A 116,339-nucleotide genomic window follows, 5' to 3' on the forward strand; every position below is an offset into this window, starting at 1 on the left:
TTCATGTAATCTCCCATTATATTTCTGTAGGATCAGTTATCACCGTTCTGTCACTATGATCCTGATAGCAATGCTTTGGGCAGAGATGTTATTACCCTGGCTTATAAAGATGATGAACGCAGTTTTAGGCAGTCAGTTCTTTGGTGTCAGCCACTAGCTTGACAAGAGAGGCTTGACAGTAAATAATCGCTGTCCAGAAACAAACCCAAGATTCCAAAAAGTGCCCCTCAGTGGGCATTGCCCCCGACCATAGGGAGACGCTTCACTCCTCCCGGCGGCGGCCAAGGGCCAATGTCTAGCTGGTGCAGGGACACGAAGGTCCCGTCCCCTCTGCCTCGATTTGGACAACCCTGCAGAGTTCCCTCCAGGGCAAGCTCACTGTAGTAGCCACTGAGGGCTGAGATGTAATCACACTATGGTTCAACCTCTCCTCTGCCCAATTTTGCTGTCCTCATTTTCTCATAGGTGTATTTCTTGAGAGCACTTCCCAATCAACCTTATGCAAGCAATCTCAAGCTCAGAGTGTTTCTCCGGGCAACCGAGACTAAGACACTACTGTTTTGGAATTTAGATGCCTCCCTTCTTTAAATAGTTCTCCCTACACACCCTCCTTACCCTTGTTCATAGCATTTACCAAGATCTGGTATATTCTGTATTTAGTCATTATTTGCCTTCCTCTGTCCCCAGAGTGCATGTTCCATGCAAGCAGAGACTTTGTTTTGTTCTCTATTGTATCTCTAGCACCTAGAACAGGCCTGGCACTATTTAGCAATAAAGAATTTCTAAATCATCTGCATAAATGATTCCTTTGAGAGTCGTGGAGACAGCATGAAGACGTGGGTGAGATCATGTTCTTTGGTAGCAGACAGATTGCACTAGTTCAACCCTGTTACCAAGGGTCACTTTGGGCAACATTCAACCCATCTCAGGCTCAGTTTCCTCATCTATAAAATAAGGCAAATAGGACCTACATCACAGTGTTTTTTGGGTAACCAAACAAGATAATGTATACAAAGCCTAACTCAAAGTTAGCTCTGAAACCTGTTAAGTGATGGTTATAATTCTGAACAGACTTCTTAAAAAAAAAAAGGTAATTATAAAAAATCACAATTCTAAATTATTTTTCTAGACGAGTGGGTTAAAATACTGGGGAAACATACAATTAGGCAGTCATGATCTCCCCAGCCTGCTGCAGGAATATTTTCCCTAATTACAATGTAGATTTCATTAGCTGGTTCTGCAACATTCAGTCCAGGACACAAAAAGCCCATTGGACAAATTACCACCTTGTACTCACTGGGCACAGAGCCCTTCATCTGAGCAACTAAGGCTCTCCTGGCATATCATCATTATTTGTGGCAGGTGGCAAGGGTAGGTATAATTTGGGAAATCTGAGAGGTTGGAGAACTGGTTTGAAAGCTCGGTGATACAGAAGTAAGAATACACAAAGAAGGTTTGGCTCCAAGTCCTTGTTACTTCATCCACTGGCCATGCCATCTTGAACAGGAGACCCATCCAACCATTCATCCATCCACCCTCCTACCCAACACTTACTAAGCACTTATAGCTGTGGCGGCCACACTGCCAGACCCTGGAGATAGGAATGAGCAAGTTCAGCTCTCAGGGAGCACACCCTCTAGTGGGAAAGAGAGAAAACAACTTCATATCCAGGTAGTAAGCATTGGAGTTAAGTGGAAAGTGCCATGACGGGGCCTAGTGTTTGTGCTGGGACCAGGGACATCAGGTGAAGTTTGCCGCAGAAATGGATGCAAGTCAGTCAAACTTCCAGGCGGAGAGAATGACACATGAGCAGGGATGGAGTCTCGAGAAATGAGGCACATTAGTGAACTCTGAATATTTGAGAAAGACCGGGTTACCGAATGCCAGCGAGGAAATGAGGCGTGATGGATCCAGAAAGAAGGGCAGAGATAAAAACAGAAGGGGATTCGAAATCTGTGCTAATGATAGTGGGCTATTGCATTGTCTAGAGGAGAACAGGGACCCCATGCAATCGGTGTTTATAAGGATCAAACTATCGGCAATGAGATGTGTGGTCCGGAGGGGAGGGGAACGAGAGCCGGGCTTGGGTGGGAGCGAGGCTGGCAAGACAGGAGGTCAAAATAGCATCCAGGCCACACATGAGCCAGGAGAGGTGATCAGGGCCTGAGCCAACGCCAGAAGGGTAGTTTGGAGAAGAGAGCCTGGAAGGTGAGGCAGTGGGAGGTCCACTCCACAGACCGGGGCACATGGGGAAGGAGGGCAGCGGCCGTCCTGCAAGGTTCTGCTGGGATGGCTAGGAGGGTGGTGGTGCTGGGACTTGGGATGGGCCATTCTGCAGAGTGAACGAAGCCTGGTTTGGGTCAGCAGGGATGGGAGCTTGCAGAGTCCCTTTTAGGACGCATGGTGTCTAGAGTGCTTGTGGGTCATCAGAGATGCTCTATGGTTGTGGGAAACACAGGATGGAGGAGAGAAGAGAAGCTGGATGGGAAACGTGTCCTCATCTACAAAGAGGATAAACGGTACTTTTCTGGCAGGGTCGCCTCGAGAATTGAATAGCACCGGGGATGTGAAGGCACGTTGTAACGTGAAAAGCACTTTGCCATGTTATAAGAATGAATGGGCAACTCGTGTTAGGATCCCCAGGTTTCTATTTACTTTACAGACCATAAGTAGGATCTACGAATGCCGAGAACCGACTGTGCTGTGTCCCCCGCAAGGTGGACACCAAGTCGCTGTCCTGTTTCTTCCCCTGGGGGGAGAAATTACCATCTGTGGCAACATTTCCTCAGGTTCCCTGAAGTCCTGAGTGAGCCGGGGCACAGGCCATGTCCTGCTTTCTCTGTCTAGTGTTGGTCTTTACCTCCACGGGCCTCCCACCGAGTTGCCCCTGTCTGTTTCCTACCGGTCAAGGTTTACGGGGTTGCACATGGGTAGTAGGGCCCTCTGACATTGGGGGTTGGACCCCCAGGGACTGCCGTCTCCTACATCCCCACCCTCACTCCCTGTTCTGCTTCCCTCTGTGCTCCCGGTAAGTTGAGAACGAGGGGTTCTCAACTCACGCTTGGGGGGTATTCCGGCCCATGCTTTTGTTAGGCCCCGTGTGCATTCGGCTGTTTGGGGGTACTTTTACCTGCACGCTGTCGTCTGGGCATCAGGCTCCTCTTACGCATTGCCTCAGGTGCTTTTGCCCCGCTGCCTTGCAGAGGCGTGACCGCCAGGGTGGTCTCCATCCTCCCTCACGTGAAATGTGTGCGGCTACTAAGCTCTTGCACGGTGGGCGCTTACCTGGGACCCCATTTATGCATTTCATGTGGTGGCCGGTCGTTACCAGCCACACACAGTGCACACCAGCCTCACAGAAATCTTCCTCTCATCCGGTGCGGGCACTGTCTTTTCCTGTCCCTGCACTACTGCTCCCCTGGCACGTTTTGCCAGGAGTACCTCTCCTCCCTTCTCTGACTGACCGTCCAAATCCTGCTCTCCATCTTACAGGGAAAAGTTTACATCTTACATCTGACGTAGAAATGCAGGGTTACAATCTTACATCTTGCGTCTCCGTTTTACATAGGAATGCGGGGTTGCTACTGTGAAACCAAAATACCCTGCCAGCTGCACGGAGCCTTGCAAGGTGCACAGCGGGGCTCTGTGTCTGTCGGCCAGGGGGAAGAGCCATTGCACCCCAAACCATGCGGTGGGGTACGGTCCTCTTCTTCCCGGGCAGTCAGGAGAAAGCCCTCCAGTTCTGCAAAGGCCTGGTTTCGTTTGGTTGTTTTGTTATTCTGGTTTTTGTTGCTGCTGTTCTCTTTCCTAAGGAAGGGAGGAGAACTCCCTGTGGGTCCAGAGAGCCAGGTCTGCCCACAGCACTCGCATGCCCTCCGCTTGCCCCTGGGCAGAGAAGCCGGGCTGTGTCGGCTCCCTGGGTGAAAAGGTGGTGTTCGAGGGTATCTCTCAAGGTGGAGAAGGGACTTGAAAGTGAGCTGGGGCTGCTTCTCCTGGTCTGCTCGGCCCACTCTGAGGGTGCCACATTTCATGCTCCCCATTCGCCCACGTGCCCAAAGAATGCAGAGCCCATTTCACTGCCTGACCTCAGATGACCGAGGCAGCTTTGTCATCTTAAAATGCATGCTACCTCATTGCCTGCCTTTTAATTTCGAGTTGTTTTCTCTACGTGGAGGTGGCACAGGAAAGGACACAAGGGGATGGGTGCAAATGTTTGAGCACCGCCCTCCCCCCAGCGCGCACGGAGAAAAACACTCAGGCGGCAGAGCGGTAAAACCGCAAAAGCCTTACGATGATCCAGCTCGCGTGGCACTTTCGATTGGAAGGCGCAGTTCTGTTATAGTGTTACCCTCTCGCCTGCCTCTGTGTTTTTGAGGAAACTGCAGGAGCACACCCCTTCTGGAGCAGGCTGCCCTCGCTCACCAGCTGGTTCATATTCAGAAGATCTCGCTGCACTTAGGCTAACGAAGATCTGCTGCTTCTCAGAAACTCTCCTCTCTGGTCCTGACTCCGGGGCTTGTTTTTCAGAGCAGAGAGTCCGGCTTCAGTTCCCTCCTCCTTTTGGTGGGAAACAAGAAAATCTGGCCTCTGAGTGTAATAGAACTGATTCCCCCCACCCCCCCCAAAGGAACTGTTGTCTGTTCTTTTTGTTTTCTTTCTTTCGTTCAATTGTTTATTCATTCATCAAACCGGCATTAAATGCCTTCTTAATCTGGGCTAGGTATTATATTAGGCACTGGGGATATACTGTTTCAAAAGGCAGGATCCAAGCCATCCAGAAGCTCACAGTCCGGTGAAGGCAGCAGAAAAGGAGAGAGACCAGGAAAAGCCACTGTGACTGGGTCCGTGACAGAGGGCTCAGCCGGAGGAATCTCACCCAGTCTGGAGTGAAAAATCAAGGCAGGCTTCTAGGTGGAAGGGATATTTGAATTTAGAAGGTCACACAGAAGTAAGACAAGGTTGGAACCTTGTTCCATGGGAAAGGGGAGACGTGTATAGGCCTGCTGGGCGGGGCTACACATGTTGGGATTCACCAAATAGTTCAGTGTGATTAGGGCAAAAAGTGCGTGTGTGTGTGTGTGTGTGTGTGTGTGTGTGTGAGAAGGGGAGAAAAGAAGCCAAGATAAGAGAGTCTAGAAAGGGACAGGAGCACATCATAAGGGTCTTCTAAGCATCCATGCTGGACCTGGTGCAGAAAGCTTGGCGAGCCTTTGGAGAACTTTAAGCAGAGGACTTACACGCTAAGATTTGTGCTTCATAAAACAAATAAAACGAAACAAAACACACCCGTCTGGCTGCAGTATAGAGGATGGAGGGCGACCTACTGGAAGCAGAGAGACTACTTTTGAGAATGGAAGGTGTTCTTTTAGAATTCACTTTTCCCAGGCTTGGCCATGATGGAGAAGGCAGAGAACCATCTTGAAGCAACATTTCTGTAAGGTCCATTTCTTCCGTCTGGATAACAAGATTAATAATCCCGTAGCTTCATCTACGGGGTTGCATCGGGGTACAGTGTGGTGCAGAATCTACGAGCACAGGATTTCTTGTGCTTTTAATTTCGAGTTGTTTTCTCTACGTGGAGGTGGCACAGGAAAGGACACAAGGGGATGGGTGCAAATGTTTGAGCACCGCCCTCCCCCCAGCGCGCACGGAGAAAAACACTCAGGCCGCAGAGCGGTAAAACCGCAAAAGCCTTACGATGATCCAGCCAGGATTCCCGTGAGCTGTGGTCCAGGAGCACTGGCAATGGGAAGATTGTGATCTCTCAATCTGGCCTTGACTGGGTCTGCGATGTGGACGCACCACTTCTCACCTCTGGGTATCGGTTCTCCCGGCCAAAAATGAGGAAGTGGTGTTACATGGCTCCTTAGGTCCTTTCCAGCTCTGAGCCCCCTAACGTGGACAGCTTGGTGAGCTGATTTTAGAATCCTGTGGATCTCAGCCTGAATGCTGCGTCCGTCACTTCTGGCGGCATGACCCTGCATAAGTTACTTCAACACTCTAAGGCTAAGGTTAAAATGGGGATAATAAGACCTCTTGCAGGGTCGTTGTGGGGATTAAATGTGATACTAACAAAGTATTTAGCACTGTATCCATCCAGACATGCAGGGATGCCATTATCAGCAAATACCTTCACACAGAAAAAAATGGCTAACCCGGAGAGGCCATGAAACAAGGAAACTCAGCCGTAGATCACATATTGTCAAGGAACTGGACAGCTGAATGTTTCACAATGTTTACAAATTCAGCGCTCTGAGATGTTTTCTGACCGCGATGCCGGCAACGTTACAGGGCTGAGATCATCGTGCTCATCCACTGTGACAGAGCGCCCTCTGGTGGTCTCAGAGTTAACATTTTCATTAAGATGATCGAAGAACAAATGTAGCTGTGTGGATTTATAAAGCAAACAGCAAGGGTTTGGGGGTTCGTTAATCTTAGATAAAGTTAATATAGCTAATCTTAGATAAAGCTAGTAAAGTACCATTAATTATATCACTTCTACTGGCAATTCTTTAGTCAACTTTTCCATAAAAGTCATGTTCCAGGCATTTATTAGATCTCGCAGTTCGGAAAGACAAAATTACATTTTAAATTAAAACATAAATTATATTGGACATTTGGATTGCACATAAAATCTTCCCAGTAGTTCTTTATGCCATGAAATTGAAAATAATTTGGCATCACTCAAAAGGATGCCAACTCAAAACTGGGGTTTTCTAGGGGTGGCCTTGCTACAAAATCGGCTGGGAGACTTTGGGCAAGGTGCTTTATTTCTGTGGACCTGTTGCCTCGTATTAGAACATAAGACTCTAAACCCGAACATTTCCAGGTCCTTTCCGGCTTGCAGATTCTTTGATTTGCGGGGGATACATTTTCCGTTTTCTTTTAATATTAGGGCTCTGGCTTCAAAGAAACTAGATGTCAACTTTTCTTTACGAATCGGAGGCCTCAGACAGTAGTTTAAGGCCCATCTTAAGATGCGTTTGTAACATTTTGTAAAATCAGCTCTAGCTATCTGTAGCAGAAATGGCTGGTCATTAATAAAGATTCATGTTCTCCTTCCGTAGGGTAGGGTTTTGTGCAGAAGCCTATTTGGCAGTCCTTATTAAATTTTTTTTTTTTAATTTTAGAGAAAGAGGGAGCGTGAGTGAGAAAGAGGGGCAGAGGGAGAGAGAGAGAGAGAGAGAGAGAGAGGAAATCTTCAGCAGATGGCATGGGGCTCGATCCCACAACCCTGGGGTCATGACCTGAGCTGAAATCAAGATCTGGATGCTTAACTGACTGAGGCACCCACGTGCCCCTAGCAGCCCCTCTTTGCATCCAGGTGGGACCGTATGACTAGTTTTTGATAAAGAAATCAGAGTGAAAAAGATGTGTGTCCTCCAAGCCAAGGTAGTTAAATACCAAGTGTGCGTTCCCCCATTCTTTCTCATTCCCCTTGTCCTCAAATAGATGACACTTGAGCCACGTGGAGTCATGAGAAACAGAGCCACCTGGGAAAGTACCCGGGTGCCTGAATTACCTGTTGGAGATGGGCTGCCCCGGAGAGCCACCCAATCAGAACACCTACAATGGACTTTGTGTGAGTGAGAAATAAACTTTTACTATGTTAAGACACTGAAAATTAGGGGTGGTTTGGCATAGCAGCTAGCGTTCATTATCTGAACTTACTCTCCAACTGCATGATGTTGAAATCTAATTGGGAGCATTGTATCAAAGCAAACTGATTCATCAAAGCAAGTTCTCCCTCTCTCTCTCTCTCTCTCTGTCTCTCTCTCTCTCTCTCTCTCTCTCTCTCTCTGGGGTGGAGGAGGGGTTAGGAGAGGGAGAGAGAATTAGTTTACTCAATGTTTGTTTCCTGATTAGGAAAATGGTTCTATTCTCAAAAAGGTCTTATCAAGATTTCCTTCGAACTTTGTTACACAAAATGAGTGCGAAGTAGACGATCTCTGGTTGTTCGGGTTGTGGATGGGTATAGACGCTACCATTACCTGCTGAGTCATACCTGTCAGGTGTTTTGGAACAAAACAAAGTTCACCAACTGCTGATCTGGATAAAATTAACTAAGCAGTGAAAGAGTCTTCTGAAACTTTCCAATTTGTCTGCATTTGGAAGTGACCTTGTTAACGGGGGAAGGTGGGAAAGGAATTATACCCAGTAACGGGTATCAGAGTTATTAATCATAAGTCTCGTTTTGATAGTGAGAAAAACGGACAAAAACAGGGTTTTTACTCAGCTGTATCTCTCTGCAAACACTGACAATATTTTATTTAAGCTAGCATCCTATGGGAAGATAATTGAGAATCAGTGATGTAGAAACACATCAGCAACAGTAGGAAAAACCATTACGGTACAAATAGGATTGTGGCACGACGCTGGTCCAGAACTATCCGCTGAGCGTGATGATGCTGGTCACAATCCGAAAATTACAGCAAATGTTTAATTAGCAAGCCTCCAGAACAGCTGTAGAGAGGAATGAACTTCCAATGAAATAAATGTCTTGCGGAATTAAAACTCTTAGGGTTTTATTGTACTTTGCCACCTAAATTATACCATTTAGGAGCCTGGAGTTTAAATTGGTTCTGTAAACAAGATGATAAATGTGGCTGTATTACTATGAGGAAAATTAGCTTATAGAAATTGAAGATTTTTCTTCAGATAGTAACAACATTGAAAGGGTACATAGATCTTGATCTGGCAGCTAAGCTTCTAGGAATCTAGTCAGAGAAATATTAAGTGTGCAAGAAAAATTATTTTTCGTAGAAAACTGGAAACCACCTAAAGTTCATCAATTAAAAACCTGGTTGAATAAACCGCGGCAAATCTGTACCATAGAATGCTAGGTACCTCTTGCAAAGAATGAATAGGTATTTATATGCTGGTGGAGGAAGGAGTCCTCAGTGCAAGGATAGAAATTGAGGCTATATTATACGATCCTGTTGGTCCTTGTTGTTTTTCAAACTGATAGCGTAACTGAGGCCAAGGGTGCAAGATCATCTGGTTCTGGGGACCCCAAACAGACCAGGCTCCGCCACTCCTTGCTGACAAAACCCAAAGGCAGAGAGAGAGTGATGGCAAAACAAGAAAGGAAGTTATTTCTCCGGGTCCAACACCGGGAAGACAGTGGACCGAAGTCACAGAGATCGTCTCCAAAGTGCTGAAAACACTTCCAGGTTTTTATTAGGAAAATGTGGGACAATGGTGGGTGGGTGGGTGCACACAGGTGGGCAGTAAAGATCAAGCCGGTCACTGTCCCCGGGTAAGTCATGAGGGCTCTTGCTGGTGTCAGGGCGGTATCTATTATTTGAGGTGGTAGGTTGCCTGCCGGGTCTTTTGCCTGAGTTAAGAGATAAGCTGCAAGAAGAACTTCATCAAGTAGAAAGCACAGACTGAGGTCAAAATGGAGAGAGTTGAAGTCCTCTTTCGAATCCCCACTGTCAAAACACTGTTTCATTTCTACGGAAGGGAAACGGACGATGGCCATGCCTTCTGTTAGCTACTTCCCGCTGCCCGGGATGATGTAGGGATTGTGGAACGGAAGACTTTGACCAGTAGGAGAACCTCATTTCTTGTGTCTCTCCTGAAAGAGACACTAGGGCATCTCCAAGCTTTCATGAACAGCGCAGGCTGTCATTTGACAAATGCAAAGACCAAAGCAACAACCGAAAAGAAAAAGAGTAAGAAATATAGCGGGGTATATTTCCATTTGGAAAAAAAAATCTAATGTCGCCAACCACTACAAGGATCTAGGGCTAGGACGTTTGTAGCAGTGATGTGTTTGTTTAAATCTTTCATGGCTCTATTACATTTTTGGAGTAATTTTGAATATATACGTAACATTCTGTTTTTTTTTTTTTTTTTAATTTTTTTTTTTAACGTTTATTTATTTTTGAGACGAGAGAGACAGAGCATGAACGGGGGAGGGTCAGAGAGAGGGAGACACAGAATCCGAAACAGGCTCCAGGCTCTGAGCTGTCAGCCCAGAGCCCGACGCGGGGCTCGAACTCACGGACCGCGAGATCATGACCTGAGCCGAAGTCGGCCGCTTAACCGACTGAGCCACCCAGGCGCCCCGCAACATTCTGTTTTAACGAGGGCACAGGCCCCTCTTTGGGCTACAGTCAAGACATCGAAGACCATTTGGTTTTGAAGGACTTGTTTTCAAATTTGTGCCGCTTCCTCATTTCGGAGGGTGAGTGTGTGCTGGGCAGCCGCTGTGTGTGTGGCTAAAGCCTCTACTTGTAATTCTACATCAGTAGAGGGGGCTCCCCGGACAAATAGGGCTGAGGGAGAAGACCGTCAAGAAGGCTTCCTTGCCTGGTGTCTAGCTTTTAACAATATCGCAGTTATGAATCACTGGCAAGTGGGAGGTGACTCATCTCGGGAGATACGTGCCTCCCCAAGTACACCATCCAATCCAGTCATCCATCCACTATTTTCACGAGTCCGCGGGTAACCCCATAAAGTGGGGATATGCTCTGGCTTTTAAGGAGTGAACCTGCCGTCCCAGGCACATAGAATCTGTCAAGGTGACAGGTGAGTTACACAGTTGTTGGGAGAGTCCATCCCATTGTCCAGCTGTTGAAATAATCCTAAACCCATGGAGGCCTTTTATTATACCCACAGAGTAACAGGCATGGAGACTCTCTACACATGGGCTTTTGTGGCAATTTCTCTGAAGAAATTACCCCAAGTTGTCTACCTTAGGCAAACAACAGTCAAAGACAATTAGAACTAGAATCTAATTCCGCAAAGGTGTGTGTTATTGAAACATAATTTTTCTCTCTAAAATCACCCCCATTTCCCTCAAAGATAGCCAAATTATGACTGATTTGTTTGTAAAAAACAAGTCCAGTTTTAAAAAATGTGGCCTAATTATTTACTTAAGCTCAGCAAGAATTGTGATTGACCATGTATGTTCTTTTAAAATCTGCTTTGCTGGAACTTTTCATAAGGAATTTCTGATCGGACTTTTTTTTTTTTTTAATTTTTTTTTAACGTTAATTTATTTTTGAGACAGAGAGAGACAGAGCATGAGCAGGGGAGGGTCAGAGAGAGAGGGGGACACAGAATCTGAAACGGGCTCCAGGCTCCGAGCTGTCAGCACAGAGCCCGACACGGGGCTTGAACTCACAGACCGCGAGATCATGACCTGAGCCGAAGTCGGCCGCCCAACCGACTGAGCCACCCAGGCGCCCCATGATCGGACTTTTAATAGGCTCTCAAGGCCAGAAGCCACGCCAAATGCTTGCCATCAGATTTGCCTGCAATGACTGTAGATTTGCGTGAATTCCTCTCCTCGAAATATGCTGAGGTCCCCCAAATATCCTGCGGTCCCTGCACCTGCTGGGAAGTGACATTTTTATTCACCTGCTAACGCTGCTGGGAACTCTGTAAGCAAGGTATTAGGCTGACATTCCCAGAGGCTCTGTTGGCTCCATAAAGTCCACCTTAGTTCCTTAAAGCTGTCTGGTCATGGCTGTCTGTGCATGCCTCTCTCAAATATGCCTTTCCAGTCAAAGCCTTGGTAATATAACCAGTGTTTCCAATGGTATCCTGTTACAAGATTCTTATTGAACTTATGGAAAGAATTATAACGGCCACGAAAGAAAGAATACTCACTAAGAGTTTCTGAATTCTAGAGGGCTCAGGTAAGGAGAAAAGTTAAGTATTTCATTTTGTTTACAAAGGGATCTTTTATCATATTGATGTAAATCATAGATATCTTAAAATAAAAATTTTTCCTAAAGCTGGACTCTGGGAGAGCAAAACTGGAGAACCAGCAATGTTTCAAACACAAGTCACAAAAACTACAGTCATCTTTCTCAGTCTATTCAGTCCCACGTTACTAATTCCTGTTCTGTTTGAATGTGGCTTTCCCGTTAGTTCTGGAAATTCTTACTCAGCTGAGTTTTACCATCTTAAAGATATCAGCAGCCTGTATTTGTCAAAAGCCCTTTTCGTGAATCTCCCTGAAGATGAAACATGTTTTGCAAGAGCCTCAGAACAAGAACTAGAAATGACAAAAGACTTAAAAACGGGCCTGGTTAAAGATGTGATGAGAGTTCACTGTAACGCACTTGACAGGGAAATCCACTTATGTTTGTGACACACAACATGTCAATAATTAGAGCGCCAAGTGACCTTAGATCTGGACATAGTGAAACCTTAGGGATTTCATAGAATTTCTAGAACAGTTATAGCATTCGCCCATACAATTTAACCCAGGTAGGGTTATCATCATTTAACAATGCTTCCATGTAACTTAACATACAAAATAAAGAAGCCTGATTTGTCAAAAAGACTCCATTTACAATTTAAATCTTGGGAACTTTGTTAAAAACCTCAGAAGGCTTTAAGCACATGCTTAAATAGGATTACAGATCATTACAAAACTCAATATTTAACTAAAGTGGCAATAAGAGATTCTTTTTTTTTTTAACATTTATTTATTTTTGAGATAGAGAGACAGAGCATGAACAGGGGAGGGGCAGAGAGAGAGGGAGACACAGAATGGGAAGCAGGCTCCAGGCTCTGAGCCATCAGCCCAGAGCCCGACGCGGGGCTTGAACTCACGGACCGCGAGATCGTGACCTGAGCTGAAAAGTTGGACGCTCAACGGACTGAGCCACCCAGGCGCCCCAATAAGAGATTCTAAAGACAAATACAGAACATTACACAGTTGTTAGCAGAACTTTGCTCTTTTAGTACGGAGAAGTTTTAACTTTTTAAAGTAATCAACAACATGATAAAGGCAACATAGAAACTTTGTTTTTTGAGGGGGGCGCCTGGGTGGCTTAGTTGGTTAAGCGTCTGGCTCTTGATTTTGGCTCAGGTCATGATCTCACGGTTCATGGGTTTGAGCTCCACATTGGGCTTGCACTAACAGTGTGGACCCTGCTTGGGATTCTCTCTTTCCCTCCCTCTCTCTCTCCCTCTCTCTCTCTCTCTCTTTCTGCCCCTTCCCCACTCTTGCATACCCTCGCATTCTCTCTCTCTCTCTCTCTCTCTCTCTCTCTCTCTCAAAATAAAATAAAATAAAAACTTAAAAAAAGAGAAAATTTGGTTTTCTGGGCAGATAAAGAAAAAAACTTTGTTTACAATTTCTTATCAAGAGTAGACCAATAATCTTTTTAACAAAGAGAAAAAGCAAATCCCAATCTTCAGTATATTTTAAAAAATCCATTCATATCAATCTTAGTCCTGACCACGTATAGAATTCTTTCCCAAAGATACCCCTTACAGACCTTCTACAATTTCCTTTTTCATTCATATTTTCTCCTAAGCTTTCTCTCTTCAAATAAACCAGTCTCATTTTAGGACAAAATTACTTTCTTTTCCACAAAAATGTATTCCCATTCCTCACGCCTTTCTTATCAAAAACGTGTCTTACTTTCCTTGCATACAAAGTTGCTCTATCATTTTCTAGCAGTCTTAATTACATTTATCAAAATTCCCACTCTTAGAAACCTTAGTTTCCAATGAAAACTAAGCAGTAGCCAACTGTGAACTGTCCATTACACCAGAATTCTTTAGATCAGAAGCTTACAAATGCATTTCATAATTTCTAGAAACATGTGCTTTTCCATAATAGAATCTTTCAATTAAAGCATAAAGCAGACCCCAGCATTTTTGGCTTCTCTATAATAAGAAGCCAATAGTAGATAAGTCGATATTTAGTAATTAATGTTTCAGTATTTGATCTTATTTGGCAAAGATTTAGATATCCAATGAGTTCAAACCAATTTATTACTTAACCTAGCAAAACTTCAAAGATTTAGGTTACCAAAGATGTCGAAAGCTATAAACCTTGGCATTCAACCTACTTGCTCTTAACAATTACCCATGAAAGCTTTATGAAACAGACAACATTAACTGTCCTTTTAAGTCCAACTGCAACAGATAACACATGAATTTAACTAATTCAGGTGGAAGTTGATTCTCTGAACTGTATCTGATGTTGCTAACTCCACAAGACACGCCCATCTTAATTAAACCACCAGACTTAAATTAGCTTTAATACCGATAGGTTACACCTGTGCCCAAAGTCAATCAACCTGTTACCCTACTGTCAATTTCACCTGGGCCTCCTGTGGGGAAATCTGAAATAGACAGTCTGAGGCCCTGGGCCCCTTCATGATGACTTGGGAGGCACTCTAGTTTGAACCTCATAAGGAGGTGGCGACAGCTTGGGGTGCTCTCGCTCCTCAATAGCGAGGGCAGGAAGAGCAGGAGCGATGGCACGGGAGGCACGGAGGATGGTAAAGGAGCTGGCTGTGTGAGAGGCTCAGGCAGTGGTGCAGACACAGGAGGAGGTGGATTCAAAGTGTGCACTAACACTCCTTGATCTCTGTCTCCTGTCTCTCCTCCTGCTTTTTCTCTGGTTGCTTTTCAGCCCTTTGCACCATTTATTCAACATACGTTCTAATCACTGTTTTGGGGGAGCAGAAGGCGTATTCCCCCATCTTCCTAGGTCAAAATTCAGAAAGGACACAAAATTCAGAAAAACACAGCTGTGACTGAATGAAGCCCAGAGTGCCTACATTTGCATTCGTTCTTCCCCAAAAGTCAGCTTCGCCCACTGAACCAAATGGCTTCCCAGACAAACTAAGAGAGCCAAAAGGAATCCCGTATTTGGAGGCAACCAAATGAGAGGAAGGAATCCCAGAGAGCTATTCAGTGGCCATCTTTCCTCTGAGCTTAACATCTATGGGCCACGCAGAATTAGAATAAAAAACCATCCTCTTAAGGGTGCCTGGGTGGCTCAGCTGGTTGAGTGTCGGACTCCCGATTTCAGCCCAGGTCATGATCTCACAGTTCCTGAGTTTGAGCCCTTCATCAGGCTCTTCACTGACATTGTAGCACCTGCTTGGGATTCTTTCTCTCCCCCTCTGCCCCTCTCCTGTCGTGCATGTGCCCTATCAAAACAAACTTAAAATGAAACAAAAACAAGCATCTTCTTAGTTTTATAACTAAAAGTAGACCAGTCAGCTAGTACTCTGCCTGGGGGTGGGAGAGGTGGGGTGGGGGTTGGGAGGGGATAGTTAGCATTCCCTATCTTGAACACACACAATTTCCAACAGAGATCTTCCCAAATGCATACCCTGGATTCCCGTTTACCTCACGATACCTTCACAAATTACAACACCCCCTGCCACAGCTCCAGCTACCTGAACAAATGGGTTATGAAAACCTGAAACAAATGGTTCAAAAGAACCCAACAGCAGGGATGCTGGTTTCCAGGGCGCGCACCTATGGGGGCGAACTTACCAGGAGCCAAATTTCTAGCACCTGCTTACTCTGCAACTTGTCGGTTTCTCTGCTTCCCCAAATGCAGTTAAGGCAGTGGACTGATGCAGTTCAGGGCAAGTCCTCAAAACATCATAAGGTGTCAGCAGCTTCACAGGACTTCCCGGTCCTCCCCATCCATCCGGGGCAGACTAACCACGAGTTGCTGACCCTGACCTATCATAGCCACGGGCTCAGTAAAGGAATGGTTGAGCCCAGGTGCACTGCCAGGCCCAAATGCAACCGTCAGGGGTCTCTAGAGTGGGGGCTGGACAAACTGAAAGTACAGCTTCTGGCTAGCTTGCCAAGAATTGCAACTGGGGCGCGGGGCGCAAGGGCACCTGGTTCTGGGGGTCCCCAACAGACCAGGCTTGGTCCCTCGCCACTGACAAAATCCAAAGGCAGAGAGACGAATGGTGGTAAAACAAGAAAATGTATTTCAGTGAGGCAACACCAAGTACCCAGTGGACTGAAGTCACAAAGATGGTCTCCAAAGTGCTGAAAATACTTAAGGTTTATATTGGGAAAATGTGGGACAATGGTGGGTGGATACAATCAGGTGGAGAGTAAAGGTCAAGTCCATCATTTTCTCCTGTTAAGTCACGTAGGGTTTTGCTGCTGTCTGGGCAGTCCCTTTTATCTGAGGGGGTAGTTTCAACCCCCATCAGGGGATGCTTTGCCTGCAGGGTCTTTTGCCTGAGTTAACAGTTAAGGTGGAGAGAACTTCATCAAGGAGAAAGTAAATAAATGGAGAGAACTTTAACAAGGAGAATGTAAATAAACATTAAAAAAAAAATCTTAAAAATGGAAGTCCTCTTTCAATAGAGTTTGTTTATGCTAGAAAAAAAGACTGGAAAGTTAAAGACCGTTAATGAATGAATTCTGGTTTTAAGATGAGATTTTTCTCACTTTATACCTTCTGTGTCCTTAGTTGTCTCCATGTGAATTACCTAACATCTTCACTTAAGACTCACCATTCTCTAAATATTTTCCACTCCTGTCTCCATACCTTTGCTAAGGTCACTTCTCTCTGGAACATCCTTCTCCAAACATCATTTAACCAAATCCTGCTGGGATGTTTAAAGGTGATTTCTTCCAAGAAATCAATCTCACCACTCACACTCTACAGAACTATTTCTTATTGCCTAAACACCTATTACCCTTGAAGTCTTTTACAGGCATTTATAATCAATTCCAGTTTGTATCCTCGCTGTTCATGTTGGTTTTATGTGTTTCCCATGTACTAGGTAATAAATAGGCTTCTTATGGGGGAAAAAAAAAATCAAAATTTACTCATCTTTGTGTCCCCTACAATGTTCAACATAATAGAAAATCAATGTTTGAATTAATGAGGCATAGTTTGCAATTCAATGTATATGATGTTAAAAATTGAGAAATACCAAATGATTCACCAGGTTTTTTTTTTTCAAAATTTTATTTATATAGAATCTTCAGAAGGTTTCCCTTTAATTTTTACCACAAGCTAAAATTTCAAAGCTTAAAATCAGGTATTTTATAATATGTCATTGTTAAGTACAGGGAGAAGAGTTCAACCATTTCGAGGAAGAGCTTTCTTAACTGTATAAACGTTAATATTTACAATATTCTTTAATACAGATTTAGACAACGTGGCATATGTAAATGTACAAAATAGTTTAAGTCATTATCTTTCATTACAGAACATTCCAAAATTCAAAGTAATAAAAGAAATTCATAAACACTAATAACATTTGGGGAAAACAGCAACAGGTTTATCAATAGAGTAAACTTATACATAATACACATTTTGCACATCAAATCCGCAAATTTAAAGATCTCTGATCAGTCTATTTAAATCATGCTGGAATCTAAATACTATTCTATAGTTCATAGCTGAAACAAATGTTCTGTGATAACCTATGAAACAGGAGTACAAACTATGAAATCACATTTAACATTCTTCTTAAATCCTCAAAGACTACTCTAGAAAACCTCAAAGACAGCACACAAGGCATTTTTCCCTGAAATTAAGGTTCTTATGAATATATTCATAAATATAGTCGAAGGAAGAAAATACAAACAACCCAGATATCCTAGGTTAATTTTACCTTCTCAGATTTAGTTTGGTATAGAGCAAGCATCTGGTATAATCATGGCTTCTCTGGGAAACTTTGACTTTCTCCTCATATTTAGGGAGCTAACATATTTATTCTCTGCCTTGTTCCAGAAGGAATTTAAGGTCGCTTAAAAGACTGAGCAAAGGCCAGAAAGCACAAATTACAGGGTAGATGGAAAAAACAAAACAAAACAGAGAAAATAGAGTTTGGAGGGAAAAGCATATATAAAACCATTTAAGGAAAGGTCAGGAATTAAAGTATATTATTCTCCACAGTGATTTTCTGGAAATATTGCAAAGTAGGGTATTAATTTGTAAGAAAACTAACTGCTGGTAAACTGGGGATATTGATCAAATTTATTAAATTTTGTATTAATCCTGATAGAGATGATGATAAAAATGTGCTTTTTCCTCTGTGCTTGGGTAAAGTAAGTTTTCCTGAATGCCATCACGTAGGACTCTGGACTTAAGTATCTGGCTACTGGTAGAGGAGAAAGTAGGTTAAAAGAGAAAAAAACAAAACAAAATTTAGTTGCCCTTCCTTAATTTCTACCGAGAAACCCAACAACTGGGGTGGAATGCATGTTGATGACGTGGGGATAGGCAGCCATAGGTCAGGGGGTCAGGTGTCCATAGGTCTCTGTCCACAGGCAAAGCCTCAATCCTGGGGTGGCCTGCCCACATCACTTCCCGCAGGCCCAACAGCGCCCCTTGTCGGCACCCAGAGAGACCAACGGAAGCAGGCAAACTGCACGGCAGGAGGCCTGCTCAGGTGGGCTTGCTGAGCCTGCAGTCTCCCTGCTGCCCACACGGCTGCCGAAGCTCTGACCCGCTTCCAGTCTGCACATTGCAGACCTCACCCCACTCCCGTGGGGCAGCACAGTTGTGGAGGGAAGGCGGGGGCAGCACGAGCTTCCACAAAACACGAACGGGTCTGTTTAGCTCTGCTCTTCAGGCCCGGTTTCAACAAATGCTAAACGAACCATCTTGTACCTCTGAGCTGAGAGGTAAGAAGTAGAGGGGGTGGGGATGAAGAGAAGGGCTTGAGGGAAATGAAGACATGAAAGGTGGTAGGATACGTGGCATGAGGTTCAAAACTATAGATTAAGGATCAGAACAAAAATATCTACGTGACAGCTAAAACTAATCACTGCCTCCTATCTTTTTTTTTGAAAGGATGATTGCTCCTAATCAACATTCCTAAGTTTTGGTCAGGTGAGTGAAGAATGAAGTGCAGATCTATAGATCTAAAGCCCCAGGAACTGCAGTGTTCTTGGCTGGGGTGAAGAAGCTGCCCCACGGTCGGTGAGACAGGCTTTCCAGGGAGAGGCCAATGACTACCGTCTTCCCAAGGATACTCTTCAGAATACAGGCAGGGCCACCTTACTACCTATTAGGCACCATGCCTCCAGCCCACAATACCTTTAAGGCCCATAAAATGTTTTAATTTCTTTTCAATTCAGAAGGAAAAAAAATCAATCCTTTAGATTGAGGACATGTTTATATACAATATCAGATTCATTCTATACAAATGCAATTATAATGAATTTATTTTTAATTTTTTATGGAAGAAGACATCCAAAGGCGGCAAAAGTGTCTAAGTCCTAATGTGGCTTTGAACGTAGTTCAAGGATAAAATAATGGAGGAGGAAGGAGAGTCTGATCTTGTCGATCTTATTCCACTGATTTTTCTTTTTTGAAAGCTACTTTGAGATTAGATTTTAAAGAGAACTAAGTCTAATACTGGCAAAGTACTACTGTCGATTTCCGCTAGCCAAGCAGGAAAAAGAAAAAAAAAAGTTCATTATTTTACTGTCATTGGGCAACTGTAAGAATCAAATCAGGACGAAGAGATCTGGATGTTTTCAGGTCCGGTCTCCACTCCTGTAAACATTACCAGAGGGAGGTTTTCCTTTGGGTCTCTGCCTCCTGAATTTCCTATATTACACTGCCCCTCAACAGACTTCCTCTGTGCTTCTCCAAGGCCCTGGCTCTGACTGCCCTCAGTAGCCCAAGTCGGCAGTGAATGTGGGCACCTGCAGTTGAAAAATGTTTTAAGAATATGATAAGAGCAAAAGGAAACAGGGAGAATGAACGGAGGAGGAGGGAGAGGAAAAAAACTACAGTAATGTTCCAAAATTACATGGTCCAAGAAAAAAAAGGGGGGGAAGAATATATACTAAAATGTTACCTGTGGTTTTCTAGATAACAGGATTTATATATTTTTGTTTTATTCATTTTGTTTTTAAAAAATATTTTATGATAAAACATACTCTATCATCAGAAAAAACACTCAGTAAATATTATTTAAAAAATTGTGTTCTCCAACTCTAAACTCTGAAGATTACCATCTTTGACTTGCTCACAGTATGGCTTAGGTTGGTAAATATGGTGAACTTGGCATGCAGAGGAACCGGATTTGAGAAAAGAACTGTTAACAATTTCAATTATTTTCCATCACCCGAATTCATCAATTTATACAGAAATATCAATCAAGAACTAATTAATACCACTTTCTAGGATCTGTTCCCAATGTACAATGGGAAAAATATGTCAAAAGGAAGAGTACAAAGGAAGCAATTACTATGTTTTACAGAATCGCAGACTTTGTGTGCTTGGAAGGATAAACTAAGTCATAAAACTCAGACCCGTGGATTATAGGTGAAGGGCCTGAGGTCCAGACAGATTATGTGATTTTATCACTGTCACAGAGCAAAACTGATAATAGAATTAGCATAAGTACTCAGGTTTCCTGATTTTTGGTCTATAGCTCTTATAAACCTCAGTCCCAAAAGTAACTGCCTTATACATTGTTTCATTGTTTATCCTAACTACCTATAGAGGAATACATTTAGACCTGCAGGGCTGTTAGGAAGGTCATTTAGACCTCAGTTACACAAGAATTTAGGCCCAGAGAAGGTCAACTGTAACCATCTCTCCACCCCCCACCTCCAAGTCACAAGGCTGAGCCAAGACCCAGGCCATCTACAACTGGCTCGCTGCTCTCTCAAATACTGCCATATTCTTCTGTAGCTAATGATTACAACCAAAAGAGATAAAAATACAGAATCACATCCAGATAAGACGTAATAAAACTATTATTAATAAGGATGCTTGGAGAATGGGTGTAAATCAGTTCTATAGCTAACAGAAATGAACTCAAATCTATTTGAGTAAACAGGCAGCATGATTGCTAATTTTACTTGAAAATGTACTTAAATGTAAATCACAACTTTAAGTTTTGTTGGAAGAACAAAGATGATGGAAGATGATGTAAATAAGGGCTTTCAGGTTCTCAGGTTCATGCATCTGAAAATAAATTATAAATGTTTTTAATTCTTTAGAGCAGGGGTTGGACGATAATGGCCAGCAACTCGTTTTCTGTGAGGCTCATGAGGTAATACGAATGGTTTTACATTTTTAAAGGGTTGTAAAAAAATACAAAGAAGAATGTCTGATAGAGACAGTATGTGGCCTACAAACCTAAGTTATTGTCTAAATGCCCCTTTACATAAAAAGTTTGCTGACTTAAGGGGCACCTGGGTGGCTTGGTTGGTCGAGCGTCCAACTTCAGCTCGGGTCATGAGCTCACGGTTTGTGGGTTCCAGCCCCGCATCAGGCTCTGTGCTGACAACTCAAGAGCCTGAAGCCTGCTTTGGATTGTGTGTCTCCTCTCTCTGCCCCTTCCCAACTTGTGCTCTGTCTCTGTCTTTCAAAAATAAAGAAATGTAAAAAAAAATTAAAAAATTAAAAAAATTAAAAAAAGAAAGTTTGCTAACTTATGTTCTACATTTAGAAAGTATATGAAACTGGGTTAGATATGTAATATACCCTGGAAGGCTTTTTTGTTTTTAAAATTAAATCTCTGATTTAATATTTAAGCAGTATTATAATTTGCCTCTTCTGAGAACAGGTAGTAGAAAAAAATCTAGTTTGAGGGTGAAGATTATTCATCTTCCAATTAAATGAGGTTTTATCACACACACTAACAGAAGTGGACATACAGTTGAAGCTAATTATTTCATGTATCTGAAATCCATACAAAATGTTTCAGATAGCTGAGAAAATGCCATATCCTGTAGTATTACTGCTATAAAATAAAATGGAAACAAATATCTATAATGGGAAAACTGGCAAGCTGATTCTCTCCTTTGGGTCTCTTATGCCTGCCCTGGCCTCCTATAGCATGTTGCTAGATTCATTAGACCACTAGTTCTCAACCATGTTATTAATTACCTCAGTGACCATCCATCCATGTCTCGTTTGCAACCATAACCAAATCTCACCAAAACACATGGAAAAAATGGAAGTGCTCCTAATGAGACACAGACATGAATTCCCAAAAGTGAAATGACTAGTTGGGGAAGAAATAAATATGACAGATACATGCCATTTATCGACCTGAATACAACAGTACAGCAGACAGCCCTTCAGAGTCTACTGCACCGCTTACTGGCCATGGTCGGACTGGAGCACAGCAGCAGACCCTGGTTCACACAACACTCTGATAAGCACTGTAGGAAAACAAGTCCATATCTCTTTGTCACATGATTTACGTGACCAAGTTGGATTCTGTGAACTAGAGACAAAATATTAAAGGTGTGCCACTATTAGCTAAATTACAGTAATTTCAAGGTTATTACTTTGAGAGTAGGATCTATTGTGTCCAGATTAGAATGCCTTACTTTAAAATAATTACATTAACAATTCCTTTGGACCCACAGCACAGTTCTCTTCGGCCACTCCGTTCTCTGGCTTGCTTTTGTAATTGGAAAGGAATAAATTTTCTATTTGAGTCAAGAATTCTTCGGCAATGAAGCAATTAGTCACGTTGCTCAGAGTTTTCCTCAGACACTCCAAGAGCTATTGGAGAGAAAAGTTTTATATTTAAAAAGGGTAAGAAGAGGGTTTGCAGTTTTAAATATTTAAAAAGGGTAAGAAGAGGGTTTGCACTACTATCGTTATTGTATCCCTTTCCAAATCTTTTTCTAATAAGCAAAAGAGAAACAGTCTCCTTAAATGTGGTTGAAGACAGTTTTGTGATCAATAATCACACACCCAGAGTGTAGGAAGTCACTGTTGAGAAATGCTTGAGCTTATTCCTTTATGACTTTATATGAGGAGACACACTTGAGATTTTAAGTGTGATTTTTTTACTTTGGACAAATTTGTGACTTTGTTTCTTTTTTTAGTAGTTACATTTACAAAGCAAAGTAATCCTGTAGAACGAAAATCTATGTACATACACGGACGCTACATCAGGATGGTAGATAGAGCTGTTTCCTGAGAAACACGCACATTAACCTTCCAACAGAACAAAAAGAAAGTTTTAATACAAGGGGGTAAAAATATTAAAAAGAAACTCAGTATGTTTTAGTGTTCTCTTCTTAAATTGCTACCAAAAAAAAAAAAAAAAAAAAAAAAAGACAGATGTTACCAGTCTATGGGTCTTTAACTCTTTATACCCATAGAAGCAAAACAAGAAGTAAAATAAAAATATTCAGGACTCTTTATTTCCTACCAGAAAGTTAAATAAAATGACACTTAAACTTAATTATTAGATTTACACTACCAATCTTAAAAACGAACAATTATTAAGGCTAAATGGAAACATGAGACTTTTGAATTTAATAAAATGAGAAAAATGTTCTCCATTGTATATAATAATAATCTGCTAGGAAATTTATCAGCCAACACTGACAAATTTATTCTAAACTAATATTACTTCTATATGCAAGTGTGGGCAACAAAATACGTTACTAATGTTCTCCTAGAAATTAATTTTAGATAGGAAACGGCAATAACAAAAATACACAGAAAATGTATCCACAAAGCATTAGGCATCATGGGAAACCACATCGAGATGAATAGCTTTAGAATCTGTGAACAATAGAACCAATTAAAATCAAGGCAGCTTACTTTCTGCAAACAAGTCAGGTCAGAATCCCGGCGGAAGATTTTATCCATAGGGACACTGCTGTTGGAAGAAATATGAAGACAAACTGATGAAACAAATACCACAAACGAATCTGTTTTCTCATAAACTGTCACTGACGCCATACATCATAATTTTATATTTAACTTGGGTTTTCTCTAAAACATCATTTAATGAGACGCGCTGCAGATGTGCGGCCACCTCAAACCACAGCACATACCTATGGGACAGTCGGTATTTTTCTATTATCCATCTTGCCTTTTCAAACACTAATCCCCACTGAGGTTCTTCTAGCATCTGCTGTACTTCAAATTTGTAAGGTAAACCTAGAAAAGCATAATGAAGCAGACTGTCATCAGCTATCGCTTCAATCCCCAATCTCCTTTTAATTACCAAGAATCCTCACAACCACAACCTGGCAGACCAGCTGAACAGCACTTTAAACATAGTGGGCATTCATTAAATATTTACTGCCTGGCTGAACCTGGCCCATCGAGCATATTAATGCTCAGCAATTAATAACAATAAAGAAGAGTACATGTACATTTGCATGACAATTCTATGTAAGGAACGGAGAAGCAGGATGATCACATAATTTACATCCAAATCAAGAGACTTTTTGAGTGAAAGGGGGCACTGTTAAAAACGGTGCCAGAACTACGGCTAAACAGACATTGAGGTAGGCAAATGAAGACAATTCCATCCTAGTGATTTTTATTTTCACACGGGTCATTGAGCTTACAGCAATGCTATAAGGCAGGTGCATTATTCCTACGTTAAAGATAAGGAAACGAAGGCCAGGACACGTGGAACGACCTGCTTAGGCTGGTGAAGTGGAAGAGCCTGGATTTTAAGCCCCAGCAGGTCTGCCTGGCTTCTGGGCCCACACTCACTTGACCTGCCTACAGGTACTAACCTAACCAGTCAGGGAATAGGATGAACTCTGGAAGGGCAGCAACTGCACTCCTGTCAAAATGGTCACGCTCAGTTCCAGAGACAGGAGCCCAAGGGGTGGATGCCATGTACATAGCCAGAAAGGCAAAAGACCAAAGGATGAGCCTACTTAGAAATTTTTCACATGGCCTTCCAGATCCCCCTGTAATTATATTTGCAGTATATTAAAAGAAAAGCTGAGTTGATCTGTTAGCAGAGGGCAACACCGTAAAATTAACTGTAGAACTTATACAATGCTTACTACATGGAATGCCACTTAAATGCACTAGCTGCCAGTACTGTCCTTTATTTATTTATTTTTGGATGACGACACAGAGCCACAGAGAGGTTAAATAACCTGTTCATCAGCATACACGTAATTACTAAGTAGAGCCAGGATCTGAACCCAGGCAGTCTGGCTCCAGTTTATGTTATTAACTTTACATTATACTGCCTCTCAACTGCGTTTTTGCCAATATTAAGACTTTTCAGGTAAATAAAATGCCAGCAAATCGAAAGGCATGAAAAAAAATGAAGGAAAACAAACATTATGATCGTCCTTCCTTACAATATAAGCATACTTTGTCAATATGCTCTAAAATGGTCTTTTTTCCCCCATTTTTTCCCACGTGGATTTTTTTTTTTTCATTTCTTAGTTCTCCTTTATTTCATTTCTTCCCTCCAAAAACTTAAGAATAAAGCATTTGACTAGTTTTATTGTGATATTTGCTTTATTGTGGTGGTCTGGAACGAAACCTGCAGTATCTCCGTGGTACGCCTGCCTGTAACTAACATGCACGCTGCCTGGCTCTAACTTTTCTGCACAATATAACCCTTGTGCCCAGAGGCCATGGTAACACAGTGGGGACCTGAATCTAGAAGGATATCACTAAAGGAAAGAGGGAGGCCGCACTATATGGTATGTAGACAGCAATTCTCTAGTTGAGGCTGCAAAGCTTTCCATCACACAGTTTCACATGGTTGTAAATTCGTTGCTATGAAAGATTCAAAGAAACGTGGGCAGAAAGAGGATGAAGTTGTTTTGGTTGAAAACTTACGGTAAGAGCCATCTGAGCTCATTTCATCACTTATAACTAGGCAGGTAATCTGGGAATAAGGTAAAGGATTGTTCTGATTATAAGGACTAACAATCATTCCAATGAACTTGGCACCGCCTCTGGAGAAGTAACTCTACAATTCAAAGAAAAGTAAAATTAGTCTTGACTACATAAATTTAAAAATCAGTATTTACCCATAGCAACATCTTAAATAACGAATGGAGAAAAAAGGAGCACCAAAGTGTGTAAAAACTTCACATCCAAACAGCAACTAAATGAAATATACTATATATCATTCCACACTCTAAATTTTTCAGGTCAAAATGTACTCAACCCAACCAGAAATGATCCTTAAAAATATGACCTGGCCTGAAAATCTGTATTTACCATGAATATGTCTACAAATTATTTTCACTACCCTTCAGCTATAATCTTTATCAACATGGTAATAATAGCTGCCTATAGCAAAAACATACACCTATTAAACATAAAATGTTGGAACAAAACAAAAGTTTATTTTTTCCAGAGATGCAAAATAGACTGCTTCTGGTTATTTCACTTGTACCCAGTCCCTGCACTAGTTGTTCCCATCAATTTTTAGAGGCTCTGGGAGTAATTATCACTGTCACTTAGATGGCTTGTCTGTACTAAATAGCTGATTTTCCAAATGTTTAAATAAGCATATATTACCCCTGTAATCAGAAAAAATGCAAAGTTATTTCAAAACTCCAGATGTAAATAATATTAGAAATTCAATACTTCGCTAGAAATGTTAGAAGTATATTTATAGAGGGCGCTTGGGTGGCCCAGTCAGTTAAGCGTCAGACTTCAGCTCAGGTCATGATCTCACAGTCTGTGAGTTCGAGCCCCGCGTCGGGCTCTGCGCTGACAGCTCAGAGCCTGGAGCCTGCTTCAGATTCTGTGTCTCCCTCTCTCTCTGCCCCTCCCCTGCTCATGCTCTGTCTCTCAAAAATGAATAAACGTTAAAAAAAAAAAAGTATATTTATATAATAGAAAGCAACGAGAGGAGAGAAAACGTGCATACATGCAAGACCTAGAGGCACACCTGGTATTTGGCTTGAGTGTCAATATCTCGTAAAGAAGGATTTGGATCAAAGGCAGGATGAGAATGATACCATCCAATTACACGATAGCCTCTCACAGCCAAGGTTTCTGAGGCCTGTGTTTGTGACACAGGATCCATCTCACACTGCAGTCCTGTACTCAGACTGTTACATGGTTCTGCTGCACAGACCTATAAAAGATTAATCCTTACATGGTTACACTGAATCCTGTTAATTCTATCACTTTAATGTTTTAGTTCTTTCATACATAGATGCAGAGGCTTTTTTTAGGCCATGTCTTTTATCCGACAGTATCACAGGCAGCCTTTAGCCTGCAAATGAATTACACTTCAAAAGTGATTCGATGTAGGAACTCAGAATCCACTTTTCCACTCAGACAAGGCCATAATAATTGTTAGTTTTCCAGGCCAGCCCATATAATACCTGCACATACAAAGTCTTTCACTGAGTCCTATTATTTATGATAATAATTTGAACAAAGTGATGCATGCCAAGTTTCAACTACAAGGTTGCTGCATGGTTCCTGGCCTCTTAAGAGTAGTTGTAGCATTTTACTGGTGAAGGCAACGAGGAGGCGAGGCCTGGCCGTGCTCCCTGTTTCTTGATGGTAAAAGGAAACAGGTACTCAATATATGGAATGTTAATTTACTCCTGGGAATATCCAGCCCACACTGGCATATTCTCATTTATATCACAGGTAATTCTATTTTAATTATATCCACTGAAATCTATAAAAATATTTGGTATGGCAGCAGGACTAAATGATTTTAAAAAATATTTAAGAGCAAGAACTTACTTCAACTATCTTATCAACTTCTGAGTATCTTCCTCCTAATAGACCAATCACTTCTGCCATAGAAACATGAGCATGCTAAAAAGAAATACAAAATAGACTTAGCCCAAACATACAAATCCATCTGACAAAAAATCAGAAAAAAACTCACTTATACATAGGAGAATCATTTGTAAGTACGGTAACCGGGCATAGCAGAGGAATCAGACACTAGGCTCACTACACAAAGACTTGGGATTTCAATCTATCTGCGCTGCCAGCTAAGAAGCTTTGAAGCAAACACTCAAAGATGTCATTATTTAATTTACAAAATGAAGACACCATTTGCTTTCCTCACTCAGGACCCTAAAGATAAAAAGTAAAAGTCACTCCTGGTAGTCCTACAAAAAACATCCTCTAGAAAAACATCCAAAACCAACACAGCTACTGGAGGTCTCAGTAACTTAGTGCAAACAAGGAACCTCCAAGTGGTAGGAGTTGTGCTTTGCTGCAGTTATCTAGAAGGCAGCAGACAAAGGATGCCAGGAAATTAAAACAGGGTTAATGATGATAAACAGTCTGCAAAAACTCACATTAATTTATTTTCTCTAAAATATGGAAACATGCAATTGTTTGGCTTTTCTCCAAAAGAAAAGACTTATTTTTAGACTCCTTGTAAAAGAGGATACTTAAGATCCAAAATACACGTCTTCCATACTCTCTCTTAAGCCTGCAATAAAAATACACAAGAATAGAAATCAGAGTAAGTAAACACAATAGATTATCCTTACCAAATCCATTATTAAAAGTGCTTCTGAAGCCACTTTCACCTGAAATGGCTCCTGAAATATAAAAAAAAAAAAAAAAAAAATGGGGGAGCATAAAAATAGAGATTTTATTCCTCCTCACTGGAATGTCCACCCTTTTCTTCTTTACCTATCACACCAAGTTCTCATCACCAACCAAGGCTCAGCACAAATCAGAGATTTTTACAAATATTATCATTCAAAATCCTAGCATGGAGAAATTCTCTTTCATTTCCCATCTGCATCACTCATCTGACCCATAATGTACCTTGCCTCGTCCAATCTTTCACATACATATATGCTTTGCACACAAAGGAAAAGAAATACTTCCTGTCTGACAGAAGGGCATGGTTCATGGCCATTTAGTGATGCATAAATAGTACCTGCTTTTCTTCACTGAAAGAATGACAAGGTATCAGTTGGAAGGGATCAAATGAGCTGAAAAAGAAAAAAAAATCATTTCTAATATAATCTCAATGACAAGATCAGGAAAATAACATTCACTTAAATTTGAAAATGTGTATCAATAATCTAAATCTAGATTCTCAGAAAAATACTAAGCGAGGGGAATTTCTTAGGACATCCCACATAACTCTGCTGAGTTTTGGACTTGATTTAAAAAATGGGAAATGACAGGGCCTTTGGGAGAAAGTAGTTGTTGCCTTAGTTTCTTTTAACACCCAAAGAGAGGAACGTTGTACCCACACATGTGTCCTAAACTGAATCAAGGTTTCAAAAAGTTTGAAGAAAATGTAAACAACTCCCTGACATGACATGGTAAAAAAAGTTTCAAGAAGAAAGTTCTCAAAAACACTTGTCAGTACGGTATCAGCACAGGGTAGGGACTCAAATATTTGTTGAATGAATGGCAATGGTTCTACTAAAGAAATCAATGTATATGAAAAGTTCAGTGATAAACCTGTATTTTAAAATAAAAAAGTTAGGGGCAGGTGAGTGTCTCAGTCGGTTAAGCATCCGACTTCAGCTCAGGTCATGATCTGGCAGTTCTCTTGAGTTGGAGCCCCCACGTCAGGCTCTGTGCTGACAGCTCAGAGCCTGGAGCCTGCTTCAGATTCTGTGTCTCCCTCTCTCTCTGCACCTCCCTCATTTGCACTGTCTCTCTCTCTCAAAAAGAAACATTAAAAAAAATGAAAAAAAAAAAGAGAAAGTTAAAAAAAAAAAAAGACAAAAAAAAGAGGGGCACATAAGCAAGGGTAGATAAAAAAGCATGTATTAATCTGAGAGCAATATTAGAAAGGCTTTGAGCAGTAAAGAACTGAAGTCTGAGGAAGATATCAAGAATAAGGTTTCTTTAGGCTATGGTCAGAGAAAGAAAAAAACAAGGAATATATGTTCATGTTAACACAACCAGAAAAGAGCAGGACTATTTAGCTCCTATTCTACCAGAGACTGTTAGTGTCAGCAATTCAGACACTTTGTACTCCAAGTGCCTAGAACAGTGCCTGATACATAGTAAGCATTTTTTCAGAAATATAAGATGAATGAAGAGGAAAGATCTTCAAGTAAAAAAGTGCTTCATCAACACGAAAAAAAAGAACACAAAGACAGCATATGCATCCCAGAGCAATGAAGAACCATGATGTGAAACCCACTGACCTTTTTGGAGGAACTGTTCAGAATGGAAAAATTATTGGAGGGCTACAAATAGGCAATTTTGGGCTTTATTTTCTTAAACAAAAAAAGCAGACTTTGGGAGCAGAGGAATTAAATGTGAATATTGAGAAAATTCTGGAAAAGATTATTCAACAGCTGATTTTGAGCCTTTAGCAAGTGAAGAGAGGACTACTAAGGGTAATAATGGATTCATGAAAATATATGTCATGGTAAGTAAATCTAAATTTCATTTTTAAAAAATTTTTTTTAATGTTTATTTTTGACAGAGATAGAGACAGCGCAAGCAAGGGTGGGCCACAGAGACAGACAGACAGAAAAAGAAATCTTAAGAGGCTCCACGCTCTGAGCTGTCAGCACAGAGCCGGACACGGGCTCGAACCCACGAACCGTGAGATCATGACCTGAGCCGAAGTCAGATACTTAACCAACTGAGCCACCCAGGTGCCCCTAAATTTCATTTTTGATAGAACTGATCTGCTAGAAACTAGCAGACTCATAAAGATTCAAATATATTTTGTCTGAATGTAAGCAAGACATCTACTATGATTTTTCTTCTGCACAAGATGAAAAATCATGAGTCAACTGTGGCAATGTACTGCTGATGGAACAATGATGTCTGAGGCTTTCCCTTATTCCAGTTAAACATTTTAAGCAGTGATCAATGGCAGAAGAGGTAAGCTTACTGAAATGTTGACTCAAATCTATGAAGGCTAATATAAGAAAAGTGGAGCTGGATTCAGATTGTGACAAACTGGAACAATGACTTGGAAATCACAATAAATATGTCTCATGCTGAGATTCAGAAAAGCAAATGTCTGGATACTAGATAAGGAGTCCTAGCTTATGGATGACGATATTTTTTTACATAGTTTATCTTATTTTACTCTCACAACAACTGTAGGTTTTAATTTTTCTTTTAGAGAGGGGATATATAATGTAATGTTAGCAGTATGGATTCTTAAGTCTGACTGCCTGGATTAAATCACAGCTCCATCACTAACAAGCATGAGCAAGTTTGTTTCCGCATGAATGATATTATTAACTACTGCACAGGGTGGTTATGGGGATTAAATGAGTTAATATATACAAAGTGCTTAAAGCATAGTCAACAGTCTCAGCTATTATAGTTATTATTTTATGAATGAGCACTGAAGGCTTAAGGCTTTACATAACTTACCTAGGGACTTACACTTGGTTAAACATCAGGGCTCTTTCACTGAAAATGACCTGGGGACATTTCTAGATATCTTATTTTAAAAGGGACACTGGTGAAACCATAATCTATTTCTGCGTCTACAGAAAGTGAGGGTCCAGAAAACCAAGACATTTAACTTATTTGGTGACTCTTAACTGTTATGTTACAAATAACAGATTATTAAAAAAAAAAAAAAAAAAACAACAAAACCACACACACACAGAAAAATCCCCAAAAACCTTGCTAACAATCAGCACCAACCAAAGAAAGCACTAGTCGTTTCATGAGGTTACCTATTTATAATGTCTAAGGAGTTGAATGACCACCTGTTACAATCAAGGCCCCTTTACAACATATGTTGGATCCTATAGTCACTAAACCTATAAATTCAAAACTTTTGCTCAAGCTCTTCCAAACTGGTAATCAGTGAAATAAAAAATCTCAAAAATTCTAGTAGCATTTAAAAAAAAAATTTTTTTTAATGTTTTTATTTATTTTTTTGAGACAGAGAGACAGAGAGAGACAGAGCATGAGCTGGGGAGGGGCAGAGAGAGAGGGAGACACAGCATCTGAAACAGGCTCCAGGCTCTGAGCTGTCAGCACAGAGTCCGACGTGGGGCTCGAACTCATGGAGTGTGAGATCATGACCTGAGCTGAAGTCAGACACTTAACAGACTGAGCCACCCAGGCGCCCCATCTAGTAGTATTTTTAAACTTAATATGAATAATATGTTGCTAATCAGGTATTTTTTCCATACATTCCTAATCATTGGTGATAAGTTAAAAAAAATTACATGTGTAAAACACTATACCTTTTTGTTGGTCTTGGTACTTTTGAGGATTTAACAGATTTACATTTTTCCTCTTTTCTTCTTGCCAATTCCTCGGCAGAGAGATGCTAAAACAGAAAACAACCACTTGATCAACCAGTCCATCAGCCACTGACAGGCAGAATCAATAATAATAAAGAATACTCTAACACCATAATTAAAGGCAGGTGAGAACAGGATAGACTATGTTGATGGAGATGTACCTCCTTCTTTCTACTAACAAATTGCAATGCTAGATAATATATTAAAAAATTGTTCCAAAATCTACAGCCACACCAAACTTAAAAACCTCAGAATCACCTGAGTCCCTCCTTTTACTTATTTCCCATTTCTAGTCATCAAATCCTATTGTGTTGTTTTCTTTCCCAACAGGGAGACAGCGCAGCATAATGATAAAGAGTACAGATTCTGGAGACAGAATGCCTCGCTCTGCTACTTACTGGATGACCCTGGCCAAATTACTGAAGCTTTCTGTGCTTTAGTTTCCTTATCTTTAAAATGGGAACAAAAATAGTACTAATAACAGTGTCATGATGTCATCGTAATGATGCATTAATGTTTATAAAACACTAGAATAGGGTTGGACACATACATAATAAGTCCTACATAAGTACAAAATTAATCTTTTCATTCCATTTCTACTATCATTCTTACACTTTAGCCCAAATAACTAGGCACCTTTTCCAGAATATGTCTGGTATTTTCCCACATCTCTACCTTTGTTTATGCTGCTCCCTTAGCCTGGAATGCCCTCCCCTACTTTTCTACATTTTGAGACTGTCCTGCTAATCCCTCAAGTCACATCTTCTGTGAAACCTTCTCTCATCACACACACCCCTTGGGGAAGACCTGACATTTCTTAAGATCAACCTTACGAAACTTAACACAGGTTTCATCTTTCCTACTAGAAACCATAGAAGTTCTTTCTAGGCAGGAATCATGCGTTACTAATGTTGTGCCTAGATGAGAGATTAAGTGAGGCTAGGGACAGGGAATGGGGAAGAGAAAAAGAGGAGAACGTTTTCTTTTTGTTTTGTTTTTGTACTGAAACTCAAGAGGAAAACTAAAATTTACTGAGTAATTGGTATATGCAAGGCTTATTAAGTAACCTAGTACTGGAATCTTCATACATTTTATTCCATTTACTTCACTTAATTCTCATAACAATTCTTGGACAGAGGTATTATTCACACTCCATAGACAAAAACCTGAATTTCAGTGAGGTTAAGAAACTGCTCAAGGTAAGAAAGCCAGTAAGTACACATTCACACATTCTTTCCATTCTACTGCACTGGGTGTTCACAAATAAATTCTATAGATACAGAACTTATACACACACACACATTCGTCACCCATGTTTCTTTTCAGAACCACAGTTTTTATTGGTAGAAATGACACTTTAGTATTTGTAATTCAATTTATGTCTAATGCTTGGGACAATATTTTAATTGGTATATCAGAACATCATTCTATAAATAAATGTTTACTGAAATGAATTAGGCATACCAACTTCCTGGCACCTTGGCAGATATTCTTGAGCTAGAGACCAGAATACAGAGAATAGACAAAATTTGGAAAACGAATCCAACTCCTAGTTAATTGCACCAATGCCTTCTATTTTGTTGTTTATTGGTGACTTCTAGACAAATTAACATGGGATGGATACACACACGCACACACAACAAGTGTAATATATGTGACATTAAGACATACATATATAAATGATGGAACAACTTTTAGTGATGACCTATCTGCTAAGGTCAAAGTTACCTCAAAGGTTTGTCCTTCTAAGTCTTTTGCATCACACCAATTTCCCCATGGGTCTCGGACCCTACGTCTCCTTGTGCGCTGTGATAAGATTAAAATGAAGCAAAAGGTAACAAGATTAACCTGGGGAAATCACAGCACAATACACAAAGCCAAAATGATATTTAAAAAAAAATCAGTTAATTTCTCCATTAAAATACTGTAATCCCTGATCAGCATTGCCTGACTAAATTTTATTTTATTAATTTATGTTTAATAGTTTGCACTCTGCTCAGAAATAAATCAGTAATGATTTTCTGAATTTTACCTGGATTTCTTATTGAATTTTCATTTCTTATCGCCACTTAGAAACTAAAATACTAGGACAAAAAATATTTTTAAGATTAAAAGGAACCACCAAGAAAATGACTTCCCTTTCAACCACTTGTGGTAGAAAACTTGCAAGAACGCGTAGCAAGAGGTAGAATATTAAAACTAGAAGCAAAATTACATCTCAGCCTCAGAAAGGGAAAGACTGCCTAGTGGATGCAATAAAAACAATAAAACATTATGAAATTAGTTGACAAGATTACTAATATCTAGTTTTATAAACCCCAATACTGAAGCCTTTAAAACAGACTGCTCAAGGGCGCCTGGGTGGCTCAGTCAGTTAAGTGTCCAACTCTTGATTTCGGCTCAGGTCATGATCTCATAGTTGTGAGACTGAGCCCCATGTGAGGCTCTGTGCTGGGCGTGGTGGAGGCTCCTTAAGATTCTCTCTCTCCCTCCCTCAGTTCTTCCCAGCTTGCACTCTCTCCCTCTCTTTCTCTCAAAACAAACAAACAAACAAACAAACAAACAAACAAACAAACAAGACTGGCTCAGAGGCCAGTGTTTGAGTGGCACCTTTTCCAGCAACTGTATCTAAATACATCCTTTCTTATAAAAGTAAATCTAGGTAGGCAGAAATGGTTAACAGCCTAAATACGCTAAGAAAAACGTCCACTCTATTATCTATACGTTTCTTCATTTACCTCACCTATTACCAATCTACTTTATTAGTAAAACCAACAAGATCACACTATGACTCTGCCTTTTAAGAGACTTGTAGATCACTCACCTTTAAAATAAGATTCACAAATTGTAAGATACTGTAAAACTCCCTAACTTCAAGAATTAAAAAAGAAAGGCTACAATAGTTTGGATAGCTATTCCAAGAAGCTGAATCTTAACCTAAGACTTTTTAGCTAAACAAAGTAACTGAAAGAAAAAGGAGCTTAGCTGTATGGCTGTAAATGACACACTAGACTTAGAAACCGGAACCAAGAATTCTAAGGCCACGCGAGCAAAGTATGACGCTTCCGTGTCAAGTCTGCCGGCGAATTACGAGGTGCTTTTGGTTTTTGCCTTATAAACTAACATGACACTGAATAGAAACCAGAAAAGTAAATGGCTAAGGTGACATACAAGAGAAAACACATTCTTCCACTCACTGTCCATGTGTTTAACAGGTGGCTAGAAGGGGGCACACCTTAGATGGCAGGTGAACACTTACCATAGACTGCAGACGCTGTGCAAGCTGGTATGCTTCCGCCGCATCTTTTCGGTCCCTGGCTCGTGCTTTGTCAACTGGTTGTGGCCTGTTGTACACAGCCTGTTCTATTGGAATTCGGGAAAAATAAAACAGTCTATTATTTTCTGAAACTCATTCGTTCAATAGGAAGGCACACCTATACTGACTGGAAGTTGTAAGCCAATTTCTAAGTTTTGTTATACCTAAGCTTCTATCTTAATTCTGCAATTACTTGGCAGTCTCACGTAAAACTAACACTCTTAAGGAAATCTCAGTAAAATGGGATATTCAGGAAATGGGTAATTTAATTTCTAATTAAACGACTGCTAAGCTCACTTTGCTGAATTCAGAGGTCTAACACAGAAAACGTGATTTCATTTTTTTTTAGTGGCTGTGGAAGCTGCGAACCCTTAGTTTTCCTGAGCAGCCAGTCCCAAGATACAGTGCCTGGGGAAACAGACACCGAAATGAAAAACAGACCACAGGGCAGACTGTAAATTCTCTCTACAAGATAAATAAATAATCTCTGATAGGGGATTTTCTGGTTAGCTGTCTTCTCAAAGACAGAACATATTCTTCTGAAACCATGGGTTACAAAGTTCTAACTACCTATCTAATTACCTTATCACAACTATGGTTATTAACTTTCTTCAAAATGTTTGTGTCAAGTTAATTCAATAAAAGTGAAAAATACATTCAAAATCATGCATATTTGAGAAAAACTAGGGTGAAAGAAACTTGCTTCCGTGAAAAATATTTTGGCACTTTTATTACATTTAAGTGTAGAGGCTCATAAATTATTTCCTTTACTTAAACACTGCTAGACAGTATTTCTAGCATTAATACAGATTTTGCATATTGAATGGGCTACTATCAGACTTTTCTTAAGATGACGTTACTTGTACTTGACAAAGAGCTTCATTGTTAAATTATTTCTCCCACTTAGAGAGTATTTTTCCTTTTCATACCACCAATTTTCACTGTAGGTTACAGGAAAATGTAGCTTAACCAACAGAAATCTGTTTTACAAAAAAACTTAGTAATACAGTTATTCCATATTATAGCATCTTTCTGAATTCTGCATCTATACTAAATCTGCTTGAATTCTAACCATCAAGGAAGTTAACGGGTGCTCTAAGGATAAAAAATGTTGAGTAAAAGATGTTGTTGGGTTTTTATTTTTACCACATCCAAAATTGATTGCTCCTATCAACTCGAGGTATGTATGAATCCGTCCAATACAATTAACATCCCCACAGTTCTTCAGGCCAGGACGTACTGAGGTCTTATTTAAGTATTTCGGTTTGCATATCTCCCTAATTAAGAGATGGAAGTACAGTTATTTTGGATAAATAAAAACATGAAAAAAGATTTCTGGGGAAAACTTTTCATATTTGAAATATCTTAAAAATTTACCCCCTCTCAATCTGTAAATGTGTAGTAAAAACAATGCTAATACATAATACCCAACTGTACTTTTTCCTGAAATTACCTTTAAATGATACAATAACTTACAAGTATAATGTGATTTTTATTAACTATTATTTTTTTCCCATATGAAATGCCATAGATTCCAGTTATCCCAGGATTTTAAAGTTAGAGGTTTTGTCAACAGATCCAAATTCAAGCTTCAAGAATAAAAAGGGCACTCTGACAACATATCTAAAGTAGTTGGTATTAGACTTTCCTAATTTTTAATATATTACTAAGGTTCGTCCACTTTCACTTTGCTGGGCAGTATCTTTTAATTATAAGCTACCTTATAAATGCTTGAAAGTTTTATACCGGTTTTTAATCATTAGGCCAATAAATAAGAGTAAGCACTCTCAGTGGAAAACAGAAATATTAATATTATAGAGGATTTCCAAGAAATCAAGAAATACCCAAAGACTATGAAAAAAATACAAGGTTTACATAATACAGTTCATATTTACTGAATGTACTTATTGTACCATGGCAGACAGAGTTTAAGAGTAGTGGAGAACTTAATAATAGCAGCAGTTCCCGAGTGCTTATGCCAGTACTAACAGTTACACAACCTTAATCCTCACAACAGTTCTACAAAGTAGATTTTATTATTCTTATTTTAGAGATAAGGAAGCAAAAAGTCAAAGAAATTAAAGTACTTATTTGAGGAAGTTAAAGTCAAGATTTACATACAGACATTATAGACCAAGTATTCAGACATATCATGTAACAGGATTTATTGAATCTTTATTTTATTCCACAAATATTTACTTTGCATCTTACAGACCGGGCACTGTCTAGGCACTAAGGATACAGACATGAATATAAAGCTCCTGACTTTACATGCTAATGGGAGGATATATAGGGGCACCTGGGTGGCTCAGTCAGTGAGGTATCTGACTTTGGCTCAGCTCATGACCTCATGGGTCATGAGGTCAAGCCCCATGTAGGGCTCTGTGCTGACAGCTCAGAGCCTGAAGCCTGCTTCAGATTCTGTGTCTTCCTCTCTCTCTCTCTCTGTCCCTCCTCTGCTCTCTTTCTCTCTCTCAAAAATAAAATTTAAAACAAATTTAATGGGAGAATATGACTTATATTACATATTAATATATTGCTTGTAGTCTTATATTAATATATAATTAATTATATATATAGCAGTAAGTGCTAGGAAGAAACAGTAAGAAGGATAAAGGGATAGAGAGACAAACAGGCACAGACTACTTCAGAGAGGGTGTTTAGGGAAGGCCTAAGCAGAAACCAAATTTAAAATCATACATTCTACAGACATTCAGTGAGGGCAAGAAGTAATTTGTGATATGGCAGGGTATCAGAAATGCCATTGAAAAGATGAGATTTCAGTGTTTTCACTTCAGTTCAGTGTGAAAGAAAAGGAAACAAATTGCACAAATGAAGGCAAGAAAACAGGAATGAGCACGGTGTAACAAGCTACCAAAAATCTGTAGCAATCTAAAAACAGTATTGATTTAATTAAAGACTGCCCAAATCGAAAGACTTTAAACAAAGCTCAGCACTAGTTTGGTGCTGAACAAACGGTAAGGCCTCTAAAGATCCCTGTTCGTGATTCATCATGCCAACTTTTCCCCTTAACAAAGAGTGCCTTTTATATTTGCTTAGAACAAGCACCGCCCTAAGCACTAGAGGTGTAACAATGAACACAACAGACAAAAGTCTGTCCATATGAAGTCTGTATTTTCATGAGGAGGGAGAGGGAAGGAAGAGAAGACAATACAGAAATAAAAACGTCGTATCTTCAGTAGTAGTAAGTTCTATGAAGATAAATAGAATACAAACTAACAGAGTGAGGGGCAGATGTGAGCTATTTTAGATAGGGTGGTCAGTGAAGTCCTCTAACTTCCCTGGAGCAGACCTGAGGGGACAACGATGCATGCATGGTTCACCAAGATCTAGAAGGCAGCATGGGGGAAGCATTCAGGGCAGAGTGAAAAAGTCTGAGTCAAGGACCTGAGATGAAGTGAGAAAATTACAAGTCAAGACTGCAGACCCTGAAGTCACCTTCACCTAATGTGACCTGGAACAAGTTCTTTTTCCTCTCTGAGACTCATTTTTCTCATCTGTAGAATGAGGACGAGTTTGTCAGGACTGGAGATGACTTAAATACATTTAAATGCATTCGGGAGGCATTCAATAACAGTGTTAACTATCTTAAAACATTCCCATAAACAGGGGGTCAGTTGCATGTGTTTTTATGGAAAGGATCCTTTAGCTACAAACAAATCAGGTCTTTTCTTTTAAAACTTTAACTCTTCTACTTTTTTTTTTTAACACCACCTCCAGTCCCCTCTTCTATTTCCGAAGAGAATAGTTTGGAGTTCCTGTTCAAAACACTTCTTTCTCCTTTCACACTGTTCTGTTAAATCACATACTCAAACAACATTTAACTGGTGTTACGACTAAGGCAAATGTCATTAGGAAACTACTGCCATATAATTTATACTATCTACATAAGTTATTCTGCCTTATTGAGAATTCAAAATTCAAACAAATGAAATTTGATTAAAGTACCATTAAGTCACTCACTGATGATTCACACACATAAAAAAAATTTTTGAGTTATTATTTTGAAGTCCTTCCATTTTGGCCATTCATCCTCTTATTTCCAAAAACAAAATTAGATCTAATCTGACTGGTCTTTTTCAGTAGTGTCAATCAGGCAATGTGAAATAATGGAGGAAATGACTGACAGAGTTAGGACCTGCTCACAGGTCCTCTTTCTGTCAGTGGTTGGTTATATAATCAAAGGCAGGCCCCTAGACCTCTCCTGACCTTAGAATCTCCCAAACACAGAAAATACCACCTGCCTATTTTACAGGACTGTTGTGAGGAATCAAACAACATAGAAAAGCTTTCTGTAAATCGTTAAGTACTATGCGAATAGCAGCTGTTCCTTATATTTATTCTTTCCTTTGAGACCACCTTGCCCAGAAATGTTACTTTTAGCCATCTCAACCATCAGCAAGACAACCACGAGTCAAGAACAAAAATCTTTCTTTTCTGACAAAGCTATTTTAAAAATTAGTCAAATTAATATTGTGTGAGTACTGAAGGTTACGGACAGAATACACATGATTATTTGTTTTCCTTTGGTAATCTTCCAAGGTTATGGCAGAAGTCCTCTGTAAAGATGGCTCTATGCAATTCAGTGTCTCCAGAAGCAGTAACAACAATTATGAATGTCTGGTAATGTCTTAATTAAACTATCACGAAAAGTTCAATTTGCAGAGCACTTAGGCTAATAAGGTGGGAAGTTTTTTGGTTTGCGCCGCACCCAACACTAAATAATTCAAATAAAAGGTATTGACAATTCAAAAGATGAACTTCATCTATCAGAAAATTCCTGTATCCTAATGAAGCTAGATGAAGGGATTACGTTCACATTATGTTACAAGTTCAAAGCTGAAAGCATTTATAGCAATTTAGGAAAAGGTTTCTGTAATCTAGCCACATTTAATGACACTATCCTTTTGTTACCAAAATTTTCTCTTTGTACTTACAAGTACATGATAAACTAGGAAAGACATTCTCCTTTTCAAGTTTTTTTCTTTCTGTATCTTCCTAACACTGTCCTAAGAAACTGCTTCTTAAAGCAAATTATCCCTTTTTTCCAGGACCAAATACCCTTAATGAACAGACAGATGGGATGAAATAGCTATAGATGACAATATGTACCAAAGCTTTCAAAGAAAACTTCCTTATGAGAAATTTGAAGTCTTGCCTATTAAAATATATTCATATGTTCAAGCTCTCTGCATCACTCGCAATGTAAATGACTAAAACCTCAATAGGCCTCATTAAAATACCCTAGAGTATCAGAAGTTTTAAAACGGTATCTAAAATAGAATTCTTCCTTACCACTGATCCAAAATGTAATTCCTAATTTTCAAATAGCGTTCTGGTGTTTTAGCTTGGCGCCCCTCAAAAAACTCAGGAATTGCTTGTTTTTCTTCTTCTTGAATGGTATTTCTATCTATTTCCACTTCTTGTTCTGGTGGCTTAAGCTCTTCTTCCTCGTGGCTCTCCCCCTCCATTTGGCAGGAAGAATGAAAAAGCATTTCTTCATCACTCAGATCTTCCCGAACTTCACAAAGCTCTGGAGAAGGCAGCTGCCTGGCATCGTCTATTACTCCATTTCCATCATGTTTTTCACAGCTTTTCACCAGTTTATTACATTTCTGATCATTTAATTCAACTGATTTTTTGTCACTAGTGCTCTGTTTTTCAGTCCAAAATGTAATTCCTGAGCTTGAAAGTACTTCCATTTCACCCTGCTTTGTATTCTCAAAATATTCCTTGGAAGATTTAGATATGGAATCTTCCTGGTTGTAAGAAGCAATAAATTCTCCTTGACTGGTTTCATGACTTTTACTATTAGGAATGTTTAATAAGACATCACTGCCAGGAATTTTGGGAGGAGCTTGAGAAGTCACCTCATCTGCCTCATCTGTAATGTCTACTTCTTCATCATCAGATAACTTTTCAATTTTTATAGCATTCAAGTTGGGATCAGCATGTCCCCTTAAACCTGATGGAGTCCAGGCCTTTGTGCCTTCATCTTCATTTTTAATCTGAAGACCACTGCTGCTCTTCTGATGTGGTGTTCCCTTCTCTGGACCATCTAATTTTACCTTATTAAAAATCAAGATAAAACCCCCATATTAACATTTAAAAATTTAACCACTGGTACATATATGATAAATACAATTATTAAACCAAGTACATGTCAATGGCATACCTTTATTGTGCTTTCCTTCTAAGGACTGATTCACAACTGCACTTTAAATGTAAAATATCATCATTTCAAATTTCCATAAATATATTTGACTCATTCATGGTCTGGTGATTTTATTAATCAAATAATCATGACCTATGTACAACTATACTTGTTTTTCCATTTTAAGTTTAAAACAGGAATCTGGTGTAGATCAACCAGAGAATGAACCAAAAAAAAAAAAAAAAAACCTGTCATACAAAGGGATTCTTTAAGATATTAAAATATTTTTAATGGCTTAATTCTTAGAATGTCAGATACTTCCACTGATCATTTTTTATAAAGCTAAACAGCTCATTATTTAAAGGAATCTATGTCACATATCTTTATTTAGTAAATTGAAGGTAAATACAGCGATAATAGAAACAACTATTTTTCAAAGGTTCATTTAATAGAGTTCCAGCATTATACAGCTTATAGTTTAAAGCATGAAATTATCTTCCATATCTGCTATTATAGACATAAATATCTAGTCAAGGAAAAGAAAACAATTGTCAATGAATATAAAGGATTTAAAATAAAATCTTTACATAAATGGTTTTTGAAAAATCTTGTACATGACTGACATTCCCAAGGATGACAGCTCCTAAAAAAGAGCTTATTGTGATTCTGTATCACAATAGAACCCCAGGATCCAGTACTTGAAGTTAACTGGCTTACTGTGTAAAGAACAAAAGGGTAGGAGGAGAGAAAAACAGATGTGGACACATAGCCTGGAATAGCTTTTAACAATCTTGCTATTTACTCAAAGTCTCCTGTTTTTACGCTAAAAATTCAGACAAAATTTTGTATTTCATAACATATTAATGTCTCTTTTAACATCACAGTGTATCCTTTCACCCCAAATCTTTGAGAAAGATTAACGCTACAAGATGTTGTGCATGTTTGAGTCTGAGAAGCATGGAAGTACGAATAACCAAGTTAATCTTTATTCTCTTCCATAATACCTTGGCCATGGTGGGCTGCCCTGTAAATGCTTTTGTTTGGTTAAAGACGGAGCACATGATTGATGTATAATGAATCCATTCCATTACCTACTTCCTATGCTCAAATGACACTAAGAGAAATCTTGTATACAGGGTAAAACCTATTATTTGCATTAAAAGAAAACAGCAAGTATCACTTAAGACCCTTTCAAATTCTGTATAATGGTGTTCCCAGAACTCAAGCAGAAAACATATTACAATTTTCTAAACATCAAAACTACATGGTTAAATATAGCATAGATTACTTGAAAGGATAAAGCAGTAGACTATAACACTGCAACTTACTGACGTTCTCAGATAATTTTACATAAAAATTATAAAAGTTTCACTGCTATTAAACAGATTTTAGCATCATGTTAACATTTATGGCCCCTAAGCTCTAATCATTCTTAAAAGCTACAATGCAGCCAATCTTTAAGAAGAAAAGGTATTTTCCAGGAAACAATGACTTCCAATAGCAATACTCAAAAAACTAAAGATATGCTTTCAGATTTTTGAAGATAAACATGTGTTAAGTACTTTAAGAATAAAAAATACTTTTATTACAAAAACTTCAGACATTGACTTTAATGCCTCAATTAAAAAGCTACTTTTGCTTACTAATTTTTTTTGCAATTATTATTACTGACTAGGATATTTATATCCTGCTTACCTTATTTTTAAAGTACTGCCTGGCATAACTCTTAACTTGTAAAACAGTGCGACTTCCAATTAGCTTTGCAATTTTGGTCCACCTTCGGCCAAATTTAGCCTATATTATCAAAATGGAAAAGAAATTGATTTTGATTAACTTAATATTCCAAGCAACTGTCACATTAAGAAAAACCTAAAAGAACAACCCAACTTTATTTTCTAAAGCACACAATGAAGTCTCATATATAGCTAAGATTCTTAAACTCATTAGAATCTAGACTTCTGAAAACTGACCAAAATGATTTAGAAATTAGTTTTTACAGCTTTCGAGATGAAGATGCACCGCTTATATATTCCTAACACTATGTATTCATATTGCACATTATGAGGTTCCCAACCTAAAAAACAAATGCCTCAAAAAAGGGAGGTTACATTTCCCATTTATAGAATCAACTGATTATATTCTGACACTGATTTCAAAATATCTTTTTTTTTTTTTTAAACCCAGATCCATGGGTTACAATACCCATTACCTACCCCATAGTACTTTTACTCTACATGGTATGGCAGTAAACTGACTTACAAGAATGAATCACAAATGATAGGACCTGCATCCAACAGCTTCCTGTAGCCCTGTACTGTTTAAGGCTGTGTGCCTGGGAACAATGAAGCTGTGATGGGAAAAAAAATGAGACCCGGGGGGAGATCTGGAGGTTTCTGAAGTACAGAAAGGAATGCAATAATTTTTTTTTAAACTATATTTGGTGTTCTAACTTTTAAGTTTATTTTGAGAGAAGCAGAGACAGTGCAAGTGGGGGTAGGGGCAGAGAGAGAGGGAGAATCTCAAGCAGGCTCTGTGCTAATAGCATGTGGGGCTTGAACTCATGAACTGTGTAAGATCATGACCTGAGTCGAAACCAAAAGTCAGATGCTTAACTGACTGAGCCACCAGATGCCCATGGGAATGCAGTATAATTTTAAAGCTAAAAGGAATTTTTAAGTGTCAATTCTATTACTTGACATATAAATCTTCACAGTAGTTCTACAACTCAGGTAAGCTGATCTCAGGGCCAGATTTATAGGTCACGTTACGACATTTACAGGTCATGACTTACAGTGGCAAATCATCTTCAAGACCTGACCCAAATAATAATTATATACTTATTTCTGATATTCATGAGAAAATCTGACACATGAACATTTCTTAAAACTGAAAGTACTTTGGGGTGCCTGGTGGCCTGGTCAGTTACGATTCTGACTCTTGATTTCAGTTCAGGTCATGATCTCAGGTTCATGAATTCGAGTCCCACATTGGGCTCCGTGCTGACAGTGCAAAGCCTGCTTAGGATTCTCTCTCCCTCTCTCTGCCTCACCCTCCCTAAAATAAATAAATAAACTTAAGAAAAAAAAACAAACTCAACGTACTTCTAGGATAATTCTTAGTAAGTATAAATTAAATAATTAACAACTATCTTAAATAATTTTTCTCCTAACTAGCACCTAGCTGAGGGCAACTTACTGCAAAATTAGTTATATTTATTGTGGGATGAAGGCAAATGAATAACTTCGTAGCATGGAACACTTCTGGACGCAGCAAAGATCTGGACAATTGGGGCTGTAGGAGCTTAGGCATTATGAAAACTGGAGATGGTACACTAACAAGGGGAACAAAGAAAAAACTCACCAATTTCAAAACAGAGAAAAAAGAGAGCTCTATGCCCAAAAAAGGGAAAGAAAACTCTTCCTTCATCATTCAGTACCACACAATTCCCCTCCCTAAAGCCTGAGAGAATTCAGTGTATAAACAAACTATATCAACAGGTTAAAAAGGCTGGGAATACAACCAATAGTTCCATGTAGTTTTGTGGGAAAACATTCTAAGTTTAAAATATCTGTTTATGTATACAAGTAGATATCTATCTATCTATCTATAAATAAATATGTATTTGCTTATATAGGGACAAAATATCTCTGGAAGCATACACAAAGAACAGATGACAATGGTTGCCTCCGGCAATGAGAACTAAGGCAGAGACAGGAGTGACAGGGGGACTTAACACCCTGTAACTTTAGATACCTTTGAATTTTGAGCCATGCAGATGAAGCCCCTATCATTACCACCAGTGTCAACAATAATCTGAAAATTTACAACCCATTATTGGGTGTGTATATGTGCGCGCGCACGCGCGCGTGCGCGCACGCACACACACACACACAGAGTCTTCAGTAAGGGGCAAAACACCAAAGCAATCAGCAATCTTAAATCAGTGACTAGTTAATTAAAGTTCAGTTATAAAAATGATAATCATGCAACAGAATGAAATACCAATATAAAAAACATCAACAGTACAGGATAAAAACCTCAGGAGGAGATAAAACCTTCAAGATAGTTTATTTATTTATACAAAGACATCACAGAATATATAGATGTCATGGTGATAACTGTAAAAATACAAATACATTTTATTTCCCTCATCTGCAGAAATGTTAACAATGACATTTCAATTTGCATTCATAAATCCCACATAAATATTACATAAATATCCTATATATAAGTATATATCATTTCAAAATTAGCATAATACTGGGTAACATGTACCTTAAAGAAAAAGATACAACCTACACTTAATAGAAAAAAATTTCCAAATATTTTCTTAAAAGTTTCTTCATGTTAGTAGGAGAATTTTCAGAATTAGAAACTGGCGTACTTTTTTTTTCTATTATGTAACCTGTGGACATTTAAATAGATCTCAGTGAAACATTCATGCAAAAGAAGTATTTCTGGTCTTCCACTACATCCACTAAAAAAATATTCGGACTGTGTGCACAATGCCAAATATCTGAATAGAAAAGAACTCAGCTCATTATGCAGACCGTTCCAAATATACAAGTTTTTTTGTTTTTCTGGGTTTTTTTCCCCCCAAGAGAAAACATCAGATAAGTATTTTCTTCCTTTTAATCTAGGTAGTTGGTGTTATGTATACAGACAGAGCTCAGTTTCCTGGGTTTTACCAATACCAAAAAAGAGTGGGGGGAGGATGAAAACTATCTAAAATATTGATCCAAATCTATTTTAATATTTTAGTAATCTAGACACGAGTTAAAAGGAATTCTCTCATGCTATACTATCAACATCGCCACTACAGAAAGACTAAAGATGTGATCATTAAAAAGAAATCTCTGGTCTCTACAAATTAACCTTATAATTCTTTTAATATTGGCTTCTAGAATTATTTTACTATAAATTAAAAATTGCACTATTTACCAGCCCTTGTTCAAACAGCTCTTTTTCTTCTATCGTCCACTTTACTGAGTAACTGGCTGGTTTTGTAGGAGAGTGTGCCCTGAAGGGAAAAAAAGGAATTGCAAAAAAAAAGTCTGAAATGGAACATTCCATATTTATGCAGCTAAAGGTTACACAGATAGCCATAGGCTAAATTCAATACTGTGTCTAAGAGTTAAAAAGAAGAAGAAAAAGTAGGCTGCAGCCTCTACCTGGGGGCAGATTTACCCTGTCTTGTATACTTCTCTAGCCCAGGATGATAGGAGCCTCAAAAGACATAATCCTTGGGTCTGAGTGAAGATAACAATAAAAGACATCAAAGGAAGTCAATGTGGTAGCCAGCAGGCTTCCTTACACTGGACACAAAGCAGCAGACATTAATAAATTTCCAAATCCTAAAAAGTATATGAGTGTTTAAATTGGCTCCAGAAATATTATCTGATTCTTTCATGTAAATCTATGTAAATATCAAGCAAGAAAAGAAGAAACTGTGGCATTATGTTTATTACTTCTGAAACGCAGTCCCTTAAGAAATTAAAAATAAAATAGTGATGAAGCTCATTAATTCAAGCAAACCATTAATCTTTATTAACTTCTTTTTCTTTGTTTGTTGTTATTTATTCAGCGAAATACAAAAGCCAAAGTCTGCTCAGTGTTCAAACCCTTGGCAATTGTAAATCTACCCTTTGTAAGTCTACCCTTTGAGGGACCACAAACGTGAAAGGTTATAAACAATAAACAACATCAAATTTCCTTCAATTACAGGGAAAGAATATTTATAAAATGTTAATACTTAATTTCTCTAGATAATTTTTGAAGGCCACAAATTCAAATTAAATTTTTGTTTGAAATGAGTGAAAATTAACTGACAGGACAATAGAAATCAAGCCAATTCCTAACACATTAGCAGCTTTAAAATATTTCCCCACATATCCCTAGGAAAACATCTTTTCCATAACCTCGTGGAATTGCTTATGCAGGACCATAATAGAAATTCTGACATATAAATAATATCATAAAATTATCTTGTGGCATTCCAACATCTGTATAAGAAATTTTGATTTTATATTTTTGTACAACCCAAGGTTAAGAGTTTTTCCACAGGCCAACTATAATTTTTATTTAATTCTCCTATAATTTTAGAATATAAAACATATAAGTACATACATGATTTTTGCTGATTTCTGTAGACTGCACCACATGAAAAAGAAAATAAGGGAGCTTAGGAACACGTTTTTAAAAATACAGTTCATACTGTTAAGAGTATTAAAAATTAATTTTACCTCTTCATGTATTTTTTATCACCTTCCTTTTGATCAAGCCAGAAATTTTCTGGAAGTGATTTTTTAGATAAGTAATACCTGTGTAATTATTAAAGAAACTTTTTAAACAATAATAAAATCATGTAATTTTTAGGTGACTTATATTAAGTAGGCACTCATTATCATGAAAATCACACTTGAACCTTAGCTAAACTAGTTCTTCTTAAAACCCTTCCAGGTCTGCAAAAATTATGATGAAAATATACCTCACAAGGCTGTTACATGGATTAAATATTACATGTGAAATCACACAAACATAGCACCTGCACAAAATGTGTGCTACAAAAATATTAGCTTCTCCTATATTCCCTATTAGATAGAAGTGGTTAAGAGAAGAATGTAGCCTTAAATGTTTCATTTAAATAATTTTTTCTTAAAACATATGGGAAATGTAATAGATGAATTTGATTGGTTGTCCAGGATTAACTGGGGACTATGATTTCATAGTTCCAAAGGGAACAGAATTCAGGGTTGTTCTCTACCTTAATTAAAATAACTTAGGTCAAATCTGCTATGGACCCTCCCTCTCAAACTTCTTAAAACTGGCCCATTGTAATACTCTTAGATTAGTTTGAGATGTTCTTCCCTTAACAAATATGGACTATGTATCTTGTATGTCAGGAACTACGCTAGGTACTAGGAGCTGAGGACCAAGATACAAGAAAACAAACATCCCTGTCCTCTGAAAGTTCACACAGCTTTCACTCTCATTATTTGTTTCCGTATCTGGAAGTGAGCCAATGACCACTTAAATATCCATTGAGAATTGCAAGGTTCAATGCATTGGCCGATAGCCACATATAAACAAAGATTGTAAAATATCTCAGTAATGTTTTTCTATTGATTAAATGTTGAAATGTTATCTTAGATATAGTGGGTTAAATCAAATATCTTAATAAAATTAATTTTACCTGATTTAAATGTGGCTACTAGAAAATTTAAAATGATATATGTGCCTTGCACTATTTTTCCATTGAAAAGCAATGATCTAGGCTGTAGCTATGATGTTGGGGAAAGTAAGAGAATAAGAAAGCCTAAAAGGAGTTAACCTAGGATAATTAAAGGTACACAGACACCCTGAAATCAACATAGCAATAACTGAATAAAGGGAACAGAGAAATTCTGGCTTAACAAGGAGGTAGATATCCATAAAATACAGATGAGAGAGTTAAAAATAAACCCCTGTTTATCAGACTATTATTAATAATCTTTAAAAATCATAAAACCAGAAATCATTTTGTTCAATCCTTTCATTTTACATATAAGAAAACAGAGTCCCAAAGAAGTTAAATTGCCATCATCAAATTTAAACATGGACAAGAAGCTAGTGGCTAAACTGTGGATAAAGATCTACGACTTCTGAGGGAAAAAAAATCTTCAACCTGCAGTTATTTGTTTTGTGCTTTTTACTTAGATTCCTACCATGTAACATCTGTAAATTGGTGGAGTAAGAAGGGAGAACTTTTACATATTCTAATTCTGTGTCCCTGGGTAAGTTAACATCTCTGCGTTTCAGCTTCTATAACTGAAGATAAAGGCCTGGACTCAATGATCTTGGACATGGATTAAAGGTTCCAGCTGACGTAAAACATCCTATAATTTCTATTCAACATTCAGATAGTATAAAGAGTTGGTTGACAAAAGAAACTCAAACATACTGAGTCAGATCTCAAACTCTGCAGTAAAACAGAACCAAAGGAATAAAATGAGGCTTTTTGCATAGGTAGATAATACATTATGTAACTGCAGTCTGGGGCCAAACAAGATCCATCTAGTAATAACAGTGGTCTCTTTTGTAAGTCTTGCATTTACAGATTTTTAACCCTGAAAGTTTTACTTTCCTCATGATCATTAAAGGATACTCTTCTTCCAACAACATCTTCTGAATGACAGCTCTGTTCTCTTCACTGATGGTGCTATCCAGAGTCCAAGGCTATTAAAAAATAAATATTTTTCTTTTTATTTACGCTTTTTGAAATTATCTTCTATGTCTTATTAAATGAAACACATGATACAAGGATTACAAATAATAAAAGCTACCATTTACTAAGCACAGACATATCTCTGATTCCCACGATAACACTGTGAGATAGGTGTTATTACTTCACTGATGCATCCATGGCCCCGCTAATGTTTCAAGTGGAAGACTAGAGAGTTGGTACACAAGACTGCTGGATTCCAAGGCTCAGGCTCCTTGCCCATGATAAAGTCATAATGGCTATCATGTACGAAAAGTTATCAGGTAGCAAGCATGTTGCTAGATATTTCACCTATTTCCAAAACTCACCACACTTTTTTCCCTTACGCCACAATCTCTCCTTAAAGGATCATACTCATTTTCAACTCTCAAAATCAGCTCAGGTCTCTTCTCCAGGCTCCATCTAGACTGTTATATCCAACTGTCAACTCAAAATGTCCACGTGGATATCTAGCAGGCTTCTCAAAAATTAACATATTCAAAACTCACTAACATATACCTTCACCTGCTTCTCCCGTGTTCCCAACTTTGTACCCAGCATTATTAGTCACCTACTTATTCAACCTAGGAATCATCCTGGATTCCTCCCTTTTTTCTCAATCCCATATCCGATCTACCAAGCAGTTCTATGTCCAAAACATAATTAAAATCTGACACCTCTGCCACAACCTCAGGCCATACCACCATCTACTCTTGCTTAGGTTGCCACAAATGTTTCCCAACTGGTCTCTTTGGTGCTACTCTTGCTGCATACAAACATGACAGAGCTCTGGTCTGCCTCTCCAACCCTGCCACTCCCCGCTTTCCCACTACATTCTAGATACTGGCTTTCAAACAGAGCCTCTGTGCTGCTATTCCTTCTGCCTAGAATGTTTTTCCTCAACTCTTCATGTAGCTACTCCTCTTTGTTACTTGTCAACTTAACTGTCACCTTCTCAGTTTCCTTCAAAGACACCTTCATCTAAAATAGGCTCACCCCATTACTCTCAGCCATCATCTTATGTTCTTCACAGTCTATAATTAATTAGCCTACTTATTTATCACCTGACTCCCTTTTAGAATACAAGCTTCTTGTGAGCAAGACTATGTCTCAATTATGTTTCCCCTGAACCTGTCCTAGTGTGTGGCACACAGTAAGTACTCAATAAATAATTGCTAAGTGAAAAAAATGAACCCTGCAACGATCCCCATCTTTTAGAAGAAACTGAGGTTCAAAAATCTGGTAAGTGGTAGGGCAAGGATATATACCTAAATCTAGCTGGCTCCAAAGTTGTTTCTCAACAGGCCATTTTTCAAAGTCAAAAGAAGTTAAGACTAAGTTTCTTTTCTCTTTTTTAATGTTTATTTATTTTTTGAGAGAGAAAGAGAGAGAGAGAGTGCAAGTGGGGGAGGAGCAGAGAGAGGGAGACACAGAATCCAAAGCAGGCTCCTGGCTTTGAGCTGTCAGCACAGAGCCCGAGCGGGGCTTGAACCCCTCAGCTGTGAGATCATGACCTGAGCCAAAGTTGGACACTTAACCGACTGAGCCACCCAGGTGCCCCTCTTTTATTTTTAAAGCAAGAAAAATGTTTCAGTATATTACCTCTGCAACTGCTGAGAACCACCAAGCAAGGAAAGAGGTACCCGGGCAATAAGTAGTAGCTTAATGCACCTGATATTTTCGTAAAATACTTACAATAAGACCATTCTCAGCTCTCCATGATGAATCAAGATAGTGATCTTGTAAAACAGACGCTGTATTTTCATTGCTTCTGTAATAATTAAGAAAATGGGTAAAAAAAAAAAGGGGGGGGGATATTATGCCAGTTAATGAAAATAATTTACACAGCACAGTGACTGGCAGGGTATAGATGTTACGCAAATATTGTGTTCCCTTCTTCCCTTAACAAACAGACTTACCAGTGCAGAAATGCCTGCTCTATTTCTTTAACCTGTGATATATAAAGTGGCGTTAAGCCACCCTATTTCAACCCCTAACCAGCTAGTCTGTTCACTTCTGTTTGCCAAGAGTAAACAACTTCAAGAGAAAACAAATACCCCGCAGCAGCAACCACAACATGCTCTATGGCTATGAACTAACACTTCAGAGTTCTTTTGATGTGCATGCATATGAATACAGGAATTCAACTTTACAATTAATTCTTTTAGTTATATCTAAAGCATAAAGGCCATCAACAGCAGCACCACCCTCAAAATGAAACAACAAAACAGTGGATCAAAGAACCAAAATAGAAAATACTCACAGTAAAGAGAACAGAAAACTTGATGTTTTAATAACAACTTATATAATAAAAAAAAAAAAATTAACTTGGGTTATCTGGGGGTTTTTCTACATCCAGGGGGACTAAACTGTTAGTTCTCACTCCTTTCACCAAACTATTAAAAACTCTCTGAAGTCACATTGTTCACTTCTTATGCAAAAAAGCCAAACAGTTAAATTTTAGAAGGCCCAATCTAGGATATAATTAAATTTAATATTTGCTTTTTTATGTCTTGAGGTTATAGTTTCCTAGAAAATTACTGACTTTTCCCAGGCCTACTCTAGTGGTAAGAATTTTGTACCTTAGGCTGCAAAAACCTATCTACAGGTTTATACTTCTGAATCCTCAATTAGTTCTACAGTAGTTCTAACAAATTGTGGGACTAATGGATTATATACAATGAACTAAAAGCAATTAATTTCTCTCTGCTGTTGATGGCAAAAAGGTTTTAACTCAGGTGTTAACTGTGATTTGGTAGCATTCCAAAGGATTCTGAGACTTGTATCAGCAGAAGGAAAACTTTGCGTAAGGAAGTCTGCCAAGGGTGCAGGAGGTGGGACTAGTATCACTTCAGGTTCAATGCAGGTATCTTTTTACAGTGTTCCTCCATAAGGATTAGCAACTTCCACACCTCTGGTGTATACATCTGGACACCTACCTGAATCTCCACAGGTAGGCATAAATTAACATGTTTAAATCTTAGTTGAGAAATTCCACCCAAATCTGCTACTCTTCCATTGTTTCCTATCTCAAAACATATTAATTCCCCTAGTTTCCCAAGCCAAAAATCTGAACCTGCCCTTATTTCCTCACAATGGACATTCAATTCGTTGCCAACCCTGTGGCTTCCTCCCTTTTCAAATCCAGTCCTTCCACTATATCCACGCTGACCTCTAAGGTCCTGTAGTTTCAGACCCACTTTTCCTGGGTAAGTGCCTAAGATAAAGCTGACACGTCATCCACTTCCCCTTATCTTTTTCCATGTATCCCCATCTGGCCCGTATGTAAGTTTTACTGTCTCTCACCCAATAAGAATGTTAGTTCTAGGAGAGCAAGGAGTTACTTTGATAACTGCTATATATGTAGGCCTTGCCATATAAAAGGTGCTCAATCAATATTTGTTGAATGAATGAACAAGATAGGTGGAACATGGGTCACCTAGGTCTATAGAGTTACGGAATGAGAATTTTATCATAAAACAAATCAGGGACTGAAGGGAACAGCATGATCAGATTTGGATGTAAGAAAGACTGATCTAACTTCAGTAAGGAATAGAAGGGGGACAAAGAGACAAGTTGAGAGTGAGTGATTATATAAATATTAAGAGAGGTGACAGTAATTTAGACCTAGGGAACAAGCAGTATGAACAGGAAGAAGTGAATAAACTTGAGAGGATACTTAGAATCAACAGACCTTTAGCAACCAACAGGACAGAAGGAGTGAAAGAAGAGAGGTAAGGAAAAGGGATAAAGTCTAGGTCTGTGCCTTGAATTACTGAGTGGATGGTGCCATTTATTGAACTAGGGAACTTGGAGAGGCAGATGGCAGGTGTGCTGGGAAAAGTTTGTAAGCTGAGATTGAGGTGCTTATGAAACATCCAAAAACAGATTCAGAGAAGTAGATAAATGGATCTAAAGCTCAGGAGAGATGTGAGTTGGTGATGGATTTGGGAAACATCAGCATGTTTTAAGGTGTAACTTGAAATAACTGTCATTTTTTTTTATGGTAAAAAATGGTTGAACATTGGCAATATTTTACACGTTCCAATCTACCAGAGAGCAATTTTAAATCTTGAGAGATGGCATAACTAGGGGCTGCGTGGCTAGTGTTAGTTTTTGTTAGTTTTGTCTGATGACAAAACCCCATGGAACACTTTAAGGACAAGCAGAAGAAAAGGAAGATGAAAACGAAAAGGTAGAAGTAAAAGGGAAACCAAAGTTTCAATGCCACCTTCTAACTTTGGTAGCTAGAGTTTAGCAAGTACTTAGAAGTGTGTTTTCAATTAATCCTCAACGGTTCCACAGACGTTGTCATTAGCTTTAACTACATACTTCAAGGGGCACCATTCACACTACATTCCATACGCCTGGAGCTCCAACATCAGGGAACACCACTCAGCAGAATATAATGTTAATGATGCTCCTTGGAGTTGGGTAAGGCAATGGCTCTGACCATCAGGAACCAGTAACTTTTGTAGTCCTGCTTGCATGAATCTAAGATGATCATAGATGTCACTAGCAGACCCAAGGCTCAAGCACATTAGCAAGAGAAAGGAAAGAAAAAGGCAGAAAAATTAAACACGATCAGAAAAATAAAGAACCTATGGTAAAGGGGTAGAGCCAATGCTCTCAGACATTTTGAGTTTCCGAGGCCAACTCACTTCTCTCTGGACTGCAGATAAGTATCCCTTGCTCATCACATGGACTTATTGTGACAAGTAAATTACGTCATCCATGCAAGAGCACTTGGTCAAGATTAACTTGATCTACACAAATACGAACAATGATTGTTATTAAAGGCTCCTTACTCATCTGTACAGTTTTGCCTAATAGTTTGGGAGAGAATGACTATATGAATTTAATTACTCCTCACATTTTTATACTGCTTTAGTGTTCAGTAGAATTTTAGACCCACTATCTTAATCCCTCACTGGCAAGGTTGGTACTGTTCTCCAAAATTTACAGAGGCCCTAATATTACGTTGGACCATATGAAATTGCCATTTTTTAAGTCAAGAAATGGTCTAAGACTAGCAAATCCACATGGTTCACTCAACCTAACAGACTTCTAATGAGGCTGTTGGCATTTATAAGCAACATAACTGGCTGAGTTTAGAACCGAGGTCTTCCTATTCCTGACCTGATTCCCGACCCGTCTATGCCTCTTCCACTTCTAAAAGGTGACTGGGGAAGCACATTTTAAAAATAGTACGTATCAATTTCTTACTTGGAAAGCAAGCAGCCAAAAGGCTAGATCTCTCAAGCTGGAGATTGTTGCTTAAAACCACATTGGCCTGTTCTCCAAGAATCTGCAAGTATTAAATAGTGACCCCTCACTAGGTCCACATAGTACCTTCCATGGGGGTAAGGAGACAGTGAAGAATAAAACATTTACATAGCTTGTACTGTATGCTACAGCACATCCCATGATTACTTCATCTGATGTTCATAACAACCACATGAGGCACACACCATGACTGTCAGTTTACACATGAGCTGTTTGAAGATCAGGCAAGTTAGATGTCTGGCCCAAGGTCACACTGCTAGCAACTGGCAAGTCCGGCCGATGCAGGAGAACCCAGAGCTGTCCTAAAGTCCTATCCCTTCAAGTCAAGCTGCCTTTCAGGAAGTTTTTCACAACTAACCCCAAGTGAAACCTATGGTCAGTAGGGATGAAACGACACGCCCAAGGTCACACGGCTTACAGCGACAGAATTAAGGATTCTAGAGCTCAGGTCCCACCCAGAGTTCGCCCTTGTTTTAGTTATTGTCCGGAGGGGGCAAGTGGGCGGATTCTGGCGAGATTCTGCGGTGGAGCTAAAGGAGGAAGGAATCTAATTGTTGCAGAGAGTGCAATGTGCTAGGCGAAGTCGGCGCCCTCGCAACATCCCGGTAAAAGGTTAAACAGCCGTCCGACACTGGCCTCAGGTCCCCGCCCGCGGAGCTCAGGTGTAGCTTACAGGCGGGATGGGCGCGGCGCCTCCCTGGCCACCAGGAGACCCTGGCCCAGCGGATGGTCTTCCGCTTCCCTGTTCCTTGCCGGACCCGCAGCCTTTCCAGGTTACTCTCCTCGCACCCGCGCTCCTCCCCATCCCAGCGACACTCGGTCTCCACGCCTCACCCTGGCTGTGCCGTGGATGGCACCACGTCCCCTTCAACATCCACATCCGCCTCTTCAGCCGCCATGATGGGACATAAACCCATCCGTCCTCCCGAGAGATCCCGCGAGAGGTGGAAGGATTGGGGTGGGGTCTCAGGCGTCACGGGGCGGAGTTGAAGCCTCGTCCAGCCCCTTCCGTGCAGTGGAGGCGGGGCCTCCAGAGAAAAAAAGGACCACAGTAATGTGCACCTTGGTTCGTTGGACCCAGTGTGTAAAGTCCTTTGGAAGCGGTTTAGGCTTTCTTTGAAGAGATTGTGCTCTCGGACAAATTCTTGGCTCCTCACTTGTCTCATTGGTAAAATGGGAATAATGGTAAGTATCTGGAGTGCTGAAAAGTTCAAACCAGACCTGCTTTGAACAATGAACGGTGACAACAATGAAAGACCCTTACCTACTGCTGGTTTTCTTTTTTTCCTTTCCTTTCCTTTTCTTTTTTCTTTAAGGAAAAGGATCATTCAGCGATTATATGAAGTACTAAACAGCTTCTATTTTAAAATTCAAAAAAATGTTTAAGAATGTAACTGCTTTTGTAGAGATCTTTACAATTAATTAAAAATTCACATTCATAACCATTGATCTTTACAATAACCCAGTAAGGACTGGTATCATCAGTCACATTTTACAGATGAAGGAACAGGCTCAGAAAATTGAAATGACTGGGGCGCCTGGGTGGCTCAGTCGGTTAAGTGTCCGACTTCAGCTCAGGTCATGATCTCACGGTTCGTGAGTTCGAGCCCTGCGTTGGGCTCTGTGCTGACAGCTCAGAGCCTGGAGCCTGATTGGGATTCTGCGTCTCCCTCTCTCTCTCTCTCTCTCTCTCTGCCCCTCCCCCACTCAGGCGCGCGCGCGCTCTCTCTCTCTCAAAAATGAATAAACATTAAAAAACTAAAAAAAAAAGATTGAAATGACTATCAAAGGATATATAGCTAGTCAAAGACAGAGCTAGGACCAGAATCTGGGTCTTTTGACCCTTTACTGAGTGCTCACCCTCTACAAATCATGTTAGGAACTGTGAAAGATAAACACCATTTCTCTCAAATTTTGACTTCTCAAGAAATTAGATATTGGCCTTAAGTATTCATCTACCTTAGGGGCACCTGGGTGGCCCAGTGGGTTAAGTGCTGACTCTTGATTTTGGCTCAGGTCATGATCTCACCATGGTTGGTGGGTTCCAGCTCTGCATCAGGCGCCACGCTGAGCGTGCGGCCTGCTTGGACTCTCTCTCTCTCTCCCTCTGCCCCTCCCCCTGCTCATGCTCTCTGTCTCTCTCAAAATAAATTAAAAAAAATTTTTTTAAAGTATTCATGTACCTTAGCATTTATCAACTCACATTACTAAAACTGTTTATTCACTTGTCTGCCTCTAGCTCTGAACTATGAATTCTTTAAGGACAAAGGCTTTATCTGCTAGTCTGCATACTAGTCCTTATACCACCAACATTCAGCATGGTGTCTGACACGTCATAGATGCTCAATAAATATTGAAGTGATGAATGAATGAATGAATGAATGAATGAAACAATTTAAGTGTGCTCAAGACAGCCTTCTAACTGACCCAGGCAGCCTCTCCACTGTCATACCTCCTCATATCACTTTTTGCTAAGTTGGTACAAAGAACAGAGGACAAAATAACAAAATTTAACTGCCATATCTCTACAATTTCATAGTATGTTAAAAGAAAGTTTTTGAATTATCCTATGTTTAGATTTTTCGCATCAAAATGAACTTTTGTAATTATTCCAGTCCCTGTAAATTTAGTTATTTGTAATAGCTAACACAAACATGAGAAGAACATTTTAGTTCATTATGATGCTCTGCTTTCCATAAACTGAAATCGAATGAATGTCAGAATAACTTTAGAGTAGAAAGGGAAGAGGATGACTTACAAACAGAGAGGATGGGTCATGGCTAGTATGATCACCTCCCATATCCCAGATATTGTGTAGGATAGAATCGCTTTTGGGCTTCCCAGGAAATCTGCAAAGTAAATATTATCACCCCTTATCCCCCGCCCCCACCTCATTTTAGAGTCAAGGAAACCAAAATTCATAGAGTTACAGTTATACAGCTGAGTACTCGAGGTGAGATTTCAATCCAAGTCTTTATCCCTCTATACCTCACTCTATTATATTCTAATTCACAACAAAAAGAATAGGGTCTTTTGGAATACTATGTGAACTGGTATTTTCTCATTTGGTTTAAGAATAAATTATAACCAGATACTTTTTCTGATCTCTTTGAGGTGCTTAAGTCTAGAAGTGAGTAGAAAGTATATTTTGAAGGTTGGAAACTTATCTTGGGTTAACAAATTCTTTTTCTGTCCCCCATTAATACACTCTATTTCCTTCGTTGGTCCTAAAACAGAATTAGTAAGAGGTGCCATATCTGCAAATCCTCACAAATGTTGTTAGAGGAACGTTCAGTCAATAAAGTGTCTGTCTCACATTTTAACTACATTGTGTTTGAATCCATTGGAGAGGCAGTTTATGGCTTCGTTTCTCCCCATTTCTGGTGAAAAAAGATCACTGCATTTTTATTGAAGAAGCAAAGTATAATTGCAATATTAATCCGTAAAAAGCTAGCATGTTAGCATTCATGCTAATTAGCTCAGATTTGTAAAGTGCTTTAAAAGCAGTCACACAACTGCTCACTAATGTTATTGTTATGTTATGATCCGAGCTGTCAACTAAATGACTGCCAGGGATTCAAAAGAGTTCCCATTTGAAAAATAAAATGGCCAGTGATCAGATAGGAAAACCACTTTATCTATACAGAGGTGAGATAATAGATGAATGCAGACATAGACTTACTTATGGGCTACACTTGGCAGGCAGTGGATATGGCTTGAATTGTTCCAGGAAAACAAGCTGCATTTTATTTTATTTTCCCTCCCCAGTTCCCTGAAATCACATAAGGTAGCTACTGAAAAAGCTGTTCTCAATATGTTGTAAGGAACGTCTGCCAATGCACTTCTTACATTTTAATTACAGTAATGTTACATCCATCTGACATTATTTGGAAGGGAAAGAAAAGATGCCAATATTAATGAGCTCCTACTGTGTGCCAGCCATTTTACATACATTATTTCCGTATAGCTCTTGGAGGTAGGGAATTATTATTTCCACTTACAGATGTAGTAACTGAGGTTCAGAATAGTTGAGCAATTTACCCAAGGAACGGTAGCTTATCGTTTTTTCCTGACATCGTGCTATCTTAGGTTAGGTTCTAATAGCATCATTTAGAATTGCATTTTTTCTTCTCAGCAACCCCCACTGAAAGGATTATGCCTCTTTCTTAACAGCTCCGGGAGGATGGGTATAGCTGGCCAGGCTTGGGTCACGTGCCATCCAAGAAGCCAGGTGGATTCAATTCCACCAGCATCACGTGGAATAAGGAGGCGCGGTGGCTCCCTGAGCAAAATAAGGGTACTGTTTCCAGAGAGAGGAAGAATGGAGGCTGGGTAAGTAAAACAACAGATGCCCACTATACTGCGCTGTGTTTCAAGTCCCCTCTGTTTCCTCAGGCCCTTAGTACAATCTGTTAACAGCTACAGCCTCATGTCAGCCCTACATCAGGCAAATTACTCAACCTCTCTAGACTGTTGCTTCTTCATTTATAAAACGACCTATGAAATAATCTCCTCCAGAGGTAAAATTCTTTCATCACATTCTTATTCATTTCATGGACATTTAGGAACATTGTTGTGGACAAAACGGGGATGGAATTGTGGAAGTTTGCATGGGGTTGTGTACGGTTGGCTGCTTAGTTAAGGACGGGCCATAAACAAAATATTCCCTCTGCCTGGAATCGGCAACCCTTCCCCCACTCCCAGCCCATCCACATTCTGGGGCGCTCTGCCGCGCTCTCACCCCTTCTCTCTCTTTCCCTCTGAAAGAGCTGGTTCTGACTCAGCTTTAGTCAACTGTTGCCATTTTGGAACTCTGGCTCAGAGTTACCAGATCTTCTGATTTTTCTTTTAAGACAAGCAAGAAATCAAGATTAATTTGTGAAAAACAATTCAAATTAACAACAACAACAACAAAAAAAACCACTATTGAACCAAACAAACACTTATGTGGGCTGCATCTGACCTGCAGCTTGTGACTGTTGCCCTAAATCTTTCTTTTGCACTACATGTAACACTTCAGTATTCTTATTTTTCACAGGTCTGAGTATGGCACTAGACTAAAGTCTTCTTAAGGGCAGGGAACATGTTTCTTTTTTTTTTTTTTAATTTTTTTTTTAACGTTTTATTTATTTTTGAGACAGAGAGAGACAGAGCATGAACGGGGGAGGGGCAGAGAGAGAGGGAGACACAGAATCAGAAGCAGGCTCCAGGCTCTGAGCCATCAGCCCGGAGCCCGACGCGGGGCTTGAACTCACGGACCGCGAGATCGTGACCTGAGCCGAAGTCGGCCGCTCAACCGACTGAGCCACCCAGGCGCCCCTCTCTTTTTCTTTTTTAAAGAGAGAGCGTGTGCACATGCAAGTGGGAGAAGGGCAGAGAGAGAGAGAGAGAGAATCCTGAGCAGGCTCCGAGCTCAGCAGGGAGCCTGATGCAGGGCTCAATCCCATGACCCTGGAATCATGACCTGAGCTGAAATCATGAATCAGATGCTCAACCAGCTGAGCCACCCAGGTGCCCCATGTTTCTGTTCCTCTTTGCATGCCTTGCATGTAGCACAATGCCTGGCACATAATAATCACTTAACGATTTTTTGTTGAATGAGTAAACCACCTACAAAGAATAAAGTCAGAGATTTTTCTTTTAGTTGAATACAGAAAACTTACTTTATAAACATGTAATCAATGGATATTTTAAATGAGAACTATATAAATAAATACACACACACACACACACACACACACACACATATAACAGTTGCATTATGATCCTGACAAAAAGTACACATCCCAACAGAGATAGGAAAAATTATAAACTTAAATAGATTCCCAAAGTCCTTTCTCATTAGTGAAAGAGATATATGAAGATGTATGAAGTTCTATTGCCTGCCTATTTATTTTGTGTACTGCCTATACTTTTGGAGGGAATTGAGGGTAGGAAGAAGGCAAATAACCAAGTTGAAAGGAAAAGTTCATTCTGTGTTTATTCTGAAGGGCTGTTTAAGATGAAGTGTAAACCTCTCAGTTCTATAGCTCACACATGATTGAGTATGTGTACATAAAATCCAGTCCAATGTCCTTATTGTCTAGATAGCTCACTTTCTTTTTTTTAAGAGAGGGAAACAAATCATAAGAGAATCTTTAAGGTTTATTTATTATTCACACACACACACACACACACACACACAGTGCAAGTGGGGAAGGGGCAGAGAGAGAGACACACACAGAATCTGAAGCAGGCTCCAGGCTCTGAGCTGTCAGCACAGAGTCTGATGCAGCGCTTGAACTCACCAGCCATGAGATCATGACCTGAGCCGAAGTTGGACACTTATCTGACTGAGCCACCCAGGCACCCCTAGGTAGCTCCCTTTCTATATGAAAAGCCAGCTTCAGTGTTGTGTCCTTTCTTATATCTTCCTGACCATTCACATAAACCCCCTCCTCTGTGACCCTATAGCCACAAGTGTATGCTTGTGTCAGAGTGCCCATAACTCTGGCCAGTAATTGTCTGTGGGCCTGCCTGTGTCCACACTAGCCTGAGACCTCCTTGAGGACAGAGATCATGTCTGTGGTACCCACACCTATCACATAGTAGGTGCCCTATCAATGTTTGGATGAACGACATGTCCTCTATATTATGAGGCATCTTGTTATCTCAAAGCTTCAAGATATTTCGTTCAATTCAGTAAATGTTTATTGAACACCTACTATGTGCCAAACACTATTCTGCATGCTTGGAATACGCCAATAAATAAAAAAGCCTAAGTTCCTACCCTGATGGAACTTATATATTAGCAGAGGGGAAGAAAATACACAATAGACATAATAAATTAATTATATATTTGTTAGAGGTGATTTTTTTTTTAAAGGCACAAATTTTTTTTTTTTAATTTTTTTTTTCAACGTTTATTTATTTTTGGGACAGAGAGAGACAGAGCATGAACGGGGGAGGGGCAGAGAGAGAGGGAGACACAGAATCAGAAACAGGCTCCAGGCTCTGAGCCATCAGCCCAGAGCCTGACGCGGGACTCGAACTCACGGACCGCGAGATCGTGACCTGGCTGAAGTCGGACGCTTAACCGACTGCGCCACCCAGGCACCCCTGTTAGAGGTGATTGAGTGCTATGGAACAAGGGAAAAAAAGTAGAGCAGGATATGGATCCCTAGTGCTCAGAGTGGTGGAGTGGTGCAGGCTTTAAATAGGAGTTTCAGTGTAGAGCTGTTGGGAAGGTAGCATTTGAGCAGAGTCTTGCCAAACTGAGGGAGGTGCCAAACTGATGTCAGGAGAAAGTGTTCAGGTGGAAGCAATGGCCAGCACAAAGATTCTGGGCAGGAATGTGCCTGGTGGAGGCCAGCTGGGTGGAGAAAATGAACGAAGGGAGAGTAGGAGGAGAGGAGGCCAGACAGGTAACAGGACCACATGCTATAGAGCTTTAGGTGTCATTGTAAGGACGTTACTTTTCATTCCGAGCAAATCAAGAAGTCATTGTAGCAACCAGTGAGATTGAAGATCGATATTAGCCATGGCAACCAGTGTCATACAGATATAACCTGAGAGCACCGTGCGTCTCTCACTCTCTGCACCAGAAAGCACGCACATGCACAGTCTAGGAAAGCAAGGGTGTTAACACCCCATGAGACAAGGAGACAACAGATCACCAATGGGGAGCAAATCCCTGTGGGATGGAGCCCCAGTTGGCCACAGAGTGGAACAGAGCAATAACTTACCCTTGCCATGACTTTCCCTCCTTTACTATTACGCTCTTTCCAGTCCTTCTTCATAATCCTTGGGACTACTTCCCAAATACACGAGTGTCTGAAGCCCTGATCTCAGGGCTTTTTTCCTCAGGAAGCCCAAGATAAGACACTGTTGTTAGACCTGGGCTTTGAAAGTTGAGCAAGAGCTTTCCAAGTGTAGAGAGAGTGAAAGTGCACTCCAGGCAAAAGAAAACAAAATGCAGAAGAGAAGACAAGGAGGCATGGATGGTACAAGAAGACAGGGTGAGGGAGTTGCAGCAAGCTGCTGTGGCCAAAGCATGGGGTGTATGGAGGACATGAGCAGGAGAAAGCCAGTGGCAAGATTTGTTCGTTGAGAGATACCTGTCAGATACACTAGACTGAAAATATTGAAAAAATGGTACCCCAACGTTGTGTTTGTTGTTTGTCCCATAAGCATTCACATGGTTCTAGGGTGACTGGCTGGTTCAGTCAGTAGAGTGTGCAACTCTTGATCAGGGTCGTGAGTTTGAGCCCCACATTGGGCATGGAGCCTACTTAAAAAATAAAATAAAATGCTATTAAAAAAAAAAGCATTAATAGTATTCTTCATCTCTAGGAAATCAGTGGCCCATGGACTGAGTAATAACTGTGAGCCATGCACTCAAGACAAAATTGAATATTTGGGTGAAAGACCAAATTCTGGAAACTAACACTGCTCTCAATGTGCATATTATCAGCAGGTACATAAAACAAATTTACAGCCATTTTATTGTGACCAAAGGAGAGGGGATCCTGAAAAATTTCAAGGAAGTGAAGTAAATAGAAATGAATTATGTAATACCCATTATTATTAATTAAAGTTACATAAAATAGCAGTGCATTTTCATTGTTTTGTTGTTATGAACAAAACAATTTATAAGTGCGTCTATCTTATTTACCCTTAATTACCCACTTGGACATAAGTTCTTCAACCACAACTACTCTTCCAGGGACGGATGGTACATTTCGGCTTGAAAGGAAATTTTGGACCTCTTTGTTTCAGCACTATGTTCTGTCTTGTGCAATAATTATCATATTTCATCGAATCTATATTTCATTACAATAGATAGTAGCTATTCCCTTATTTTATGTGCCATTAAGAAAGAATAAGTGGTGTCAATTATATTTTGACATATTGTGGATTGTAATTGCATCCTGATTCCAGAGATTTGAGAAAACGTATCACTTAAAATTGATGCCTGCAATTTCATTCCCCTCCCACCCCCCGATTGTGAATCCCAGGGTGGTGAACAGTGATTTGACTTGTTCAACCTTGATTCTTTCTAATACTTGATACAGTTCCTGATACGTGTATGGTTGATATGTGTTCAGCAAATGTTTGTTGGATGAAACAGAACAGATTTCTATGTATCCTTACCCTCCTTGGCATAGGAGAGTTCATGGGATTAAAATTTCATCATCCAGGGCGCTTGTCTGGCTCAGTCAGTGGAACGCGTGACTCTTGATCTTGGGGTTGTGAGTTCAATCTCTGTGTTGGGGGTAGAGATTACTTAAAAACAAAATCTTTAAAAAGAAATTCCATCATCCACCTCAGAAACCTGCAAAGTATCATGCAATAGACCCACTACAATTCAGCATCAACAAAAATATCATATTACCATCTTTTTGTTCATACTGACTCAAGATTTAACATGTGTGATTATCCACAATGTGTTTTATGTATGTTTGTTTCAATGCCATGGATTATGTTCTATCACATTCATAAGAAAACCAAGGACTTCTTTTAAAAAAATGGTTTAGGTAAATGTGGTAGTAAAAATAATTTTGAAAGTAGAGATATTGTGTTAATTATTTACATGTGAGGGTGTATTTGCACGGCCACATGCTATCCCTAACTCTTCCAACCCTTTGAAAGGATTTACTTGGATAGAAAAAAACTGGACATCAAGGAACTATTCACATACATTTTCTGTGGTTTTCATTTAAGACAGGAAGGGGTTTTTCAAGGTTTTCCACGCTTTTATTTGATTTAATTTCATGCTCACTGGAGCCCATTTCCATCACAGTCACCGACACCTTGAACTTGCTGTGATTTTCCTCTGTTAAGCAGCCCAGATGATATTCAGTAAGATTCTTGGACTCTAAGCCCCATGTCTTGGAAACAGACCTCACGGAATTAGTGAAGATTCTAGGGCATTCTTCTTACTGAGCTGGCTAAGCCTTTGAAAATATACTACAGCCACTTGGATTTGCAGCTTTAGTGGACCTGCCGTGAGGTTCCAGAGACCTTGGAGGGCTCGGTGCCTGGGGTGCAGTGGTTACACCTCATTAGCAGCAGAGCAGGGGCTGCCTTCCTCCCTTTCCCCTGTGGTCTACATCTTCCCATTCTGGCTGCGGGGTCTTGGGAAGGCAGCACAGAGTCACTGAACTGCTTCCCAGGGGAGTCCAGACAGACACACACCCACACTATGCTTCCCAGGCTGCAGAGGTTTCATCTTTATTTCTCCTTTGTCTGCTCCCATAGGAGTTCAGGTGGATCCTCAGAATGGCAAAGGTGATGCTTGCTGGGGTAGACAATGAACGGTGGAGTGCAAAGTGAACAGGAGGGAATTCTGGCTTTGCATTTATTAGCAGGGTGCATTTGAAATGTACTTGTTCCTGAGACCCAGTTTCACCATCTGTAATGGTGGGTCAGCATCCCTACCTCAGGGGGCTGTTGGAAGGATGAAATGATATGAAACAAAATGACCTAAAGATAATGGAAATGGAACAGCCCAGCCCAGGGTCTGGTGCGTGGTAGGTACTTAACAAACATGGCTGCCTTGGGCTACAGTCCGTCTAGATTATTGCTGCGCTCCATACCCACTGGGCTGGTTTGACCCTAACACCTGCTATAGGTCTGTGCTCTAAATAGCTCCTCCTTCAAATGGGCACTAGCCTGCCTGCAAGGTGTGGCTAAGACCACCAGCTACCGACCTTTGCCACCTGCCCAGGGAGGACAGCTCTGTCATTTCTGGTCATCATGGCTCTGTGCTGTCAGTTGTGGCCCGAGATGAATATCATGGCCTTGTTGCTTACTTTATATCATGCAACCCTGCCCACATTCTCCCCACTAAATGAATAAGGCAGCCAAACTTTAAAGCTGCAGAATGATTAAAAAAAAAATCTGGGTCTCATAATTCCCTTTCAGGTTGTGCAAGCAGAAAGGTTTAAAGTCACACGAGAACGATTTAAGGGAAAAGACACACTTGTTTCTGTTCCCGGCAAACACAAGCAGCTTGTGCTTTACTGGTCTGGTTTTCTTAAATGATCTTTCTTACAGAAGGATCCATTACCCAGAGAGAGTATCTGTGTCGGGAATCTGCCAGCAGGAAAGTGACTCAGAGCAGCTCTGGAGTTCAGACAGCTGAGAGCGCCAAGCGGGCTCTGAGGCGTGCTTCCCTCCCGAGAGAGGCCGGCTTTTGATGTGCCTTTACCATGTCGTCATGCTCTACCCCGGGACTCCAAGTGAGGAAATCCCTACTGCATTTGTTTTCTTCCCTTCAGGCAATATGACCCAGTCAACGGGTAAGGTCCCTGCTTATTCCCCGTCTTCTCTCTTCCTTGATCTTCCCTCAGCTCTTGCTCCCCCTTTCCCCATATTTCTCCTGCCTGCTCTCTTCTTTGGGTAAAATCCAAAGCAACGTGTCAACTCAGAGAGCCTAGCTTTCCGACTTGATCTCTTACAAACTGTGTGACCCGGAGCAAGTCACTTACCATCTTGGTATTTTATGGATATCTTGAAAATGGGGGAACCATATTTTTCATGCATCCAAGCATTTGCAAACCCACTTATTAATCAGGTATCTACTAAACACATTTGGATGCTAGACCCTGGACTGAAGATACAGGGGATGTGGTTATAAAGATGATTAAAATACAGTCCCTATCCACCGGGTGATCACAATAGAGTGGAGAATAACACTCTGCTCACAGTGTTGCTTCAAGAATTAAAGGAAATAATGTAGTTAGAAGTATTTTGTGAATGTATAGAATTGTCAAACCACTATGTTGTGAACCTAAAATTAATATATATCATTGTATGTCAACTATAATTCAATTAAAAAAATATTTTGTGAATGAAATAGTTCATTATGGGAAGTAAAGCTTCCTTTTAGTAACTTCTAAAACTTCTAAAATTTCTGCCATCAAAATATTTCCCTTGGGTTGACCCTAGACTTTCACATTCAATATAAAGTCCTGTTGGCACATGTGAGATGAAGCTCACATGGCCATTGTCTTATGTATGATAGGCATTTTCCCTCTTGTGCAGAGATTTAAAGTAAAAGGGCTCATATACATGGAGATGTCTTCCTTTCTCATCGCCATGCATTGGCAGATCAGGGCTGCTGTGACAGCTCCTCCCTGGGTCACTCTGTGGCTCCCCTGAAGGGATCCAAGATGGCCACATATAAGACAGCTACCCATGTTACAGCTGAAAGTCAGCCAGCAAGGCAGAGGTAAGAGGCAAAGTGGAGCGCATGCCTCTTCCCTTTGAGAAGTTGCCCACCTCCTTCTGCTTATGTCCCATGAGCCAAAACTTAGAATTTGGTGACTCCACCTACCTTCAGAGAGGCTGGAAGATGAAGCCTTTATCCTGGGTTTCTGGCACACCCCACATCCAATCTCTCAAGTGTGTCCAGTGTCCAGCCCCTTCTCACCATTTCACTGCTTTCACTATGGTCCAAAGTCCCCGTTACTCTCCTTTGGAAGACTGTGATAGGGTCCTAACTGGTACCCCTGCTTCTACTCTTGCCTTCCCCTGAAATCTTCACTCAACACAGAATGATTCACTCAGAAGTCAGATTTTTAACTCTTCTACTCAAAAACCTTCCAATGGCTCATGAGGCTCTCTTGGATGGGACTCCTGCTACCTATGACCTCCTGCTCTCTTCCCTCACCTATTCCTTTTTTTGTCACTTTTGCTCCCTTGCTGGTCCTGAGGATGGCAGACACACTCTTGTGTGGGGCATTTTCACTGGCCATTCCCTCAGCCTGGAAAGCCTACCAGCTCAGATACTTACATGACTTGCTTCCTCACCTCCAAATCTTTGCTCGAATGTCGCCTTATCATAGAAGTCTACTATGACTACCCTATTTAAAATTGCAAGCCCCGTTCCCTCTCTCTGCACTACCAATCTACTTTATCTTGTTCTACATTTTCTAATATACAGTATACTCTCATTTACTATCTTTACTATTCTTTGTGCATCTTTTTTTGTTAGCATAACAGCTCCATGAAGGTAATTTTCTTAACTGATACATCCTAACACCTAGAACTGTGCCTGGTATCTACTAGATACTCAATAAATATTCTTTAAATATAAGATTGAATGAAAAGATGGAGTCAAACACAGTTCTGATGACATCATTTGAATGTTGGATCTACTGTGTCTGAAGCAAGATCATTTCTACACTTCTCAGCTCCATGGGTCAAATGTTAATTTATCCAAGAAAAACTGTTTATTTAATTAAATCAGTTAGAGTTAAGTTTTTGTTATTTGCAAGGCAAGAGCCCTGACCTCCACAAGGAGCTAATATAGATTGGGAAATCATGGAAGACCTCTCTGAGGAAGTGACATTTAAGCTGACATTTGAAGAATGAATAGGAACCAGCCAAACAAAGGTCAGGGAAGGAGATGGACAGTGCAGGGGAAACATTCCAGGATGGTGGGAGGTGAGAGCCCTGAGGCAGGCAGGAATTGAAAGCTGAGCGTTGAGATGAAGCCAAGAGGTGGCTGAGGCCATTATAGGGGCTTTGGAAGTATCAGGAAGTGTTTTTAATGGTATTATGAGGGCAATGGAAAGCCATTTTTGGATTTTAAGGAGAAAAGTGATATGACCTAGCATATTTTTCTAAAAGATCACTTTGGGTATTGGACAGTTAATGGATTATGGTGTGTGTGTGTGTGTGTGTGTGTGTGTGTGTGTGTGTGTGTGTGTTTGGGGGGGGGAGTATTGCCAAAGTGGGGGAGCCCAGGGGTCCAGATGGGAAATGGTAGTTGTTTGGACATGAGTCGATGAGAGAAGTAGATGAAATTGAGTTATATTTTAGAGGTATAATCAACAGGATTTGGTGACAGATTGTCTGTGGGGGTGAGGAAGAAGGAGGCAACAAGAATAACTCCTAGGATTTTGGCTTGAGCGATGCTAGGATGTAGGTGTCGTTTACTGAGATGTGGAAGACTGGAGCAGGAGCAGCCTGAAGAAGAAGACTTGGTCAGAGTCAGCCTGGCCTGATGCAAGATGCCTCTTGGCTGGGTATAGACAACGATTTCTTCCATAGTCAGGCACTAATGTCTTGAATATGCTGGACAAGCAATTTACTGCAGCACATTAAAATTCCTTTTCCATGAGGGAAAAGCAAGGACAGCACTGTATTTGCTTCATTTGTCTCTGCAGATAATGTGGTTGTTATAAATTCCCTGAAAGCCAGAACATGGTCCCAGTTAAGAGCTGGGTGATGCTGGGATCATGGTGTTAAGGGCGGCAATTGCCCTGGAGGTGTCTTCAAGATATATTCAAGATGGACCCATACAGACCTGTATTCAAGGTATAGTTAGAGGACCCCTTGCTGGGAAGGTTAAAGAAGGCCTCCAGCATCATCTGGGGAATCTGACTAGATGGTCTCTGTGGTCCTTCCAACCTTAGGGTCCTGTGATTCAATAGGTCAGCCAATGAGAAGGGTAATGGAAAGGAAAAGCTGGAAAGGATGAAGGAGGCCCCCTGAGATTAAACAAATTACTAAGTGGTCTTTAAGAATTAATTCATGTCCTCACACTAAGGAATTTACTCCCTCAGGGTAGTCTGCACTTTTGAGCCACCTCTGCAGGCTTATTGTCTTCCCAGTATCAACATATAAATATACAAATGAAGGTTAAAATTTTGTAGTGACATAACAGTTTTGGAGTCTAAATTTAGGATGAAGCCAAGGAAGAGCATAGAGTTTATTGTTTTTGGAATAAGCAGGTTAGTTGTAGAGCCATACAGAGTGAAGTTTGAATACCTACTCTGTCATTTCCCAGATGTGTGATCTTTAACAAATGACTTAACTTCTCTTGGCCTCACTTTTTCCTCATGTAAAATAGAGGAATCTGTAGTTCTTGCCCCATATGATTGTTGTGAGGACCAACTGAAATTATGAATCCTGGCATGGAATTAAATGCTCAATAAACATTAGCCTTTGAGCAGTTGGAGCTCATATGAGCTGTTTTATAAACATTTTAGAAAATATAGAAGAGTTTGAAAAAGTATTTTTTATCACTTAGAACAGAGTTAACATTTTAAGGCTTTTTTTCTATTTTGTTTTGTTTTGCTCTGTTTTGTACAATTTGTGTTACATTGTTATGCTTGTATTGAATTTTGTATTCTGCTTTCATGGTCTTCTTGGGCTGTTATAACAAAATACCATAGATCAAGTGGCCTGAACAACAGACATTTATTTCTCACAGTTTTAGAAGCTGGGAAGTCCAAGATCAAGGTGCTGGAAGATTTGGTGACTGGGAAAGACACTTCCTGGCTTGCAGAAGGCCACCTTATCCATGTGTCCTCATATGGCTTTTCCTTGGTTCATATTCCTGGAGATAGAGAGATGGATCATCTCTCTCTCTTCCTCTTTTCATAAAGGCACTAATCCCATCATACGGGTCCCACCCTCCTGAATTCATATAAAACTAATCACCCTCTAAAGGCTCCGCCTCAAATACCATCCATCATATTGGGGACTAAGCCTTCAATCTAAGACTTTTTGGGGGGGACACAAACATTAAGCCCATAACATTTGCATTTTTTTTTGTATCTTAACATTATTAGACCATTAGCATTCTTCCTATTTGTCTTTTATTGTTGTTTCCCCAATAAGGGTTTTATTATTTTTAAATTATTTTATTATTTTTAAATGTTCGGGGTGGAGTTGCTCTTTCTGTGGATATTTTCCTGTTGTGCAGTACGATAGAGAGAGGATGGAAATGGACTCATACAGACCTGTTTTCATACCTTGTTTCTGCCATTCCCTGGCTGTGTGATCTTAGGCAAGTAACTTAACCTATAGAGGCTTCTATATAGTAGGCTGCTTCACAGGGCTGTGGTGCGGCTTAACTAAGCTAATGTATATTGCAATCACCGTGTTAATGCATTTTATTAGAGACTGATTTTCCACCTCCAGCAATTGTGTTGCCTAAGATTTTGTAAATAAGGTGCATGAAGGATGCAAAATGCAACGGTGAAATTTGCCTGTGAGCTGAGTCACAAAAAATGTTCAAATTTTGTGCTTAAACTCGAATACTCAGAGGAGATGGCTATCAGAGGATGGTGTCCTCAGTGCCTCTGCTTTCCTCCCTCAGAAGAATGTGTATGTGTATATGCATTTCCTTGTTGGAACACGCATTATACAGCATTGCCACTCTCTGCTCAGGTGCTCCATCACTAGATGTACTCCCTTTGAGGAAAGGGCTTACAAGGATCTCACTTACAGTTATATGTCCAGGGCTCAGCACCTGACTCGGTTCAGAGAAGCCTCCCAATAAAGACATGCGGAATGAATGACTGGATGGATGGATGGACGAATATGACTTACCATTGTCGTGGAGAGAAGGCAGAAAACCACCACATTTGCCACCTTAACAGAATTTCCATTCTCCTTCCGTGTCCTGAGCAACAAGAATGATTGGAAGCAATACAACAATCACTAAAAATAAATAAATAAATATTGAAGGCCCAACAGAATTTAATAAAATGGATGAACACTGTCATCTTCCCAGGGGCTGAGGAAATTAGAAGTCATATTTGAGTCATGTACAGGATGTGATGGCAGTCTCCAGGGCTCTGTTTATCAGCTTGGCTTTGGTAGAAAGTTTTTGTCATGATCTTTGTGGGAACTAATATAAGCAAACCATCAAAAGTGTCAAGAGAAAATCAGAAACTTACTAACCATGATTATAATTGCTTTGGCTTGTTTGGAAGTTTGAGGAAATTAAACACATTATTAGCAATGTAGGCAAGAGTTCCATATCAGCAAGGGTACAGGGAAAGTAGGAAGCTGCTCCATACCTAACTATTGCCCTACAGAATGTCAGTGCTATAAGGGACATTGGGGGTCTCTCTGAAGTGCCAGTCCCAATGCTCCCCACTAGTGGTTCTAACCCAGTTGAGTCAAAGAGAAGGAGGTCAAAATACCAGATCGAGACTGGAGAAAGTAACCTCAGCATGAAGCCAAATTGGCTTCCACTCACTTACCTACCCAGTCATAGACAGGCAAGATCAGTGAGGCAAGCAGCCTCCTCCCCACCCACCCCAGAACGGGCACTCAAATCACAGAGGAGACGGAAGAGAATGCTCATAGATCACAGAATGGGAAACAAGGGCAGGCCATGTGAGAAGAACAACCTTAAACACTTTACTCCTGGCCAGTACAAGATTGTGGACTAATGCAGTTTAAATTATCGGCAAACCAGCAACCACTCATAAGTTAGGAATAGGCGGAAAGACCAGGAGTTGTACTCCAGCAGACTGTTTTTGGCCATCTACTGCTGCTTAGCAAACCATCCCATAATGCAGTGGCTAAAACAACAATACAGTATTTTTTCTTATAGTTCTGCCTGTTGACAGCCTTAACTGGGTGGTTCTTGCTTAGAGTCTTTCACGTGGCTATTGTCAGAGATAATGGCTGGCATTGGACTCATCAGAAGACTTCTTCATTCATTCTGGCACATGGGCCAGCTGGGAACTAGCTGGGCATCTCTCCTCCACTGCCTTCTCTAGCTTGGGCTCCTCGAAGCATGGAGAACAGAGGAATCAGAAACTTACATGGCAGATGGCTTCCTCCACTGCAAGATTTCCAAGAAACCCAGGTGAAAACTGCAAGGTTTCCTATGACCTAGCTTTGTAGGTCCTAGAACATGACTTCTGCTACATGCTGTGGTCAAGCAAGTAACTAAGCCCAGCTCAGATTCAAGGGGAGGGGATCTAGATTCCACCTCTCAGTGAGAAGGATAGCAAAACATTTGTGACCATCTTTAATTTTTACTTCTCAGAAGTTCCTTCCTGGCAACAGGAGGGCAGGGAGATGGAAGCTAACAATTATTGAAATACTCTATGTCAAGGGCACACTGCAAGTATCACTGCTCATTCTCACAAAGACCCAACAAAGTTCAGTGTTACTATCCCCGTTTTACTAGTGAGGAAGCTGAGGCCCAGAAAGTGACTCTCAGGCAGTAGGCAGCGGAGTGAAAGACCAAACACAGTTAGGCCTATTTCCAAAATTTCTGTTCCTTCTGCTACACTACACTATCATACATACATTTGTTTTGAATCTCTCACTTTATGGAAGAGAAAACTGAGGGTACCTTAAATGCCTGTCTCCCTCTCTCTCTGTCCCTCCCCTGCTCGTGCTCTGTCTCTCTCTCTCAAAAATAAATAAACATAAAAAAATTAAAAAGTAGATACTGTGACACATCTACATTTTAAGATGTACTCCATTAGTTGTTCTCAAACTGTGATGAAGGGCCAGTTTTTTTAAAAAAAAATGTTTTATCTACTTCAAACTGATACTTTTGTAAAATATAATAAAACGGTTGTTGTAATGGGCAGTTGGGATAAAGGTTCCCAAAAGTTTACTCTTACTTTTTTTTTTAATGTGGGTTTTTTTTTTTTTTTTTTTTTTTTTTTTTTTTTTTAATGTGGAGAGAGAGAGGGAGACACAGAATCTGAAGCAGGCTCCAGGCTCCGAGCTGTCAGCACAGAGCCCCACGTGGGACTCGAACCCACAGACCATGAGATCATGACCCGAGCCAAAGTTGGACGCTTAACTGACTGAGCCACCCAGGCGACCCAACTCTTACTTTTTTTAATGTTTATTTTGAAAGAGAGAGGGAGAGAGAGAGAGAGAAAGAGAGCACACACAGGGGAGGGGCAGAGAGAGAGGGAGACAGAGAATCCCAAGTGCAGAGCCTGATGTGGGTATCGATCCCATGAACCGTGAAATCACGCCCTGAGCAGAAAACAAGAGTCAGACGCTTAACGGACTGAGCCATCCAGGCACCCCAGTTACTATTACTTTCTGTACGTAACTGACAGAGGACAAGAAAGTTTGTAGATGAGCTCTGGTGGGTGGATCCCATTTTGAGTAGCACTGTATTAGATCAATTAATGTTCACAACCCTATCAGGTAGGTATTATTCAGAGTACCCATATTATAGGTCAGGAAGCTGAGGCACTGAGAGATTTAGGAATTTCCCAGTGCTCTGCTTCAGATCCAAGCATTTTGGCACTGTCCATGCAACCCTCTTGGCTGTAATGGATACAGAATAAGATTTATAGTACCTCTAGAACATGAGCAGTCCGTTGGAAGAAATGGATAAATAATAGGTTAATTACTTTTTTATCTTGATAAAATTTTTATCATTGAGTAAAAATTTAGGGACAAGACTGTCACCCCGTTGAAATTGCCCTTAGCTCCAGCTTTTCAGGAATGCTCTCATTTTCTCTCCACACAAACAGCGCACGTCTTGAAACCATGCAAGCCTCCAGTTCCTCATTCTGTCTGACTCTTAACTGGCCCTCATTTTGAAGAGGCCTGGGGGATGGGGGGCAATGACACTTCTTATCTCCAAGTTCAGCATCTTTTCAAGGACCACTTGCACCCCTCCTGAAGGAGTGCGGAGGGACATGACAAATACTTAATTAGCGCATCTGTTCCCATGTCTGCTCGGTGAGCAGGCTGTGATCACAAACAACTCATTTAGGGGCACGTCAGTCTCTCCCCAAGAGGTACCACCCCCACACCATTTGTGGACCACACACTCTGGTGTGTGAATCACCTCCTAGGATGAGTGTCTGTTGACTCACTACTTGAGAGAGCTTCCTATTGAAGCAGCAGTTGCCCTAAAGCCTTGGAAAGAGAGCAAAACAACTTTTGAAGGAAATGAACAGTGTCCCTTTGTCAGCTGTGAAGCCATTATAGCTGGAGATGGGCCTCACTTCCCATTGGCAACAGCATCCACGTTTCTGCAGGCTCCTGAGGCCCGGGCCTGCCACAGCTCAAGGGGCAGCTTCCTGAGTGTCTCCAGTGGTGCCATTCAGAGGCTCTGAGACTGAATATTTAAGGGAGACATTTATTGAGCACTTACTGTATGCCAGGCACTGTATGAAATAATCAACATACACTATTATATTTTGTTCTTAAAACAAACAATAATGTGAGGTAGATGCAATTATGATTTCTACTTTGCAATTGATTTAAACTGAGGCATGGAGTGGTTAAGAACCTATCAAAAGTCAGAGAGCTGGAAAAGAGGAAGAAACAAGGCATTTTGGCTCTAGAGTGCTTGCTCTCAAGTGCTGAGCCTTAGTGAGCATTCAGCATTGGCACAGGTGTCTCATCACCCGGAGAATTCTTCCACATTTATTGAATGCCTGCTTTTGCCTCACTTAAGCTACAGAGTGATGCAGAGAACATGGCATCACACTGGTCTGAGGACTTTGACCTTCATAGCATCAGTACGCCCACCTTGTGTTGGGATCCAACATCCTCCTTACAGAGGCTAGGGGAAGAACCAACAAGACAGTGGATCAAAAACACCCTTTGCGGGCCTGGCTCATGGTAAATTCTCAACACATATCACTCAACCGTCCTTTTTCAAGACACACACGAGAAACTCAAAGAATGTGTAGCTGTATGAACAATATAGACACATGATAAACACTTTGGGAGCGATTAGAAGTCTAGTGGAAGCATGTTGCATTTTAGGATAATGCAAATGGGAATTGTGATGCGCTTATAATTTTATGTGTCCTATCTAAGTTAGCCCTAAGAATCCTGTGAATTTGGTTTTATTTTGCCCACTCAATAGGTGAGGACACTCTGTGTACATGGTACCAAAGAAGAAAGTATATTCCATGAAAGGTAGAACTTTGAGATGCATAATTGTAGACTTTGTTTACTGGGTATCTACTATATGCTAGGTATGTTAATACACTCCACTGAGGTCTCACAATGGAAATTATCACTCACAATTTGTAGTGAGGGAACCGAAGCTAAGGGATATTAGGAGGCTTGCCTAAGGACTGAAATCTAGCATGTGTCAAAACTTATTTTGAGTCAATTGTATCTAAGCAGGCTTAGTATCATTTTGAAGTTTGTTTCAAGGTGTCCATATTATCTGCCCTTTGAGCACATTTTATGTTGTTTAGTCCTCCAGATATGTCATGATGAAAATAAAATTCAAGTATTTCTGGGTTTCTTCTGGAAAACAGGCTTGAGAGTAAAGGTGGTGGCTGAACACATCTGTGAATGCCAAGGCCAAGAGATTGACAATGGGTGAAATGCTTCACAAGCCACATTTGGTGCATCAGCCAAGGCTGACTCAGGCACAGGGAGAAGGTGTAGGACTGGTGGAATGATGAGAGTTCCATCTTTTCAGTTGGTTCAGTTGGTTGCAAGTTTTCTGAACCTCACTGCCCAGCTTTGGTCAACCCTAAGTATGGATCCCTCCAGCACAGTGATACACAAGCTTGGCGAACATGTTTGACCCAGACAAAATCCAGAAATTGGATGGAGTTAAAGTGCTGGCTCATCCATTATAGCTGAGATTTTGTGTCATCAGATATATTTGCTATCCAACCTATGACATGTTGCCACATGGGCAGCAGTTTGAGACGTTCAGCGAAGTTGAACATGAGGCTTGGTGCTGTTACCAGGTTGAATTGCCTGCAGAGATATGCTTCCCCCCCATGGAAAATGACACCTGGGTTTGGCGAAATAATTTTTCTTTCTTGTTTTACTTACCATCTAATAGATCAAAAGTTTACAAGAAGACTCTTGGGACACCCTTCCACTATATGTGTGAGAGTCTGGATTTGAACCCAGGTCTGTGTGACTCTAAATGCCTGTGTTTGTCTTACATAGCTTTGCTCTTCTCTGACAATGTGGTGTTTAAGCTGAGTTGTGACGCATGAAAAGGCACTTTTCCAGATGGATTAAGAGGCAAAGAGCCTTGTAAACCGAGGGCACAGAACATATATGAACAAGACCCTGGAGTTATGGGCTGAAGTGCCAAGACGATGTAAGGTTACACAGATAATGTAAGGGAGGACTTGCTCTCTGAAGTGTTTGAGAAGCACCTGGGTGGCTCAGTCAGTTAAGTGACTTCTGTTCAGGTCGTAATCTCCTGGTTTGTGAGTTTGAGCCCCGCATTGGGCTCTGTGCTGTCAGATCCTCTGTCCGCCTCTCTCACTCTGCCCTCCCCCTTTCTCTCTCTCAAAAACAAATAAAAATATAAAAAAAAAATAAGGGTTTGAATCCATTGAAATATGTTACTTTCCATTAATTCATTCATTTGGTAATTCAAAACATGTGTATTGAGTGTCTCCTATATGCCAGGTAACATTAGAATTAGAATTGAATTAGAATTGGAAATAACTAGAAACCTTTGTCAGAATATCACTGCTCCTTATATATAGAATTTCTTCTCCTTTTAAACAAACAAGTCTATAAAATGTTATCTCATAGGCAAACTAGCAGCAAAAGTCTTCTTTGAATGAAGCTGGTCTTTGAGTGAAATAAACCATGAATATTTATAATAGAGTGAAGGCAAGCACATAAAATAAATATAAGCAGAAAGAAATCACAATATCTTTGGGCTGGGAAGGATCTTGGTTCTTGGGTGGTTCAACTTGTTTATTCTGCTGAAGCCCAGAGATGAAAGTAACTACTCAAGGTCTCTTAATCACCTGTACTGGCTCCATTCTCACTGCCAGGGTCTTACTTCAAAGTCTCATCAATTTTTTTTTTTAATTTATTGATTTACTTTGAGAGAGTGAGCAAGAGAGGGGCAGAGAGAGAGAGAGAGAGAGAGAGAGAGAGAGAGAGAGAGAAAGGGAGAGAGAATCCCTAGCAGGCTCCGCACTGACAGTGTGGATGTGGGGCTCGAACTCATGAAGAACTATGAGATCATGACCTGAGCTGAAATCAAGAGTTGGATGCTTAACCAACTGAGCCACCCAGGAACCCCTATGTCTCATCAATTTTTACCTGGATTATTTCAATAGCCTTCTTCTTCTTCTTCTCCTCCTCCTCCTCCTCCTCCTCCTCCTCCTCCTTCTTCTTCTTCTTCTTCTTCTTCTTTTAATGTTTATTTATTTTGAGAGAGAGACAGAGAGATGAGTGGGAGGGGCAGAGAGAGAGAGAGAGAGAGAGAGAGAGAGAGAGAGAAAGAATCCCCAGCAGGCTCTGTGTTCTCAGCGTGAAGCCCCCAACACAAGGCTCGATAACATGAACTGTGAGATCATGACCTGAGCCGAAATCAAAAGTTAGGTGCCTGGGGCACCTGGGTGGCTCAGTTGGTTGAGCACCTGACTTTGGCTCAGGTCTGATCTCACTGTTTCTGAGTTCAAGCCCCGCATCGGGTTCTGTGCTGACAACTCAGAGACTGGAGCCCACTTCAGATTCTGTGTCTCCCTCTGTCTTTGACCATCCCCCACTCACAATCTGTCTCTCTCTCTCTCTCAAAAATAAACATAAAAAAAAAAAAAAAAGAGTTGGGCACTTAATCGACTGAGCCACCCAGGGACTCCGTATTCCAATAGCCTTCTAACAGATTGCCCTGCCTACATGCTTGTCTCCTTCCATCCTCCACACAGCAGCACAGAGATCATTCAGAAAAGCAATTGCCTTATTTTACTTTGTTCCTCAAAACCATTCAGTGTTTCCATATTGCCTCGAGCTCTGCTTCTCGAATTGTGGTTTGTGACTGGGTCCAGACAGTGCTCAAAACCATAGAATAAACAGCATTACTCTAGAGTGTTCATTTTACTTAATGGCCAATAATTACAAATAGTATTTTACATGAAAACACTATAGCTTAATATAGATCAAGATGAAAACTTTGGGTGAGTTTAAAACATTCAAAGAATTTTTCTTGTAGGAGCTGCTGTCAGAACCCATGGGAGTCCAAGTTTATCCTTTTCTGCCATTAGGGATGTTTTAGTGGGAAAAGTCTATAATGTCCTGGACCCTAGGATAAATTCCAAGTATCCTATCCTTGATTTCTCCAGGATCTATTCATTTGTGTCTTGCTACCCTGTTCTGTTTAATGGGTCCCTTGAAACTCTACTCACCAACCATCCCTCACCATTTAAAACAACAGCTATGGTAGCCTTCAGGATGCAGTCAGAATACAAAATCACTGTAGATATCTCAAACAGGAATTAATTTTACATAGGAAATTAGATGCCTGCAAAGCCGTTAGAAGATTCCAGGGAAAAAGGTTAGGAAAACCACTGCCAGTGTTCAGGGAAGCAGGATGTATAGGAATTGCAGCAAAGTGGGTGATTTTCAAGAGGATTCCTGGCAAGACAATGGCTTTTGCTTCTCTTCTGCCTTTTAAATTTTGCAAGTATGCCTCTAATCCAGACTCTGTGTTATGGACTAAACTGTGACACCCCCTCCCATTCCCATGCAGAGGTATTAATACCTAGTATGTCAGAATGTGTGTATATTTGGAAATAGGGCCTTTAAAGAGGTAGTGAATGTAAAATAAGATCTCATGAGTGTAACAATCCAGTATGATTGTCCTTTTATAAGAAGAGATCAGGACACAGACACACAAAGGGAAGACCATGTGAAGACCCAGCGAGAAGGTGGCCATCCCACGAGCCAAGGAGAGAGGCCTCAGAAGATGCCAACTCTGCTGCTACCTTGATTTCAGACTTCCAGCTTCCAGGACTGTGAGAAAATACATTTCTGCTGTTTAAGCCACCCAGCCTGTGGTACTCTGTTATGGCAGCCAGAGCAAACTAACACAATCAGAGAGTAGGAATTTTATAAGACAGAGTTGCTAAGCTTCCAACCCCCATGTTATAAGGAGAACTTAGAAGGGCAAAAATGGTCCTGAGTTGCCAAGAGACAATCTGGCACAGCTGGCCTCTGTTGGGCACATGCTGAGAATCAGGCATGGCATGAAGCACTTTGCACATGTTATCTCAATTTAGTCCTCAGATCTACCAATTTAAAGTAATTCCTTCAGCCACGCTGTGATGTACAGGTAGGAAAAATGAGGCTCGGAGAAGTTACTTCTCTACGGTCACCCAGCTGGTCTCTGGTAGTGAGACTCCGGGGCTGACCCCTGCAGACTCAGTCATTGCATGGCCTGGCTGCAAATGTGTTTTACTCACTTGTCTACCCAGGGAACATCTGTGGGTCCTTAAGTTTATGTCAGTTCCTTTGTTCCCCTTTTTTATCAGTGTCCCTATTCCCCACCCAATGCCACCCTCCTTCCTCCCCACAGAGCACACCATTTCCTCATTTATTCCCCCACAGTAGTATCACATATGGACTTCTATATTGCACCAAATAGTATCAAAGACCGGAAATGGCCAATGATGGGAGAATGAATAAGTAAACTATGGTGTATTTACTTGACATAATATTATGAAATAATAATATTATAAAAGTATATAATTATAGAAGTCAGTATATGATTATAATGAAGCTTATAATAATTTTAACGACAGATTTGTTTTGAATAATCCTAAGAGAAAAGGCAAGATTTAGTGGGATCATATGTACTTGAAAAAATAAAATAAAATCCTAAACAGAAGGGAAAAAAAATGGAAGGAAATACTCTTAGCCATGGTTATCTTTGGGTGATTTTTTCCCACTTACTCTTGTTACTTATATTTTGCTTCAGAATTAGCTACAATGGAAATGAATTTTATATATATATATATATATATATATGTGTGTGTGTATATATATATATATATATATATATATATATATATAATGGGCTTTTGAAAAATCTGCATCCTCTACTAAAGAATGTTGCTGCCTATCCCCTTATTTTCTGCCAAGGGACACCGTTCAGAAGAATTCTCTGTGATGGGGGAGAGAAAGGTCCACGGTATCATTGAAGCATTAAGAACATGGAGGCTCAAGACAGGAAGCCAAAGACCAAGGAACTTTGGGTCCTTGTTTTTCTCCCACACAAGGTAAGTGGCAGCTCCTGAGGGCCTTCCCAGAGCAGCCTGGGCAATGTTGCTATATCTGTGGTGCCTGGGGTTGTAGAGAACTAAAGCCACTAGACCCTGCCCGAAACTGGCCCCATCTTGAATCTCCTCTAAAACCTCCCCAATAGTCTTCTAGACTTAAAATACACCTAGCAGTAATGAGGTCACACATTTGAGCCAGCCATCCCTGCTCCCTTGCCTGCAGCCAATTAAAGAGTTCAGCCAAAATGTATTCTTCTTCTGGCCATAGTCCTGGTTCACCCAAAATAAGGCTTATTCTTCCTATGATACCCTCTATTACTCCATGCAAATCCTCTGTAGATTTGGGTTCATGAGACCAGAAATTATGTCTGTTTGGCTGCTGGCCGTGTCTGCATGCAGCATGTGACACAGAGTAAGCACTCAGTAAGCATAGAATGAATGAACAAGTGAATGAGTGAATGAATGAATATGGTCCGGGAATCTTGTCTTCTCCAGGCCAAATATCCCCAGTCCCTTCAACAGGTCTCCTGTGAGGTGGTTCCTGGACCCGACTCCACTTTCTTTTGGATACCATCCAACATGGCAATGCTCTATTCAAATGTAGACTCAGCAATCCACACAATAGTTCTAGGATGGTTTGAGTGGTGCATAAGTCACAGGAACTGTAACTTTCCTCATTTGGAATAACCTATCTTTATGATGCAGCTCAAGATCTTAATAGCTGTTGACAAAGCCACTTATTTTTTTTTTAAAAATCTGGGCTATGTTTTTCAGGTTTAAGGCCATGGTTGTAAATCCCAGCAGCACTGTGTCCCTACTTTGAACATTCAAGATACTCTGCAATGTAGTGTAAAAGACCTGGACTCTAACCATTAGAGTGATTCTAACTAATGTTGGGTACCAGGCTCACTCTGGGCTAAGCATTGTGTTAAGTGCCTCACACACATATTTGCAATTCATGCAGTAGGGGGATTGAGGCTTAGGAAGGCTAAGCAACTTGCTTAACCTTGTCTCTACCATTTAATTGCCAAGAAACCTCGAGCTGGTCACTCAGAGTCTGTGCTTCATTTGCCTTATCTGTCAAATGAAAATAATAATACCTGCCTTTGAGTGTTATTGGAAGGATTTATTAAAAGGATGCAGTGAAAGTAACTATTAAAACCTAAAGATTTGCAACACATTATTATAGGGCTCTGATTTTCCAGCACACAGTCTTGAGACCTAGACTCCAATTTCCTTTCCTTGCCTGAGCATTCCAGATTGCTGTCAGTTGATGTAACAAATGTTTTCTTCCTTTCTCGAATCCTGGCCTTTTTGTAGATTAAGAGTAATTACTCCCAAATGGATACATGAAAGTCAAATTTATGCCTAACATACATCAAGCCATCCATAAATATGCATTTATATTTTATTTATTATTCTTCATTACATCTATTTCAAGTGAAAACAAACAAATCCACTCTTCCCAAGTGTTAAATGAGCTCAGACCCAAAGGCATCTTTCTGCATTACTCTTCCAGCAGAGGGCACTGTTTCTCTATAAAGCCAGTGGTCTTCTTTCAAACAAGATCATCGGATTTTGCAGAGGGATACAATTTCCCTGAGACCCCAGAAATAAATGCACAGCAAAGTACTAGGAATGAAAAATAGGAAAGATGCCATTTGAATCTACTTCCCAAAGAGAATTTTTAGTTAGTGCATGAGTGCCAATGTTTGTGTTTCATATTGGGTCAGTTTCCCTCATTTAGAAATCACAGAATGTGATTAATCCTTAGAGACCATTTAGCTCACAGATCACAAAGAAATAGCATGTGGGCTAAATTCAGTCCACATTCATGTTTTTTCCCCTACATTATATTATCATCATTATTAGTATTATTATCAGACTAACATTAGTTTAAGCAGGAGATTGAATATAAAATAAAGACTTCTTAGCATTTCCTTGAAAATGAATCAGAAGCTCTCATAACCCTGAGCCCACAGGCCACCACAGTGACAATTGGCTGGAATGCAACAAATTCCACCCTTTTGGACAGGGCATATTTTTGCTCCTTCCCTATAGTCCCTACCAGCCTGTCCCGTGGGTGTACATCATCTACCTAGACCGAAAAGTACTTGAGTTTGCAACCTTCAGATTCTGGTCCAACTTCTTCATGCTACCAATGGGAAAAACAAAGCCCAGAAACACGAAGGCCCTTGCTCAAGGTCATACCACAAGGAGGTGCCAAGACCAGGCTAGATACCAGGCCTCCCAAAAGGGCTTCTCAAAAATGAAGATTGGTCTTGACGCTTGCCCATGCAAGCTTCAACCCTTTCCTCCTCTCTCAGAAGGCTGGTGCTCCCCAGTAGGTAGGTGGGACCACAAGAAGGTTCCAGACGGTGTAAGATGCAAGGTGAGGCTTTGGAGGGCAAAAAGAGAGAGGGGACACTCAGTTTTGCTTCTCAGACTCCTGAAGAAATCAGGAGTGGAGGGGACAGGACTTGGAGAGCACAGAACCAAAAAGACTTAGCTCCTCAAAATGTCTGGTCTTTGTTTCCTCATCTTAAAATGGAAGCACTATTACCTTGTGTAGTTTGCATGAAAATTATTCATTCTGTGAGTAGAGCATCTGTGATCCCTTCAATTATTGACTGCCTACTAGACAGAAGTGCTAAGGGCATAGCCCTGCCTGGAATGTGGGGAGTCCTCAGTAAATGGCAACAGTTTTTGAGGAGGAACAGGGGAGACAGGATCTCTGTTACTCCGTGCAGACTCTATGCCTTTGACCTCAAGCCCTCCACATTCCATTAGCTTTCTTCCTAAACCAGTGGTTCTCATCTTGGCTGCACATTAAAATTTCTCGGGGTGCTTTTGAGGCCCAGGCTGCCTCCCAGACCAAGTGAGTCAGAATCCCTAGAGGTGGGATCCAGTCATCAGTGCTGTGTAAAGTGGCTCGTGTCACTGCAATGTGCAGCACAGGTGAGGACCACAGTCCTGGATCCTCTCCATACCTTGCCACAGCTCCAACCCTCTTCCTTACCTAAGAACCACCCTCGGTATGCACTTCCCTACCTCCAGTCCTGCCCCTGCCCTTGGACTCTGGGTAGATTAATTACACCCCTCCGAGCCTTCTTTTCCTCATCAGAATAACAAGAGTGTAGAGGAGACAGTTGGTGGCTTACCGGCATCCATGACCTCCTTTTCCTCTCCAAGAAGAAGGCTGATTTTGGAAGGCGACCAGCTCCAGGGGTAGGCCTGGTTGGCCTAAGGGTTATTCAATCATCCTCCTTTAACAACGATTGGTTTCAGGATGAGACTGTGGACCCACACCTGTTAGATAAGATGTGACAAGAGGCTTCTAGGAAGTGTTTTTCTTGCTCTTAAAAAGAACAAGAAAGGCACCTTGTGTTATCTTGATTTGACACTTGAAGCTGCTGCCATCATCTTGTGACCAGCCAGAGTGCTAAGGCAGCACAGGGGCACAACATTTAAAGATGAATTTTAGCTCGAGGGGCACCTGGGTGGCTCAGTCGATTAAGCGTCCGACTTTGGCTCAGGTCATGATCTTATGGTTCATGAGTTCGAGCCTCACGTCAGGCTCTGAGCCTGGAGCCTGCTTCGGATTCGGTGTCTCCCTCTCTCTCTGCCCCTCCCCCACCCCCTCAAAAATAAATAAACATTAAACATTTTTAAGAAAAAGATGAATTTTAGCTGGAGTTTTTAGAAGATTAAGTTACAAGGATGGTGAGTTGAAAACTAGTATTTACTGAGTCCCTATCATGTTCCAGATCGTCTATTACATCCAGTATGATATGTGCTTGCTCATGTAATTCTTACAACTGTGGTCTGGCATGATAAAGTACTCAGCCTATGGAGTTAGATCAATTGACTTTAATTTTAGCTCCATCTTTTAGGAAAATGGCTTAAACCCCCTAAACCTCCGTTTTCTTATCAGTGAAATGGGAATTATGGAATCTATACAGCATGGGATCATTGGAAGGATTAAATAAATGAATTAGGTAAACAAAATAATGCATGTAAATAATCTAGCGCACCATTAAGACTCTACAAAACCCAGGTGTTACGTTAAAAAAAAAAAACTCTGTAAAGAAGGTTATTACTATTATTACTGTTCCCTCCATCCACTCCTTACCTATGAATAAAATGTGAACCACAAAGCCCATTGACTTGCCTAAGAATCCACAGTATGTAAGCGGCAAAGCTGAGGTTTAAACCTAAGAATCCTTACTCCTGATCTGTTGCTTGTGCCCTTCCTCTCTTCTCTGCCTGCCAAGCTGGTTGAAGAAATTCCAACATTCTCCAGCAGAGAGTGGTGCCTGGGGAATTCTTCCACAAACACAGGTTTGCAAGCAAACCAGGTGAAACGGAGAAGCTGAGCCTGAGGCATGGATATGACTGAATAGCTGTGAAAGGCAAGGAGCCCTTCAGCAGGACACTTACTCAGTTTGCAAATAACAAAGGATCATAGGACCATAGACTATCAGGGTTCAAAGAATCCTTTAGAGATCAAATAACCCAACCCCATTCCATGTTAGAATTCCAAGTTGATCACCCCTTGAAATGGGGGCTTCCTACTTTCCAGAGCAGGGCAGTTTTAATTCTTAAAAAGTTCTACCATTTGTTGAGAGAACATTTGCCTCCCTTGAACTTCTATCCATTGTTTTAAAATTCTCATTCTTTTGCTACATGGTAAATAGCCCTTTGGAAACATGGTGATGACAGCTCATTCACCTGAGTCTTCTCCTTCCAACCTCCAAGCTCCCTCCTCCCCCAGCCTTCTCAACTGATCCTCTAACAGTTCCAGTTGTTTCCAGTCCCACCACCATCCGGACTCCTCTTTTGATATAAGGAAACAGAAGTGGAATCGATACTCAGGGAATAATTTTCAAACACTCAGAGCTGTTCAGCAATGGATCAGAGGTTGATTTGCAATATTAATGCTCGTATGTAAATTACACCTAGAAAAACATTGGGTGAGGGGGAAACAATTACCTCATGTGGTGGACATCTATTTTTGTTTGTTCAACGTCCATACTATCTCCTATGGGACTAGGATTAAAATTCACTTGGGTGAAGGGACACATAGGTGGCTCAGTTGGTTGAGCATGGGACCCTTGATCAGAGCATGATCTCATGGGTTACGGGATAGAGCTCTGCATTGGTCTCCCCACCAAGCACGGAGCCCGCTTGGGATTCTCCGTCTCCCTTTCTGCCTCTCCTTCCCCAAGATAAATAAATAAACATTAAAAAAATAAAATTCAGTTGAGTGAATGGTGAAAGTCCTTTGGATACAGTCTGGCTATTGGACCGTTGGCAAGGCGCCCTACTCCTCTCTAGCCATAGCGGAAACATGGCCCTTATTGGGTTGACCAGAACTTCCCTTCCTGATTGAGCATGTGAGTGGTATGAGCCACTGGTTGCCACAGGGGCTCTTGGACAAGCCGCTGTGTAGTTCCTGCAAAACCCCTGGAGCAGCTTACTTCCTCTTCCTGTCTTTCTAACCCTGTTTCCCCACTTTGCTTTTGAAACTTTGAATTCCCTTGTATTTGCCAAAAAAACTCCTCTCTGGTATGTGTTAACCAGATGCAGTTTCTGTTGCTTACAAGTAAAGACTCCTGCTTTACATGGTAATGAAATAAGGGGACAAATAATCTTATGGAATATTAGTTAAAAAGTCTCAAAATATAGATAAAAATAAAAATAGTATTTACTCTATATTATTATATTTTTTGTATATGCTATATTTATTGTGTATAATATATATGTATGATAAATATTTTTTCTTTTAATTTTTTAAATCTTTTTTGTTTATTTATTTTGAGAGAGAGAAAGAGAGCACAAGATGGGGGGGGGGTGCAGAGACAGAGGGAGAGAGAGAAAGAATCCCAAGCAGGTTCCACGCTGCCAACACAGAGCCCAATGTGGGGCTTGAACTCATGAACAGTGAGATCATGACCTGAGCCGAAATCAAGAGTTGGATGCTTAACTGACAGAGTCACCCAGGCACCTCTTTTAATTTTTTTAAAATTAAGTTTTTATTGTAAGGTAACATGTGCCCATTGTAGAAAATTGGGAAAATACAGAAAATCACATATTACATATTACCTATATAAAATTATTACTTGGCCGCTGAAAGTGTGAGTCTATGCCTGAGGGCAGAATTTATGCCATTCTACATTAGCCTGGCTTCTTGGTTACCTTTTGGTCTGTTTTTATTTCACTGGGAATGTGGGCCAGTGCTTATTTTCACAGCCAAATTAATTAATGAGAAAATCCTCAGACTTTCCATTTATCACTTCCAAACACCCACTTTTGATGAGTCAGTTGCCATTTGAACAATATAGGATAATTTTCAAATTAATTAAAATGAGACAACAATACGGCCCATTTCTTACTCAAGTATCTCCAAGGGATTCTGACTTCATTAATCTTTGGACCACCACTCTCCAAGAGAGAAAGGACATCAATCACGTCTCTCCCGTGGGGGGTGGGGGAGGGACGGGACCCAGAGAGTGAGCAGTTTGTCAGTTTTAGAGAAGTGCTAGGGTAATTGGGACTATCTCCAGCTACGAGTCCTTCTCATTTTTTCCCTCCCCCAGACAATCAATCAGTCATATTTATATATTTAGTGGATACCTATTATGCCCTAACTGTCTTACGAGTACATAGGGGAATGGGAAGCACAAACAACTGTGGGCTGTAGTTCCCATCTCCTTTCAGCCCAAGTAGCAAGAAACAGATGTGTAAGGAAACAGCCGCAGAGATAATACCGCGGTGTTCATTAAGTGGAAAGCAGCTGCTGTTCTCTTTTCTGAATGCAGTGTAAAGTCAACTTTCTTAGCATTTGTGCCTTTTCTCTGCTTCTGCAAGTATTTTTAGTATCTGCTATGTACCAGGCACTTTCACACAGATCTCTTCTCTTAACACTCACAACACCCCAGGGAAGGAGGCCCCCACATCTCCGGCCTGCAGATGAGGGCGTGCAGGTCCCCCAGCCGGGAAGCTCTCTCCCTCTGTCCACGCTCTTCCTGTGCGCTAGCATGGCCTAAGCTCGGGCGTGCTCAGGTGTCCTGTGCCCCTCTCTCCGGCCGGCTCTGTCTCCCCCTCCTGAGCTTGAGAGTTGTACCTGGGTCGCAGCGGGCATCTCCACCTAGATGTCTTGCATGCACGTCGAACTCAGTATGCCTCAGAGCAGACCCTTCTTGTTTCATCCCCCAAGCCCATTTTGCCTCTTTCCCTTCTAAGTCCCAGCAGATGGTGCGGTCCATTGACACCCTAGTGGGAATGCTGAGAATCAGCCTTGATGCCTCTCTCTCCTGCACGCCCTCCCCCGTTCCATCAGCCATCATTTCGACTTCTTTCAACTATTTCAAAACTGTCTCTTCTCTCCATCTCCACGACTACTATCCAGGCTTCCCCCCTTTATCTGCTACTTACTGTGCCGGCTCATCTCTTCTTCCCCAAGCCACACCCCTCTCTGACCCATCTCCCATGCTTCACAATGGGATTTTCATCAGTGCACATGTAGTCATGCTACTCGCTTGCCTAAAAATTATTCAGTGGCTCCCCAATGCCCGGGCTACAAAAGCCAAACTTCTATTTATATCATAAAGGTCCCCCAGGATCTGTTTTCAGTCCAACTCCCACCTTCTTTCTTTTTTTTTTTTTTAATTTTTTTTTCAACGTTTATTTATTTTTGGGACAGAGAGAGACAGATCATGAACGGGGGAGGGGCAGAGAGAGAGGGAGACACAGAATCGGAAACAGGATCCAGGCTCTGAGCCATCAGCCCAGAGCCTGATGCGGGGCTTGAACTCACGGACCGCGAGATCGTGACCTGGCTGAAGTCGGACGCTTAACCGACTGCGCCACCCAGGCGCCCCATCCCACCTTCTTTCTAATGCTCTATTTTTTCTGCCTGAAGACTTTCCCCCTCCCTTCACCACCTAACTCCCATCCATCTGTCAAGATCTAGCTAGGATACTATCTCCACTACAGGAAACCTTCCCTGACCCCCAAGATGGAAAAAGTCTTGGGGCGGAGGGGAGTGAGATTAGGCATTTATTTCTCTGACACTTTCCTGTATGGTCACCCTGGGTATGAACTTCAGCTGTCCGCCACTACACCTTTCAAAGTGATCTTCCCCATGTAACTCTTCTCTTCCAGGTTTCTTTAGCCTGGAAAGATACCCTCCCCTATTCTTTTGGACCTGGGGTGGTCACAGGACCACTGCTGCTAGTTCTGGGTCCGTGCATTGCCCCTGTGAGTCCCCTACATCCTGCCCACATGCTTGTACACAAAGGATTCCTTTTTAGTAAACTCTCCTTGAATTATCCTAATTTGGGCATCCCACCTGTTTCCTACAGGGACCCTGTCTGATCCACCAGTATTTTGCAAATTTCAGAATCACATTTCCCTCTGTTATCATTTCAAACTACATTATCTTCATTTGTGATTGATCTTTTATTGACCTTGGTTTGTAACTCTTTTGGCTTAAAGCTGGGGGCAAAACAGCTTTTCTATCCTATTTGTTGAGAGAGCAAAAAAGCTCTAAAAATTCACAACTTTTATTTCCAGTATACAGATCTTATCACAGAAATTGCACCAAACCATGTCTCTCTCTCTCTCTCTCTCTCCCTGTTAGACTATGAGCTCCTTCCTCAAGGCACAGCTCTGTGTCAGAATAGAGTAGAAACTCACTAAATAGTCCATTAATGAATAAACCACTAGTAAGCACTTAATAAATATTTGTAGAGGACATGAATTGGGAAAGAATTTGAGCCCCAAATTTGAAAGCCTCAGGGACTGCAGTTGTTAATAAGTGAGACCCCTTTTCTCTTTTGTCCCCACGCCAGGATACTGGAATGTTATTTTGCCAGACTTGGGAATTTCCTGAAAGGAGTTAAAAATATCTCTCCTACCCAGAGCACCTTAGGAACGCATCCTCTGAGAAAGCACGCTGCTGGAGTAGAACCACTAACCAGGCTCTCACCCCCATCTTCTCTCCCACCCCCCGTCCCTGCACCCCTTCGGATTTGACAACTCTGTAGGAAACCAATTTGCTGTTAATCACAAGGGAGTTTTATTTACTCTGTTGAAAGAATTGAAAAGCAGTCATTTTTATTAGTGCCACAGCTGGTTCTTCCATCATGGAAGAAATACAATTATGCGTCTTCCTATGGCTGAATGCAGACGGCTACAACCTCATTATTCATTCTGGTAGGAAGCAGGCCTTTATAATGAGCAGGGGAAAAAATGCACTGACCCCTCATTTATAAAGGGAACAAGTCTTAGTTTCTGGAGTGACATCGCCACTGCCACCATAGAAAGAAAGGCTTTTTATTTTTTTGGTTACATAATAGGGAGCGATAGCTTTAGAGGCCCGGCTGAGGCAGTCATTATGGCAGAGTGGAAAGAGTGTAGACTTTGGCCTTGGGCCAGCCTGGGTTCAAACCTCAGATCTGCTTCTTCTTATCAGCTCCGGATAGAGGGCGTGTTAATTCTTCCGAGCCTTCATTTTCTTATCTGTAAATTGGAAATACGGTATCCCCTGCTTTCCCAAAGTTCGTGTTGTGCCACTTTGCTTTCGTGAAAGACCTTACATGAGTACTCGTTTTTGCTAACCGAAAGAAACCGGAAAGGGAGTTTGTCGCTTCTGGGAATAAAAGCAAAAAAGCAAAAAAAAAGCAATCAGCGTTTGTTTTGCAGCGTGCACCTGGCACGGCCCGTGGCACCGCCAGGCGCCTTCCCTGGCACCTCAGCGTCAAGCCGCCCGAGCTGTGAACGGTGCCTGTGAGCACTGTGAACTGGGGAAACTGCAGTAACTGGGCATCCTCCCAGGGTGGTAGTGAGGATTGGAGGTTAAATTCATGCACACGGAGCACAGCTCCCATCATGACACGATCTGGCCCCTGCCTACCTCTCCAGCTGTGTCTCCCGCCCCCCAAAGCTGCCATCTCTGCCGCAGCCATACTGAACTACTAACAGGTCCCCAGAACCTGCCCTGTTTGTCCATGCTTTCTCGGACTTTGCACATGTGTCCTGCCTGCCTGGGTCACACGCCCTCACTTTGCTTGTTCATCCGGCAAAGTTCTTTCCTTAAAAGTGACGGTTCCTCTGTGAAGCTTGCGCCTCAGTTCCTCCCCTAGACGGACACAGCACCCCACTCTGTTCCCATCACCCTTCTTTGTAGGCACCCCGCTGTCGCCCATGGCGACGGACTCGTCTGCTTACGTGTTTGTTGCAAGTACCAGTCTGTGAGCTCCTTAAAGAGCAAGACCCACGGGCTTTCCCTCCGGGATGCCCGTGCTGGCACAGCGCCCACCAGAACTGGTGGTCCCTAAGTGATTTACTGAACACATGAAGGCGTCAGTACAGCACTTACCGCCTTGCATGGATGTGGCCGACTCTGTTGAGTGGTTATGTTTATACCATGTTTAACCTTCCCCACTTGCCTGCTTCCACCATAGAAACACCCCAGCCGTTAGGGAATTTAGGAGAGCCCTGTCGCCCAGTTTCAGCCAAAGAGAAAATGGAAGAAGTCTTTGGGGGGATACTTGTTTTTGTTCTTAGATGCCCTACCTAGATCTTGGTATAGCTTATTCAACTCTAAAAGCTGATTTGCCTTTCCGTGGCCTCATCCCTTGACATGATGAGCAAAGCATGGCCTTTGGAATCAGACAAATGAGTTGGATCTCCATTACTCTGTTTCCCACAAGCAACCTGACATGATGGGTCTGAATACTCGCCTGGGACGGAGGCAGACAGCCTGGGTTCCAGTGCTTTTCAAAAAAAAATTTTTTTTAATGTTTATTTATTTTTGAGACAGAGAGAGACAGAGCATGAACAGGGGAGGGTCAGAGAGAGAGAAAGACACAGAATCTGAAGAGGCTCCAGGCTCTGAGCCGTCAGCACAGAGCCCGATGCGGGGCTCGAACTCACGGACCGTGAGATCATGACCTGAGCCGAAGTCGGACGCTTAACCGACTGAGCCACCCAGGCGCCCCTCCAGTGCTTTTCAAAGGTGTTTGTCCTTGGGCAAATAATCTAATTATCCAGTTTCTTCATCTGTGAGGTCAGGAGAGTAAGAGCACCTACCTCATGGAGTTCAATAGGTTAATGAATAGAAAGTACTTAGAATAAAGACTGACACAGACTTAGGACTGTATTGGTGTCAGCACTATTTCTTTTTATTAATAATACTGGTTGTGCAGCCTTAGGCAATTTCACACGCTTTCTGAGATTAGGTGTGCTCATCTATAAAATGGGGGTTTGGGAAGTGTCTGCCTTGCAGGTTGTGGTGAGGATGGCAGTTCAGGTGTGTGGAGCACGGGGGGCAGCCCCTGGCACGGGGGGCAGTCCCTCCCAGCTGTGCCAGGAGGGAAAAAAGACAGACCTGAGCTCTGGGAGCCGGCCTGTCTGCGAGTGTCTGGGCACACTGGCATTCTTACCTTTGCTCCTCATCACCCTCCTCCCTTCTTACCACAAAAGACAGAGAGGTCCCTCCTCCCGAGTGAGGCCAACTGCTGTCCCTGAACTCTGGGCCCCCTCCCCTCTCACCTTCTCAGAGACCTTCTGCTATTCTGCTATTGATCTGGCCCCTGTTCCTTTTTTTTTTTTTTTTTTTTTTTTAGTTTATGTATTTATTTTGAAAGAGACAGAGACAGTGTGAGGGGGCCAGGGGTAGAGAAGGAGGGAGAGAGAAGGAATCTCAAGCAGGCTCCACAGCTGGCAGTGCGGCTCGAACTCATGAATCTTGAGATCATGACCTGAGCCAAAAGCAAGAGTTGGTTGCTTAACCAACTGAGCCACCCAGGTGCCACCAGCCCCTCTCCTTTTAGCCTTTTCTTTCCACTGGCTTCTCCCCAGAAGCATTTAAATGGGCTTCAGTCACTTCCTTAGAGCAAGCTTGACTACACACACACACACACACACACACACACACACACACACACACACAGCTTAAATCCCAGCTCTCCCCCCAGTGCTTTTCTTCTCTTTCCATCTTCCCCTAGGCAAACTCCTTGCAGTAGTTGTCTGCACAACCTGTCTCTACTTCCTCAACCCCCACTCACTCCCCCCGTTGGTGCAGCCTTTAACAAGCAGGGTGACAAGCTGGAGTCTAGAGGAGGCAAGGTCAAGACACAAGGGAGTTGTTTCCATCCTGAAAAGGGGACCTAGAGAGAGGGTAGAGACGGAAGAGGATGTGATAGAAGCTCTGGTCAACCAAGAATGGAATTGCCCTGGCCCTTGCTGGCCCTCACCACCTCGCGTGCAATCCAGGCTCATGCATGTTGGGGGAGCCCACGGCAATCCAGGCTCATGACACGTACGGTTCAGCTGCCTCACACGTTATGTGCCCTCTACCTGGTGGGCGTGACTTCTAATCAAGCCTGGCCCACCCAGGACTAGTTTCTCTGTCACCTTCCAGCTGACAGCCTTCCTTACCCATGGCTCAGTGAAGTCTAAGCAGTGCCGAGAAGAGAAGGAGGCTGAGAAAGTAAAAACGTGTAAGTGGAAGCAAGTTCTAATATTTTTCCTGTGTGTTTTCTTTCTGCTGTTTCGTAATCATCCATAATCATAAGAGGCCAGGGGCAGGCGCCACTGACCTTATTCTAATGTGCCCCCCCCCCCGCCCCCCCGCCCAGGGAAATCATACAAGAACATGCGGAATCGTCCGGCTAGTGTTTGTGAAGCAGACACAAGGCTCTCCCACATGCCAAAGCTCAGTGGAATTTCTTAGCAAAGATAGGAGTTCAAGGCCCTTGCCAGCCCGATTTACAGACAGGGAGACTGAGGTTCACAGAGGATCAGAGTGAGGGGCAGCAGCTACCATTTGCAGGGCCCGGCCTGGCTGAGCATTTTGAGGATATTATCTCATTTAGTCGTCAGAGACACAGCCTCTTACACGGGTGTTATGCCGCCGCTCACAGAGGAAAAGCATAGAATTTGGGAGAGATAAGGCTGGCTCATGCTACTTCTAAGACAGGTGAACTTGGGTGACCCTCTTAAACTCTCTGGGCTTCAGTTTATTATCTATAAAATGTCAGGGCTAGATTGAACGGGCTGGAAGGAGCGTTCCAAATTGAACTTTCTTTGGCCTCATAATTGCCAGGCATCTCCTCAGCAGGCCCAACCTTTAGTCAGCTCTCTATAAGAGAGCAACAGAAAACAAGTTATAATCAGATAGCAGACCCAGATCCAGCGTCGGCAGCAGCATTTATGAGCTTTGTGGCCCTGAGAAGTTCACTGACCTTTCTGAGCCTCAGTTCCCTCATCCGTAAAAGTGGGTGCTCCCCAGATTGTCAGGAAGGTAAAGCAGGGTAGAGCATATGAAGTTACTTGACACATAGCAGATGTTCAATAAATGGCAGTGATTATTATTTGCTGATTTTTTTTCCCCAATCTGTTGCACAATAAAGTGACAAACGGAAGACCCTAGAAATGTTTACAGGCTTTAGATTTGGGATTTGTGAGAACTGCAAAGTATTTACCTTAGCTCACTGCGCTCTTGTGCTCCTGTGAAAATGTGCCGCTCGGTCCAGTTTTCTAGTGTCCTGAACAATTGCACACATAAGCTTGGCGAAGGTAGGCGGAATCAGGGTGTGTTTTCAGCAACAAGTGAGGCGAGGCGCTGAGCGGGCGGTTTTGAGCAGGAGGCCCGGAGAGTGACAGCAGAGGGGGAGCAGTGCCGAAACGATAATATTAGAGTACACAGAATAATTCACAGCTGCCAGGTCACGCAACTTGAGAATGCTTCAGAACAGTCAACCCTTCCATGTTGTTGCTAAGAGACGGGGAGGTGGGGAGGTAATCAGGCCTCCTAATGAGAGAGAGGGGAAAAAATGAACAGAGACGAACTTCAGATTTTGGAAATGATTGTATGGACGCCTAGTCACTGATTGCTGGTGACTTTGAAGATATTTAGCTTGTAAAAGAAGCATGTGTTGAGTTCCTACTGTGTACCATATGTAGCTGCAGGCCCCAGAGAGACCACAGGAGACGAAGTCTCAGATCTCGTGGAATTTCTAGTGGGGTCAGCCGTCTTTACAGCTGAGGGGACGCTGGAGGTCCTGAGAGGGCAGTGATCTGTCTGAGGCCCCAAGGCAACCAATTGGCAAAGCTGATCTTAGAATCTGGGCCTCCTAAGTCCCATGCCAGGACATTTTCCAAATACCATGTTTCACAAAAGAGATTCATCTGTAGCAGATTTTAAGCTGAGACTTGGTGCTTCGGCGAGATAAATAAAGGTCCTCAACCAGAGAAATTTATGGAAAGCAGTGCAAAAAAAAAAAAATGATTTCTCTAACTTCAAACGTTTCACTGAGACATTTTATATTTACTGAGTCCCTGTCCTGTAGTATTATACCTAGCTGAATGAGACTACAGAGTGACTGCAGGTGGCAGGATAAAACGAGGGGGATGATTTGGGTATCTCATCACTGCCGAAAATTAGCAAGACACAGAAGTCCAGAGGTCTGGGTCCAGAACCAGTTTCTGTCCCTTCTGACCCAGGCCTTTCACTTCTCTGGGCCTCAGTTTTCCCACCTGTAAAATGATCTTGAAATTCCACTTCAGCTCTAACTTTTATGATCAATCACCCAATAGTGCCGTGTAGACCTGGGGGACCCTAAATGTAACTTCAGGAAGAAGCCATGGTTTAAGGATGGAGCCTTGAGCGTTAAACATCCCTGGGCTGCCATAGTCCTGCAGGAGGGTACCATCATGGTGTGTGTTCCCCTATGCCCAACAGATGGTCATCAGCGTCCGTACCTCCCAAAATGTTTGTGCTTCTGGGGAGCAAGGATTGTGTCCCTCTCACCTCTGCATCTCCCGCCAGTACCTAGCAACTACCTGGCAGTGGTAGGCATTTCATATATCTACAGAAGGGCCTTTAACTGAGAAAAGGCAGGTTCAGCAAGGTCTGTCAAAGAAAGCTGCCAAAAAGGAGCAGTTCAAAAAGTTGCCATGATAGAGACTTGGGTACCTCTAGCTAGCTAGTATGTGGCAGAGCTCCAGTTAAAGTCCAGGACTGCCTGGATCCCAAGCCTGTGTTGTTAGCCCCCTCATCGGCCTTCCACCCATTTGCCCATTTATTCAAGATGGCGGCATCAGCATTTCTTGAGGTTAAGGCAAAGACTGTGCCTAGACAAGAGAGGGCATGAAGCACACTCATCTTAGTCAACCCTTCTTCAGAGCCTGGCTCAGCTGTCACCTTCCCTATAATTTTCCCCAGCCGTCTGGGCAGAATTAGTTGTTCTTGTTTCTGTGTTCTACCGCTGTACCTTTTTCTCCCTGTGACGCCCATCACTCTCACTACAGTGTGACTACCTTTGGAGGCCTTCCCTCTCCACCAGATCATGACTACTTTGATGGCAGGGACTGGGTCTTACTTATCCCTCTGCCCCCAAGCTTGTTACTGAGTAGTCAATACATGTTTACAGAGTGAAGGTATAAATAAGTAACAAATGAATGAATGAGGAAACTATATTTCTTAGGGTCAATAAGGGAAATGGGCCCCAAAGAGCCTCCCCTGAACAACTTCTTAGAACAATCACAGGGTTGAACATTATGGGGATGGAGGTTATCGGGGACTTGCTCAAGGTCACAGAGTTAGAAAGCAACACATCTAGGACTCCTTCCCTCTTTCTCTTTTGTTCTTCCATTCAACACCTCATAAGGGTCTCTGGCTCTAAGCCATGTGGTTTTCAATAAAAATCTGTCAGAAAGAATTTAAAAAATAAAAAAAAATTAATGTTTATTATTTTGAGAGAGAGTGAGAGAGAGCGTGTGTGTGCAGGAGGGGCAGAGAGAGAGGGAGGCACAGAACCCGAAGCAGGCTCCAGGCTCTGAGCTGTCAGCACAGAGCTCGAAGCAGGGCTCGAACTCACGAACTGTGAGATCATGACCTGAGCCGAAGTCGGACGCTTAACCAGCTAAGCCACCCAAGTGCCCCAAGGAAGTGTATCGTTAAGTAGCTAAGAGTGGGTTAAGTGAATCGTTAAGTAGCTGACAGATGTGGGTTAAAATGCCGCTGGACCACTGACTACTGCCGTGATCTGTGGCAACTTAACCCCTCTGAAGTTCAGTCTGTGTAAAGTAAAGGGCAACACCTCCCACGTCCCCCTTGCTGGCTATTTCTGTGGAGATCCCTGGAAGGCATCATGATTAACCCCAACTGGAGGTGGGATGGGAGTTTCTGACACACCGAGTCTCTCATTGTCCTGCCTGATCTGCTTTCGAAGCAATGGGTTCCTTTCCTTGCTTCCTTTCCCCTTTTGAAGTGCCACTTTGGCCTAGCTAACACGTAGCATGGCTTGTGTTCTCATTCTCCGCCATAGCCATGGCATGTGCTTTCCAGCCCACCAAATAGACAAGCCCGTTGACCAGAGCGGGCAGTTTGTGCTGGCTATAGTGCTTCTGCTCTTCGCGCTGCTGCAGCCCGAGGGAAGGCTGGGTCCTTACTGCTTTCCAGGGCACGATTGCTGCCTTCCAGCGCCACGGACCTTTCTCGGGGCTGGCAAGGATCTCAGCCAACAGAGCCGGCACGGGGAAGTGGCTTCCGGTGTGAGCCTGCTGTGAGTCACAGACATCACGGATACGCTGGAGAGAGAGAGAGCCGGCGGATGCCGTCAGCAGATGCCCCTCCGAGCCTCCGGCTGTTTGGCGGCCTGGAGAAAAGCCAGGGGCGATGGGGCCTGAGAGGCAGCACCTCTGTTTTCCGAACAGGAAGCTGTGCAGCGCTGTGCGCTCCGCCACGTGCACGCTGGCTGCGTCCAGGCCTGAATGCCCCTCTCATTACTCACCGGAAGCGAGTTCGAACACTTCACACAGGAAGATGATTCGCTCCTCCGACGAGAGGCGGAAAGCCTTTCTGAGGAAATGGTTTGAAGTGTTTAAACAGTCTAGTTCTTAGTCTGCTTTTCCTCGACTGAAGCCCTCGGTTTGAATGGGAGCCTTTATGTGCAAACTGCCCCAGTTGTGGCGGCCTTTGAACACCTTGGAGGGAATTTCAGTTTGTGCTTCCCGCCCGTTCCTATACTTCACCTGCAACTCCGGCCCCCGGCAATGCTTCTGCGGCATTGCTGTGGGGAGGGCAGGCTTGTCAGAGCAGTGGGGGATACCACAATGAGCGTGTTGTCTTACACTTGGAAATGAACAAACGTCGTAAAAAAAAATAATAATAATAACAGTGCACAGTTGTCATGGGTCAGGTTTGAGCACAAGGCATGGTGCGTCCCTCACATACCCGCCTGAGCGGTAGGACAAGAGTGGGAGAAGAAGGGATGGAGGACTGACCTCTTGACCCCTTCCAAAGTCAGCTTCGGAGCAGGTCGACTCCAGAGACCCAGGGCAGCAACCGAGAGGCTGGGTTAGTTTGCTTCTCATTCTCAAAGGTAGACGTGCCTGGAGTGGGAACTCCTGTTTGTATTCTCTGGAACCAAGCTGGGATTTGTCCTCTTTGGGGGAGATCTGTCCCACCGGCGGGAACAGACTCCAGAACCAGCCACCAGGGGAGGGAGCTCAGAAAAGTCAGGCATGCTTCCAGGCTATCAACCAATAGGCTGGGACAACAGGAGGCTCTAGACTCGGGGAAGGGACACTTAGAAACTAAGCTTATGTGCCTGGGGAACACAGCATGGCATCATGGGGAGTGCCTGACTTCGGACTTGGAGAGCTGTAGATTTGAATCCCAGTTTGGGTACCTACTAGCTGTGTGATCTTGGGTAGGTCACTTCACTTCTTGGGGGCGTCTGCGAAATAATTCTTAGAGAAGGGGCATAATGACCAAGATCATAGTCAGGCAGACTTGGGTGCAAGGCTCTGGCCTGTAACCATAAGTTACTTAACTTCTGTACTTGAATCGTCCCTAAACCTCTATTTCCCCATCTGTACGTAAGATGTGAGAGTACTGACCTCATAGATCTGCGAGGATTCGTTGAGATAATGCAGGTCAAAGAAATACTTAGCATTAGGCTCAAATACAGACAGCCCTCCATAAATGTCAGCTATTATGGATGTCGGGTCCCGGTCTGGCTGGCAGTGAAGGTGTAGGTTATGTGGCATGTGTCTGGGCAATGATGGCAGTTTAGGGGGCACTCTACGGTTTCCCATAGTTTTCCAGGCAACTGGATCTTGGTGTCCTGCACTAGGCTGGGAGCTGCTGGGTCCTGGCTAAGTTAGCAGATTCCTCATCCGGCAACATCTTCTAAGCCCTGCTGGATGGGCTGATGAGGTAAATGAGGTGACTTGGAGGTAAACTTTGCCGGCTAAGCTTGTTTAAAGTACTGAGATCTGTGAACTAGGGAGGGCAGGGCTGAGGCTCACAGCTTTACAGCTCAGAGAGTGTTTCCCCAAACAACTTCTCCTTTAGTTTGATCCCTACTGCATGCATCCTGCAGGAGGAATCAGAGGTCCTGAGAGGTTCCCCGCATGGGAGTCAGTGCTGGTGCAGATAATGTCACGCTGTATCCATGCAGCCACAATGCCGTGCTGCCCTCCCCAACCCACTAATCACAGGCTTCTGCTCCATAGGCTCAGTGCTGGGCTGAAGAGAGGGGAGGCACAGCACCCGGCCCTGTTCCTGCCCTTACATGGGTGGTAATAATAATTCTGGGAGGTAATAATAGCTACTATTTATTGAGCACCCGCTAAGGGTGCAAAGTGCTTTACATAGGCGATCTTCTTTTTCCCACAGAGAAACGCTGTGAATAGGATTTCTTGAGTCTATTTTACAGATGAGGAAAGGAAGGTTTAGTGAGGTGTCCAAGGACATGCACAGCCAGAGGAAGAGCTGGGATTGAAGCCCCTTTAGCTACATCTTTTCATTCTTTATGCCATGTCACTTCCCTTTCTTCTTTGCTTTATTCTGCAGTGAGCTTAAGCCTAATTACGTGCAAAAAAAAAAAAAATTACGTGCACAACAACTGTGAATTGTGCACAATAGGATACTGGTATTAATTTCTGATCCCTCTCTCACTAAGCTACTGATGAACCTCTCAGTGGTCAGGTGTGACTCATGAAATTGTTCCTGTTCTAGTTTGATTGGAATGTCTACCTCTATAGTTACATAAAGACTCTAATGACCAGTGTGGACCATGGTAAAAAAAAAACAAACAGTTCCCCCTTTCTAAAAGCTACTGTAGCCAGGATCCATTCTCTTGCTCATCACACCCTCGCCTTTTTTGAATAGCTGTTTATGTTCTTTGCCAGTTTTTCTACTGAGTTATAAGAACCCTTTATATTTTAAGAAAACTAGTCCTGTTTATTTGTATACATATTGGAAATATTTTCCCCCCACTTAGTCAATGGTCCATTGGCTGCATATATAGTATTTGGGGAGCCAGGCAATAGTTTTGTATTATTTTTCGAAAAGCTTTCTCATGTAAAGAGAAAAAGTAAATTATTTATGTATCCAAATCTTAATGAGCAGTTTACTTTATCCTCTTCCACTGATTTGTCAGTCTATCATTTCTCAATTTTAAATTGTTATAATATTTACAGATCTATAATGTGTTTTAATATCTGGTAATTCATGTCTGCCTTCATTGCCCCTTTTCAAAAAGCTTTTCCCAGCTTCTCTTGCATATTTATTTTTTCTTTGAAAAGTTGTACAAATGACTCACCCCTGTTATAGGAAAATGAGAAGTGCAGATAAATATAAAAAGAAAAGAAAAGAAAAAATGAATAATAATACCATCCAAAGGTTACTTATATTAATTTCTTGGAACACCTCATTCCAATCTCTTCGTATGTGTGAACACACACACACAGGTCTTTTCTAACACAATTCAGGTCATGCTATTCTAGAAGATTTATTACTAAAATAAGTATGCCCATCGCTTAATTAGTATGCCTGTTGCCTAATATACCATGTTTTATTTAACCTTTCCTCATGTGGAGCATGCAAATTATTTCTAATTTTTCACTCAAGCGATTTATGCTTCTTTCTGTCTTGGTGTGAATGAATCCTTTGCACGTTCCTCTGGCAAGTTGACCAACATCTGGTCTAAGATCTTCACTAGCATTTTGATGTTAAGTTCGGGATGTGCTTATCAGCTAATCAATATCTGCCCAGAGACTTCTTCCCCCTTGAAAATGCCATTCCGAATCACTGAGCGCAAAGGAGACAGACACTTATTGTGGAGGAAGTTGGCATTGTGGTTAAGAGCATGAGTTTTGGAATCAGACAGAACCATGTGAATTTGGAGAAGTTGCCTAAATTCTGAGTCTGTTTCCTCATCCGTAGAATGTGAACACTGAGAGCTACGAGGAGCGTTATAGTGGGGATTAAATGTGATTGTCCAATACAGTGCTTAGTGTTATGCCAGCACATAATAAGACGTTCAATGAATGCTATCTACACAGCCTTCTACCTCCTCCAACTACTCACCCACGGCTACCCTCTGTCATCCTTATGAATTGTGCTGCGTGACAGCTGGATGGAGCTGCTGAAGACTGAGTTATCTTCAGCAGCCTTGCTACGCAGAGTGTGGTCCAAAACTAGGAGTATTTGCATCACCTGAGAATCTGCAGAATTTCAGGCCCTCCCAAGACCTATTCAATCAGAATCTGCACTTTTAAAAGATTTCCAGGTGATCTGTATGCATAGTAAATACCTTTGCAGAGGTATTGGTCTCTTATTCAGGATGCTAGCTGGGGTTGTATGGGAGGCCTGGGGGCACAGGAACACGTGACATCTCTGCTCTGGAATTCTCTAGTCTGGAATTTGCACTCTCTTGGCCTCAGACCCATCGCTTGGTAGCAGTGTGCTCTTCACAAATCTCCAGTGACCTTTACCACTCTGGTGTGGTGGGAGAATCTCCATCTTCAGATTCAGACAGACAGGGGTTTCAACCCCGGCTTTGTTATCTGGAAGATCTAGCAGACAGTAGACACTGAAACAAATTATTTCAGCTTTCTGAGCTCAGTTTCCTCACCTATGAAATGTGGGCAATGCATCTTTCCTGAGGTGTTATTGAGATAACTGGTGATAAAGTATTTAAAAAGCCTTTCACATCCCAGGAGATCCAATAAGTATTTCAACTCTGAAGACCTCCAAAGCTGAGTGTGCATTTCAACTCCATGACCCACCTGGCTGCTCCCTTCCTCTCCTAGGACTTAAGTTTCGCCATTTGTAAAATGGGCATTTAGGTCAAATAACCTTTAAGGTCTCTCTCTGCCCTAAAACTCAGCAACTCTTAGGGATAGTTCAGTACACATATTTGAATCCTAAGGGTAGCTCATGGTTAGAGAAGAGTTGAGACTCCCACCGTCCTGACACATTACCTAAATTGTCTTTCAATCAGAGACCTAATGAGAGGGGTAGATTTTGTATGTATTAACGCATGTTTTCAATTGATACAAACAAGAAACTCAAGGAAAGTGTTGGTAGTTATTAAATAGCATATACCTAGATGGCATAGATTATGGCATAGTTATTAAATAGCATATACCTAGAGGGCATATACCTAGATGATTTTAAGGTGGGTACTGAGATCTCCCAAGCTGGATTTTGAACCTCTGGCATGCGTGGGGCACGTATCTGGTACTGGAAGTTCTCTGATTTGAACTAGAAAGCTGTCGATATCATCCAGACTGAAAATGCTTAACTGGGCAGAGAGATACAAAAACCTGGCTCCCCACAATGGAGCCTTAATAAATGATAAACAATTAATTAAGTTAAAGTACTTGAAAGAATCCTAAGTAATCATCTCCCTCAGCTTTTTTTGAAGAGAATATAGTATCAGGAAAGTCAGAAATACACTCAAACTAACAGTCTGTATCCCTAAGAGAGAGAGAGAGAGAGAGAGAGAGAGCTAAGCAGGCATGATTTATCATCCATTTCTGCATTTGCTCCTTTGCCAAACCTTATTTGAACACGATAGACACAGTGCTAGGTGTTGAGGAATGGAAGATCAGAGTAGGATTCAATTGGGCAATTATAAAGTGCTCTATGAGATGAGACATATACCCAAATAACTCTTTTTTTTTTGGAGGGGGCACCCAGATCCCCACATAACTCAACGCAAGATCAAAACTATCACCAAAGAAGGAATGACGAAATGGTTTGAATCTGTACAGGACAGAGAGATTACTTCCGAGTCTTTCTAGCAGGTGTAGCATCTAATCTGCACCTTAAATGATGAGATTTTATTCACTGGTTCAACAAACATTTGCCAGGAACCCGTTAAGCACAATGCCTCATAGAAGATGCCTTCAGAGTTGGCCAGTTACGGAGGGATGGTTTGCCAATTGTTATTTTCTATGATTTGCTCTTCTTTCTTTTATGCCCCCAGTTTGGGGATGTTAAACTAGTAGGTCACTTGGGGGACTTTCAAAAGTGATCATTGCTAAATGGTGGCTTCCCCAAGTCAGACAAACCTGCGTTCGTTGGACACATACTTATGCGGTAGGTACTCTGTGCCTAACACCATGCTGAGGGGCCAGGAATATGGCAATGAGCTCAGGGACCATGTGATGCCTGGTGCTTCTCCAACGTGGGTGGGCACAGCCCTGAATCAGGATATATGGCTTGACAAGCAGAGCACAGATTGACTTTTAGCTCCTGCCTTCCCCACTTAGCCGGATGGAGAGAGAGAAACAGTGTCACACGATCTCACAGATACGTACAGAACGGTAACTCTGATGAGTGCCACACAGGAAAGAAGGCCCTTCCTTGTCTTGAGGGACTTATACGGGCAGCTGGCCACTCAGGGGGATCGGGGAAGGCCTTGCTGAGGTGCAGTGCTTGACCTTGGACGCACTTGAAGTGTGACTAGGAGTTAATAGGCAAAGAGGGAGGGACCAGTGCTCCAGGTAGAGAGAAGAGTGTGTGCCTGTGCTACTTTTCCTGAGGAGCTGGGGAGGGGGAAAGAGCTGAAAGGAAGACAGTGTGAGATGAATCTGGAAGCACAGGGAGGGGACTAAATCAGTAGTATGGTGAGTAGAACATGGGAGGGGAAGGTGAGAAAATGGTGAAGATACTGCCTAGGTTCCTCTCTGCCATGTGTAATTGGATGAATGGAGTACTATATTTGGCCTCATCCCAGGGCTGCCACATACAGCTGTGTGAGTTGTGCACTGCACAGGGCATCTGGCTGAGTGGGGAAGGCAGGAGCTAAAAGGCAATCTGTGCTCTGCTTGTCAAGTCATACATCCTGATTCAGGGCTATGCCCACCCGAGTTGGAGAAGCACCTTCTGATAATTTGCAAAAAGGAACCATCCAGTTGGCTAGATAAAAAAGGAATTAGGCCTTTTAACTCAGGACCACAGGAATCCAGGCAAGCCCACATGGGGTGCCAGAAGTGGGGGCGGGCTGGAGGTGGTAAGGCCAGGAGCAGAGTACCCAGATGGTGGAGGCAGGGGCTGGAAAGGTTGATGAAAAACTGGGAGAGTGCAAAGAACACCAAGTTCAGTTTATTTATCCTGCAGTGTCTGTCTCTGGTCTTTCCTGGACTCCTGACCCACAGGGAGGGATCCTGCCTGTGGCTCACCCTTCCTGTTATTTTTATGCTTTTGTTAGATGCCTTTGATGGGAGTAGATATGGAAACCTAGAATGTCAGGGAGGAGAAGCGGCCGAAGACCATCCAGTTCTACTTTCTCGTCCTAGAAGTAAGAACACGGCGGCCCAGAGGGAAAGGAATGCTCTTTCCCATGTCCCCAGGCTGGGACTAGATCCTCGGTTTCCTGACTTAACCACACCTTGCTGATCTTCCCTCTAATAAGAAATAGATTGAGCTGTTGCAGGCAGCAAAGCGCACCTGAAAGAGCAGAGGTATTGAGTCGGGTCAACCTGGATTTGGATCCCCACTTGCTATATCTTTGCTGTGTGATCTTGGGCAAGTTATTTAAGCTCTCTGAACTTTGTGTTTTCTACCTGTAAGATGGGGATGAAAACGCTTTCCTTGAAGGGGGCGCTGTGAGAATTAATGTGAAGACTCTAGGGCAGTGTCTCTTCGCAAGCCATCATCCAGATTCCATTCTCCGCTTCTGTGACCTTCTCCAGCCCCTGTTTCTTCACCTACAGTGTCTCTGTTCCTGAGAGTTTGGCAGGGATCTACAGAAAACGTATTTCTTCGGAAGGTCTTTGTGCACCACTACCTAAATTCCGCACATCACACTATTGAGAAATGACTCTATGTTTCCCCCTAACCTAAGCCCAGCTGAGCCCTAAGATGCAAACGGCAGTTGACCTCTGGCCCCTAAAGCAGCCCTCTCCTTTCCCCCATGATGACTCTGCATGGATTTCAGGAAGCGTCATGTGAAAATAACACCTTCAAACCAGAAGCAAAAGGAACTGGAAGGCTTTTGCAGGAAGCATAATATAAAGAAGGTGGAGGCTGGGAGCTCAAAAAAAAAAAAAAAAAAAAAAAAAGAAGCAATCACAGGGAGGTTTTGTTTTTTCTTTCGAAATGATTTTTGATGGCACATAGTTACTTTTATTTGTTCCCTGACTTTGAGAGGCTGAGAAGTAGCAGTCTTATTTTGAATATCTATTGTTACTCCTGACATTTTATGCAGAATAGAAAGGATTGTTTTGAACAGTTTCTCATGGACAAGTGGAAGCTGTACCCTAGCTGCAGATGATTCATCCAGGAGAAACGATATATAAACAAGACTGCCTGCCTGGAAAGCGGATGGGAGGGCGGGAGGGTGAGGTATTTCAGAAGGGGCTTTTTACTCCCATGCCAGCGAATGATAAAAGCTAGCTCTTGAAATAGCAGGGGTGCTGTGGAATGGAGGTGTCAGAAAGTTTTACAACCTTGCATCTCATAGTTAATATCAGAAAAAGCACTTCTTAAATCTCAGACTAAGACCAGGTGCTTTCTCACAGTCATGGTGTATTGCTAGGTTGATTCAATCTTCAGCCCTGTCCTGTGAGTGTGATGTGAAAAAGCATGGGCTCTGAAAGCTGATGAAGCAGAGCAGGGTGAGGCTGAGAAGCACCCAGGCTGCAAAATGTTAGGAGGCACCTATTCTCAGCATCATACAAGTGTACGGTCAGCATTTGCATGACTCTCAGAGTGAGAGCCTCCTTCAATTTGCACCTAGGGTGCTTCTCTGGCCTCATCTAGTCCAGGCTCTGGAACTGAGTTAGAATCAGGGCTCCATCACTTATTGGAGGTATAACCTCAGAGAAGCAATTGTAATTAGGCTTGGCTATAACAGAAAAACCCAAAACAGGGGGTGGCTTTAACGGGTAAAAGCTTATTTCTCTATTACATAAAAATATAGAGCAATACAGGGGCATCTGGGTGGCTCAGTCAGTTGAGCGTCTGACTCTTGATTTCGGCTAAGGTCATATCCCAGGGTCCTGGTATTGGGCCCTGCATGTATGGAGACTGCTTGGGATTCTCTCTCTCTCTCTCTCTCTCTCTCTCTCTCTCTCTCTCTCCGCCCCTTTCCCCTGCTCATACTCTCTCTTTCTCTCTCTCAAATAAAAAAAAAAAAGTAGAGAGAGAACAATACAGAGAAGGGCTAACATAATGTCTCTGTTACATAAGGTCACCAGAACCTACCTTCCTTCTAGCACATTGTCCTGCCATTCCTGTGTTTTAGTCCTCATGATCCCAAAGGGCAGGCCTGAAGGTCCAAGATGGAGACATCCGTGTTCCAGGAGGCAGGATGGAGGAAGGTGCATGAACCATGTGGACACATTACTCACTTGAAAAAAATCAATAATATGACAATGACAAAAACATAGATCAGACTTTTAAAAACCCAAATAATCCAAAAAATAAAATCTTTTATTTTTTGGATTATTAAATCATCTGTAATTGTTACTTCTATCGATGTCACTCCAAATTCCCAACATCAGCATCCAGTTTATTATAACTGGGCCACAGTCTCGCTCCCTGCAACTGAAAATGTTTCCGGGTGGACCCCTTCTTATGCGTCTTCATGAAATGTCCCTAAAGCCATAGCTTCGGGAATAGGAGAATTACCCAGAGTGTGAAGGTAGACATCCTTGTATTTGCCTACCCAGCATTCATTCCCCATTCTGGTAGTCACACCCCAGTTTCGCTTTGGGATACTGCTGGTTCCTATTCCTTGTAGATTTGGTAGAAACTATTAATTGGGCTTCAGGTGGGAAGGGGTAGAAATGTAACGCAAGCCAGAACAATAGCCTCCCTCTTTCTCAGGAATTTGTCTCTTGAGTAGAGACAGAAAAAGCACAGTAATATGATCAGGGACCATTCTTTCTAGCAGAGGCATGGATATCAGACAAAGTCCTTGAGCTTCCCTGGACGCTGTCTCTTCTGAAGTCTGACTGTTCAGTTAGTCCTTCAAATCTTGTTCATGATGCCCCATATCCTTCCAGTAAATCTTTATTTCCGTAAATTAGATTATGTTTTTGTTGCTTGCAACCCAAGAACCTTAAATGACACAAGTAGTTATTCATTTGTTCTACCTAAAGATTTGGAATTGTATAGGCTGGTCTGACTATTGTCACTCTGGCTTTTTCTTTTCCAGAATCTCCTGATGAGGCCACAAATGCCTCCGGCCACACACTTAGCCCTGCCCTGCTTCTGAGCCAAATGAAGTGGGATATGAAGGTAGGATGTAGATTTAAACTGTCCCTCTTATATCTGGGTTTTAGTGATTAATAGGGCTGTTAAGACTAAGACCATTAAGGTGGTAAGCAGGATACCAGAGAGGAAGTCCCAGGGGCCAGGCTGAGGAATTACCTAGAAGGCACCAGTCCAAGGAAGGAAAAGGCCAACATGCTATGTAGACTTCACAAAACAAGGAGTGTTGCCTGTCTTATTCCCCGCTCTATCCCTCGTACTAAAAGCCAAGTTTGGCCATGATAAGCACTCAGGAAATAGGTGCTGAGAAAAAGCAGTAGCATTAAGAAGGGCTGAGATTTGTGGTGGCAGAAACCAAGTGAAAGGGTGAGGTCATCTCACAGAGGTGGAGCGAGGTCAGCAAGCAAGGGAGTACATACGTAGAGTTGAGGGTACGGAGGCGTTGGATTCTAAAGGTGCCAACCAAGGCAGTCACTGTGATGTTTGCTGTTTTTCCACAATAGTTCCTGTGTTCCTCTCTCTGCTATTTACCTCTCGTAACCAGAGTCAGCCCCAGAAAAAACCTATTGCTACCACCTTCGGCTTCTTCCCTCCTGTACCTGCAGCTCCCCCATGGTTTGGCCCAGCCCATCAGAATGACATTCCACCTTGGTCCCTTCTCTTGAGTGCTAATGCTTTCCCCCATCCTAATCCCTAACGCGGGGTCTGGGGCTCTCATGCCCTGCCTTGCTCTTTCAAGTCCTCCTGACTAAGACCAAAGACTCGCTCCATTTTTTTTTTTTTTTTGACAGGTCCTTAAGGTGTGGCCACCGAGATCATGCTTCCTAAATGATGACGTGGCTACTAAAATCAGTAATGACAATATCTAACATTTATTGGACACATATAATGGTCAGCTCCCATTCAAAGCTTTTTCACTTTTATGAAGTGCTCACCGTAACCCCATGAACTGAGTGTTATTGTTATGGCACAGGCTGTTCGTTGCCTTCCCAGCCTTTACGCTCCCAGTCACAAGTGTTAAAGACTACACATCACACACTGCCTTGTGACTAGGAGTGGCCAACGAAGTCTACATGGAAGTTGCTGGGTGAGCTTCAGAGAAAACTTTTTAAAGCAGGTAGTGTGTCTTTTTAAAGCTCTGATCTTTTTCTCCTTCCTCTAGGCTGGAATGTAGCCATGGAACCTGGAGGGCACCTCGTAACCATGAAGTGACTTTAGGACAGAAGCCACACACAATGGTGGAGCAGAAAGGTAGAAGGGGCCTATGCTCCTGATGACTGGAGAGCTGCCCCACCTCTTTAGGCTTCTTTTATAGCAAAGGAAATAAATCTCTAACTTTTTATTTGGTTGTTCTATTGTATGTGACACAGTCTACTCCTGATTGATGAACTTATTTCAATTAAATATTTAATATATATAGTGGGGCAGACATATATAGTGGTCCCCAAATATCTCCATGCCCCTCCACATTTCTCAGTTTCCCCTGCAGTTAGGTTGGGACGATGTCTAATTTTGAACAATGGGCTCAGAGCAGAAATGACATGTCACTTCTGTACTAATGCATTTTGGAGCCAGTATGCCTTCTCCAATTCTCTCTTCGATGCTGTAGTAACCCCAGACGCCACATGATAAGATGGAGGTATCACAGGATACAAAGAAGTGGGATCCTTGAGTCACTGGATGTAGAAGAGTTCCCATGAACCCGCCTTTGAGTGAGACTGTGGGTGAGTGAGAAATTAACTTCTGTTTTGCTAAGTCACTGAGAGTTCAGAGTTTATTTGTTACTGCAGCATAGGTTAACCGATCCTGACTAAATATGCCTCATTTTATAAACCAAGAGATTGAGTCTTTCAGCAGTTAAGTAACTTGCCCCAATCGAAGGGGCTACTTAGGAACCAAGTCTATCTGACCACAAGAGCCAACCTCTGTGGTCTCCCATTCCCTCCTTGGCCAGTATTGGCCACGCTGGCATTCCTGATTCTGTTGGCTTCCTGTCATTTGCTTCCATTCAGGTCGGTTTTTTTCCTTTAGCATCTGTCCCTCTGACCTGCATAGACTAGAATGCCACATGCCCAAAGCTTAACCTGTGACACTCAGTTTATACAATTACATCTCATATTGTAATTCTTCTTGGAATTTATTTTGAATCTTGGCTGGTTGAGTTGGCCAATACTAAAAATGGTTGCTTAGCATCTGGCTTCTATTTGGTCCTTGGCTAAAACAAAACATTCACAATTGATTTTCATCACCAGGTTTGTAGTATTTTCTGTTTTCTTTCCCGAACACAGTGAAGAAAAAGAAAGTGAGATGTGGCCATTATTCTGTATCTGAATTATTTAGCTTGGTGGATTGGAACAAGTTGCTCACAAGAAAAGCTCATGTATTCAACAGATGTTATGTTCCAGGGGCGTGATAGATTCTGGGAATGCTGGGAGAATTTTACCACACAGTCCTTACTTTAAAGGAGTGCCCAGTCTAAGGACCTGTGTAAATAAATAGAATGCAAAATAGTGTGATAAGCCCAAAGAGAATCAGAGTGTATCAGATGCAGTGGTGACACTAATGGGAAGGTTGTCCTTTCTGACTGTTCCAATTCCCATAGGGAGAGGTTTTATGCCACAGCTGGAAGAGTTTTTCAGAGACTGCTGAGTACCGAGTGTTGTGCTAAGCATTTTCCATAAATCAAATTTCGTCTCCCATTTACAAGTATTGCATCTTTTCCAAGGATGAGTCAACTGTTGCTCAGAAGGAAAGAGAATTGGTCAAGGTCACACATGCAGCATCTTAACCCAGTTCTTGCCAATTCTAGCATTTCATATTTCCCCCAGAGTACCAAGCTCGTTCCTCTGTGGAGGCAGGTGGGTTTATTCTGACAACATAAGCCTCCATCGTCTTATCCAGGGAGTTTCCTGAGACGGGCTCTCCACAGTTCCGTCGCAGCGTGGGCTTCTTGGAAATTCGGTTCTCCTTCTCAAGGCCTCCCTACCTGCTGAGCTTCATTCTTCATTCTGAAATAGGAGCTGCCCTGTAAACAGCATCTGGTGCTCACTTCCAGGCCTCCGGCTGGTGGAGCAAGAACATTTCCAGTGCATATGCTTCCTTATTCTGTAAAAAAAAAAAAAAAAAAAAAAAAATGTGTTTATACTTGGTCCCCTCTGAAGCCGGACGACGCCCATGATTTCGTCCCAGGTCCCAGCCAAATTTGTTGGCTGGGCTTTTTCCAGTCCTTTACACCCCAGAAAGGGAGAGCGCTGTGTCTGCCCTCTGGCGCCATCTACCGGCACTGCTCGAGTCTCCGAATGAGCCCCAATTAATTGGATGAATCTTGTCGCTTCATTAGCCCATTGGTTTTTTTCTTCACAGACTAGAGGGCGACCAATTAGTAAAGAGAGTAGACAGCAAATATAGCTCACCTTAAAGAGGCCAGAGTCTCCTTTCTCTCGCGTTTCCTACCTCACCCGTTGTGACATTCCTTCATCTTCAATTCTTTCTTCCTTTTGAAAATGTTTATTTTGTTCTTATATAGAGATCAGGGCATGGGGCACACAGCTGCACACCTGAGCAAACACAGGGGCTGACTGATTTGCTGGTGTAATGAAAAACATTAGTTTTGAGCTCATTACTCTGATTCCACAATGGGCACCAAATCCCACTTAAGACCCACGGAGGAAGTCTTCAAAGGGACACTGCTCCAGGTCTGTGCCTGGGGAGCCAGCCGCCCCTCTGAGCATTTGCAAAGGAATAACCCACGTTTGGAGACCCAGGCCTGTCAGATCAAAACCAGGCCTGGCCTCCAGACCTTGAAACAAGTCGCAACAGTGAACCTTACTCATCCATTTTCAAAATACGGCCTGTTCTCTACAAAATGGAGCAAAGCCTCTCAGATTGGCGCTGGCTGTTCTATTTGATATATTAAGGAGAATCTTGACTCTTTCCAGGTTTCTGCCAGTCTGTTTTAAATCCAAATGGCTTGGCGGAGAATGGTTTTTAGTTATTTTTTTGTTTGAAATGGAATTCAAAACAGCAGGGGCATAAAGCCTAGCTATGGATGGAAGAGAAAATTAAAAGGTCCCTGGAGTCCCCCACTCACCTTTCACATTGAAGGAAAAGGAATTAGGGTTTCTGGTAAACCGACTGTCTGTTGAAGCACCACTCAGGGAGGGAGGGTGATATTGCTGAGCCGTTGAAGTTGTCAAGATATCTAAAGATTTTGATTTCTTCAGAGGCAGAATGATCAAGAGCTCAATTCTAGAGCAAAACCCTGCTCCTGATTCTTACAGTCATGAGGACGTAGCCATTTTTTGGGATCTGTCTGAGTCCGACTTCCTGGGAGCAAGCCTGTGATAGCTAGCTGGTAAGACTGTTGTTAAGGTTGAAAGAACGTAGCACGGGAGGCATTTACCACTCCTCCTGGCACATCTTTCTTCTTTTTTTCTTTGAAAACTATGTAACTTTTTTTTTTAAGTGCATTTATTTTTGAGAGTGGGGGGAGGGGCAGAGAGAGAGGGAGACAAAGAATCTGAAACAGGCTCCAGGCTCCATGCTGACAGCACAGAGCCCAACGCAGGGCTCATACCCATGAACTGCGAGGTCATTACCTGAGACAAAGTCAGACACTTAACCGACTCAGCCACCCAGGGGCCCCTGGGCGCATTTTAAGAGCTTCATAAACAGCTTAAGGTCAAGATCAGTCTCTTATAGCCAGGAATTAGATCTTCTGCCTGAAGCATGAAATGTGTGACTTTTAGAAAACGCCTGGGTTCTCTGCTCACTGTCATCCAACCTCTCTGCTTGTTTGAGACCTGAGGGTTAAGATACTGTATTTGGACATGTGGTATTAAACTGCACACCATCTGGATCCACCTGCCCCATGGGCTCCTTCTTTTCCCATCACCTCCTCTGATTCCCCTGGAGGGAACCTTACGTTCTAACCACACTGGTCTTCTGGCTACTTCTAACACAGGCTTTTGCCCAAGAGAGGAATGCTCTCCCCACCCACTCCCATATGCCTGACTAATTTCCTTCAGGTCTCAGTCTAAAGGTCACTTCCTTGGGGATGCCTTCCCTAATGACCAGACTGAGTCAGGCATCTCCCCACCCTTCCACTGAATGCTCTGGAAGTGCCTTCATAGTATCTGCAGTAATATTGCTTGCACATCTTTCAGCACTTTGCAAAGTGCTGGGCTTCATAAGCAATTGTGATCATCTTTCTAATGATCTGTTATATGTCTTTTCCTTACCTGACAATAAGTAGGCAGGAACTCTGTCCATTTTGTCCATGAACAGTTGATGCGTGGCTAATGGGCCCTGGAGTCCTGCTTGCCTTAGTCCTTGATGTCCCCTCTCTCTGAAACACTATCCCCCATTTTTCTGTCAACCCCCCACTCATCTCTTTTAAGATACAATTCCAAGTCGGCTTCTCAGTGAAGCCATTGCTCAACTCCCTTAGGTGGGGTACTTGTTCCCAAGGTACATTGTTTTTATGTCTGTCACAGCAATTAATATATTGAATGCCATTAGCTTTTGATAGTAGGATTGATGCCTTACATAGCTTCTCACTTCCAGTGCTTAGTGGGTGCCTGGCACCGAGGAGGCATTCGATAAACATTGAGTGAGGATGAATACAGTAACATTACCTTCTGAGAGAGTGATGATCATTCAGTGCCATGTTAGTATCTTAAGGCAGAAAGATTTTGGCCATATACACCAAGAATTGGTCAGAATGTTACCTCCTAGAAATGTCTTAAGCCACACAGTAGACTCATCAACCTTTCTTGGTATCTCACACTTGCAACACTGGATATATCATTCACTTCTTATGCTTATAACCAGTTCTAGAAATTTTCAGAGATCTTTCATGTAAAGATCTTTGATTTGTTGTGAGGAGAGAAAAAATATTTCATGGTGTGTTGGGTTCTTCTCAGAATTCAGTCACGGAGACAGTCTATTGATTTTTTTTTTCTTACTTTTACTACTTCAACAATTGAATTGTGGAAATACTACTGTAGATACTGATACAGTTCAATGAGTAGGAGAGTAGAGAAAAACACAGACCTGAAGAGATGGGCTTCCCGACATTTCATAGTCTTGCCCCGAGTATCTTTGATTCTATTCTAATTGGCCTAGATGAGTTAATATTACAACAGCAACCAATATTAATAAGTAGCTATTTTTTACAGAGTATTTTTACATATTATATTGTTAAATATATTCCTCCTGAACATTTTCCACCCAGAGAAGTATGCTTTGATAACTTGTACCTGGAGCCCCCAACTTGTTGTAAGAGATTCAAGAATGGATCATGAATCTTGACCCAGCTTTTGAAGGGGACTAGATGCCCCTCTACCCTGGCCTGTAAAATGTGTTGAGCGTAACAAGAGTAATCACAAAATAGATGGACCAGAGTCCATCTGGACTCTGTTTGACCTCTAGCATCTACGGTTTTGTAAGTCCTGACATTGCTTTGATGATCTCTTCCTCCCTCTCTTTCTTCTCCGACTCTGTGGTTTGATGGGACTCCAAAACCCTAGTATTGAAGGTTGACCTACACCTAAGCCACTCAGTATGTCCTTTCCCATCCCTCAGCCATAGTGATTGGTTCAGGGAGGGATATGAGACCCAATCAGACCAATGAGACACCATCCGGGGAGGAGGCAAGTAAGTGCCATCTCCATCTTACTTTTCCTTATGGACAGAGAGTGGGGTCTGCTGGGCACTATCACATGGAGCCTGAACATGAAGCTAACACTTCCCATAGCAAGCTGAGTGAGGGAGGGAAATCAAAGCCTGCTGATACCATGTGAGCCCTGTATATAGCCAGGTTTAGAGCTACTTCTGCTGATGGCTTTTCATTGATTTATTCCAATAAAATTGCTTTTTACTTAAACTGATTTTTTTTGTTACTTGCAACCATAAAATTCTAACTGATGCACGTCTGATTTGCCAGCACTAAGCTAAGCCCTTTTACATATATCAGCTTCTTTAATCATTGCAACAACCCAATGTGGGTAGATATTACCCTCTCTACTTCATAGGTAATGAAATTGAGGCTTAGGGAAATTAACTATCTTCCCATTCACAGCTAGAAATGTTCAAGTTGGGATTAGGGTTCAGGTCTTAGTCGCTGTACTGTTTCCTGGACACAGCTGGAGAATGGTAGCATGCTCCTTCTCAAGGTCCCACATGCTGTCAGGCATCATCCATTTCTCTCCCTCCCCTCCCCAGCACTTCTAACCTAGTCCCTTCTTTTGCTATTCCCCCCCTCTCCTTTTTTCCCCTCCTGAAACTTGAGTTCAAGTCTCCAGGGAGATAAACATGAGCCCCTCCAACCAGCAAGCGCTGGGAGCCTGGGCTTAGTCATTCCCCTGCCCAAGACATGGGGATTGCTGAGATGACCCCTGTGTAGGCTTTCTGGCTTCTTTGCTGTGGAAGTCACAGCCCTCCCCTGGGTGCCAGAGATTGCTCCTTCCTTTTCTGGCCCAGAGCCATTCTCAGAGGCTTCTTTGACAGCACCCAGGGCAACCTGGGCTGATAGGCACCCTGCCTAGATAAGGCATTTCACTGCCTGGGCATTTGTGTGCAGCTGGCTCTGTTTGAAATCCTGCCTCTCTCTGACTTCACTTCCTGAATGTGCTGACAGGCCTCTGAGCCAAGCCAAACAGGTTCCCAATACCGTGCCTGCAGAGCATTCCCCTGTGAGTGCAGCTGGGGAAACAAAACTTTTCTCTAGCCCGTAGAGAGGACCTGCCAGCCCTTATATGACCAAGAAGCAAGCCCTCTGAGACCTTGTTGAATCTTAGTGGGAAATGTTTGCATTTCAGTTAGGGTGGCATGTGTGTGTGTGTGTGTGTGTGTGTGTGTGCATGCACACTGGCTTGGGGTACGGGGTGGGGGGTTCCTGATTATTTCTTCTTAAATGAACAAGTCTACAGTGAAAAATGACTCATTCTTGCTTGCCTACTCCATACAAGGGCTCTACATTAAATGATCCTCCTGGTAACCTTCTGAGGTAGCCACAGCCGGCCTCATTTTCACAAACGAAGGGATTGAAGCTTGGCACTGTTAAGGCACTTGCTCCATGCTCCTCCAGGTATAACTGCAGAGCCCGGATTTAACCCCTAGACACTTGACTCCAAAATTCATGGTCCCCTCTAACTCGTAAAATACTTTGATTCTTCACATAGTTGGAAGGATAGTGAGGAAGAGCGGAAACGGAGAGACTCTAGTGTCTTCCCAGCCCTGTGAAGTGTAGAATAACAGTGTCTGTGGCAGGAAGGTTGTGAGGCTCAACTGGGATATAAATTCATGTGGCATTACTACTCAGGAGTAGGGACACGTGTGTACTGTATAAGCTCTTTAGGGTCAGGAAGACCTGAAGTCAGCTTGGGCGTCCACCAGTCACTTATTCCACGAACACGAACAAGGCCTGAAGCTTCATTTTCTCATCTACAAAATCCAGCCCTTTCATTTGCCTTGTGAGACCCAGCACAGTGCCTACTACATAGTAGAAATGTGGTAAATGGTATCTACTATGAATATTATACAGGTGTTTTTATTATACTTGTGGAAGATACTGTTGGTTCCTATTGGAGTTGGGAAAAGCTAAACGATGCTATAGAAACAAGCAACTCTCAAATCCCTGTGTCCTAAAACAACAAAGGCTTCGTTCTTGCTCATGTTAAATGTCTATTGTAGATGTGCTGGGCAGGGGGAGGGACGCTGATCTACATTGTCATTATTTAAAGACCCAGGTTAATGGACACTCCGTCTCTGTGCTTCCGTAGTTGGCAAGGCTGGGAAAAGGAAGCATGTTGAATCTCTCACTTGCCCTTAAGGCTTCTGCCTGGATATGACAGATGGCACCCCTGCTCACATTTCATTGGCTGACACAAGTTGCATGGCCTCTCACCCACCTTCAAGGAGGTAGGAGATGGGGAAGTACTACCCTACATTGTACCCAAGAGGAGAGCTGGAAATGTTTTGTGTAGGGCGTTAATGACCATCCACCAACCCAAAAGCCATCCTCCTTCTCACTTCTTTCTTGCTATCAGAGCCTTGATTTTTTATTTATTTTAAAAATAACTTTCTGTGTTCACTCTCCCATGTGCTTAGAAAAAGGTGATCCCAAGGGGTGAATCATGACTGTAGGCCAATTATGGTAGTCACATTCCCTTGCAGGATATATGCATGTGACCTGCTCTTGACCAACGGGATGTGAGGGGAAGTCTACTGGGGTGGAGGTAGGCAGCTTCTAGGAAAGGCTTCTCTTGCTAATAAAAAGAAACATTAAAAAGAAATTTTTAAAAATATTTACTCATTTTTGAGACACAGAGAAAGAAAGATTTTGAGCTGCGGAGGGGCAGAGAGAGAGGGAGACA

General features: G+C 41.9%; 1 protein-coding gene and 1 long non-coding RNA gene across 6 annotated transcripts; one reads left to right on the top strand and one right to left on the bottom strand.

Moving 5' to 3' along the window:
* Positions 1-17,746: 17,746 nt before the first annotated feature.
* Positions 17,747-55,665, bottom strand: MYSM1 (Myb like, SWIRM and MPN domains 1). Of its 5 annotated transcripts, XM_027059050.2 has the most exons (21): positions 55,525-55,665; positions 51,100-51,175; positions 49,309-49,379; positions 47,408-47,485; positions 47,292-47,315; positions 46,107-46,185; positions 42,861-42,959; positions 40,307-41,079; positions 36,137-36,267; positions 34,934-35,037; positions 33,403-33,480; positions 31,615-31,700; positions 28,356-28,410; positions 27,958-28,008; positions 27,191-27,265; positions 26,376-26,564; positions 25,310-25,442; positions 23,539-23,644; positions 23,303-23,360; positions 22,069-22,246; positions 17,747-21,962 (listed from the first exon to the last, which is right to left on the bottom strand). In XM_027059050.2, the coding sequence occupies exons 1-20, from the start codon at positions 55,605-55,607 to the stop codon at positions 22,079-22,081; spliced, it is 2,517 nt and encodes an 838-aa protein (XP_026914851.1). In that variant the 5' UTR covers positions 55,608-55,665; the 3' UTR covers positions 17,747-21,962; positions 22,069-22,078. The 5 variants fall into 5 exon arrangements, with proteins under 5 accessions (XP_026914851.1, XP_026914852.1, XP_014927825.2 ...); XM_027059051.2 differs by having other exon boundaries at positions 17,747-22,246; positions 23,303-23,357; XM_015072339.3 differs by having other exon boundaries at positions 17,747-22,246.
* A 24,528-nt stretch (positions 55,666-80,193) lies between these two features.
* Positions 80,194-114,072, top strand: LOC128313878 (uncharacterized). The gene is made up of 4 exons (XR_008294916.1): positions 80,194-80,429; positions 106,907-106,989; positions 108,125-108,686; positions 109,565-114,072. It is a non-coding gene; the product is annotated as an uncharacterized LOC128313878 (long non-coding RNA).
* Positions 114,073-116,339: the final 2,267 nt, after the last annotated feature.

Source organism: Acinonyx jubatus, chromosome C1 (genome assembly GCF_027475565.1).
Source record: "Acinonyx jubatus isolate Ajub_Pintada_27869175 chromosome C1, VMU_Ajub_asm_v1.0, whole genome shotgun sequence".
In the NCBI taxonomy this organism is placed as follows: Eukaryota; Metazoa; Chordata; class Mammalia; order Carnivora; family Felidae; genus Acinonyx; species Acinonyx jubatus.

Coding starts and splice junctions, on each gene's coding strand:
- MYSM1 (XM_027059050.2), bottom strand. CDS start 55,607: ATGGGTTTATGTCCCATCATGGCGGCTGAAGAGGCGGATGTGGATGTT. Junction 46,186..47,291: donor CAGAAATCAGCAAAAATCAT/GTATGTACTTAT, acceptor TTTTCCCTTCAG/GGCACACTCTCCTACAAAAC. Junction 33,481..34,933: donor CACAGCGTCTGCAGTCTATG/GTAAGTGTTCAC, acceptor ATCTTATCACAG/CGCACAAGGAGACGTAGGGT.